We start from the raw sequence: 144179 nt of genomic DNA, 5'->3' as shown, positions 1-144179 counted from the left end.
AGGGATAGAACTAATGCAGATAAAGTGCACTTTCAGGAATATTCTATATTTAAGAACATGAGCCCTATAAATTACTACAAAGAGCAGCATTTATTTATTTGTTTATTGTGGTGGTGCTGGGAATTGAACCCAGGATCTTGCCTGTGCTGGGCAAGTGCGCTACCACTGAGCTACATCCTCAGCTCAAGAGCTGCACTTTGAACATTCCTTGATTTATATACAATTTTATTCCTATCGGCTAAGAGGCTGTAATCAAAATGGCAGAAAAATGGCAGCCCATATATCATAGTTCTGAAGAGGTCAGAGTCCTGCTTCTGCCCTTTATTGGCACCGTAAGTTCTCTGAGCTTCACTTTGCTCATCTGTAAAATGGTGGCAATAATAATAGCCTGCCTCCTAGGGTTGTTAAATAAATAGGCCCCTGCATGGAGAGCCCTCAGCACAGAGCCGGCCACACAGTGAGAACACAGAGGCTGTTTTCATGACCATCCACTCTCCCCCGAGCTTCCTGGACTCTGTTCATCCCTGTGCTTAAGGCTTGTCCCCTGCTGGAGTGTGAACTCTGTGCCAATGGAATCCTCTGTTTACTTGTGTATCTCTGGCCTGAGCGACTACACAGAGTAGCTGCTGGATAAATAAGTTGCTCATTTTCCATATACTTCTAGATCATTGTGTAGATGTGCTGCTGCTGCCGCTGCTAATAATAATAATAATAATAACAACATCAATAACAATTCTTTGTATGGTTAAAACAAAGACACAAAGTATGAATTCACAAATCACATGGTTTATTGTCATACAATTTTTTTTTCTTTTTCATAATGATTAAATTGGAAAGAACAAAAATCTCACAGGAAATGCACTTGCTGGACCAAGTACATTAACCACATAGTGAGTTACAACTCAGAGAACAATTACTGAAGTCTAGCCTCTCAGGATAGAAGCAGGCTGCTGTGGAGGCAAAGTCTCATAGAGTTTCAAGGCCAAACACTCTGGGAGAGGTTCTCCAAGAGACGTCCTGACCAACCCAGAAGAGATCCATGATGATGTGTAACATTCCTCCAAGTCAGAGGGACACACATTAGCTTACTTAATTCTCACAACTGTTCTGCATAGATATTACTGGTTTTCCTATTCTATAGATGAAGAAGTCAAGCTTTAGAGATAGCATGCATTTCTCCCAAGTCTCATGGTTGCAAACACACAGTCAGGCCTGACTCCAAAGCCCTAAAGTCATTCAGTGTTGTCTCCCTGCCTAAAAGAAAGTTTGTAATTGAGTGTGGTGGCACACCCCCGGAATCCTAGCAGCTTGGGAGACTAAGGCTTAGAAATCACTGCTCCATACAGAGCCTTCACTAATCTTTGTTGGGTGAAGCACAATTCTTGGTGATAGAAATTCCATGTGTTCTGTCTCTGTGTTAACCATGTATTTTATTTTCTGTCTCCTGTAATGTTTTGACATCTGGAGGGGAGGGGATGTTCCAGACCCAGGAATGGACTGCACTTCTGGGGCAGCTAATTCCTGAGGGTAAAAACAAGTTGCCTAGAGCAGGCCCCTCACATGCAAACCAACCCCAAGGTCTATAGCCTCCTGTCCAACTCTTGCATAAGCCAATGTCACCTTGGCCCTAAATCATCCTGGTGCTAGGTACGGATTGGATCCACCTCTGTAGCCCAAAGCCCACTGGAATAATTTGAACTATCCAAGCCTAAGTCATTTGCTGGGCCCTGCCTTGCCTTTCACTCAGATATCCCAACACATGTTCTACTTCATCTTTCCCCTGGTTCCTGCTTCCGTCTCCAGAACAACCCTTGGTGTCCCTCCTTAACCCTGTGTGGCGCAGTGTGCCCCTTCTCTTGGAAAGTGTAAGTCATGAAAATCTTTCCATGGTACTAACTTCTCTCTATCATCTCTTGGTCATCTCCATAAATTATAATCTCCTGGGTACCAATCTCTAAGCTCTGGACACTCTCAGTCGATCCAGGAAGAAAGTGACATGGGAGGCCGCCCGCCGAACTGAGTCAATGATGCTTTCCACAGCCATTTTTTATTCTGTCTTAGTAACATTTTCATAATAACATGCACGAGTTTACCTATTTCAGCTCACCTAAGGAATCTGTAGATTCTGAAACCAGGTATTAAAATCAAACTACACCCATCAAAGTAATTCCCACTATATTTCTTGGCTCATTCCCCATTTTCTTGGTTGACTCATGTACCCACTGAAGTCCAGAGAACCTCAGGAGCAGAGTGTAAGACAGAGATTCCCAGTTCTCGGTAATATTTGTTCTTCTCATCTTTCCTAGGAATAAAAATTTTAGTGGAACGCATGGCCACCCAGAATTGATATTATATCTGCAGGACTCCCTTGCAAGCAAGCGTGGCTAGGTGACACATCCTGACCCATAGGATGGATGACGTAAAGTCTGTAAGGCTCACAACCCTTTACTTCTCTCCCTGTTCCTTTTCCTATCCTGACGCTTGGAATGCCGGTGTTGCCCACTCGGACCATTAGAACTGTCCCTGAAGACTGCTTGGAGCAGACTGCTTGCTTTTCAATTAGTCTGTCTCATGAAGCAACTGTTATTTGGGGTTTTCTGTCACTCAGAGCCAAGCCAAATCATTACTAATTCAGTGGCAAATGGTATAAGCAAAACACTGAAAGGGGGGCTGGGGTTGAGGCTCAGAGGTAGAGCACTCGCCTAGCACGCGTGAGGCACTGGGTTCCATCCTCAGCACCACATAAAAATGAAATAAAGTTATTGTGTCCACCTACACAATATTTATTTAATATTTATTTTTTAAAAATAAATATTAAAAAAATAACACTGAAAGAAGTAGCACCCTAATGACAAAATTAATAACTTCACAACTTAGCTGAGATTGCATCATACGGACAACAAAAGCAATAAGACGACTTGGGTGTAGTTCAATGGCAGAGCACTTGGCTAGAATGCACAAAGCCCTGGGTTCAAGCCCCCAACCCACCTCACCCCACCCCCACCGGAGCCCAGCAAAAGAATAATAATGCTAATGGCTTTCTTTATATAGTGCTTTAAAATTTCAACACACTTTCAAATGCATTCTCTCTTTTGATCCTTGTAATAACTACCTGGCCAGAGAAATAAAAGGGCTTTAGTGGTGGCCTCTAAACTAAAAGCCATCCTCTCCTGGCCTGAGGGGCAGAGCCGTTTCTGCTGTAGATCTCCACCTGGCCTGGCCCAATGAGCCAATTAGTGGTGTGGTAGAGGGCCAGGGTTTTACTTGTTAGTGTCGATGAGCTTCTCAAGTTGCTTTCTGTTTCCTTTAAGGTGATGACAAAGTCAAAACTCAGAGGGGCTGAATTATGTCCCTGCAAAATTCATGTTTTGAAGCCCTACTATTCAAGGTGACTGTTTAGAGATAAGGCTTTAAAGAGGTAATTAAAGTTACATGAGGTCTTAAGTGTGGAACCCTAAACCAATATGACTTGAGACCATAAAAGAAGAGAAAGAGACCAGGGATGTGTACACACAGAGAGAGAAAAAAACCATTGGCCAGGCAAGGAGAGAGGCCTCAGGAAGAACCACACATGCCAACCCCAGAACTGTGAGACCACACATTTCTATTGTTTAAGCCTGGTCTGCCACACTTTGTATGGCAGCCTTAACTAACACAGGAACTGAATGATGCCACGGGGAGATGGAGGCCTCTGCTTTCCACCTCCCCACCGGGATCTTTCCGGAGCCCAGTTTGCTTCCTCAGGGCATCAAGACAAACCTCCCAACTCCCAAGGCCACATCCTGTCACTTAGATGTTGGGGCAGTCAGCACCACCAAGAATAGGCCTGGACACAGTAGATGCTTTATCTGACTATTAACCTTCAGATGTGAGTTTATTTGTTTCTTGAGATACGATGATTGAACCCAAGCCTTAGACCTGCTAGGTGAGCCCTCCACCCCTGAGCTCCATCTCCAGCCATTTTTATTTTTCACTTTGAGACAGGGTCTCACTAAAGTGCCCAGGCTGGTCTCAAACTTGCAATCAAGCCTCCCGAGGAGCTGGGATTAAGGTGACTGCCATCACACCCAGTGGGAAGATTTTATATATGTAAATGGTTATAATCAAGATGGTTTTAAAAGGAAGGAAAAGCATCTGAAAGGAAAAGGGAAACGAAACACGGAAGGACCCCCAAGATAGCACTTCACACCCACCAGGAAGACTATGATTTTTCGTTCTTTGGTATTGGGGATCAAACTCAGGGGCACTCGACCACTGAGCCGCATCCCCAGCCCTATTTCATATTTTATTTAGAGACAGGGTCTCACTGAGTTACCAAGCACCTCGCTGTTGCTGAGGCTGGCTTTGAACTCATGATCCTCCTGCCTCAGCCTCCAGAGCCGCTGGGATTACAGGTGTGTGCCACCGCACCCGGCTTAGGATGACTATAATTTTTTAAAAAATGATAAATAACCCAAGTATTGGTGAAGATGTGCAGAAGCTGAAGCTCTCAGGCATTGCTAGTGGGAATATAAATACCATGAAATCAGTACGGCAATTCCTCAGGGTTCAATAGATTTACCATAGGACCCAGCAATTTCACTTCTGTATGTACTCAAAAGAGTTAATATCAGATAATTCAAGCAAATATTTGCGCTTGAATTATCTGATATTAATAATAAGCAGCATTATTCACAGTAGGCAAAGGTGTAAACAACCCAAAGATGTATCAACTATTGACTGGATAGTCACAATATGGTAGTCATAGCATGGAATATTATTGTCCCATATAAAGGACTACAGTACTGACATGTTACAATGTGGGTGAAACTTGAAAACGAAGTGAGTGAAAGAAGGCAGATACAAAATGTCCCATATTGTATTATTCCATTCATATGAAGTATCCAGAACGGGCAGATACAGAGACAGAAAGCAGATCAGTAGTTGACAGGGTTAGAAGAAGGCTGGGCAGAGGGTGGAGGATGAAGAGCAATCATTCAACAGGTCAGGGGTTTTCATGTCTAGAAACTGTTTGGAAGCTAGGCTTAGTGGCATGTGCCGTAGTCCCAGCTATTTGGCAGGCTGAGACAAGAGGATAGATTGACCCCAGGAACTGGAGACCAGCCTGAGCAACACTGACACTCTGTCTCAAAAACAAAAGCAAAACAATTTATTCTGCTTTTATGGGAGGCTGTATATAAATATTTAAATTCCAAATTGAAATATATAAATCTCAAAAATACTGTTAATCAGGAACAGGGTGGGTTGGATGTGGTATGTAAATAATCTCCAAATTCCAGCATCCATACCATCATTTTCCATATAGTATTGTTCCTGCTTGTTTTTGTTTAAAATTTTTTGAACTATGGAAAATACCAAACATATAAAGTATGAAGCATATCATACATATATACGCAAACCTATGTGTGTGTATATGTCATAAGGCATATTACATTGAACAGTCATGGACCCATCTCTGCTTCAACAATGATTAACTGGTGGCAGTATACTCCCCACCCACTTTCCCTTATCTCCAGAATTATTTAAAGCAATCCCAGATATCATATCATTTCATCTGCAAACATTTTATCACGGGTCTCTAAAAGGTAAGGACAATTCTTATAACTGTTTGTTTACTTGTTTCTGACCCCGTAGCCTCTGAGCTCTGTGACAACCAGGGTTCTCCTCCTCCTCTTTGTCTCCCCCACCCCACCCCAATGCCCCACAGCTCTAGCTGGGGCCCTAGCCAGGGCAACCTGAGCAGTGCACAGGCCCAGCCCTCAGAAGGGGCCCCTGCTGGATTTAATGCTCTGTTTGCTGTCTTGAAATTCTTCACTTTGGAACAAAGGCCCTGCCTTTTCTTTTCGTGCTGGACCTTACAAGTGCCCGAGCCAGTCCTGGCCTCCGCTTAGCCAGGCAATAAACACTCAGTGATTGAGGAGAGGCACGGGGCTGGCTCTCCCTGCGAGGAAATCGGTCACCCGGGATCTTTACCCTAAACTGGTCCAGCATTCCCTAGCTCTGGGGATGGTGCCACCATCCTTCCAAGTCTGTAGGTCTAAAACCTAGGTCCCCTCCCTCTTCTTCACCCCCCCCACCCCCCACCAAGTGACCTACCCCATCTCCTGACATGGACAACTCCAGAAATCCTGGGTAAGATGGGTAGGAAGAGAAGCTGGGTTTGAGCAAGTAAACACCAACCTAAGCCTTCTGTTGGGTGGCCTGCAGGGAGGTGCCTTAGTTTTGGATTCCCCTGGGTGCTGGTGGTTTATTTGGGATTCCAGGAAGTTCTCTGAGCGAATGGAGAAATGAGATGGAAAAGGGAGTGAAGTGCATCTGTTGGGTGCTAAGGAGTGGGTTACCCCTTTAGACAACTGGCTTTGAGCTGGTTCGTTACCATCTGAGAGACTGTAAAGGACACACCCCCACAGAGTCCCACTGAAAGGAGAGGGAGCTGGGGGGTTTACCCAGCAATTCCCATAGCCTGTTTGGTTTGTGGGGGTTTGGGGGCGGTGCTGGGGGTTGAACCCAGGGGCTCACGCATGCTGAGTACCACTGGGCTGCACCTCCGGCCCTCTAGAGCCTGTGGACCCACAGTTGCTTCTGGGAGCTTTCACTGGGCAGCATTTCCAGCTGGGTGCCTGCTGGTAAGCACACTTTCTGCTGCCAAGGAAGGCCCACGGGCAGGGGACAAAAGGACCTGAGCCCAGATGCCATCAGGGTGTGGGGCAGCTGTTTTTCAAAGCAGCAGGTGAGTTCAAGGTGGTCTGAAGGGTATGGGGCGACATCACCAGCATCTCCTATGCTAGCATGACAGAAATTGCAATGCAGCTAAACCCCTCCCCGGTCCAACACAGCTTGAAGTTTTCTCGGAATCATTTAGTTTCTTTCCACTGCCACCACCACCCTGGGCCAAGCCACCATCCCTCCACCCCTGGTTGGTGCCTCATCATCCACATGTCCTCTCAGCCATCTAAAGGGTGGAATTGAGATGCTAAGAAGCCCATTTTTTGCCCTTCTATAGTTTTACTTTTAGGATAATTTGTGTGAGCCTAGCGAGATAAAATTTTAGACATCCATAGGGGTGATTTTCTTCTGCTAATGAAGAATATTTCTCTGCCTAGGAAAAAGGCCTATTGTGTTTATCCCCAGGAAACTTCTTCACTTGTCAAAAACTCCCTTAGAATCCGGTTATAAGGCTATTAGCAGTGTACCCACCAATATGGAGGAAATGGCAATGTTTCTAAGCCTTTTGTTGTGTCGAAGACTTCTGGGGCATTCCTCTATTCCACTTCCTTCCATTAAAAAGAAAATTGGCACCAAGTTTTCCTAGATTTGTTCACTCTCAAAGCAACTACTGCTTTTGGCTGGAATACTCTGCATTTAGCAGACAGCAAAAGTGACACAGTGAACCTATTTTGGGTTTTAAATAGTCTCTGATAGACGGAGTCAAGGAATTATTTTTTGAACCCCAGCCACATTTCTAGATTCAATATTTAATACAGTACATGTTTACTGAAAGTCAAAGCACCTATTACTTTACAAAGCACATGGGGAGTCAGCATAGCAGAGTTGGAATCAGACCAAGACACCTTGAATTAAATTAGCATCCCCCACTTAAGAGCAGGGCAAACACTGAACCTCAACTTCCATATCCATAAAATGGAGTGGAAAATGTAATGTCCTTGAATTATATATAGGCATGTATATGTTTCTATACTAAGGAAATGCAAATTAAAACCAGAGATACCACCTCACACTCTAGAGGATGATTGTTATTTAAAAAACAAAACAGAATGAGCATATAGCTCAATGGTGTGTGCTTGACCAGAACGGTGGTGCACACCTGTAATCCCAGCGGCTAGGGAGGCTGAGACAGAAGGATGGCGAGTTCAAAGCCAGCCTCAGCAACAATGAGGTGCTTGGCAACTCATTGAGTCCCTGTCTTTAAATAAAATACAAAATAGGGCTGGGGGTGTGGCTCAGTGGTCCAGTGCCCCTGAGTTCAGTCCCCAGTATAAAAAAAAAAATGGTGTGTGCTTGTCCACTACATAAAAGATCCCGCACTCTAGTCCCAGGATAACAAACAAACAAGACATCAAAATAAACAAACAGAAAATAACAAGTATTGGAGAGGATGTGGTAAAATTGGAATTCTGGTGCACTGCTGGTGAAAATGTAAAATCGAAACTAGGAAACAGGATAGCTACACACAAGAATTATATGAGGGTGTGACATTTCCTTAACAGAGTTAAACAGAACTACCATATATGCCTGCAATTCTTTTGCTACTATATACCCAAGAGAAATCAGAGAAGGGACTCAAACAGGGACATAAGCAGATCCTTGAACACAAATGTTTGCTTTTTGTTTTGTTTTTGGTACCGGGGATTGATCTCGGGGGCACTCGACCACTGAGCCACATCCCCAGCCCTATTTTGTATTTCATTTAGAGACAGGGATTCACTGAGTTGCTTAGTGCCTCACTTTTGCTGAGGGTGGCTTTGAACTCGCGATCCTCCTGCCTCAGCCTCCCAAGCCGCTAGGTTACAGGCTTATGCCACCACACCTGGCATTTTGTACACAAATGTTTATAGCAGCATTATTCACAGTAGGCAAGAGGTAGAAACAACCCAATGTCCACCCACAGATAAATGGATAATGAACTGTGGCCTAGACACATGGTGAAATATTACTCAGATTTCAAAAGGAAGGCTGCAGTGAGACCAGCCACCCATGGATGAACCCGAGGACCGCGAGGCTAAGAGAAATAAGTCAGACAGAAAAGGACAGATAGTGTGTGGCTCCATTTGTCTGAGGTGCCCAGAAGAGTCAAATTCATAGACACAGGAAGTGGTGGGGTCTCAGGAGAGGGAATGGGGTATTACTGCTGAATGGGGACAGAGTTCCTATTTGGGACGATCATAGGATTCCAGGGCTAGAATGTCGATGGTCATACAACTCTGTGAACATATTTCATGCTGCTGAATTTTATACTTAAAATTATTAAAATGGTCAATTTTATGTTCTATATAGTTTGCCCTAATAATGCGTGCATTGCTATAGATATTTCCAACCCCTAGCATGGTAGGTACTTATGGGTACTCGGTAAATAATTGAGCCGTCCAATTGCCTTTCACTGGGTAACACCTTTGATCAGAACCAAGACCTTTCCACACAGGAACTGGGCACAAAATGCCTCATGAGCAGAGAACAATAGCAAGCTACTCAAAAGAAAGGGCCAAGATTATTTATTAGCTCTGGTGCCAGACCTTTGGCAAAATACAAAATACACAAAGACAAAGTCTGCCCACATTTGTCCCTGCTCCTAACAAGGTTACGTGTCTGAAGAAGAGGCAGGGAACACTGATTCACCTGTGTAGCTGGAGGACTCATACATACAGCCAACCTGGGGCCAGGCCTGCCCCAGAACCAAGCTGAAGGATAGAGGGTGGGAGATTTCCTCAAAAATCTACACAGCTCTCAACTTCAGAGGTCGAGGAATTCTATCAAGCTATCCAGAGGTGGCCACATCGCTGATCGTTACTTGACTTATAAAATTACCCCAACCAAATTTTACAAGTCCCGTTCACAGGGCTGGTAGCACACCCCAGTTGTAGAACACTTGTCTAGCGTGTGGGAGGCCCTGGGTTCAGTGCCCAGCACCAAGAAAAAAAAAAGCAAGAGCCAAGTAAAGATTTTGTTTTATTTTAAGGTTATGTGTTTTACTTTGGATCTAAAAATTAAAGGTTCCATCCAATAACAAATTACGTGTGGAAGAGATGGAATGTAAACCTTCAAGGTAGCTATTGCTCCAAGTTAATAAAATACCTGCTAGTACCAAAGTTAATAGACTTGTACAGGGCTACCACATCTCAGGCCCAAGGTCATTCATATCAGTTTCTACCAAGTTGAAATAAACAGATGTATGGGATGTACTGAGTAGTAGCTTTGGAATTTTCACATTGTTTGCTTGCTACACAAAGAACGCATATTTAGATCTGATGGGGTCTGTTTGTTTGTTTGGTACTGGGAACTCAGGGGCACTTTACCACTGAGCTACATACAGTCCCAGCCCTTCTTATATTTTAATTTTGAGACAGGGTCTCACTAAGTTGATGAGGCTGGCCTCTAACTTGCGATCTTCCTGCCTCAGCCTCCTGAGTGGCTGGGATTACAGTCAGGCATGTGCCACTGTGCCCAACTAGTTAGTGCCCCACTTTTAAATAAGCTGTATAGATGTCATTTCAAAACAGAGGAAATTCAAGGCTTCTCATTTCTGGAATATTGCTAGCTTCTTGACTGGGTTAATTTTAATTTTAAGCCATACAACTCATGACCCCATGAGGTGCCCCAAATTATATGACCTATGGGATAGAACAGTCATGTAAAGTCTTCAGTCATACACTTCACATATATGTGGGGATTTCTGCTAACCCAGCTAATATGGGGATTTAGTGGAAGTAATAATGCCAAAGTCACAGAAATGAGCACATACCTGATGATAACAGCAATGTTTCCCACCAGGCAGTGTGGCCAATCATAGGAGTTGTAGATATCTACAAAATACTCACTCAGTGTCCATACTGCCCTCTTTGTTAATGAACCAAATTTGGGAGTGGGAGAGGTTGACAATGGTGGTGCTAACTAATCACTTTCCCAACCTCTCATCCACCTTAGATAGTTCAGAGCAATGATAGGTAAGCGGAAATCTGCTGGGATATTTCTGGGAAAGCTTTTCATTTCCTGATGAAAGGGGACTGTGGCAGCAGTCCAACCCTTTCCCTTTTGCCCCTCTCTCTAATGCTGATGTGATGTCTGTAGCTATGGCAGCTACCTTGCAACCATGAGCTGGACAAGTTGAAACCAACTTGGTAGGTAGGATTGATGGCTCTCTGTTGGCATCAATGAAAAGCTATACCAAAGCAAGTAATTTTCCAGCTTTTTTCCTCTGACATTTTATTATGAAGAATTTCAAGCATACAGAGAAGTTTAAAGAATTACACAGTGAACACCCACCACCTAGTTTCTGTGATTAATTTTATGATCTGTGCTTTATCACGTCTATCCATCTAAACATCCCTCTCACCATCCATCAATCACCCATTGTGCATATACTAAGAATACTTCACCCTGCACACTTCAGTATTGATATCATTAAACGAAGTATTTTTATAATTCTTCTTTTAATTGAAATTTTACCGAGATAATTATAGATTCACATACAGCTGTAAGAAATGACACAGAGGGATCCTTTGTATGTTTTTGCCCAAATCCCCATGGTAACATTTTGCAAAACTGTACCGTGATATCTCAGGATATTGGCATTGATACGGTTCATTGATCATACTTAGGTTTCCTCATTATGACTTGTATTCATCTGTGTGTGTGTGGGTGTGTGTGTGTGTGTGTGTGTGTGTAGGAATTGAGTTTATACAATTCTATATCTGTGTAGGTTCCTGTGTCCACTACCATAGTCGACATACTGAACAGTTTTGTTTGTAATTTACCTTAAAATTTATGTTATCATCTACAGGCAAGTGAATAAACTGTGGTACAGCCAGAGTACAATGCAATACCAAGCTATGCAAAGATATGGAGGAAATGTAAGCGCATGTTATTAAGTGAAAGAAGCCAATCCAAAAAATGTTGCATGTTATAATTCCAATTATACATTCAGGAAAAGGAAAAACTATGGAGACGGTAAAAAGATCAGCGGTTGTTAGGATGAGCAGGTGGAGCATAGAGGGTTTTTAGGGCCCTGGAATGATCCTGTATGATACTATAATTGTGGATCCATGCCCCTCCATGTTGGTCCCATCCAATTGCTAGGGTTGAGCTTACAAATCACCTGCAAATTATGCCTCAATAAACCTAATTTAAAAATACAAAGAAGCCAGACACATGGACACATACTTATAATCCCAGTGTCTCCAGAGGCAAGGGCAGGAGGATGGAAAGTTCCATGCTAGTCTCGGCAACTTATTGAGACCCTGTCTTAAAATTAAAAATAAAATAAAAAGGGCTGGGGATGTAGCTGAGTGATAGAGTACTTGCTTAACACATGCAAGACCCTGAGTTCAATCCCCAGTGCTGCTAAATAAATAATGAATTAAAAGAGTGGTAGAGGAGGGGTAGAGCCTGACAAGATAGAACCCAGAGACAGTGGAGCCACCCACATGGGCTCACCCGGGGAGAGGGCTCTGAGTTCTACCCTTTTGCGTACCCACGCAAAAGGCACAGTCCTGTGCCGCAGGTTGGTGACATTAACCGGATTGTGCTGCTTTCTTTCTTCTTCTTCTTCTTCTTTTTTTTTTTTTTTGGTACCACTTTCTATAATGAGTTCTGCTGCTGCTTTCAGCTTGACGTGAGAAACTGAAATAGAGAAATTCAGAGGGGAGGGAATTGCCTAAAACTGTAAAAATCCCATCTCCTGTTCTGTGAAATCAGGAGACAAACTGCAATGTCACCAACTTCAAAATGGCTCTACTCAGTGTTGCCTGGGAGGTTCTGATTCAGGGCAGCCTGTGCTCTAACTCAAGATCTCTGGAACCTGAGGTGCAGAGGTATTCTTAACCTTTGAACTTTCCTGGACTGACCCTTCAGCTACCCCTCCCCAGGCCTTCTGAGCCTTTTGAAGAACTTGCAGTTTAAGAAGGGAGGAACCAGCAAATACACGGGGTTGACATGACCAACATTTCCCCCAGGTTAAGCCAAGTCCTGGGGTTAAGACTTGTTAGTGGAGTCCCCCTGTTCTCCTCGTAAACAGATAAAAGAACTTCCCAGTTTCTTACCAAGAAAAACTACATCTACCCCACTGCCCCTTCTACTCTGGCACAACCTGCTCCGCCCCCCCCCCCCGCCCCCCAGTCCCCAAACCCTATAATTAAAAAGGCTCTTTTCAGACTGGAATACAATTCAGGCACAATCATTATGAAAACCCTGCCCTGTTTCTGTGGTTACTGACAGCTCCTTTTGTGTAAATCTCATTAAATCAAACCAGGGACTCCTGTTTGGGGCGACAATTTCTAGAAAGAGAGAGCTACGTTCAGAAATAATGTTGCAAATATTAGATAGGAGCCCTCTTTGGATTAGAAAGTAATATTATTTCCCTCTCTGCAACCACTAACAAATCAACCATGAAAAATTGATAATGGTTTTTGTCACCCAACATCCCTGGTAGTATTCTTTACACTTCATAGAAAAGAGAAACCGACGGCTCGCTTTGATGAGCTATTTTATTCTCAGGCCTTTAAGGAGAAAAATGAAACTCCTGAAAGTATTGCTGTAGAAACTATTTTCAATTCATTTTCATCCTATATATTTTTGGTACTTAGGAACAATTTGCTTCTCATTTGATAAGAAAAATGATGCTTCCAGGGGAAGAGGGGAGGAAGGTAAGAGAGAGCAATAGGAAGGTAGGTAGGTAGGTAGGATCAAAGTGCATTACACGATTAATAAGCACTAATTGTACTTTTTTAAAAAAAGAAAAGAAAAATGATGTTATTCAAAAGCAAAGCAACACTAGGTTTTCTTTACACCCTGAAAAGCTCAAGAAGTAAAATGTTTTTTGTATAGAATTAGAGATAATAAAGAGATCCATCTGTATTTTACAGAGTGGCATCTAAAAAGAGTACTCAGACATTTTATTTGGCCCTAGATGTTGTGGTAGTTATTATCACCCCTCCCCCTTTAATTTTGTTATTTTTATTTCCATTCTAGAATTTTCAAAGACCCTAACTATGAGGGTTCCTATTCCCTGCTATCTTTTTCCATCAAAGGATAGAGATGGCTTAAGACTCTCTCTTGCCGGGCTTGGTGGTGCACATCTATAATCCTAGTGGCCCAGGAGGCTGAAGCAGGAAGATCCTGAGCTCAAAGCCAGCCTCAGCAACTTAGCAAGGCTCTAAACAGCTTAGCGAGACCCTGTTTCTAAATAAAATATTAAGAAAGGGATGCGGATGTGGTTCAGTGGCTAAGTGCCCCTGGGTTCAAATACCCAGTACAAAACAAAAAACCAAAAACCCTCCCTTACCATTAAATACCAAAAGTACTTTACATACTGTTCTGGCTACTACCAAAAATGGCAATAGGACAACCCCCTGGGTTTCTAAGTGCACATACTAGGCCCCTTTCTTTGCATGAACTAGGCCCCTTTCTTGACAAGGTGCTTAGTCTTTGTAACTGCAACAGGCTACTGGAGGGCTTCACTAGAGGGATTAAGTTTTAGTGACATATCATTATTATAGGGATCTGCCTTGTACCCTGTCTCACCCACATTCATGCTTATTTTCTAACTTAGAACATGGTTGCTGCAATCAATGATACGTGGTCAAGTTACAGAGAGAGGACCAAGAGAAGGATAAGAGACCATGAATGGAGTTGGGCTCTGTGGCATGTTCGACTATATTCCCAGCAACTCAAGAGGCTAAGGCAGGAGGATCACAGATTTGAGGCTAGTCTGGGCAATTTAGTGAGACTCTGATTTAAAATTCAAAGAAAGGGGATAGGGAGTGGGACTGGGAATGTAACTCAGTGGTTAAGCACCCCTGGATTATCCCCCCTATCAAAACAAACAAAAAAACAAAGAACACAAACAGATCTGGGGGTGTGGCTCAGTTGTACAATGCTTGCCAACCATGTGGGAGGCTCTGTGTGGGTGAGAGGGTGGGGAGATCAAGAGTGTAAGTGGCCAGCATGTAGAGTTGGCATGAAGACTCTGAATGCCACCCTCAGCCCTGAGTGTCCCCACCCATCTCCACATCTTCAGGCTCCCCGTGGTGAATACTGCCCCCTTCATACTTCCAAGGCTCTGGCCTGGTACTATTGTTCTTTTTTTTTTTTTTTTGGGGGGGGGGGTGTGGGTAGCAGGGATTGAACTCAGGGGCACTCACCACTGAGCAACATCCCCAACCCTATTTTGTAATTTAATGGAGACAGGGTCTCACTGAGCTGCTTAGCGCCTCGCTGTTGCTGAGGGTGACTTTGAACTCAGGATCCTCCTGCCTCCGCCTTCAAGTCGCTGGGTTTAAGGTGTGGTGGCTGGCCTGGCCTGGTACTTCTGATGTGCTATTTTATTTTGTTATTTTATTGGTTCTTTTTAGTCATACAGGACAGTTAAATCCATTTTTATATGAATACATGAACAGGGAATGTATTTTATTCTAAGTAGGACACCAGTACCTCTTACCCCTTCCCTACCTGCTGCTCCCTTCCCTCTATTGATTTTCTGCCATTTACCCATAGTTTTTTTTTCATTAATTTCTTGTGGATGTACACAATATAGGAAAGTGATGTCAGCTTCATTCCACTCTCTTTTTCCCTATCCCCCTCTGTTCCTTTCATTTCCCTTCTGCAGGTTTTTATAGCATCATTTCCCTTGTCTTCATCCTGCCCTTGACTGTGAAGTGTCCTTGTGGGTGATCCCCTCAGCCCAGCACGGTGCTCTGCCCAGTGCCCATATGGTGAAGAGAACCTCTTCTCCATCGCAGGAAGCATCAGGAAGTACCGATGCTGTTGAACCACAACCAGGCATGCTTCACAGAAGAAGGGTAACCTTCTGGTAGAATCATCTTCCGATGGAGATAAATAAAGCAACCTTTAGCTCGGAACCAGAAATATCTTTCCCCTGAATGAGATTGTGAAGACCTAAGAAGACCTTGGGAGGCTTAGGAGCGGAGAAAAAGTCTCAGACAAAGGGAGGAGCAGGGAGAGGGGAAAGGGAGCCGGATTAGAGGGGCACACCCTCTTGTGAGATTACTGAGTGATTAGCATGGTGACGATGAATATGCATGAAGGCAGCTGATTATTTTACACGGCTTCATTTGAATAATCATGAATATGTTTCCATGCATTTGCACCTAATGGACTGGTTTTCCGTCTTTAATGAGGCTTTGGCACGTGTTTGAAGAGCAAGGGAGAGAAAGGGAGAGGAAAGGGGGAATGAGCGATTTGGGTCACCACCCATAGACACGTTTTTTCTCTTGGTACTGCAATCCTGTCAATTTAGAACTAGGGGGCGAGTGTCTAAAATCATACATTGGGTGTCTATCAGTGCATAGGCTAAAACAGGTCACTGTTTCTTCTAAAGTTGCTCTAACCTTGAAGAGAAGGACATCTGGACAATTTTCAGTCCTTAGTTTCCAAAATTATGTAACTGAGTTTCAGGAACATTAAGTGACTTTTCCAAGGTCACACACTAGATAATGGCTGAACCCAGCCTACAGATCCATCTCTCGGGTCTCTCCCAAGTGCCTGAGGTGAACTCTGTCCCCTATGCTGGGATCAGTTCTGGGCTATGCCAACTGTCTTGCCATAATTATTAATGGGCTGCTCCAGTCACTCAAAAAAAGTGTAACCGTGGAGATGTCCAGTGGTTTGTTTTGTTCAGTGGTTAGAGGAAAGCCCCCATTTACTCCTTGCACTCTCAGTTCCTAGGAGAATGTTCTGTGCCAGTAAATGGTAGGGGTGGTTCTGAGGAAGAGAAGGCAGGAGGGCAGAGGGACAGAACCTCAGTGTGTTCTTGTGAGTTGTTCTGGGGCAGGGAGCAGCTGGGGGTAAGGAGAGTGGAGCAATTTCAATCTCCAGGTACTGAACAGGGAAGCAGACATGAAACCAGCCAGCAAAAGGCACCAAGCAGAGACCAAATTAGTTATTTTCTCAGAGTCCAGGCATGCCCGTGTGGGCGGTACCTGCAAAGGACAGGCGAGGTCATCTTGAGCCTGTAGCTGGGGAGCCTGGGTCAAAACGGCAGCTCTTCCTCTTTTAGGGATCTGCAGCTTGACCTTGGACCAGCCCTCCAGCCCGCCAGGCTTCCGCTGCTGGAAGCTGGGGTGGGTGAGGCCCAAATGCAGCGAGGGGCGTAGGCAGGCGCCTAGCACCCGTGCAGACCAACACGTGGCAGCTATTATTAGGCCATCCCTGAAGGCGGAAGCGGAATTGCATTCGGGTTGCCAACTCCGCAGGAACTGGAGCGGGGGAGGCAGGCCGGTGACTCAGCTGTGGCTGCATCCTTCCTGCGCCAGGCCACACCTGCTGCCTCAGCTGGCACCTCCCACCCGGGAAGGTTCTGGGTGAACGCTGCCCAAGCAGGACTCCCCCTGGAATTCTTTTCCCCAGGTTCTAATCTAACCCACTCCCCCTCCTCTGATGGACACATTCTTTCTCTGGGTATAGTGAATAAGTTCAATTAGATAATTGTCTAGTAGGTTTGGCCCACAGGCTCTGGCTCTTAAGGGGAACTTGCCTATCTCCTGCAGTTTAGGTTTTTGGGCACATTTTGAACCTAGTTTTCAAGTTCTTTCATGGGTCCTGAGCCCATCGATCAATCAGTCTGCATCAACCTCCACGGGAGCTGGGACCATAAGTGCCCGTCACCAATCCCAGCTACTTTTTGGGTGTTCAATGGTAGACCCGAGGTCGAGCTCTCAAGGAAGCCTACATTCTATCAGGGACTGAAAGGATCAGTGCTTCAGAAAAAATGGAATAAGTGAGGAGATACGGAGCTGGCTAGAAGACCTAACCCAGTGACAAGGCCTTTGTGGGTCCCTGGAGGAGGTGGATCCAAGTTATGGTGAGAACGCTAAGAGTTGGTGGCACAAAGAGGTTAAGGGACTGTCTTTGTTTTTGGCACTGGGGACTGAACCCAGGGATGCTTAACCACTGAGCCACATCTCCAGCCCTCCTCCTCCTCCTCCTCCTCCTCCTTCAATATTTTAAGACAGGGTCTCATTGAGTTACTTAGGGTCTCAGTAAGTTGCTGAGGCAGGCTTTGAACTCAGGATCCTCGTGCCTCAGCAGCCTCCTCAGCTGCTGGGAATATAGGCTTGTGCCACTGCACCTGGTTTAAGGGACTGTCGTGATACAAAGTACTCAAGGCAAGAAAGACTTCCAACAAGGAGACACTGACGAATACAAGAGTGTTCCTTGCCAGGGATTTGGGCCAGAAGGCTGGGGAAGTAAGCTAGGATTGGATTCTGAAGAGAATCCTAAAAAATCTTAGGATCTTCTCTTAAGAGATTTGGAGTGTTTAGGAGACTCTGATTCACAGACTTGATAAAAATTGGAGTACAGAGTTGAGCTACAAGGTTGCAGATGACTCAGAGCTTTTAAACTTGGACTCCAAGAATATGGCTCCAGACTGCCAAGGGCTTAATTGTCCATGGCTGCATGCTTGAGATGTTTGTTATTTTAGTCCATTTTCTGTTGCCATAACAGAACACCTGAGACTGAGCATTTATAAATGAAAGAGGTTAATTTAGCTTTTAGTTTGTAAGGCTGGGAATCTAAAGTTGAGGGCTGCATATGCTTGGCTTCTGGTGAGGGTCTTATGCTACATGCATGAGGGAAAATTGGGAAGGGCGGGGTGGAGGGGTGCAAAGAACTGGAAGATAAAGGGGGCCAGACACTTGATAGCAACCTACTCTCTTATAGAAGTACATTAATCACATCCAAACCATTGTAGTTTCCTAATCTTATTTGTATTCTGAGATGATAAAAAGATCCAACTCAGAGGCTTTTGTGAAATGAGACACTGTTCACAGAGTAAAATGCTAAGAACAATGCTCGGTCCGGAGGGGCTCTCCATAAACATTGGTATTATCCTTGCTCCTACAACCCCCAGAAGTCAAGGATCCTGCAAAGGCAGCTATCATCTAACATGCATCTGAGGAATGTGGAGAGGGAAAAGCCCATCAACTGTAGAAGATGGAAACTCCCAGAAGGTCAACGCCTCTTTTTAGTTTAGTCATAGTGCTTGCAAATTTGGTCACCATATGTCAATGAATGATTGGAAAGGGAGCTGCTACTGAAAGCAGTTCTCCTGGAAAGGCAGGAATAACTCCTAGGATACAGTACAAGGAAGACTGTAGCCCTCCTGTGAGAAATAGATGCAACACAGGCAGAAACAGCCAATAGGCCTCTGGTCATTTAAAACATTGGACAGGGAGCTGGGGTTGTGGCTCAGTGGTAGAACACTTGCCTAGCAGGTGTGAGGTACTGGGTTTGATTCTCAGCACCCTATGTAAATAAATGAACAAAATAAAGGCCCATCAATGTCTAAAAAATAAATAAATAAAAACATTGAACAGAAGTCCTGAGCATCTAAAACATCCTAAAAGGCCGGGCGTGATCCTAAAAGGCCGGGCGTGGTGGTGCAGGAGGATCACAGGTTCAAGGCCAGCCTGGCCAACTTGAGAGATCCTATCTCAAAATAAAAAGGATTGCAAATGTTCCCTTGGGTTCAATCCCTACTACCAAAGCCTAATGTGTACTGAAGATTTTGCTGTATTCTAGAAGAATTATTGGAAGCATAAGGCTCTGTTTAGAATATAGCTTGCCCATTAAAATAGGAGAATGGTTTAGAACCTTTTGAAGTAATGTGCTATCAGACCATCACAGTGGATTCACAAGAGGCCCAGGGTGAAACAGCCCAGTGCATGAGAGCTCTAAATTGCAGTGCCAACCTGCCTGGCTGCCTAGATCTTGCTCCTGTTTTGACTTTTTCTTTTTTCTTTGTAGGGAGGGTTGTTTCTGAGATCCTTGAAATTTTCTTGGCAGATTTCCAGTAGTTATTCTTCCCAGTTAACCTCATTGTCTTCCTGTATTCTTGGTATTTGGACATTTACTTCAGGATATCCCGAGATGTGCCAAGCATGCTGGCGCACACCTGTAAGCCCAGATACTCTGGGCAGCTGAGGCAGGCGGATTACAAGTCCAGAGTCAGCCTGGGCAACTGAGGAGACTGTGTTTCAAATTAAAATAAAAAGGGCTGGGAATGTAGTTCAGTGATAGAGTGCTTGTCTAGCATGTGCCAGGCCCCGGATTCAATCCCCAGTACCGAAAACAAATAAATAACAACAACAAAAACATGACTAAAAACTAATATGGCTAAGTTACAGCAGAGCTTAAAGGAATTTTTAAGGGGAAAAAAGCATGCATGACAATTTATTTGCATAATGTCATTATGTGTGCTGATGTGCATGTGTTTCTCCCTCTAGGGATATGGATCAAGAAGAAGAAAAAAAAGAAAATGTGATTTCCTTCTGAGTGAGAACTCTTAAAGTTCCAGCTGTGGCAAGAGGCATTTATTATTCTGTTGCTGAATACAAAGGTGTGTCTTCAGGACTTTAACCTGTTTTCTGGCTTCCTGCCTCTGGAAAATGCCCGTGAGAAGAATGCCATGGGTCACAGGAGTTACTTAGTTAAGTAAATACACCAGTGATTGGGAGAGAATGAGAAAGTATTGTCTAAGTAACTGAGTCAGAACTAACAATGATCAACTGTCAGAACATCCGGTGAGGCTGCCCCAGCCAGCACCTTCCAAGTGTGCAAGTACGTTAAAGATCCGCAGTGGAGAACTGTATTTGATGGACAGAGTTTTGTCTTCCTGTGTATAGAATCAGAGCTCACTGGATAGTGAGAGTAAGCGCAGGTTGAGAAGGAAGGGTAGAGTCGTAGGAGGAGATACTTAGGAGGACAAGGAACGGATGGGGGTCCGTTAGAAAAGGGGGGATTGTTTTCACTGCCAGATTTATAGCTCAGTTCTGATTTGTTAGTTGGATTTGTAAGCTGCTTTTTTTTTGCATGGGGTTTGGTAGTTTGGTACGTAGTGGTCTTAATCCAATATCTGGACCAGAAAGTAAATATTTGCATCCTCAGAATCCCCGTTACAATTGAAAATTTTCCGAGGAGGCAGTGGAGGCCAGATGGGAATGTGGCATGAATTGCCCAGTTAGCATGGAAATCCTCAGCCAGTGCTGAATGAGTCTGTGCTTTTTTCCTCATCATTTTTGAACCCTTGTGAGTACCTACTGTATGCCAAGCCTCACAAGGCCCTGACATCAGATATTGGGAATTTGGAACAATGAATCCAACAGACATATCTGTGCCCTCATGGAGTTTGCAAGTGAAAGAAAGGAATTAAATATGCAATATAGCTGAGAGTGGTGGCCCCTGCCAGAAATCCCAATGACTCTACAGGAGGATTGCAAGTTCAAGGTCAGCATCAGAAACTTACTGAGGTCCTCAGCAACTTAGCAAGACTCTGTCTCAAAGTAGAATATAAAAAGGTCTGGCGATATTGCTCAGTGGTAAAGAGGTCCTGGGTTCAATCCTGAGTGTAAATAAAATAATGAATAAATAAGCAATATAATTAGGGTTGCAGATTTAGCAAATAAAAAGCAAAATAATCAGTTAAAATGGATTTCAGATAATCATTGAATAATTTTTAGTATAAGTATGTCCAGTGCCAGGGATTGAACCCAGAGCCTTGTGCATGCTATGCATATACTCCAACACTGAACTGCATTCCCAGCCCCCAAGACTATTTTGTCTGGCAACCTTAAACATATAGTGTCTGATAATAGAAAGTGCTAAGGGACAAATAAAGCAGAGAAAAGGGCTAGCTAGAAATGAAAAGGTACAATGTTAGTTAGGGTAGTCATGGATGCTCCTTCTGGAAAGTTACAATAGAGCAGAGACATGAATGAAATGAGGAAGGGAGCCAGGCAGGTATTGGCTGGCAGGGGTGGGTGGGGGTTGGGGGCACTTCTTTCTTAGTCCATTTTCTGTGACTATAACTGAATAGCTGAGACTGTGATTTATAAAGGAAAGAGATTTATTTAACTCATGGTTATGGAGGCTGGAAGTCCAAGATTAGGCAGTAGGCACTCACAAGTGTTGATGCATCTGGCAAGAGCCTTGTGTTGCATCCTCATCTTGCAAAAAGCTGAAAGGCAAGTGGTTATGCGCAGCAGAGAAAGCTGAGGAAGCCCTAACTAAACCCTCCTGTGAGGTCCCACCTCCCAACTTGCTTCATTGGAAATTAAGTTTCCAACACAAGAACTTTTGGGGGGACACATTCAAAGCCTAGTAGTATTCAGGAGAGCAGGGGCAGCTTTGTAGAGACCCTGAATTCCAATTCTGGTGTCCAGGAAGTGGGTTCTGTGCCCAGGAAGCATATAATAACTGAAATGCCTTGGTATGATTCTGAGTTGGGTCCACAGTTTCATTAGCCATTCATTTTTTATTCTAATTATATGAAGAGCTTTTTTAAGTCTAAGGGTTGGAGGTGGAAAAGGAAGAAGAACGGGAAGGAAACAGGTAGATGGGAACTTGCTGAGTGTGGCATGAGAATGGAGTTCAGTCTCGGTCCATGCTGGAGGCTGTGAAGGACCCCTCTGGGACACTGTGCTAGTACCTTGCTCCATGCTAGGGAACACATGGGGTCTGAAAGCAGGAAGGGACATTGGATGGAAGGGCTGCTTTAAATCCCAACCTAGTTTGATAGTGTGAGCAACTCTATCATCGTTATGAGAACATGATTGCTCCACAACAGGAGGATCTATTGTCATGATCATCCCAATTTCCCCCAAAGTGCTCTGGACAACAGATAAAGAATGGTTTTCCAGGGCTGGGACTGTAGCTCAGTGGTAAAGCGCTTGCCTGGCATGCGTGAGGCACTGGGTTCAATCTTCAGCACCACATAAAAATAAATAAATAAATAAAATAAAGATATTGTGTCTGTCTACAACTAAAAATATTAAAAAAAAAAAAAGAATGGTGTCCCAATGCTGTTGGGTTTCCAATGAATGTAGAGATCTACAGCTCTAAGGCAAAGGGAGGCCTTCCCTGTTTCATATTTGTCAAAGAGCTTTTCCTATTTGATTGTAAGGGCATATTTACATTTTAACTAGGATAGTAAAAAATTTTATTTTGTGATATTGTAGCAGAATCAATCAATCTCTCTCCCCCCACCCTCGGTCCCCTTCTCTCCATCCTTCTCCCCCCCACTTTCTCTCACTGGGAATGAACTTAGGGCTTTACCACTGAGCTATATATACCTCCAGCCCCAAGGAACACACCTTTTGACAGAAGGACCTTTGCTCTTTTAGAGCAAGAAGACCATGGGGGTTTTACATGCCTTTAATATGGCAGCTTTCCCCCCCATGTGTGGGTGCTAATGCCTGAACCTCTGGCAGGCTGAGCCCACACTATACCACTGAGATACAACCCCAGCTTGCACTTACTAGATAAACCTTGGTTGTCCAAAGACTGTTAAAAAGAGTGATTATTGGGCTGGGGATGTGGCTCTAGTGGTAGCGCGCTCGCCTGGCATGCGTGCGGCCTGGGTTTGATCCTCAGCACCACATACAAACAAAGATGTTGTGTCCGCCGAAAACTAAGAAAAAAATAAATATTAAAAAAAATTCTCTCTCTCTCTCTCTCTCTTTAAAAAAAAAAAAGAGTGATTAGTTATGAAGTCTCTGTAATAGATCAGATTTAGATAACTGCTTCAATAATAGATAACTGCTTCAACTGAGGTGTTGACTTGACAGGGCTAGGGCTGTAGGAAGAAGCGGTAGGCCCCTTTCTTGGATGTGAAGGGAGGAGCGGAAAGTGAGGAAGCAGGAATGGAAGGAGTGCATGAATGGCATTAAATGACATGGAGTGGAGGAGGAGGTACATTTTGGGCTTCCTGGGTTGGAGAGGTTTTAGGACATCTGTCTGTTACTTGTGAACTCATCATGATCTGGAATTAGGGGAGAGAGCAGACATAGAAACACAGATTTGGGGATCACTTGAATACATTTGAAGGCCTTCTGGGCAGGGTGGCACACATCTGGAATCCCAGCAGTTAGGCTAAGCAGGAGGATTGCAAGTTCGTGGCCAGTCTCAGCAATTTAGTGAGACCCTATCTGAAAATAAAATTAAAAATGGCTGGGATGTAGTTCAGTGGCAAAGTGCCCCTGAGTTCAATCCCCAGTACTGGAGTGGGGGTGGGGCTGGGGAGAAGAACTGAAGCCCTGAGAGCAAATATGTTTCTTTGGGAAATGGCAGGTTTGGACATGAAGATGGAACCTTGAGACAAATCCCTATTTCAGAGAGAAATGCAGAAAAATCATTAGGAAAGAAAGAGTGAGAAGAAATGGCTTTATGGAAAGAGGGCAAGAGCTAGGTGTGTGTGGGGGGCCCACCTATAATCCCAGCTGCTCTGGAGATTGAGGCAGGAGGGTCACAAGTTCAAGGTCAGCCTGGACAACCAAGTGAGACTCTGTCCCAAAATAAAAAATCAAAAAAAGTGTTGGAGAATGCAGCTTAGTGTTAGAGCAACCCCTGGGTTCAATCTCCTATAATTCTATAAAAGAGAGAGAGAAGGAAAGAAAGACAGACAGACATACAGACATTAGGGAGATGTCATGGAAGCTAAGGGAAGAGGAAGCTAGCTCTTGTCATGGAAGCTAGCTCTTGCCTTGTTTCCATAAAGCCATTTCTTCTCACTCTTTCTTCCTCAGTGATTTTTCTGCCTTTCTCTCTGAAATAGGGATATGTCTCAAGGTTCTATCTTTGGCCCTCTTCATGTCCAAATCTGAATTTCTTAAAGAAACATCCGAAGGGGCTGTTGCAGAGTGCCCCCACGCAGAACTAAAGTGGACAGCCTCTCCGATGAGAGGGTTATGCAGAATTCATTGAGCGAGGTGCCATAGAGGGTCCCGAGGGGAAGGATTTGTATTCCCTTTAACTTAATTTGCTTTGGGGATGGTAGGAGGAGGATGGACTCGATGAGAGTGGACAGACAGGCAGCACCTTCAGGGCTGGGTCAGTGCTTCCAGACAAAGCCCCTGAGGGTGGCGTGGGGAACAGCATGCCCGGAGGAGGCACTGGTGTGGTTTATGCTCTAAATTTTTTTATTATGTTACCGTCAAGTCGACTTAACACTCACCATCTGGGATGGACATGTCAGAAGAAAGGGGAGAGGAGCCACGCTGCCCGAGAGGGAGGATGCGGGAGCTCTCTGTAACGTGGCAAAATCTAGACTCTGGGTCCATCTGTTCCAAGGCTGACGTGGAAACACAAACCTGGACTGTTCTCAGGGCCTTTTCAAACACAGCACGAATATGATAGATTTTTTTTCTCCTTTTTTTTTTTTTAAAGCAGAATGAGCGTATTTAGGGCCATATGCATTTAATTTCCTCAAATTTAGACTGCTGGAGAAATGAAAGTATAGTTTAGGTTTCACTATGTAGAGCAGAGTTAAACTTGTCTACCCAGGCAATTTTTCTAACGTGTGGCCTTTACCTTTTTTATGGTACATCATGACTTTAGTAAAAGAAAAAAAAATTCACTATTCATCTAAATTTCTCACTTATTTACTCACTTATAAAATAAGCTTATAAGAATTTCTTATACATTAAATACTGGTAGTACTAGCCTAATATGTTATGTGCATTACAAAGTAAACACAAAAATAGAAAGTAAAGCTGGAGGAATAGCTCAGTACACATGCTTTATATCCACCAGGCCCTGGGTTTGATCCTAAGCCCCCCCAAATAAATAAATAAATAAAAATAAAGAAGATTGAAATTGAAATTATGATCGATTAAATATCATTAAAGTTAATTTTTATCAATACAAAGTATTTTGCTCTCAAAGATCTTAATATTTTGGACTCAGTATGATTGAACATGCTTCTTTTTTGGAAATCTTAGTATAACGCATTGCGATAAAACGATTTGAAGATCTCAACCTGACTTGTTTTAAAAACTGTCATGAGAAAAGATGTCTCACAAAGTTTTGTAATAAAGTTTTGGAAGAGATGGATTATTTTCACCATTTACTTAATGTAATACTAACTTTTCAATCTCATCTACCAACTATGCAAAAGGTTTAGTTGAGTTTTGACTGGTAAATTGGTGTTTCCTGTTATTAATCAAGTATTTTTGCAATGTAAATTGCATTCAGTGTTTTTTTTTTTTTTTCATCTGGTACTGAGGATCAAACTAGGGATGCTCTACCATTGAACTATACCCCCAGCCCTTTTCATTTTTATTTTGAGACTGGGTCGCCCAGGATGGCTTTGCTGATCCTCTTGCCTCAGCAACATCTGTAAAATTCTCTTTCAACAGCATGAGTTTCTTCCTAAAGGTAATTTCTTCTTTGTGGTGGTAAAGATATTATTTTTACCTCAAAGGGACAGCTTTAACGTTTTTGATCACACACACACACACACACACACAAAATACCCTTCTGGCAGCACATTATGGATTATGGACCACACTTCTGAAGAAAAAAATCAGCAAATTCAAAAGTCTGCTCTGTTTTTTTCTTTTTTTGTGGGGGGTGGGGCACTGGGGATTGAAACTAGGGGTGTTTTACTGCAGAGTTCATCCCCAATTTTTCTTTTAATTTATTATTTTGAGATAGGGTCTTACTAAGTTGCCCAGATAGTCTTGAACTTGAGATATTCCTGTGCCTACTTCTGCTAAACTTTTTATTTAGCAGTTCATTTAAAAAAAAAAAAAAAAAGCATTTCCAGGTATGTTAGCATTGGAACAGTATCAAGCACTTACCCTGAGCAGCAGCATGTTAGAAATAGTTGTATTTTTCTTTAAACAGTTGAGCAAACCTCCCACACTCAGTAATTTATTCTAATACATGTTTCTTTAAATCTACAGCAATATTTTCTAAGCATCTTTCAACTGTTTGCTGACAAATGAATCTACTTTACTTTGCATTTTATATATTTTTAAAAACTTTTCCAGGAATAACCAACGTGGCTTTTGGTCTTTTGGTATTAAATAAGAAACCTCAAAAAAGCTTCAAAATATTTATTACTAAGTTTAGCAGAGAATTGTAAAGTATTTGATCGTATTTTATCTTTAAATGTCATTAAAACAAACAAAAAACCCTGTTCCTGATAAAACTGATGTTCCAATCACTTAATTTTTAAATATCTTGCTAATAATGATGGTACAGTGGAGACCCCAGTGGGCCTGAGTGTCATTGTCCCTGCCCTCACAGGCTCCTTGTCCTTTGGAAGACAGAGTCAGCTAAATCTCAGGTTTCATGTGAAAAAAAGCAACCTAGCAACACATGTCAGGGCACCCAAACCCGGTTTGTATGTGTGGGGAGGTGAGTGAGGGAGACTTCTCTGCATGAGTGACAGACATTTAGACCTGAAGGTTTGCAGGCATTAGATGGAGGAGGTGGGGAAGGTGGAGAGACTCATTCAGAAAGAGGGAGCAACATCTGTGCAGGCTTGACGGAGGAGGAGGAAACAGGCCACAGGCAAGAGAACAGAAAGTTCAGTAAGTCTGGATCTGGGAATGTGAGCAGGAAGAGGCGAGGGAGGGGGATGGGGAATGGGTGGAGTCGGGAGACCAGTTAGGGACAAATTCTTTTTTTTTTTTTTTAAGGTTTTTAAAATTTATTTATTAGACATTGATGGGCCTTTATTTTATTCATTTATTTATATGTGGTGCTGAGAATCGAACCCAGTGCCTCACACATGCTAGGCAAGCACTCTACCACTGAGCCACAACCCTAGCCCCACAGGGACAAATTCTAAACTGAGGTGACGGGACTGAGTTTCAGATTGGGTGACAGCTGTGGAGAGGAGGGATTGGGATCAATGCAAGGGAAGTAGAGTCTGCCCAGCACATGCTGATGGGGGTAGATGAGAGGAAATAAATATCATTTTCAGAGAAAGCAGTAGCTGAGATGGGAGATCTGGTTAGGTGAGTGCGTCAGGCTGAATTACCCACAAGTAGACTGAGAAATCTCTGGAGATAAACCTGTGAGGGAGTGAGCAGGCAGGTTTAGAAAGAAGTTGACACAATGCTATGGTGACTAAGGCCAGAGCCAGGGGATGAGGAGCTGTGGAGAGTGGGTGGCTCCTTAGGGTTGGCCCAAACTCAGGGAAGAGGGGCAAGGCTTTCTATCTCTTTTTCAGCCAGAGTGAAGGATGTGGAAAATAAGCCCAAGGACTTTCCCCCGCATCCATAGCTGTTCCCCCACCTGCTTTATGGGGGTAAAATTGAAGTTTTTGTCATTTAAAGGTCCAGACCTCAACCAGAGTTAAGGAACACCAAAGGAACTGACTGGCACCTGGACCCCCCCCACCCACCCTAATGGGTCATCTGACCCCAATACTATAAGCCCCAGGTAATTCCCTATTCACATTCTTGGCCCATCCTAATGGATCTGCGGGGACCCCAATACAGTGAACCCCAGGAATGAACCCCGTTCTTTCCCACCCTGAGGGAGGCAGGCCTATATGACCCAGATCTTGCTTAAGGCTACCGCCGTTTTCTGTCCCCAAAATGAGCCATGCCAGGCATTCAACCCATTGATTCCTCACTCAATCCTGAATAAAGAAAAGCTTGCTGATCTGAAGTTTGCTGCTCATCTCCTTCATCATGGTGCCTCATTTGTGCTAACACAGAGGTTGGCTGCTCTTTGGGAAGGGGTACACTGCTGGGTGGGGCAGATCCCAAGAGCTGTCATAAGAAAGTGGCCAAAGCCCTGTGCAGTGAGAGACTCAGCTGTGAGTGGTCAGAAACTATCTTTTCCAGCAGCTTAGAGTTGGAGGTGAATTCCCTGAAGAGAGACCCAGGACAGAAAACTTCAGTATCTGATATCATGGCAAAGATCTTAAGTTTAATTTAGGACATTTACTTTCAGGTTCCTGTGGGTTTGGTTAGCTCCTGTCAACAATGGGATGTGCAAAGCATTGTGTATGGATGGAGCTGTTGGGATGCTAAGACACATGCATGGTGTGCAGGTGGTCTCTGTATCCCGTAAGATCCTTGAGATTCCTTCTCAAGAGGAACTCAATCCCCAAGTGCTGTGGGTCCTCTTCTTTTTCTAGTTGGTCCTCAAAGGATTAAGCCTGATGGCTCTTCTGTTTCTCAGACACCTTCCTAACTGCTTCTTTCTCTGTCCCTCCTCTTGGATTTAGAGGCTGGGAAACAAATCCAAACCCATTCCTTTTAGGGAAGCCCAGCTGTGATGTGAAATTTTACAAGGGTTAGTAAGTCTTACAAGGTTCTCAACAGACTTTTTCTTTGGGCCATAGTTTCTGAAGATGACTCTTAACTGCTATCCCAAACTTGGTACTTCTGGCTTTCCTTTAATTCCCAAAGGTTTTGCTTATGGAAACTATCCACTTTCCTTTGTCTCTACCCTCTCTTTCCTTGGACAAGGCCAGCTTTCCAGCATTTAGGCCTAAAGAGACAGCAGGAGGTAAGAATGAATGGATCCAGCCAGTAGCCAGGACTTAGGAGGTCATTCAAATATCCAGGGGCCTCCTAAATAATGCCCAACTCTGAGCCCAACCCCCACCCCTGCAGGTCTCCCAGAAAAAGTCCTTTGTGGGGTTTCCAAATTGAGGCTCAGAAAAGGAGAGGCAGTTTTGCTATAGAAAGTCTATTTATGAAATCACTAACAAAGGATAAGGCAAATTCTTTCCTCAGTCTATTTCTGGCAGGCCGGTAATAAATTAAACCTGGTTATGATTTCTTCCAGGGTATGTTTTTGGAAATTTAGAAAAAAAATCCTAATTCTTTCAATAGGTTGATGTTTAAAAAGCCACTCTGCTGCAAATCTTGAAATTATTATTCTACGGTCAAACATTGTAATAATTCCTTTAGAAATATGCTAACAAATTTTACATGTTAACCTCTCTATAAATACCTAGGCCTAGCTTGATTTTTAGCTAAAAAATGTGCAGCTCAAGTCTTGGGGCTGCTCAGTTCAGGAGTACTTTGCAAGGCCTTTGATGGTGAGATAAAGAAAAGCCTTTTCTTTCTCCACTCACCCCCCCCCCCCCCCACTCCCCTTCAGGAACACACCTTTTGTGTGCTCTGCCTGACAAAGGAATTTCCCAATTTCATAGTGGAATTTGGAGGGAAAGAATGATATCGACATGCTTCTACAAAGCCGGCTTCCAACCACAAAAGACTTAGAAAAAAAAAAAAAAGAATCTGGGATTTTGCAATACACTGATTGGAGGAATAACCAAGACATTGATAAGTTAGCAATAAAAACAGCAACAACAAAATCCCAAAGGGTTTGGAATTCCTTTAGTTTCTATTTGGCATGTGAATCATATGGTTTCTTTGTTCTGCCCTTCCCTATCTGCTACATTCAGATAATTGTTATATTTCATTTTTGTAGTCAAATTACTGTTTTATTGTTGTTCAAAGTATACTGGTACACAAGATAGCTTTGCATATGTAGAACAATACAATGAACCTTAATTTTTTTAAAAATATTTTTTATGGCAGAGGGGTAGTGTCTTTTTTTAAAACTTGGAATAAAAGCTTCTTCAGCTGAGAAATTCGATGATTTTTGCAGAATGGACTAAGATGGATGCTTTGCTTTTAACTGTTGAGTCAACCTGGCAAAGGAACATCTCTGAAATCCTTGTAAAGATAGAACTGAGATAATCTGCTAGAAATGATTATCTTTTACTTTTTGGTTGTTTGTGGAATTGAAAAGCAGAGGCAATGTTATCAGTTGCTGTTTGTGCGAATGAAGAATTGTGCTTTTTAAATCAAATTTCCTCCAGACTACGGTTGATCAAAACATTGGGTTATACAGAGCTCTGCTTCTACAGTATTTGACATTTTGAAGCCACGAGGCAGTTGTAGAAGACTGTAGAAGACTCCTAATGATAAGCAATTCAGACTTTGATTTTGGGAGTACAACTCTTGTCACCATTCAAATGCTGCTTTGCTGTGCTTTCCCCTCTAAGAGAATGGGGGAGGGGCAACAGAGTTTTAAGTAAACAAAGATTCCAAATCCATGAAAGCTAGGATTTACTATGGCACGTAAATTATGAAATTCCATACATTGTAATATCCCCAGCCCATCAAGATTTCAAATGAGCAGGTCCTTGTATGCTCTTTAGTGCACATAATGTTTTTTACATGCATATTAATAAGGGCCCACCTTTGGGAGAAGAAAAAAAGCCTTCTTTTCAAATGAAATCAAGCCCAGGTAAAGTTGAAACTCAACACACAGAGTAGTGGCATTGTTTTCCAGCTAAAAGAAGATGAGAGTTTCAATTTCATCATCTTGGAACAATGATAAATGTGCTGGCAAAATTTGCAGATTGTACATAGGTCTTTCTAAACGTGTGTAAATATGTAGCTGTGTATTCCAACTTCTGTGCAACTCCAATTTGCTGTTTGAAATTAAAGACAACTCTTCTGTGAGACAATAATTTGGGTTGTTTGCATGAGAAGTCCTAAAGAGCAAAAATGCTACTTGAAATTTACTTCAGTGTTAGAGAACAATGGCTTCCTCCATGAGAGTTAATGCAAGAGGGGAATACTGACATTTAGAATGAAACTTTTGTGCACACTTTGCAGACATTAGCCAATCAATATAATTTAAAATAAAACATATAGGAATACTTTCTATGCTGGGAGTCTTCGCGGCTACTCCAGTCTATTAGTGTCTTCAGAGTCGGATCAAACAGGAGTGAGCCTTTTGGAAAGGTAATGGTGACATTTTTTCAGCTCCTTCCATTTTGTCCTATTTCCAGCGTTCAGCACAATTACTTTGACATGGGGGTTTGTCTCTCATTTTAAAATCCTTTCAATGGAGTACACGTCTGTGAACAATGTAGGAACCAGGGCACGGGGCTGGAAACAGCACACTTCATCTGGAATGGAAATACATTGTCTCGCTCTCGGATGGGCTCCGAGTATACCCCTCGTGGCCTTTGGTGGGTTTATGTATGTATCGTTTTGTGTTCTGTAAGCTATGAGCACCTGCTGTATGTACAATATGTGCTTGTTACATTTGAACACCATCTCCCTTCGAGAATTTAAAGATCCAGCTATTACATCTTGTTTACTCAATATCATTCCCCCATTTAAAAAAAAAAAAAAAAACCTACATGAACTGAACATGCCATGTTTCAATCTGGCCCCAGTGGCTTTTTCTCTGAAAGCAAAACGTGTGTCTTTTACACCAGGGCTTTCTCCCCACCCCAGGGGGTGTCTTCCATTCTTTTGTGGCTCAGTTTAAGGCGAAAAGGGCTCCAAACCACTAACTAACCAGAGGAGAGCCCCTTCCTTCACCTCCAGGGAGGATTTCAGACTCAATTTATCCGAAGATAGCGTGCTCTCTTCTTACTTATTTGCCACCATTACGAGGAGAACAGAACACCACCTTGGCTTCAAGATCCTGGGTAGAGAGAGGCTCACGGTCTTTTTCAACCATCTTTGGCGAGGCCTTGCTTCCTTCCACTCGAGTAAGTCGCGGCTTGGGGCCATGGAAAGGACTGGGTGAGAGTCTGAAATGTCGTTTGAAAAAAAAGCAGCCCTCCCTCCGGCCCCTCACCACCACCACCACCCGCTCTGCTCTCCGGGGCGAAGCTGCGAGGCGGCAGCCCGTAGGGGCGAGACTTGGCAGGTCTGCGGGGCGCCTCTCCGCCGCCGCGGGGCTCGGGCTCGGCAGCGGCCGGGCGTCGGCGCCCGCCGGCCGCGGGGCTTCGCGCTCCCGCCGCCGCCTGGCTCCCGAGTCTCCCTTCCCCCACGCCCCCTCCCCCTCGCCCGCGCTCCCTTTTGTTCGCTCGCCGCCCGGGCCGAGCCGCCGCCGCCCGGGCCCGCACCCCCAGCCGTAGGCCCCGGCGTGGCGGGCCGGCCGCCGCCGCCGCCGCGCGGCCTAGAGCGCGGCGCCCGGGGAGGCGCGGGGCCGGCCGGGCGCACGGCGAGGCCGCGGCGGCGGCGGCGGCCCGGGAGCCCGGCAGCCGGGGCGGCGGCGAGGCCGCTGCACCGCACACGCACACTCAGACCCCGGCTGCGGGAATGCGGATGACACGCCCGTAACATGGAAGCCGCCGCCGCCGCCGCCGCCGCCGCCGCTCCGACGACAGCAGCAGCCGCCACAGCAGCAGCAGCCGCCGGCGGCGCCGCGCGGAACAAAGGTCATCCGAGCTGCGGCCCAGACGCCCGGGCTTGACCGCTGCGAAGGCCAACCCCGGGCCGGGGGTGGGTGTGCGCCTCTGCGGCGGGGGCGACCAGGGGGCGGCCGGGGCGAGCCAGGGGCGCGGGTGGGCGCCGGGAGAGGCGGGGGAGCCGCCCCTCGTGCCACCCCAGCGGGTCGGGGTGAGCGCGCGAGGCTCAGGCCCCTTGGCCTGACTGCAGTGGCCTGTCCCACCCTCGCCCTAGGGACAGCTGGCCTTCGCGCCCCGCCAGCTTACTTGGGGGGCCGAGGAAGGGCCGGTTTTGCTAGGCCCCACCGGCTCAGAGAGGGGGCCACGTGAGCGCGGGCGCTCCCCCCACCTACCCAGCGCTGGCTCTGCACAGATGATTTTTCCAAGGCCTCTGTGTCCCCTCTCCCCCACTGCCCCTTCATTTGCTCCCCCCACCCTCCTCAGACATCCCCAGAGTTCTACCCTGAGGTGAAGGGATTTGGACTTCTCCCCCCAGGTGCTTGAAAGAAGAGAAGGTTGGAGGAGGAGGAGGAGGAGACTGGGGGGGCTGCTGGTGATGGTGACAGGGCTGGGAGAGAGAGGAGAGGGACGGAAGGGAGGAGGGGGCTGGGTGGGGTGGGGGTGACAGGCAGAGAGGAGCCTGGTCAACAAGCCAGCACCACTCTGCTAGGAGGCCAGGCCGGCTCCTGCAGCCGACGCATCCTGTGTGAGGAGACACACATAGATTGCTTTCTTGGGGGCTCTTTGTCAGCCACCAACACAGAGAACACACACTGACACACACGTACACAAAGATCTGAGCCAGGTTGTGGGAGGTAAGTGGGGGAAGGAGAAGGAGGGGGAAACAGTGTCTGCGGTGGGCTTCGGGGTGAAGGGGAGGGGGAAAGAGCCCTCAGGGGCTCTGTGGGGGCTTGTGAGGTGAGCATTTCCAAGGCTGTGTGCTTGTGTGGTGCGGGGGGACACACGATGACCTTCCCCTCCTCAGGAAGACCTAAAAGGGAGAGGCAACCCCCAGCGAGATCCCCCCTGTGCTGATGATTTTCAGGGACTTGTTGGCAACTCAGCGAGGGTTGCCATAGCTTTTTTATGTAGGGTGACCAGAACCGGCTGAAACTGGTTTGAGGCAGATCAGCTCCTGAACACAATGCAGTCACTGAGCTACTACAGTAGGATAGCAGCTTCCTCCCTTCATGGCAGCCAAAAGCAGAGGAGCTTGCAGGAAGGTGCCATCCCAACACAGTATGTGAATGCACACTTAGACACCACACAGCACTGGTACGTGACTAATGGAGCCCTAAAAGATCCTGTGTAGAGACGATGGAAAAAAAGGTGCAGGTTTGCAGGGTCTGAGATTACTTGGGCTTTTCCTGCCTTTTTCTTTTGCTTAAGGGATGGACAAGGAGCTGAGATTTATGACCCTTATTAAAGAAAAAAATGTGCCTTGCTAGGGTGGGGACACTTGGTTTGTGCAGTCTCTTCTCTGTGTTTTTAACAAAACAAAACCAGAGTGAACTGATGGATTTGTAATGGTAGTTTGTTTGTTGCTGGAGAATGCTACTTTGCATGCCTTTTTTCTCTTGCAGGGTATGTTCTGTTTTGTGCTTTTCCTTTTAGAAGCTACTAAAGGGTGTTGGGGATACTTCTGACTATTATGAAGGCCAAAAGGTAACAATATTGTTCTAGGAAATGAGCATAAATGCCTTCCAGTGATGCTGTTAGCCATACATGCTGTCTTTTTTTTTCCTTGTAGGCCTGTTGACTGGGGCTGCTTTTAACCCTTTCATATTTGCAGAGAATGCAACCGTGTGACAGTAACTGAGCACTGGTCCAAAGTCTTTCCAAAAGGTCAAGGTTCACAAGGTGAGATGTGCTGTTTTGAGCATGAATTTAAATATTAATTTACAGATCCATTCAAACACAGACTGACAGTGGACTGGTACCCTGGAGATAAAATGGGGTTCATGGTGGAGAAGAAATACTCTTAATGTTATCCACATTTGATGGGATCTGAGTGACTTTTTGATGGTATTGCTATCAAGGTGAAATCTGAATGCCTTCATTAAATCTCATGTGCCCTGGGCATTTGGAACAATCAGGCCTGGAAAGAGGCAAGTTTAGAGAATGGTAGGCGGCAGGGCCTTGTGGAGAATGCGCTGTTTTGCATTAGACTGAAGCAGTACACATGTAGCATTTTCCTGATGATGATAAGAAAAGGAAGGGCTTCACCAAATCGAGGCAGCCTGGCTACCTTCTAGGATTTGAGGAGCCTGGAGGTAGATTCTCCTTTTGTTCATTCATCACCTTTCTTTTACCATGCTCTCAGTGTTAACCTGAAAGATTTTTCACTCCGAGTCAAGTGGTGGAATGTCTTATTGATTTTGGGGGCTGTCTACGGTGAGTTCGCCATTGGATTATTTGTGGCATACATTTTAATGTGGAATACTAATGCAAGACCAGGGGGAGACCGGGTAGTCTGGCTTCATCTGTGCAAAGATGCCTGTTAACTCTCAGCTCTACTGGAATGGGTGGTGGAAAATGTCTCATGCCTTAAAAGATTGCAGTTAGATTTGAGCTGGCATTTTCATGCACCTTCCCAAACCAGAGGTGGGAGAGGAGGAGAGAGGAGAGGAGAGAGCAGTAAGGAGTGTAGCAAAGAGAAGAACAAAGGCTGTGAGGGGAACACTAAACATTTTGCCTTGGGGTTCCTTGTGAAAAGAACTGCAACTTCCCCAAACAGGAAACCAGTCGCTCCAGAGTTGGATCCGACATGATCTCAGCAACAGAACTGGTTCTGCCTTTCGGCTGGTCTGGTAAAAGTACAGTCAAGAGGAGCCCATAGGAGACATTGCAAATACATTTCTCCCTCATTTTGAAGTGGGTATCTCGTTCCTCTCCGTGTTCAACAGAGCAGTATTTTCAGAAATGCCGAGAATCTTAGAATTGGTTAAGTTGTGTGCTGGCAGTTGGTGGGCAGCATATCTGCAGTGAGGGTGTTCAGTATGCAAGGGTTTTTATTGTTGAAATGTTTTTCATTTGGCTGCACAACATTGCCTGTCTGATAAAACTGGCAAAAGGGGAAACAGGAGTGCATGGTTAGCTTGGAATACTTTATGCAGTATTTAATACAGATAAATGTAATCTCGGACAGATATACCAGCAAATAGCTTACACGATGGAACAAAATTCTTTGCAAATCACTGTGCTAAAATTGGTTTTCAGTTCTACCTCATTTTCGACTGCCAGAGGTTCTGTGGATGACTGTGGCAGAAATATGCTTGCAAAGCAGATCCGAATCCATGTTGCATGATATGCTGTTCCTGCGTTTCTGGTGCCAACTAAAACTCAGATGGCTAATATGATAAACCTTAATTAGCTTAATACAATAAGCTGTTTTATCATTTAGTTCTTCATTCCTGTCTTTCTGGAGTCAGTGATTTTTATTTAACTTTGACAGCTCACTCCTTGCAGTGGCTATTTCTTGAGAATATATTTAAAAAAGCTTTTTTGGGCACTGCATGTCGTGGAATGTTCTGGTTTACTCTCTTGGTGGTTTTTAGCTTTGTTCCTCCCCTCCCCCCAGAAGTCTCCTGAAAATAGCATTTGTTTTGCATTTAGGCCAGTCTTTCCAGCTGCAAATGCTGCTTAAGGTTGGAGAGCTGGTTCTCCAGGGCAGTGATCATGAGCTCATCATGGACGGGGCTTGCCTCAGGTGTTGATCTCAGGCTGGGGTATAACAACCTAGCAGGCCCAGGCCTCCAGGGAGAGGTTCCCAGCGTGCTTTGGAGAATATGTAAGGGCATGTTCCTTCCTGGGAGAGCCAGGAGGGAACACCCAGGCACCCACACTGGGGGCGGGGCCTGTGCTGGAGCTGGAGCCCAAGCCTGATGCCTGGTTGGGGTTGCCTGCGGCAATCTCCCAGGAGGACCTTTGGGCCATCTCCTTGCAGCAGGGCTGTGTGGGGTGGCCCAGCCATACACTGGAAAAAATGTGTAACTGGGTGTTGAATCCTTGATTATTTTTATCATCTGCCTGAAATTTAGAGTCACATTTTCCAAGTTAAAGAACACTGGATCCAGGACTTTTAGAACTCTCAGCTTACCTGGTTCAGGAACACTGTCTCTCTTCCTTGTTCAGACTCCCCACCCCCAGTCATTTTTAAGGGAGGTCTAGGAAGGAGGAACCAGCATGTAAGTGGAATTTTTTTGCTCCTACCTTTGCTTGGACAGGTTGGAATGTTAGAATCTGTGTTCTCCACCCCCCTCTATTTCTTCCCTTGAACTGCACTCCGGGGGGGCTTTGCTCTGGAGTGCAGTTTGTCTGCAGGTTTTGAGAAACCTTTCCCATGTTCTTGGTAGACCGCCACCTCACAGCACACAGCTGACGCAGAGGTTGCCTTTGATGAGGAACCTTATAAAGGATGCCAGTGCAAGGGAAACTGAAAAGATCTGCAAGACATTAGGGGTGGCGCCTTCCTCATCCCTTGAGATCCCTTCCTAATCCTGTATGGCAAGATGAGAACAGCAGCAGCCATGATGGACCTTACAGAAATCCACACCTTTGTGTTAATTATATTTTAGGGATGATCTTTAACCAAGTCATGATTAAAGAGTTAACTCTTACTAGGCATGGTGGCACATGCCTGTAATCCCAGCTGTTCCAGAGGCCAAGGCAGGAGGATTGCAAGTTCAAGGCCAGCCTGGGCAATCTATTGAGATCCTGTCCCAAAACAATAATTTTTAAAAAGTGATGGGGATGTAGCTCAGTGGTAGAGCACTTGCCTAGTATGCTCTAGTGAGGCCCTGGGTTCAGTCCCCAGTGTACTTTAAAAAAAAAAAAAGAAAAAGAAAAGAATAAACTTTAAATTTTTAATTTACATACAGTGAAATCCATTGTAACTCTTTGGGTTTTGACATGTATGGAATTATGTATGTACCACTGCAATCAATGCAAAATAATTCCATCACACCAAAATTTCCTTCTGTTGCCCACCCATTTGTAACCAGACTTCTTCCACCTCTGTTCCTGCAATCATTGTTGTTCTCTGTCCCCATTGTTTGGTCTTTTCCAGAATGTCATATAAATAGCTTCTTTGACTTAGCAAGATGCATTTTGATTGCTGAGTAGCGTTCCACTGTATGGATGTACCACAGTATATTTATCCATTCACTGGTTGAAGGACATCAGAGTTGTTTCCAGTTTTTGGTGATTGGGGGAGGGGGAAAGCAGCTGTTGTAAACATTTGTGTATAGGTTTTCATGTGAACAGCGTTTGCTTTTTTTGAGACTAGGTCTTACTGTATTGCCTAAGCTCGTCTTGAAGTCCCTGAGCTCAGGTGCTCCTCCTAGGAGCCTCAGACTGCTGAGCATGAAAATAGTTTCTTTTTCTTTTCTTTTCTATTTTTTTTTGTCAGTGTGGGGATATTGAGCCCAGAGCTTTGCACATGCTAGGCAGCTAGGCAATTGCTCTACCACTGAGCTACATCCTAGCCACGCGCATAGTTTCTCTTTCTCTTCTGTAAATACTTGGTTGGGTCATATGGTATAGACATAAGAGAGGGGTTTGGATGAAAATAAATTCAGCTCATCATAACTCACAGAAAAGATCTGGTCTTGACAGCTGCAGTTAAGATTTCTAAGAAAGAGATGGTGGTAAACATTAAAGACATTCAGGAGATGATCCTGAGAGAACACTCTTTAATAGGATGACATGCTTTATAACCCTGAACTAATCGGAATTAGCCAAAAGTGGAAACACAAAACTCCAAGTGGTAAAATATCCTTTATTTCCTCCAGCAATTGTTTTTAATCTCTTCAGAAACACTTGGCTGTTTAATTTTTACATTTGTCTTTAGGTTCCATAAAATACAACTCAATAATAGAGTTGAAATTTTGGAAAGTGATTCCAAAGATTTTTGTTGAGATCTTGGTTGTGTGTAAACAACTACTTAATTATAATTTGATTTAGACTACAGCTAAAATATTGGTGGCATTCTAAAATTTGAAATCATTGTTCTGCTTTGATACCTTGTAAGGAAGTAAAAATATTTAGGCACTATCAAAGCAATGAAGAGGGGAGATTTGAAAGGAGATAAAACAATTTTTAGGATCAAGAAGAGCAAATAGAGGTGCTGGTGGCGTAGAGCAAGGAGGGAAGCAGCAATGTTAATTTGAGGATGCTTTCATCCATTTAACAGACACTTCCTGAGTGTTTACTGAGCACCAAGCATTGGTTAGGTCTTGGGAATACAAAGGGAAAAGGAACAATAGAGAAAAATCTAGTGTGGGAAGTAACCTACAGATAGCAATGTGAATGGCAGTCCAGTGCCAAGGGTCAGGGGAGGACCTCTGAAGAAGCCGCTTCTCAGCTGAACCAGGCAGGACCAGTGAGACCAGCAAGGCCACAGCTCTGGGAATAATATGCTGGGCAGAGCATGTGAGTGGAGGGAGTAGCCAGCGGGAGGGCAGGGCTTAGTCTACCAGTTGGGTTTGGGTCCCACAGTCAGTGCATCTGGGAGGCAGTCAAGGGACAGACTGAAGAAGGTTTTTGTGTACAGTCTCTTCCAGTGTGGATTTCCTTATATAGCTAGTATTGGCAGGAGGACATCCTTCATCACAAAGGTCCTATGGCAGCACATTGGAAGATGGAGTGGAGGCTGCAGAGGCTCGAGGCAGGGAAGTCAGATGAGGGGACCACTACAGGAGTTTGGGAGAGAGAAACCACAAAGATCTAGGGTGTTGCTTGTGGGGTAGGTTTTGTCTGCACAAGGGGCCAGGAGCGTGTTGTGGTGGTACCCAACTAGATGTTGGGAGTGATGGGAGAAGAAGGGGTGGAGGATGCTGCCAAGATGTCCCCTGTGGTTATTTGGCAGCTGGTCCTTTCTATGAGATGGCAGGGTGAGAAGGCAGAAGAGACTGGAGAATGGAGGTGGGAGGGGATGGATGTGGTGAGTTCAGATTTGGATTCATTGCCCCTGGAGGCACCCTTTGCCTCCAGGCTCTTCGGTCTGGGATTCAGTAGTGTTGTTTGGTCTAGAGGTTTAGGTTTGAGCCCTGTAGTATCCCCTAATCCATGGGAACAGGTTTTGAGACTTTCGGTGAGTTCCTGAAACCTTGCAATGACTGAACCCTACCTGTGATTTTTTTTTTTTCCCCCATACATGCATAACTATGGGAAATTTAATTTATAAATTAGGCATAGTAAGAGATTAACAATAACAAAAGACAGCAATTATAATATACTAATATAAATTATGTTAAATTTAATGTTTTGCGGGGGATCCTAGGGATTGAAATGCTAAGGGGTGCTTTACCACTAAGCTATACCCCCACCCTTTTTAATCTTTTATTTTGAGACAGGGTCTCACTAAGTTTATGAGGCTGGTCTTGAACTTGCTGTCCTCCTGCCTTAGCTTCCTGAGTAACTGGGATTACAGGGCTGTTGGTATAGGTTCCACCATGCCTGGCTATTAATTACCTCTGGAATTTTCCATTTAATGTTTTCAGACTGCTGTTGACCTCGGGTAACTGAAACCTTGGAAAGTAAAGTCACAGATAAGGGAAGACTGCTGTTGTGAGCTATAATTAGCAAAGGACAGAGATGATAGAAGAAAGGTGTAAAAAAGGATTGAGTTTGGGGTCCCCTAAAATAATGGCTTATATAGTAAAAACCCATACATGAAGAGGGATGGGTAGTTGAAGAACTTAAAATGCATGCTTCAGAAAGTTGGGGGAGGGCTAGGAGTGTGGCTCAGTTGTAGAGTGTTTTTCTAGCATGTGCAAAGCCCTAGGTTTTATTCCCAGCATGGCACACACATACAAAAGCAATTTGGAGGACAGAACATTTTCAGAAAGGTAGAAAATGTTGTTAGTAGCTAGCACCTGTATGTGGCAGCCCTTCACTTAGGCTATCTCGTTAATTCTGGAACAGGGGAATGAGCTGTGTATTATTATCCACATAGTACCAGTGGGGGGAAACTGAGGCAGAGACACTGGCCAAGGTCTTTTAGGTCATGCCTGGTAGTGGAGGCAGGATTTGCTCATGCTCCCTTTCACTGGGCGGTTCTGTCTTGGGGGAGCCTGGAAGGTGGTTTAGAGGTGTAGCAACCTGGAGGAGGAGCCCATAGGGCATAGCATTGCCAGGCAGCAGGGACACTGCCAGCAATGGCACACAGATTGGTTGATGACTGCCCTGTGAGAATGTGTATTGGGGAAATGGTCGGCACGCCTGTAATCCTAGCACTTCCGAGACTGAGGCAGGAGGATTGCAAGTTCAAAGCAGCTGCAGCAACTTAACAAGGCCCTAAGCAACTTAGCGAGACCCTGTCTCAAAATAAAAAGGGCTGGGGATGTAGCTCAGTGGTTAAGTGCCTCCGGGTTCTTGAGGTACACTAAGGGCCTTCATAGTTAGCCAGCTTTTCTTGACCGTGGTTAGCACAGACAGAAGAGAATCTGTTATTGGCACCAGAGACGTCTCTAGAAATAGCACATTGAAAAGTCTTAAACAATTTTGCCGGGTACTAGGGTGAGTATACAAATTGAAAGGGAGAAGGGCTAGAGAAATGCTTTTGTTTCACATTCTCATTGAAAAGGAGAAAAGCGAAGTAAATTGAAAGTGCTGAGAAAAATCCAACAATAAACAAACATAGTTTAAAGAATTCTTTGAAATCATTTCCTCCAGGCAGGAAGTTCTAAATTCTGGTGTTTTAGAATGAACAGTGAGAGCAGATTCTGTTTAATCTACATCTGGAGACAGAAAAATAAGTAATTTTAGACAAATTCCGTGTGGTTTCTTAGCTGCCCCACATATTCCCTACTAAAGAGCCTTTCCTCCATGGGCTCAAGGGATGGAAAATGCCGGTTTTGTATGGTTTCCTTTTCAGTTATCATAACTTTACATAATTAGAGCTTCCAGGCATCTGGACTCATCCATAGGGATCTAAAGATAACCGGGGTGTTGTAGTTCTTGACGGTTCTCATCATCAGCCTTTCTTTGTGGGATACAAACTCCTTTCGGAAGCTGATTCTTGGGGCTGGTAATGGGTATTGATTTTATAATTTCCTTCTGTGAGGAACAGATTCTTTCTAGGGATCTGAATAGTAAGAAATAGGTTGTTGAACAACTTAACAGGTCAGAAAATTAAAAGCCCTCTATTTTAAAGGAGCATGTAGCTGAAATGCTTCAGATATTTATGATCTCCTCCTCATTTTCTGCAGTGAGCCTGAATGAGGCATGGGGACAGGTCATTAACAGCAGTCTGAGCTGGAGCCCAGCATCTGGACTTGTGGTCCAGTATGGCCACCATCATGGCTTTTTCTTGCCTTCCAACATTTATCATATGTGCATATAATCCTATTCATATTTATAATCCTTTTATCTGATGAGCCTGAAAGCATGAGTTAATCAAATTAAGACTCACCTTTAATTAATAAGCTGATCCTTAACAGTTTTACTGATTTTACATAGCAGGAACAGGAGAGGAAGTTGGAGAACTGATTGTTCCTAGTGTTCTAGTTGAATCTGTGTGATAAGGCCATGGAGATTTCCAGATGCCATTCCCAGGTCTCAGTGACATCAATCTGTTTGCTTAACCCCCAATGTTATAAACCTGTGCTCTGCTGCTTACTAGCACTGAGACCTGGAGCAAGCTTCTTAAATTCCAAACCATACTTTTCTTAAGGATTTGAGGATTAAATACATACACAGTGCTTTGCAGAGTGTATGCTAATATATCCTTTCTAAAATTGTAGCTGTCATTCTGTGTTTCTTGGTCTGCATGTTTTAGGAGAATGACTTGTCTTTTTTTCCTTGTCTTGGAGAGTATTGTCTCCTGTCCTGGTTTAACCTTATTTGTGAGTAGTGTTTTTTTTTTTTTTTTTTTAAAATATTTATTTATTTATTTTAGTTTTCCGCGGACACAACATCTTTGTTTGTATGTGGTGCTGAGGATCGAACCCGGGCCGCACGCATGCCAGGCGAGCACGCTACCACTTGAGCCACATCCCCAGCCCAGTAGTGTTTGTTTTTGACCATGAAAATACATAGAAGATATGTCTCCTGTCTCTCTGTAGGACTTCAGATATAGCTGCCCAATATCTGGTTAAAAGTGGGTGAAATCTAGGCAAGAAGGCAGTATACACGTCCCAACTTGACAGTGCTTTCATTTAGTTGAAAATCTTGCCCAAACTTTTTCATTATTATCTTGTACTTCAACTGTTTTGGTTTCCAGAAAAATTCAGCCCAATCAATGCCTGACTGTAGTCAAGGTTTTCTATTGATATAATTTTATATTGATCAAAGTTTAAGACAAAACTTGTCTGTGAAAATATGACAGGTTAGCAAAAGCCATCCCCAGTGCTTTCTTCCCATGTGATATGACAATGACTAGATGCTTATGTCCTGCACTCTGGGCTTGGGGGTAATTAGGGGTTGAGAGGAGAAGGGATCCAGGGGTTCCCAATGATTTATTTATTCAAATGGCTACTGAGCACTTGAGATGTGTCTAGTCCTGACTGAGGTGAGCTGTAAGTATAAGATATACAACAGTTTTTTTTTTTTTATGTTGAATATATATTGAACTGATAATATTTTGGTTAAACACCTTTTATTATTATTTTTGTGCTGGGACTTGAACTTAGGACTTTGCATATGCTAAGCACTTGATTTACCACTGAGCTATCCCTAGCCCTTATACTTTATTATTAAAATTTATCTCATCCCTCTATTTTCTCTTTCTAAAATGTGGCTATTAGAAAATTTAAAACTATATATGTGACTTTCATGTATTTATATTGAACAGTGCTGGTCTGGATGTTTAAATAAATTTAGCAGTGTAATCTCTGATGCTTGGCAGTATTCATATTTATTGATGTCATTGAGGCCCTCCTTAGGTTGGAAAAAAAGTGTAATAACTGTTTTGGTGTCTCCTTATTGGAGAAGCTCATCCTCCCCTGGTTGGGCTCTTTTTGTCTCCTGAATATTCCTAACTTGTTGCCCTCTATCACAGGGTACACACAGCCATGCTGGGTGGTATGTGCTTCTGAATGGGAAGGAAGCAGTGTTTCCTGCTGGTTACTGTGTGTGTGCTAGATTCCTATGCATTAGATTGTATCCTGTAAGGTATACTTAATATCCCCCTTAAGAGTCAGAGGGAGGAAGTGACCAGCTGAATATTGCTCCGCTGGTGAACGATTGGCCCTAGATTTGAACCATGGTCAGGTTCTTCCCCTGATTCCAGCCCTTCCTACTGCTTGCCATGTAAAAGCTCCATGAGCTGCTGATGTTCAGTACCTGTCACCCAGGGTGTCCTGGGTTACTCTTGTTGCCTAGATTGCATTTATCACATTTTAATTTGCGTGTAGGTCATGGGGTGGGGGTCTTGTTAAAATGCTGATTAGTGATTCAGTAGGACCTGGGTGGCCCCAAGCTTCTGCATTTCTAAGTGGCTTAATGTTGACACTGCTGGTCTGTGGACCACACTTTGAGTGGTGTCTCTTTTCCTTGGTCTTAGACATGCTGCTTCTCTGCTTCCAGAACCATCTGATTCTCTAATTCTTGTCGGACTCCACAAGGACTCACCTTCTGGCTTGGCATGTGATGGCATCAGTAAGTGCAAATGGGGCCAGAACTGATTTTTGGTCATAGATGTTCAGTTCTGGCGTGAACATTGACTTCTAAGTATTCAGGATCTGACTGGATCATTGGTTATTTCCTTGATACCAACTAGACGGAACGTAATTTTAATGTTAACATTAGATCCAGGAGATGTGTGGTAGGGGTTCCTGTTATAACTCATTGTCGTGAAGACTGTCAGGCCTTTGGTCGGCATGTAAGAGTGACTGCGCCATGTGTGGTTGGTTCAGATATTTAGTGCCCAATGAGAGATGAAGACTCCAAACTATTAGTCCACCCCTGTTGCTGCCAAAATGCCTAACAGGGAATTGAGGTGACTTGTGACTTTTCCTCAGGATGACAGTCACAAAAGAACACCTCACAGAGCTCTGTTGGAAAGTGGCTAATGACACTGTTTCTCTAGCACATGATGGAGACAACCACCATTGAGTTCTTGGGCCCACCTCTCCTGAGGAGGTCACCATAGGGCCCTCGCCAAAGGCAAAATTGAGTCTCAGGAAGGAGTTAATGTATTAAGTGCTTGAACTATAAGAGACTAGAAGAGTTTAGTGGGTTTCTTCCTGTGGGAAGACACATTGATTAAATCAACTGTGGCAATAAAATTATGTCTGTCACATGAGATAGTTTACCACCCCATCTCTGCAAAAGCCCACTGTTTCATAGAATTCTTAGTTGAGTTTTAGATCTTATTGAATATTTCAACACCGAGAGTTCTGTGGAATGAATCTGGGACATTGAATGTGATTATTAGTTGTTAGCTAAACCCATGCTCTCTCCCTATTGAGTGCAGAGTCCTATCCTGGCATGGTGGGAACCTCTGCTCAGGGCCAGTGGTGGTGGCTAGAAGGGGAGTGTGATGGGGGTTGGAAGAACAGGGACAAGGTTGGGTGTTAGTACAGGCAAGACTATGGGGCCAGACTTGAAGAAAGGGAATGGAACTGTGGGCATCAATCCGATTTGGAGGTGAGTTTAGAAAGTAGCTGAGGTAGAAGTCAGAAGCTTGGCTGTCACATGCCAAGAGTGGGTGAAGTAGAAATCAAAGACTGGGACCAGATCTGTGGAGGACATCAGAAGGTGAAACAGGGATGGGTGGTCACAAGTACAATGAAATGGGCAAGACCAGGAGGGCACGTGGGTGCAGAAAAGATGGATACTTGAAAGTACAAGACGGCAAGAATCAGGCTCTCTGAATGATGGATGGTGCTGGCAGGAAAGGCCATTGGATGACCTGGAATGTGAGTAAATAGGTGAATGAGGGAGGCTAGTATGCGATGCCATACCCGGGATTACTGCAGAACTGAGTGGGAACCGACCTTACCTGGCAGCCCTCATGTGGGATGGTGATGGAGGACATCTGGTGGCCCAGGTGGCAGGAGTGAGGCATGTGGGTCAGAAGCAGTGGCTCCTTGTAGGCTGGATTCCTGTGGGAGGCATTGAAAGACTAGATTGTTTGGAGTTTGCATGGCATGGAGGATATGGGGCGAAGACAGAGCCGTCCTTTAACATAATGAAAAGGGAGCTCTTTAAAGGCCCTGCCTCAGCAACTGCCAGGACCCGAGTCCAGGAACTTGGTTGGCCTCCATCTTGCACTAAGCTTACTCTTCGTTCTCCAGGCCACATAAGCTCGGTTGTCCATTGTGCCCTGCCCTTGGTTGAACTGCATTTTCTTCTTTCCTGTGTACGTGGCCAAAAGTTCCTATATTTCCATGTCTGCATTTAAAATACTAGTGGATGTAATCTGTGTTCCTCAGTCCTACTTCCGCTTTTCAAGACCAGACATGGTGTCATTGGCAGTGCCTGGGAGGGCAGTGTCTTGGCTGACGGTCGTTGTCAGTGAGGGTGGCCAGTGGGCTCCCAAGACACCCCAGTGCTCGACCACAGTAAAAACCATAAAAGTAAAATCGCTGCAACGTTGGCCTTCTCTCCTGTATAGTCAAAGTATTCCTTCCTCATTTCAAAATGCTGTGCCTTCTAGAGAGTGTTACCAGGGGAGCAGGATCTGCATCAACTGAATGAGTCAAGTCAGTGAAAAGTGTGCTACGTGTGTTTATTAGGTAAATTTAATACGCTGGAGGCAAAAAGGCAATGAAAGTGGGGGCTGCCTTTTCATGTAGAATATCGTTTGTTCATATATATACAAATGGCATTGTTGGCAACGGTTAGTCTTTTCAATGGTAAGGATGAAGTTCCTCAGTTCATTATATTCTTCATCTGTTCCTGTAGCCTCCAGCGCAGAGTTGTTCCATGACAGTTCTGTTTTAGGGGTGCTTTGTAGCTTTGCCTTAATTTATCACTGTGTTGTCACAGTGGCAACTTAGCCATAAGTGAATTGAATTTGTGCACTTCATTTTCACACTTACCGTCACAGTTACTGGATTCTAGGGCAGGGCTGGGAAGAATATGAGAAGAGGAAAGGGTTGGATTTCAGAGAAGGTTCTGAGAGATTTAAGTCTTGGTGGAATTGTAAAGAAGGTGAAGGAGGGAGTGTGACAAAAAGGCAGGGACAGTCCAGAGAGAGAAATAAAGGGGGCTGTCCACGGTTGCCATGAGAAGAAAATGTCTGCAGAGGCCCCTGAACCTCTCCCCTGGCTGGAGGGAAGTTTACTAGGAAATGATGAGCAACGAGTTGCCCAGAACATGAGCTGACTGGGGGACTTGGTCACCTTGGGAAAGGCAGCCAAGAAAACTGCGTCTGTTTGGAGCCACTTTTGATTTCTGAGTCATTAGAGCTCATAGCAACCCCAGAAAGTGGCCGCCCTGTTGTCCCATTTTACACCTGAGGAATTGAGGCTCAGAGAGCCTAAGGAATTTGCCAAGGGTGGGTCAAGTTGGCATTCATAACTGGGTCTTTCAGACCCTCAGCTACCCTTCGCCTCACTCCTCAGCGTAGGGGCCAGGGTGCATGAGCTCTTTCAAGTATAGAAAGTGAATCTGTTTTCTATTTACTCAAAATCACAGAAACAGTGTTTGGCCTGTAGTATTTACTCCATAAATGCATAGCTTTTGCTGGTTGTCTGAGTAATGCACTGGACTGCGACACTGAGCTAGGAAGCTTGGCTGAGAGTCTAGAGGACTTGTTCATGCCTAGTGTTTAGGGTCTTTCATGGCACACAGGGATGTGTATTTGAGGCTTCTCTTAGGGGTGTGCATGTGTGTGTGTGTGTGTGTGTGTGTGTGTGTGTGTGTTTGAGGCCCCTTGGAGGTGTATGTAATATTTGGCAAAATACGAGTCTGGTTTAGCTGGCCAGTGTTCATTTTGGGAAAGATTAAACATGTAGTTTAACACTTGACATAACAGTAGCCTACTTAGTGGTTTTGATTTAGATGACTCAGAATTAAAAAAAAAATTATTCCTCTGATCTGGAGCATTAGGATAGTGTTGACTCGGTTGGAATTTCAGATGTGGCTGTAATGTCTTTGGTTACACAGTGCTGTATTTGCAGGTCATCGAGGATAGGAAACATCTTTTCTGCGTCTGATTGGCTTCTTAGAAGACCTTGCTGAGCAGCCTGACTGCAAGGGGCACTTGAGGATGCTTTGTTACCCTCCATGAATGTTGGAAAATCTGAGGACAGCTGTCTTGGTTTTGCTTGTCCGGGAGCACCAGTGTGTGGCTTAATTTCTTCTGCACTTTCTTTGTGATAGCATCCTATCACTCACCTTGTTTAAAATAACTCACAATTGGTAAATACTGGTAAATACCGGGTACTGGATTGTTTCATTTAATCCTCACAGTCCCTCCAGGAGGTTGATCTTCTCATCTCTACATCTGTGGGAATAGAATCCTAATGAAATTATGTGACTGACTTGGATTTTGTGACTTTTAAAGGGAAAAGCCAGGGCTCACCTCAGTTTGTCTTGCTCCACAGCTGAGGCTATGACCACTACAGTGTGCTGTGGTCTGTAGGTGTCATTTTGCAGCTAATTGGTAGCAGGCTCAAATGTCTTTGAGGTTCAAAGCCAGCCAGTGTTTCTCCTGCTACCTTGTCCAAGCGGTGTTTCTTGCTTCCTGCCTGACCCCAGTGGTGGTTGTGGCCGCTGAAGGGACAGCACGCTGCCTTCCCAGCCTGTCTTCCTTTTCCATACCTGCGTGTGCCTTCCTGTAGGTGCATGTGACTTTCACAACCCAGATAGCCTGCTTCTGTCAACTCTTACAGAGCCAGCCAGGCCAGGTTTTTAGTAATCATTTCTATGTCTGAAATCAAAGAAAAGTCTTTTTATTTTTTTCTTGATTTGTTTAATTTGGTACTAGAGTTTAAAACCAGGGGTACTCTATCACTGAGCTACATCCCCAGCCTATTTCTTATTTTGAGATAGAGTCTCGCTGAATTGTTCAGGCTGACCTCGATGTTGTGATCCATTTTGAATACTTGCACTGTAGGTACACAGTCAGCACCAGAAAGTTTTTTGAGACACCTTGAGAGAAAAGAAGATTATATGTGTATTTAACCTAGTGTTTTCTAGATTCCTAGACTATAAGGCCTCTTTTCCCCCTTTTTTGGTGGAAAGTTGCAGTAACGGGAGGTGCATGTCTGGATGAATATTATTTTGCGCTATTGGTTGTCTTTGATTAAATGAATGAAAGATGAGGGCGGGACTTGTGAGGATACTTGGCTCTGTCCCTTCCCCTCCTGTTAATATAACAGTGATTGATGAAGTGATGCAATTAGTTCTCTTTTTTCCTTTTTTTGTCTACTCTGGAAAAGAGCTTCTAAATGAGCTTATTTTTAAAATCAGTGGTGGTAGGCATGCTGTGAACGATAACTTCAGGGATGAACTCAGTCTGTTTTATAGATGAAAGTACTATGATTCATAATTCAGAAAATGTTTGTAGTGAATTTGGTGTCTAGTGAGAACTGTTTCATGGCTGGCCAAGGTATCCTTTGGGAATGTAGGAAGCATGGTGATAACTGTGCTGGGAGCTGCTCCCCTCACCCCCTCCCCCAGACTCGTGAGAGATGAGGGGCAGGGCTGGCTGGAGCAGTGGCTTGCTGCTGCCTGCATTCTGGCTTGGGAGACCCAGGAAAGTGAATCTGTCATGATTTCAGCAGGATTCGGTGTTGGTGGGAGGAGGTCATATAAGGAAAGTGTCTGTGCTTTCATGGGGCAGGATTTTTCCTTTTTTTTTTACCTCTTTTTTTGGTACTGTGGATTAAACCCAGGGTGCTTTACTGAAATACGTTCCTAGCATCCCCTTTTTTCTTTTGAGACAGAGTCTCTCTAAATTGCTTAGGGCCTTATTAAGTTACTGAGGCTGGCCTCCAACTTGTGATTCTCCTGCTTCAGCCTCCTGAGTTGCTGGGATTATAGGTATGTGCTGTGGACTAGGGTTTTTCAATCTCAGCACTATTGAAAATATTGACTGTTGACATCCTTTTCTCTTTTTTGGTGATGTTGGGAACTGAACCTAAGGCCGTACACATGCTAGGCAAGCACTCTTCCACTGTGCTGTGTTCCCAGCCCTGGACTGTTGATATTGTTTGTTGTGGGGAGCTGTCTTGTGCTGTGGAGGATGTTTAGCTGCATCCTCAGCCTCTCCCCACTGCATGTTAGTAGGACGCCTCCGCCCCTAAGTTATGACACCCGAATATCTCTGGCTTTTGCTAAATGTTGTTGGTGGTGGGAACTGACTTCCCACCACCAGCCACTGACTTCAAACCTTGCAAAAAACAATACTTCCAAACTTTGGGAGGTGAAAATTCCAAAAAGAAGACCTTTGATGAGGGAAGCAGCCTGTACATGGTCAAGTCTTCACAGAAGCGCAGGTCCCTGCAGCTACTGGTTTTCTCTCTTTCCCTTTTTTTTTGTACTGGATATTGAACCCAGGGGCGCTCTACCTCTGAGCTACATCCCCAGACCTTTTTGTTTTGTATTTTGAGACAGGATCTCACAAAGTTTTTGAGGCTGGCCTTGAACTTGAGATCCTTCACTGCTGGGATTACAGGCTGCACCACCATGCCTGGTTTCCTTCCATGTTTTCTAATGCTGGGAGTTTCAAAATGTTTGCAAATATTTTTTATTTAGTACTTAAAATTAAAAAGAAAGAAAGAAAGAAAAAAACAACTGAGAAGAAATAGGGAATGTGGCTGAGGGTTTGGAGCATTTCACGGACAAAGGCTGCTGTGCAGGGTTTAGGACCTTGGTGCAGAAATTCAAAGGCTTATTTAGGTGACAAAGGAAAATTATTTTGAAGCTTTCTTTTTTGTATTCAAAACATCACTTGTAATCTAGGAAATCTATATTTTGCTTCAAACTGGAATTGTGGAGATGCTTCTCAAAAGCATGGTATTTACAAAACGCCAAAAGAAAGCTTCTGGTATCTAGATGACATCTTGGAGTTAAAAGAACATAGTGGATCCATTGGGAAATAAAGTTTATACAACAGTTCCTTCCACAGATTGTCAGGGTTTATATTTTGACAGGTCCTAAGTTTGTGGGAAATTTAAACTTCTCCCTGCTTCCTTGTGTATAGATGGGAGATTTTTAAAATTCAAATGTGTATTTCTGTGGGTGAAACTTGAATTTTTTTTCTTTAGTTTTAAGAGAATATAAATAGAAGTATGGAATAAAAGTTCAAAATCTTGCTTTACTCCCCACCCCTGCCCTCTGTCCCACTGCCCTTTCTAGATCAAGGATCAAAATATCTCGTGTGCATCCTTCTAAACTTTTCTAGGATTTTTTTTTTTTGGTATTGGAGTTTGAACCCAGGGGCGTTTTACCACTGAGGTATATCCCTAGTCCTTTTTTTTTTTTAAATTGTAGATGGACAAATACCCTTATTTTGTTTATTTATTTTCATATGGAGCATAGGATCAAACCCAGGGCCCCGCTAGGCAAACACTGTTCTGCTGAGCCACAACCTGAGCCTCCCCAGTCCTGTTTATGCTTTATTTATTTATTTTTGGGGTACTGGGGTTTGAGCTCAGGGGTACTTGGCCCTGGGTATGTTCCATATGCCTATAATTCCAATGAGTCATGAGGCTGAGGCAGGAAGATCACAAGTTCTGGGCTAGCCTGGATAACTTAGTGAGACTCTATCTCAAAATGAAAAATAAAGAGTTGGGGCTGTAACTTAGTGGGAGAGCATCCCTGGGTTCAAGCCTCAGTACCACAAAAACTACAACAAAATAACTATACCCAAGCCAATGTGAGTGTACTTAACACTACTGTACTGTACACTTAACAAATGGTTAAGATGGAGCTGGAGGTATAGCTCAGCTGAGAATTTTCTTTCATTAGCCCATAGTTCAGCAGGTACACGGGCGATCATTTCACTTTTTTGACTGGTTCAGTACCAGATATTTACAGGCAGGCATGGTCACCCAGATAGCTTACCTGGTCCCCAGAGGCACTTAGGAGGTGAAATGAAGGAGCCCTTGAGGGAGAACACAGCCAAATAACTGTCTCTGATAGCTGGGTTAATGGCTCATGACAGTAATTCAGGGGCTCACAGAGACTGAGGCCCTCTTGGGCTGTTTCTGTTTCCATGCATTGGTTTGGCATTTAGTAAATTTTCTGTGTATAAGTTTTTCCTGGAGACCATCATTTTGAAATACTAACCTTTGGGCAGTCTTGCCCTTTAAAATTCACATTTTGTTTTCTACAGAAAAACACCAGGCAGGTATTTTTGGAAGCTTTGTATATTCACTAAGTAGATATTCCACTGTTTAAGAACCTTCATCTCATGGTAGGTCAGCACCATTTTATTTTTGACTCTTGAGCAAGAAGATGACACAGGCCATGTGGGTTTACTTAATGTGGATATGGTTTGATACAGATTTAGTCCCAGGGTGGTGCAGCACCTTGCCACTCAGCCACCTTGGGTAGGCGAGATGGTCTGCTGGGGAAGAGGTGAGAGAGCTGCGCGGTGGCGTCATTCGGGTCTTGTCATCTTTCACCCTGCTCTACCAAGGCCGCAAACCAGAACAGGACTGGCCGCTGGGCTCACCGCAGTCTGTCACGCGGGGTTGCAGTATTGCTGGTTGTGGTTACGGGTCCTCTTCCCAGTCCTGCTGCCTCTCAGGAGTGGAGGCCTCCGGAGTCTGGGGGGAGCTGCTGTGGTTCCTGCCACTTCCTGAGGAAGCGCCACAGCCCTGGGTGTTGTGAAAGTGGCTTTTTCCCCCGGGACCTGCTGGGCCAGGCCTGGGGAGTACAGGTCTCTGCAGATGGATTTTCTTCAGAGCAGGGGCTTGGAATTAAAGAAACCCCCCTCCAACAATCTTCTGTTAGGTCAGTCCTTTGCCTTCATAAATTATTCCTTAACTGTTTCTATTCTAGTTCTCAAGACAGTTGAAAGAACAGAACTTTATGTCTTTCTCTAAAGGGTTTCCTAGGATTATGCTCTGATATAAATGATGAAAATTTAATATTTTAATGGAATCAACTCAGTTGAATAGTAAAACAACCTTCATGGAGAATTTTACATAAGCAGAGTCAGGAGAAAATCCCTAGGTTGTTCATTAACAAGAAAATTGAGCATTTTGGAACTTGCATGCAATTTTAACAAACTACAAATCAGAGTCAAGTTTTGAATCAGTTAACTCCATGTGAAAGTAAAGAATCACAGTGTACCCTATCATGGCTCAATTTCACATATATTCTAATTTTATAAATATGAAATCAAATATTTTCATTTTGAAATTTCTTTTTAAAAATAGAAATGCATGTGATTCATAATTTTCTTTTTTCTATCTTCAGCATATTGCTGCTCATATTCTCTGTTTCCTTGATTTTACAAGCATTTCATTTTATCTATTTTACTTTTTGGTACCAGGGATTGAACCCAGGGGTGCTTAACCACTAAGCTATATTCCCAGTTCTTTTTTATTTTGAGGCAGGTCTTGAACCCAGCCTCTAGAGTTGCTGGGATTACAGGCCTGCACACCCGTGCCCTGCTCCCAAGCATTTGAGGTGTGTTTGCTTCACAGTTAACACACAGCTGTTAAACGCTCTGGAGTTTGCTAGGCAGAGGTGACTAGCCCTCACCCTATTGGCTCCCTGTTGCTGCCCCAGGTATAGAAGGTGCTTGTTCAGGCTTACCTGCGCTCCACCAGCTCGTCCTCCAACAGCGAGTAACAGACAAGCTCATCTTTTTAAATAAAATGTAGTTAATACAAAAACTATGCTACTCACGGTAACTTGTACATTCTATTTAAAAGGACATTTTTTCCAGAAGTGGAGCAGGTGCTTAAGAAATATAAACTTTTGAGTAAATTAAGTACCCTTCTTACTACTTAACTGTTACGATCTGAGCTTATCCAAACATTTGCTTTGCTTTCATGGGGAGGGCAGTTAACTGCCTATGGCTGTGGGGTTGTTCCGGGCTCTTTTTTGCTGACAGGGTAGTTATTATCTCCTTAATGACTTCTAGTCTTTTTTCTAACCTTCAACTATAGGTATCTACTCAGCAAAATTTCCTGGTTCCAATATGCCCTATTAAAGGAATACTTTTTTCTTTTCTTCTCCCCTAGCCATTTTTTGGGGGTACTGGAGATTGAGCTGAGGCCCTTTACTACAGAGCCACATCCCCAGCCCTTTTCTATTTTTTATTTTGAGACAGGGTCTCAGTAAGGTGCTTAGGGCTTTGTTAAGTTGCTGAGGCTGCCCTGGAACTTGCGATCCTCCTGTCTCAGTCTCCTGAGTTGCTGTGTAGCTGGGATTACAGGCATGTGCACCACGCCTGGCTCCCCACCCCATTTTGTTTGTGTTTTTGTTATTGAGAAATTAACTTTGGAAGGAAGAGCAAATGAACTACTTACCAGGTGCTGCCTGTGTTCTCACCAGCTGCTGTGAACCGGTGGGTGTCTCTTCTTCTTAAGGTTGTACTATTCCCTTTTTCTCCCTTCTTTGTTTGCCTCTTGCCTCCTTTCTCTCCTCCGCTCTTCTACCTCCTGCCTCTCCAGCTCTCCCAGTGGGAAAATGGCTCCCCTCCTGGGACCCTGTACTTATGGACATTTAAAAAGCAGTAGATAAAATGGATCAGGCTTTGTAAGTGGGGTTAAAAAGATTTCTTATACTTGGCTTTGGTCTGTGTTTTTTTATGTTATAAATTTAAAATAGAAATTTATTGATAATGAGTTTGACTAAAGGTGTCTTAGAAAATTGGCCGTCTCTTTTCTTTTTCTTTTGTTTTTTGGTACCAGGGATTGAACTCAGGGGCACTTAACCACAAAGCCACATTCGCAGCTCTTTTCATCTTTTATTTAGAGACAGGGTCTCACTAAATTGTTTGGGCCTTGCTAAGTTGCAGAGATAGGCCTTGAATTTGGGATCTTCCTGCCTCAGCTTCCCAAGTTGCTGGGATTACAGGGGTGTGCCACCATGCCTGACTTTGTCTTTTTGATTCAGGGAATGGAACCAAGGCATTGTGCGTGCTAGTCATGTGCTCTGTCACTGAGCTACATGCCTGCAAAAATTGGCTGTCTGCTCCTGCGCAGCCTTCCTTGGGATGGACTGTGCCATTTTCATCTGGTATGATGTTAAGGGCCTCTGTTGTCTAGTTTGCCCTCTGTACAGGGTAGTTATTATCTCCTTAATGACTTCTAGTCTTTAAGACTAGAACTTCTGGGCTGGGGATGTGGCTCAAGTGGTAGCGCGCTCGCCTGGCATGCGTGCAGCCCGGGTTCGATCCTCAGCACCACATACAAACAAAGATGTTGTGTCTGCTGAAGACTAAAAAATAAATATTAAAATTCTCTCTCTCTAAAAAAATAAATAAATAAAAATAAAGCATATACACCTGTCTGCTTTATTTAAAAAAAAAAAAAAAAGACTAGAACTTCTGAGTTGTGTTCTTCTTGAGTTGGGGGAAGTAGTTTGTTGTGTGTCCTAGAAGATTTCCTTCAGGCTAAGATGCTTTAGGAAAGTGAAAGTGCTGATGTGCCAGGTACCACTTGCCTACAGCAGGCCTGGTTAACCCAGAAATCAGGAGTACACATCTTGACGGATGGAATGACCAGGTGTTCTTTGAGACATGTTGAACTTAAAGGCTATGATTTATTTAAAAAAAAAAAAAAAAGTTAAAAAAAATTTTTGTGTGTGTGTATGCTAGTGATAGGACCCAGGGCTTTGTGCATGCTAGGCAAGCACTCTCTAACCCCAACCTTAACTCTTCTGAGTTAAGAGCATGAGTAAATTATTTTATTTTATTTTTTATTTGTTTTGGTTTTGAAGATTGAACCCGGGGTGCTGTACCACTGAGTTATATTCCCAACCCTTTTTATTTTTTATTTTGAGACAGGGTCCTACTAAGTTACTGAGGTTGACCTTGAACTTTTGATCCTCCTGCCTCAGCCTCCCAGTTGCTGGGATTACAGGTGTCAGCCAACGCTCTTGGCACGAGTAAATTATTTTAATATATGTTTCCCTCATCTTTAATTTTACCATGTGAGTTTAAAATATCTCTTTAGGATTTTAAAGCAAATGAGTGAAACTTGACACTGTCTTACATATTATTATTATTAGTAGTAGTATTTTATTTTTCAAAGATTAGTGAAGAAAGATCTTTTGGGGTTCCTTGCTTTGGATTTGAAGTCTCTTTAAAAAATACCATAATCTAAATTTAAAAGGATACTCTTAAGTGACTTTGTGTTTCATGTTGGCTTGGAAACATGCCTGTGATATGATGGAAACATGCATAGACATGGAATGATATCTGTTATATATTGTTGAATAGAAGAGGCTATTATGTGGAAGTGGTGTATGTATGTGTATTTGTGCTTATGAATGTGTTTGAAGTCTCTGTTCCAAATGTTATCTGAGTTGCACTCTGGTGGGTTGGTCTCCCAGAGGCTTTTGCCTTCTGTTTGTACCTCTGGGTTTTAGAGTGGTGGAGTAGGTACTGCTCTGATAATACAGTCCAGGAGTGAAAGAGGTACATTTGAATAGATGGCAGCCTGTGAGCTAAATACATGAGGGATTGAACCCAGGTCCTCATGCATGCTAGGTAGGCAAGCCCTCCACCACTGAGCTTTATCTCACCCTTAAATACAACTCTTTGCAAAGATACTACTTGGGCATTCAAGTTGGAGTGGTTCTAATGAAGAAGCAGTGTTTTTGGCTGGAAGGTCCCTGGATGGAATGGTGTGGAAGGCACAGGATGGGCCTGCCATCACTGCAGGTGATGCTGCTGGCAGGTGACATGAGGCTCTTTACTAGTTTCTGTAGTGCTCTGTGTATGTAGAGTCTTAAGGAATACGCTCATCAATTAACTGAAAGCAAGTTATTCTAGATTATCAACTCAGTTCTTTCTGATTTGTAGTTCAAAGGAAAAAGAAGAATAATTAGAAGTTTCTGTGAATTGCTTTAGACATCAATGACTGTTTCCCTATTATTAAGTTAATAGTTGGCTTTTAGAAATAAGATAATTGGGAAGCTGCATAAATTTTTGGGCCCAAGCACTTAGTATGCAGTGTATTGGTCTTGCTCGGAGATCTCACTCTACCTGTGAATGGGTGGCTTGAATTTTATCTGCAAAGGGTTTTCCTTATGTTTCCCATGGTATAAGCCACAGAGAGCCATGATGGATGTCGGGGGAGAATGACCATGTCTTTACCTAAGCTATAGATCTCCTGGGTGGTTCCTGAGTTTCCCAATCCTTCGAAAAGCTTAAAAAAAAAAATGTTCAGTGTGTTTACTGTGGCTTTTTCCTGTCTCACATTTTCCGTCTTTGGTAGTAAGAAGAAGCATTTTCTTCTGGTTCTAGACTCACCACTGAGAGAAGAGCGAAGCTCCCAGCCCGTTTTAGTCTCCCCGGCCTCCTGTGGCCAATTCCTGTCTTGTTCCTGGGGACCCTCATTGGTCTTGCCGTTCTTCAGAGCACTTTTCCAAAGCGTGCATGTGTGATTTCATCTTTCCATTGAAAGTAGAAAGACTTCCTCTGTCTAGAAAGGCTTTAAATAATAAAATAAGTGAAAGTAACATTCTTACTAACCCAAACTAGTACAGGGCTGGGCTGGGTTTTAGCTGGGCGTGGGCCTCAGTCTTTCCTCCTTGTTACTTCCCTGTGTGCAGCTTTCTTCTCCCTTTGACCCCCTTCAATTTCATTAGACTAGAAATCCTTGATTTGGGGGCATTCCTGGGCATTTTATGAACAGAGTTTTTCTCTGCTTTTTTTCTAGATATTTTAGCACTTTTTCTTCATGTTTCCTACCTGGAATGTTTTAGAGACTAGCGTGAACAGTAAGATATTGGGGAGCTACTGGAATCATAAGGGCTTTGTGGCATTGTAAGCATGTGGAACTCAGAGAAAAGTTGCTATCCTGGAAGAAAGGACAAAGGAAACGTGCCCAAACCTTCCCTTTCCTTTCCTCCCAACCCTGTGGCATGGGGCCATTGGCAGAGGCTCTAATGGGGCTTTTATTGTAAATTATTGCTACAGGTTGACCCCAAATCAGCTTGCCCAACTTGGACTGTCCACCAAGGTGCCAGTCACTGAAGGTCTCATGGCTCTCTGCTGAAGGTGGCCAGCTCTTCCTGCAGGCCTGGCTGTTGCTGCTCTGTGCTTGGCTGTTGCTGCTCTGTGCTTGGCTGCAAGCCAGCAGACCCATTTCTCAAAGGCGGCCTTTCCCAGAAAGGAACAGGACACCCCTGAGATGCTTTTAGGGGCAAGAGGGTTCGGAGGTCAGGTAGATTTAGAAAACATTCTATACTGCAAGTAGAATGTGCACAAGTATATTGAAGTTCGCAAAGGAGGAGTGGGAATGAAGATTTGGGAAAGGTGTGTGGTTAAGAAACCAGTTTTAAACTTTGTGTAGCCATCTGACCCTGATGTTTCTTTGCTCCTAGATCTGTGCATACAATGCATTTGGGGAAATGTCAGTGCTCTTGTCAGCTCACCAGCCTGTTGTGTATCTTTCTTTACAGCTGCACATGTGACGTCTTACTCGTTGCCTGGAACCTACATGGTGGGAGTATTAAGTCACAGAAATGGACAAATGAGGATAACCAGGGCTTCTTACCCCTTTCAGTGCTGGTGTTAACTAACGTACTCTTGGTGTTTATCTGACCATTTCCTTGATGATGTCACAAAGGCTGCAGACGTTAGAATTCATTATTAAAATTTTTAGTTTTTAAATCAGCGGAACTTTTCTTTTTTTCAATTGTTGTAAAACGTGCATAACATGCTTTTCATCTTAACCATTCATGAAAATATAGTGAACTGTGGTATTTCTATTAAAACTTTTTCATCATCTCTAACATAGGCTGAACCAGATGAAGAACACTCTCCCTTCTCATCTTTCCCAGCCTCTGGTAACTGCAGTTCTGCTTTCTGTCTCTGATTTTCCTGATCTAGGCCCTCAAGGAAGTGCAGGCTGCAGCTCTGTTTGGCGAGTGTCCTGTGACCTGGCCAGGCCACAGGAGAGGAAGCTGGTGAAGGGAAGGAGATTTCCTGCACATGCCATCTACATCCATGTGTTTACCTCCATACAGGAATATGATAGCTTCGCGTCCTTCTGTCTTTGACTGTGGTTCTTATATATGTATTTCTTTCAGCTACCTCAATTCCTTCTTTGGAGGTATTTAATAAATAAAGTGACAACACAGCATGTATATAATATTGAAAAGACCAATACATAGGAAGGATGTGAAGTTGAGCTTGATCACTTAGATGGAGGCATTGTCAGGAGCTCTGGGAGGGAGGAGGACAGACGGCCAGGCAAGGCTGACACATGGAGCTCATGAAGATAAAGAAGCAAAGTGCGTGAGAGACAGATCCCAGCCCCTGGGGACTTAGGGACTGTGGTTTTAAAGCGGGCAGCCTGGCAGGGTGGAGGAGGCATGAAAGGCCCCATGACCTGGCTCTTCAAAGAGCCCTGGCTTGTTTGGGGTCAGGTCTTGGGTTGTAAGTCTTTTTCTTTTTTCTTTCTGTTTTTCCCCTAGGGCTTGAACAGATACATACACAATATTCTCTGGGTTAGAATTTCTCTTTGATACGGGTCTTGGTCTAAGAGGAGATTGTTATTAACTTTTCATTATGTGAACTCTTATTAGATTTTAAGTTTGACATGACAGTCCTCTGTGTCTAAATTAACAAATAATTTTATAAGCTATATGGTTTTTTGGAATGTAAATCTAAAAGTAGTCCAACACTGAGAGCTTTTCTGCCCTCCCCCTTCTCCTTAATTTAAAAAAGAAAAAAACCTCTCACTGACTGAGGGTGTTAAATTCATTGAGATTGAGAGGTTGGTGTTCAAAAAGAAAAATACATTGAATAGTCCTTCCTGCATATTCACGAAATGTAATTTTGCAATTTAAAATTGCTACCTGAGTTTTCATTTACTTAACATTTTGTGAGAATGATATAGCATTTGCGTATTTTACTGTAAACAGTTTTGAGACCACACCGAATGCAGGAGGACTCTTTAATGGTTACAGAGAGTGAAACATTTTCCTACTGTGTCAGATGTGCTTTCCCATTAGAAAAACCACAATTCCCACATTTTGTGTTTTGGGAGGAATGAGGCTGGAGGAGCTGTGATTTTTAAGTTGCTTACATTGAGGAAAGAGACATGAAGTTAGTTTTTAACTGTTTTTAAAAATTTTAAGCTTTTTTTTTTTGGTACTGGGGATTGAAAGAGGCACTCAACCACTGAGCTACATTCCCAGCCCTATTTTGTATTTTATTTAGAGACAGGATCTTACTGAGATGCTTAATGCCTGGCCATAGCTGAGGCTGGTTTTGAACTCATGATCCTCCTGCCTCAGCCTCTCAAGCTGCTGGGAATTTTTGGTATGTGTGTGTGTGTGTGTGTGTATACACGTACTTTAAAAAATCAAATAGAATTTTCCAGTCATAATTCCTGTAGGCAGTTAATTTGAAGTTTTTGATCTGTTATTATTGACTTTCTTATTTCTAAATAATGTGCTTATACTGCTAAATTTGGATGACTTCATTTTAGCTGTCTGTGGTCATAGAGAAGGTTATAAGCCTGAAGTGTGGAGGCAGGTCTGGATTCTCACCACCTTCTCTCACTTGCCATATGTCCTTGAGAAAGGTAAATAAACTTTCTTACTAGACGTATACAATAGGAATAATAGTGATGATAATAATAATCGCCCAAAATCTGCTCTTAATGTTTGTAGGACCTGGGGCAAGAATCTAAATGGAGTCCAGATGGCTAAATATTTAAAAGATATAATTAAATATTTAAAAGGTACATTTAAATATTTAAAAAGCTATACTATATGCCTAAATATTTAAAAGGTTTAAATCAAGCTCTGTCTGTGGCCTGGCCCTTAATGTCCATCCAAAGCCTGCAGCTGGCTTCTCTGGCATCTGCCTCCACACTGGGGTTTAACATGCCTTCATGCTTGGATGGCCAGAGCTGGAGTGACAGCTGGATCTGCAGGGAGCACAGGGTGGAAGTGGGCTGTAACGGGGATCCTCTGGGCCCCGGGTGTCTTAGCAGTGGAAGCTTCGGAGGGATTTTCTGTCCAAGATAACTCTTTTATTTTCCCCTGCCTTTCACCTCCTCAAACTCCTGCCCCTGCAGAGGGGAAGTTAACTGGGATTCCCAGGCTGTCAAGGGCAGAGGCTATGACCGTGCACATAGGCTACCTCCTACCCCCACATTTAGCTCCCTCCCAGAATTCCCATCTGCTTAGCCAGTTTCCAAAATTAAAACTGAGCCAAACTTTCCTATGAGACTGAAAAAAACCAGACTCTGTTAGTTCTTGAGATCAATGGGTAGTCCAGCGCACAGGCCCAGGCAGAGGCCCTTTCCTCTGAAGGTACCAAGTGCCCCACTGATTGCTGTGGGCGCTCATGACAACACCTGCACCCAGCACCCCACTTCACCCATGCCTGGGCTCTGCGAACCTGCGCCCCGGCTTGCTGGGCTGCTGCTGCGCTTCTGGTGCTCTGATTTTCTCTGCACTCTGGACCTTTCCATGTGGTATGCTGAGCTGTCAGAGGTAGAGGGTTATTGGATGTGGCAAATGAAAGTACAAGATGCTCAGATAAACAATGGACTGAGACTTACGTGAAAAGATTATTTGTTGTTTATCTGGGTATTTTGTCTGGTGGTTCTGTGAGAGTCCTTTCAAGTTGGCTCCTTTGGTCTTGGGAGAGGTTCTTTTATTTCTTAGATAGTATTCTTTGTGCATTTTCTTCTTCTGCGCTCCCATCCCTACCCCCTTACCTTGGAAATATGAGTCAGGCCATCACTCTATCACTGAGCCACGTGCCCAACCCTCTGGAACACTCTTATTAGTCAGATATTGGACCAATGGGATTGAACTTTCGATTTTCATGTTTCTTTTTTCCTCCTATTGTCTTTATTTTTTTCTAGTTCTACTCTCTGAGAGATATCCTGGTTTCCTTAACTGTTTTTTCACTTTTATCTTTTACTTTGGTTATGAATATTTATAATTTCTAAAAAATATTTATAACTTTGTTTTTCTCTGAGGCTTCTAAATGTATGTATATGATATTCTTTTCTTAACTCCTTGTGGTGTCTTACTTTTTTTACCTTTTGTTTTTCGCCTTAGATTTCTTGTGCTAGCGGCATAGGCCTGTGATCATAGGCCTGGTGATTGATCGGCTTTGGAGATGCAGCTATTAATAGCTGCTTGGGAGCTGTGCCTGCCCAGGGGGAACTGTCCCTAGGGGGCTTCTCTGATTCCTTAGGGAGCTGAACTCTTCTCTGGATGGGACCCCTCAGGCCAGCATCTGGAGCCAATTTCCTGCACATTCCTTTGGGCTCTTGCTGGGGAGTAGGCGTGGCCTTGGCCTTAGGGGTGAAGGAAGTGGATGGCCCAACTCTGTGCTGCCTCCTGTCTCATCCTCCCTGCAGAGCCTCCAAAGTTTTGATAACCTAGGGACGGCTCCTCTTCCTTTTCTCTCTGCCCATTGAAACAGGAGCCAAGGGCTGGGTGGACTCACTTCTATCTGGCCCTGCTTTAGGCTGCACCCGCTTCCTCCATGCTTGGCCCCTTGTCTGCTAATTCCGGGCTCTGAGTGTCCTGGAGATCCTCCGACTGAGCATCCTCCACCTACACTGAGACTTCCCCAGACCTTGGCATGGAACTTGTCCACTTGTGGAGGCATCTCTCTCTCCCTGTCCTCTTCCTTTGTTCAGGCTTACCTCAGTTTTGACCCCATTCTTAATGCTCTGTCCTTGGGCACGTGTAATTTTGGTGACAGTTATTGAGCTGTAGTTCACATACCACATGACTCACCCGTGTAAAGTGTACCATTTGATGTTGTTTTTGTGTTCACCAGCGTTATATCAGTAGTAGGACATTTTAGTCATAAAGAAACTTGTCCCTTTAGCTGTCCCTCCCTGGTTCTCCCAAACCCCCGGCCCTAAGCAACTACTAATGTATTTCTGTGTCTTTGTATTTGCTTTTTTAGAAAAAATGGTGCTGGGGATTGAACCCAGGGCTTTGCACTTGTGAGGCAAGTACCCTGCTGCTGGGCTGTACCCACCCTTCCCTGTACTTGCTTGTTTATATCTTTAACAGAACACTTCTAATGCCATCTTTGTGAGACTTCAGGAGGAAAGGGTTAGAAACTCATAATTCATTCCGCTTGTTTTGTGGCCAGTCCTCGCCACATTTCAAATATTAACATGGAGGAGACATCGTACTGAGCTCTGTGATGAGTATATGTCGGCCTTAGCAGTGTGGGTTTGGACTGGTTTGGACGTGGGCTCCAGGTGTCAAGTGGCAGAGGTGGGTTAGGCAGGGTGGGCTGAGATGCCAGCCCTTTCTTGGATAGTGGTCAACTGTGAAGACATGTCCCAAGAGTCAGAGAAAAACACTGAGATAATGTGTTTTGAGAATTGATGAAATTTTGCTTCCTTTTAAGAGCAAATGCTGCATCTTTTCTACTTGTAAACTCCAGGTGACTCTCCTAATGACCGATCCCCAGAGTAGATCAGGAGGCATGTCCTCGTTCCAAGCTGAGGTGCAGTGTGCTGGGGAGGCTGTGCTGCCCTCTGCAGAGTGCCCAGGAACCCGCCTCCTCCTCTTCCTCCAAACTCCGTCACCTTAGAACTTCTTCATTATCTGTTAATACAGGTTTCTTTCTTTTTTTCTACTTTGTTTAGTTAGAACTAATAAAGAAAGGAAGAAAATAGTATTTTAAGGTTTGTGTGCTCAGCGCTTTCTGTATGTTTTCATATGCACAGTATTCCTGCTCCCTGTGATAGGGTTGTTATTAGTTCCCGTTTTAAAGATGAGAAAATTTGAGTCTCTCCTTTCAGAAGCTGAGGAATGGGTTCTGCACATTGGAGAGGGGTGTGTGTGTGTGTGTGTGTGTGTGTGTGTGTAGGCACACAACGTCAGGGAGAAGCTTGTATCAAGAAGGAAGGGCGGGTTGTCGAGAACACACCCAGGCCTGCAATGTGGGCAGTGGGCAGGGGTCAGATGGAACAGGGTGTTGGGTGGGAGGCCAAGGAGTTTAGATGTAGTTTGGAAAGAGATTTAAGTAATTTTAACAGGCAGAATGATAAAATTTAAAAGAGTGTTTGGGAAGATGAATCTGTCAGTTCTAATGAGAGGGTGGGGAAATGGAGTAGCCCGTTATTTGTCCAGGCATAAGACAAGTTGCGTGAGAGACAAGTGACATGGTTTCTAAAAAGGATGCGTGTAAACCACGTTGCCAAAGGAGCGTGCACAGGGCCTGGCGAGAAAGAATAATAGGAGGTGAAACTCTAGTTTGAGGAATTAATAGTGTAGAAAGAGAGGAGTCTGATTTTGAGGAATAGATGATGGATTCCTCTTAAATTTATTTGAAAGGATTGTGAGGTATCTGATTATAAATCCCCTTCACCCAGGTAGCTCAAGAAAATACAGAGTTATGGTCTAACTTCAGAAGGGGAGTGACTAGTATATCATGTGTGGGTGTTTAGTAAACATGTTTTTAGAAAACTGAAGTCCAAGCATTGTAGAGTGTGTACATTTATTAAATTGCCTGTTAGAGGTTTTAAAGAAATTTTCAGCCTACCTTGAGGACAGATCAAATAACTTTTTTTCTTTTTCTATGTGTCTTTCCTTAATAATAAATAGGTAGCAGTTTTGCTTTTGCTATTTTATAGACTCTTCATGTAAAAAATAAATATCTATTCTTAAGATGAAATTCTCTTGTATGTATTTCACCATAGTTTAAAAAATGTAAATGTATATATTGTTCTCTTTTCCTGTGGTGTTGGCTATTAATGTAAATATATTGGCTTTGTGGTATATGTGAATTTTCATACTTGATTTCATGAGTGGTTGGGAAACTATACTGTACATAAGTTATTTAAAGGGAAACAGTAATTCCCATTTATGGCTGTTAGCTTTTGGAATCATAAGACCTGGTTATGTTTCTGTGGAAGAACAGGCTGGCCTGGTCAGGACATGCTGAGGGATGGTAAAGGGGACAGAGTCCATTTCTTTCCATGAGACCTTTAGGAAGGCCCTGTCTTGCTTTTTAAAGCTGTTAGTTCTGTATGTTAGGTTATCAGTGACTCCGTTGTCAGGTGGCCTATCTGCTATTGGTCCACAAGATAAGCCAGGTAAATAATTTATCACCTCTGGCCACAAACTGGGGCTGGGAAGCCATGGAAGATCAGCTTTGATCAGCTCCATCACTGTGTGCTGAAAGCATGGAAAATGCACTTTCGAAAATTCTATTTCTAATGAACTCTGATTTAGAAGTTGCTAAGTCATTTTGTTTAGTCAGTGATGACCTTGAGGCAATGTATTGGTAAGAGGATAAAATAGAAACGTAATCACCCCATGTCTGAGCTGTTATGTAGCACATTAGGAGTGATTTCTCTCTGTCTGGCCCCTTTGCAGTGGAAGGGCCGGGGCTCACAGCTTCTGCCCCCTGCACCGCCTCGCACGTTCGTACCCCTGTTAACTATCGTGCTCTCCACCTAGTTTTATAAGGCCAGAGTCCACCTTGTTTTATAAAGCGCGATTCAGGGATCCTGAGTTTTTACTTAATGTCCTGTTCTGTCCCAGGGGCCACCCAGAACATCATGCTTCATTTAGCCAAGGTGTCTCCCTCGGCTGCCCTTGACTCTGGCAGCTTGCTGTGCCCCTTGGCCTCCTTTGCTGTGACCTTGGCAGTTTTGAGGAGGATGGGTGGGGATTTTTTAGGCTCCCCCTGAGGAGTGATCTGATGTTTAGCGGGGCACTGTGTTTCTGGAAGGAGAGTTCAGAAGTGACGTGCTTGTTCTTTTTACATCAAGGAGATGTACTGTCAAGCGTGATTTATCATGGTGCTCTTGTCCCTGGTCACCAGGCAAGGAAGAATGGACAGGTCTCTCTGCTGTTACTGTTGTTGTCCCTTTCCATTTTGCATTCTTTGGAAGAAGGTCACTTAAGAGGTGGGAGTTGCTGTTTACTTCCTTAAGGGTGGGGGGTAGTTTTTTTTCTTTCTTTGAGATTCTTTCCCCCGTGCTGGGGGTTGAACCCCGGGCCCCAGTGTGCTGGCAAGCATGGTGGGGGGGGGGTTGTTCATAAATTGTTGGAATTCACAGGAGATTTGGTACTTTTCCCTATTTATCTACTTATTTATATCAATGTGGACCTGTGGCTATTTATTTTATATTTTAAGTTGTAATTATTCCTGCTTTATTTATTTTACCACTCATGATTTCAGCTTTCCACTGGCTTCTGTATCCCTTTGACACGATCCATCTTTGTAGTTCTTACATCTTGGGAGGTGAGTTTTACTTTCTGGCATTGCAAGATGCTCCAAAATCTTCTGATGCATTTTCTCCCTACTCCAAGGAATGGGGCTATGTTAGAAGCGACTCATCTTGGGTCCAAGATGGCTTCCTCACTTTTGGTCACTGAGGTATCTGTGCCAGGATTCACCTTTCCTGGCCTCACTTTTTCCTATCTAATCTTCCTATAAGATTGCCCAGCTTTGAGCTGGGTGTGGTGGTGCATGCCTGTAATCCTAGCTGCTCACAGACTGAGGCAGGAGGATCGCAAAATCTAGGCTAGCCTCTGGGCCACGGGTTGGATTATGACGAGGTTCCCTCTACATACCCCTGTGTGTGTTGATACCCTCATTGTTTGGGTTGAAAATTTGGGGATGCAAAACAGCCAGGGAGCCCTTAGTGTTTGGGTGGAGTTGTGCTGCAGGGCCCTGTGCCCTCCAACCTGCTGCTGTGTGTTGGTAGTTAGTTGGTAGTTATTGCCCCATAATAAAAAAATTAAAAAGAGGGATGGGAATGTTGCTTAGGGATAGAGTGTCCCTGGGTTCAATCCCTAGTATTGCAAAATAATAAAAAGAAACAGAGAGAGATACAAAGAAAGGAAGGCAGGCAGGCAGGCAGGCTTGCCCAGTTTCAATTTTAATAGTTGTCAAATTTAGAATGCCAGACTAATAACAAAATATTATTACTCAGATAAGGAATTAGCCGCTTGTTTATGTGGTCTGGATTCCAGTGTTGATACTCTATAGAAACCTGGCTATAAAGATAGAATTTGGGTGATGGTATTTTTGCTTTGTAATCTTGTGTCTTTTATTACAGTTTTCTAAGAATTTTACAGATTCATGAGTTAGTTAAAAATTTAGGAAAGTTATATTTTGAGTATCTGGTTTTGTCAAGACAAAAATAAATAATTTAAATAACATGGTCCCAGGAAGTAGTACCTTTGTGGTATTCCCAGTTGAAAGTGCAGCTGCACTGTGTAGGATGTCCAGGATTGGCAGAGAGTTCCATGAAGGAGGCTAATTAAAGTCTGGACAAGTGGCACAGTGCAGACTCACATCTTGAGGATGTCGTCTGTTCTCTATGTTTGCCCTTTATAGGAAACCCTTTCTGAGAACTACTTTCTCACTGCTAAGTGAATAAACTGTAAACTAAAAATAATATACTCTTTTTCTCAAAACAGATCGTTATGTTTTTTCTTTTTCTGCTCCTCATGCTACAGTCATTATTGATTAATTTTTTAATTAGTTGAGACCTTCAACTCAGTTTCTACAAATCCTCGGCTGCTTTGGGCAGCACTCCTGGTGGGGTCCTGACACCTGGAGAAGGAGGGCTCTCAGGACTCTCGCCTTGCTGACCTCCCACCCGGCATAGAGGGGAAACCCCTGCATCCTGCACCACAGAGGAGCTGGGGGCCTTTCAGATGTGACGGCTGCTCCTGGGACGTTTTATGAACTGGGAAGTGCCACGTTGGTGTCTGGTTGTGTTGTGGCTTGGGGGCTCAGGTGAGCATGTCGAGTGCGATCAAGCCTCCTGTCTGAGCAGCTCTTCTGCCTGCCTCCCTGTTTCTGATCTGGGGGGGTCATTTGTTTGCAGCCCCTGGTTCTGGGTTTGACAAGGCTGACCCCCTCTGACCCTCGTTCTGTACTCCTTAGCTGAGGGTTCCCAGCTGTCAGCCAAGTAGGTCTGTCTATGCTCGATTGATGGAAAGGGAAGGGAATGCTTGAAATTCTCTGACTCCTGGTTCCTTGTGATTTGAATTCTGTGCTTAATGTTCTGTGCCACGGGTTTGATTATGATGAGATTCCCTCTACATACCCCTGTGTGTGTTGGTACCCTCATTGTTTAGGTGGAAAATTTGGGGATGCAAACAGCCAGGGATCCTTTAGTGTTAGAGTGGAGTTGCGCTGGAGGCCCTGTGCCCTCCCACCTGCTGCTGTGTGTTGGCAGTTAGGAGCTTAATGTTTGTTCCCTTTTCCTGGGTTTGTCCTTAGACACTGACTTAACTCTCCGGAGCTGCAGAGAAGCAAATAGGAAATTCATGTTCTTTCATTGCTTCATTCAGTATTCATTGAACAAATAGTTCTATTATTACTAGTAAGCAAACCACAAGGGAAAAGGTATTAACTTTCTAATAATGTGGAAATTGAAGTATTGTAAAGCATCATTTTGTTGCCTTTGACATTAGCTAATAGGTATTTACAGAGTTAGGGGACAAGATACACTAAAAACTGTAATAATGCATAACTGGTAGTAGTAAAAATGTTTGTATCCTTTGGCAGACTATGTTGACATCTGTGTTCAGAGCAGGAAAGATGACCTGTTTGTTGATCAAATTTGGAAAACTATTGACATTGCAGTTTAGAGATTTATGGTTTTCATTAGCATAATAGAGTCTATGAAGGAAATCTGCCTAACTTAGAAAAATCTAGCATTGGTTATATGTATTTCTGTCTTGTCTCTGTTCAAAACTTGGTAACACACTACAGAACCAGTATCAGAGTTGAAAGGATGCCTGAGGAGTTTTATTGTTTCGTAGAGAAGGTGATTGTCATGGGCAAAACATGGTCAGGATTTGGAGGAGGAGTAGGTTGTAGGAACACCAGGGCTGCATTGAAGTTTGGCATCCTGTTGGGAGAGCCAGGCAGAATATCATACTGGCCGTTGGCTGGATGGCCCTTAAGGGTGAACCTGGTGAGGGCAGAAACCTGGGCATTCTTGGAATGCACTGTGGGAGTTGTTGAGATTGCCGTTGAACAAAGGTAGATGACCAAGTCTGAAGGGACTCTTGAAGGGCGAGAAGCAAAAGTTCCCAGTAAATCAGAGAAGCCAAGCAGGCCCTTGGCAGTGCCCTGATGTCCGCAAGAGGAAAGGACGACTGGAAAATGAAATTCTAAGAAAAGTCACGGGCAACAAGAACAGGGACAAGGGAACGAAGATTGGGAATGGATTGCTTTTGGAGTCTTTTTTTGGCGGGTAATCATGGGGATTGAACCCAGGGCCTTGCACATGTAGGGCAAGTGCTCTACCATGAGCTGCACCCCAGCCCTGTTGGAGTGTTTTCTAGCTGTGAGAAACTTGCTTTGTTTCATAGTAGCCCTGTGCTGTAGGTTGAGTATCCCTTATTTGAAATTGTTGGGATCAGAAGTATTTCAGATTTTGGAGTTTTCAGGTTTTGGGGATATTCCCCTAGATTTTGCTGGTTGAGCATCCCTAATTTGAAAATTCAAAGCGCTCTGAAAAGCAAAACTTTTTAGTACCTTCATGATGTTCAAAAAGCTTGTAATTTGGGAGCATTTCATATTTTAAATTTCCAGACTGGGGATGCCTGACCTTGTTTAGTGACAGTGTGCCCCTTCATTTGTACCTGTGAGGAGGGGATGCTCAGAGGTGAGGGGACTGCCTTGGGCTCCTGGCTAGCAGTGGTGAGTAGTGCAACAAGAATTCATTTCCAGGCTTGGGGATGTGGCTCAAGTGGTAGCGCGCTCGCCTGGCATGCGTGCGGCCCGGGTTCGATCCTCAGCACCACATACAAACGGCGATGTTGTGTCCGCCGATAACTAAAAAATAAATATTAAATAAATAAATAAAATAAAGCTTAGTTTAAAAAAAAAGAATTCATTTCCAGGCCTGTCTTCTTTCTCTTATATCACAAAGCCTGTGTTTTCCTTTTTAACTTTTTATCTTGAAATAATTTTTACTTATAAAAAAGTTGCAAAAATAGTAAAGAGTTTTCATGTACTGTTTACTCAGCTTTCCTTTAGGTTAATGTTTTGCATTAATTATAACACACTTATCAAAAGTAAAAAACAAAAAGTTGGTTCAATATTGCTAATGAGACTAGAACCTTTATTCAGATTTCAGCAGTCTTTGTTGTTGTTGTTGTTAACTAATCAGAGGACAGTATTTGTTCCTTTCCTCTTTGGCCTTACGGTGTATGATTTGGTTCTTGTTAAAGTTGGTCTTTTGTTTTGGTCTTCCCCTTCCATTCTTAGTTGATTTTTAAACATTTTAATATTTTGTTTCTATTTTTGGCAATACTTGGGATTCAACTCAGGGGCCCTCTGCCATTGAGCCACATCCCTAGCCCTTTTTATTTGAGACAAGATCTTGCTAAGTTACTGAGGCTAGCCTTGAACTTGTGATCCTCCTACCTCAGCTTCCCAAGTAGCTGAGATTACAGGTGTGGGCCACAGCATCTGGCATTTTTTTAGTTTATATTTACATATAAAATATATGTATCCCTTCCCACAGGTACCTTAAAATTCTCAGGGTTTTGACAGGTACATAGAAGTATGTCTCTATCGTCAAATTTGTAATACAGAATAGTTCCATTGTTCCCCAGATTCTCCCCTGAGTCCTCCTGAATTTTGACAGTGGTTTCCATAGAGTGGATTGCCGAGGTCTGGGAAGGCATCGGGAAGTGAGGATTTGTCCCAGTGCTGGGAAACTTGAGCAGTGGAGGCACATGAATGGGGACAGAAGCATCCAGGGTCCCTTGGGTAAGGCTGGGGAGCCTCCATGCCAGCAGGCAGAAGTGATACGTGTGACTCAGAGTGGAAGGGCGGTGACCAATGGAGGACTGTGAAGAAAGGCCCTGGGCAGCCTTGTGACTGTTTTCTTTACATTAACTGCAGAAAAATAAACAGAGGTGGAGTCCAGGAGGGAAAATTGGAAAGAGCCACTCTCCCCTTGCAGAGTGGGTGTTCATAAGAAAGGCAAGAGGGGGAAATTTCAGTGCCTATTGACATTGCGGCCCGACCACAGGAGGGTAGACGCAGAGACTTGCACAGTCAGGCCTTGAGAGGTCTTTCTCAGGAGCTTCCCTTAATAATTGGAAAAGGCAAAAAAGCCAGTTTTCACTGAGCTTTTGGGCCAGGAGTTCTGGGAGTAAGGGGAGCAAGCTGATCTTCTGGGGAGGACTGAGATTTGCGGGCGTCTTTGCCAACGTGGATGGCAAGTTCTTTTAGCTGCTTCTGCAGGGCTGAGGGAAAATGGATAGGGTGGACCCTGTGTGTAGACCCTTGAGGGGAAAGTGTAGAATACTGAAAGCAAGGGCCCTAGCTAGGTTTATTTCTGTATTTCCCAAGACCATGCCCTGATTAATGGCATTAGTGAGCAGCTTCATGTTTATATTTTCAGAAGTAGTTTGAATGTTCACATCTGTTGTATTTCAAATCAGAAATATTGTTAGCTGAAGAAGAAAACATATTGTCTTGGCCAAATATCAATTTGTAGATTCGTAATTGATATCGTCAGGATTAATGAAGCCAGTATATCCATCTATCTATCCTGGATAATAGCAACTATATTTGACAGAATTGTGTTAACAGGTGTACAGAATTAACTAAATGTATAGTCTGTTCTCACCTGCATATAATAAACTCTGCTGTTGCAGTGTCACCCCAGAGCAGGCTGTTTAGAAAATGAAGTTCTGCCTTCAACGTGGCTTTGCCATCCGACCCCCACCAGTGCTGCAAGGGGAGAGGATTGAGGGGACTCAGTGTTCTTATATGTCACCTTTCTTCTCTGTGGTTGAAAGTAACTTAGACCTATATGGTGCTCTGGCCTATGGTTGAGAGTTACTCAGGGTTTGAATTTTTAAGAGATCACATCGGTCCTTTTGTTATTGCTTATTTTCCCTCAAACTCTAGGAAGCCAGGGATCCTTCACGGCTGCTCCAGAGGTGCAGATGATTAGTTTTTTGTTTTTGTTTTTTTTTTAACTTGGCCATTGCTGTTTAGGAACAGTGAAGAAGCATGAGGCTGACTGCATAACTGGACTGAGTGGGTGCTGGGAATGGAATTGTAGGGAGGAAGTTTTTTTTTGATAAGCAGTTCAGATTGGAGGGGGATAGAAGCAGAAGGTCAGTGGGTCGAAGAACTGTACTGTAGAGGGTCCTGAAACTCCTCCAGGTGGAAGAGATTGGGAATGGAGGAAGAGCTGAAGTTTGGATCGTGGGCTGTGGGAGAAGCTAGAATGTGATGTAGGCAGCCAGAGGAAGCCCATCCCTGTGTGCTCCCTTGAAGACTGGGGATGCTTGCTTCATTTGTCACAAGGAACAAATTAAATTTGAAACATTGCATAATGTAAACATGTGTTATAAGAACATTTCATATTTGAAAGAAGGATAAGAAGGATATAAGAACATGCATTAGATCCATTAATCTGTTAAATTATTTCTTTAAAAAATTCAATGGCATTAAAAAAAACAATTACAATGACCAGATTGTCTAGAATAGCAACAGGAAGTTCCAAAAGAGAATGACATATCTAGTTGTTTAATGGGATGCTTGTAGAATACTGTCAAGGTAGTCATTAGACTCATTTGTTTTTCTTTAAATAGGACTATTATGATTTAGAGTTTTATTGATTTTCATTAAGGGGAATGCTAGTTTCTTCTTTTAAATGGGGCATCTCGTGTTTTCACTGGTCGGATTAACCTCTCTGTGTCTTGGAGGTAGAGCTGGGGATGATTAGGCCCGTGTCTCCCCTGTGGGAATCTTTGTAGTCAGGACTCAGTGGTTTTAACACTGACTTCTCTGGTTGGAAATTGGGAAGTCACCCATCCTCTTTTATTACTGAGAAGAACACTATTTTTTATTGAACATTTTTTTTAATTGCAAAGGATAAGAAGTATATAATTAAGTAATAAATAGGTTTTCCTCAATTTTTTCTTGACTATTTGGTAAATATTGGTTTCTGTCAACAAAGGTGAAATATCTTTCTGTAATTTTAAGAAACTTTGGTAGGAAAGGAAGTGTTTTGTCCATCTGTCTTATAGGATGGAATGCAGCAGCCATGTGACAGACTTCAGTTCTTTTGATTTCCTTTTTTTGTAAATGGGCCTAGTATTTTTTTCCTCCAGATACTTTCAGTGTCTTTGGTGGGAAAGGATGTTATACATTAAGCACAATTGCCGTTAGTGAATTATTAGTTATTGATATGGGGTTTGGTTTAAATTAAAACACCATTGATAACCTTTGAAAGAAGATATATTTTGTAGGGTGTAAATGAAATGAAAGTCATAGTTACAGTAAGCAAAGATTATTCTGTTTGGAAATCAAACTGTCAAGGGAATCTAAAACAAGGGTGCTTGCTCTATATTATCTTTTAAAAGAGAAGACTGAAGTTTATTTTTGTAATGTTTTTAAGAACAAGAATCTATTTTTAAGATGGTAGTACTGGGGATTGGGTGGGAAAGAGGGAAACTTCCAGATACAGTCGTTCTCTTTGTGCTCAGTGTAACTGAGAAATGCGGTGGGAGTGGAGTGGGTTTCTCCCTTCACCGGGAACATTAGCTTCTGCCTTCCAGAGTGTGGGAAGGGGAGGCAGTGACAGGCCAGTGTGCCTGTGGGTGTAGAAGTGGAGTGTGAAGTTACCCAACAGGATGTTTATTACCTTGACTACATGGCACAGATGAGTCCACCTGCCACAGTGACCTCAAGTTTCAGACCACGTGACGGGCCTCCCATTGGCCACTCACTCATGATGCCTCTTGAGCTTGTGGTGAGGCTTCCTTCAGGGGAAGAGGACAGCTGCTTCACTTTATTTATTCATTCATTTATTTATGGTGCCAGGGATTGAACTCAGGGGCACTCAACCACTGAGCCACATCTCCCACCCTATTTTGTATTTTATTTAGAGACAGGGTCTCACTGAGTTGCTTAGCACTTTGCCGTTGCTGAGGCTGGCTTTGAACTGGAGATCCCCTGCCTCAGTCTCCTGAGCTGGTGAGATTATAGGCATGTGCCACTGCGCCCTGCTGGTTCATATTTTTCAATCTGGTAATTCACTTTCACATCTTCAGGGTGCCCCACTGTTTTACCCTGGGCTTTCTCATACCTTGCAAGAAAAAAGGAAGGTAAACTTTGGGTGGAGTTAAGAAATGGGAGGCCGGACACACTCAGTCCCGATGGAGGAGCAACTGCTGGAGCATCTTCTGAGTGCCTCGATGACCCCTGGGCTTTGCAGGCCAGGCACCCATGCATATACCCTGCTGGGTGGATAGCAAAGGATGTGCTGGTGTGGGTGCAACAAGTCAGCCCTTACTGAAGGGTCTAATGCTGCAGCCTGTGGTTCAGCAGGAATGGAAGGTGTTCAAAATCGCATTTTAATCTTGCAAGTGTTTATGGGAATACCCACCCACTGCACTGCCATCTGAACTGCCAGTTGCTCAAGTTTTGTGTCACATGGTGACCTTTTGTCATTTCTTGCGGTGGTATGTCCTGGTTCTCATGACCAGCAGATATTTGAATTATCTTTTCCATCATTTTGTACCTGAACTGACCGTGCTTTGGTAGGAACAGTGTGATGTGTTTTGCTTACCAAATCACAAAGACATGGTTAGTGACAAAAGTCCCATGCAGCTGTAAGGATAGGCTAGGAGGACTTAGGCAGGGCCCAGTTACCACTGGGGTCGTCTGGGAGCTGGGTAAAGATTCACCTTCCCACCCTGGTACTGGGGCAGGGAATGAGTCGTGATTCTTTATCATAAGTTTTCAAAATATGGTGGCCTATATCCTAGGGCCCTGTGGTTGGTAAAGACAGACTGCAGGGCGGCTCTGCTTAGGCAGCTTATTGTGGGCATTCAATTCACAACAGCAGAGTGAGGCTTAAAAGTGAAAGTGGTGGCATTCAAGGGCTATTCATACGTGGGTGGATTCCTGTGTGGATATAGGATCGACAGATGGATTTTTTATTCTCCACATTTTGCAGTCTAAATGTTTAGTTACATTTTCCTCCTGGGTATGACTTCTCATGTATATTTTCACATCAGTAAAATATTAATATTTTCTTTTCTAAGCATCTTTTTAAAAAATATTTGTTTTTTAGTTGTAGTTGGATACAATACCTTCATTTTATTTATTTTTATGTGGTGGTGAGGATTGAACCCAGGGCCTTGCATGTGCTAGCCAAGTGCTCTACTGCTGAGCCACAGCCCCAGCCCCTTCTAAGCATCTTTTATCTTAGTAGTGGTTTGATGCTGAGGGTATATATATTTCCCAGTCTGATGGAGTAGGCAGAGAATAGTGACCAGTTTGCTTCAAGCTAAGCAAACCACTGGGAGAAACTTATACCAAGATTTTTCCAGCTCTGTGTGGCTGAGATGTGTGAATGGAAGGTGATTAATACTTCAGGTATGTATTTCATCCTCAATGGGTTTGTCTTCCCAGAGAGAGTTGTGCATTTGTGGTTTATCAGTTTTCATAGGGATGCATATTCAGGGCCAGATCCCTGACCCCTGTGTTGCTAGTTTCACCAGGAATGCTCCATCTTTTACAGATTGTACAAGAAATAAAAGCACAAGTACTTGAGGAAAATGAGGAAGACAGCATCCCGGGAGCCACTGAATAGGTTAGAGGAGGAATAGCATAGTAAATCCTGGAGAGCTGGTATGTGTGCACCTGGTTAGTCTCATTCTTCCTTTGCGGTTGCCTGTGTCAGTGGTAACCCTCCTCCCTTACGACTTTGTCGCTTGTTCAATGCCTCTTTCTCTCCAACTGCCCTTTTTTTGGTACTGGGGATTGAACTCAGGGGCCACATCCCCAGCCCTATTTTATATTTTATTTAGTGACAGGGTTTCATGAGTTGCTTAGTGCCTTGCTGTTGCTGAAGCTGGCTTTGAACTCGCGATCTCCTGCCTTGGCCTCCTGAGCAGCTGGGATTACAGGTGTGAGGCCACAGCGCCCAGCTCTTCCTTTCCTTTTAATCTCTTCTCCCCGACCCTTTTCTCTTTCTCTCCCTTTCCTATCGTCCATTCTCCTTTCTTCTTCCTTCTTTCCTTTCCTTCTCTTTCTGGCTGCTTGCCTCCAATGCAGAAAGAAGGACCAAGTCCAAGGAGATTCTGCTGCTTCCTGAGGGTCTCAGCCCTAGTGACAAAGCTGGGCCCACACCTGTTCTTCTGTTATAAATCCAGCCTCTGGCCTTGACTTAGACCCAGTAATGCTCTGTGTGGGTAGTGTACAGAGGAGTGGCACATTGTCCTCAGGCAGTTTACAGGCCAGGGGGTGAGAAGAGACAAGCACACACACACACACACTGGAGGACATGCCAGGAAATAATAGAATCTGAAGATGAGCAGTATGGGGTTCAGAGAGCAGAATGATCTCTCCTGAAGTGGAAATTGTATCTGATCCTTACTATCACTTGTCTTCTGCAGGTGGGATGAAGGGCCCCCTGTGAAGACCCCAAGTACTGCATGCATTTCCCTTTCATCTTTGGTAATGGCTGTGACTGTCCATTTTCCTAAAACTAACTATCCTTCCATCCAGGAGTGCTCCTTTGATTGATTCATTCATTCATTGATTCATTCACTTATTTATTTGATACTAGGAATTGAACCCAGAGTCACTTAACCCCTGAACTACATCCAAGTCCTTTTCGTTTCTTATTTTGATATCAGATCTCACTAAGCTGCTTGGGGCTTTTCTAAGTTGCTGAGGCTGGTCTTGAACTCGGTATCCTTTTGCCACAGCGCCCCGCCCCCCCAGCCACTGGGATTATAAGCATGCACCACTGTACCTGACCAGGACTATTTCTCTTTTAACATAATAGGGAAAATTAGGGTTAAATAAATATGGATGGAATCAGCTCCTTAGGGGTTTTTAAAAAGTCCCATGTGGAACTTAGTAGTGGATATCCTGTGGTGGGTTTGAGTGCCCATTTCTTTCTTCTGATGGATGAATATTGAAATTTATAATTGGTTTTTTGATCATAATCTATTTGCTTTATTATAGTATTCCAAGTCTGATGGTGACTATAATACTGATAATTTTGCTGTGGAATTAAATGCTTTCAAGTTCAAAATATGTTTGGAAGTCAGTGTGTATGAAAACGGTGTGATAAATTCAGTTATACGTGACAGCTTTTTAGTTTCTATACCAAACCCGCCTTTCTGACCTATGCAGTGTTGACTGGCTGACTTTTCCTGAGATAGGAGTCACACTGGTGATATCGGATAGCATTTTAGAGAGGTTACTTTTGAAACTGTAAATATGGATCTTGTACATATTCTCTGAATGTTACACCAAGTGCCTTTGCCAACTTGTGCTTCCTTGGTGATCATCAGTGTATTGGTATAAACCCCACAGGGAGAGTGACCTCACCAGTTGATGGAATTCTTTTATCTTCCTTTAACAGAACATCTGATCAAATTCATGACCATGGGGGATATGAAGACCCCAGACTTTGATGACCTCCTGGCAGCATTTGACATCCCAGATATGGTCGATCCCAAAGCAGCTATTGAGTCTGGACACGATGACCACGAAAGCCACATTAAGCAGAACGCCCATGGGGACGAGGACTCTCACACGCCATCCTCTTCTGATGTGGGTGTCAGCGTGATCGTTAAGAATGTTCGCAACATTGACTCCTCGGAGGGCCCCGAGAAGGACGGACACAACCCCACAGGCAATGGCTTGCATAATGGGTTTCTCACCGCGTCCTCGCTGGACAGTTACAGTAAAGATGGAGCGAAGTCCTTGAAAGGGGACGCACCTGCCTCCGAGGGGACTCTGAAAGACTCCACGTTCAGCCAGTTCAGCCCCATCTCAAGTGCTGAAGAGTTTGATGACGATGAGAAAATTGAGGTGGACGACCCCCCTGATAAGGAGGACGTGCGTTCAGGCTTCAGACCGAATGTGCTGGCGGGGTCCGTACCCCAGCAGGACTATGACAAGCTGAAGGCTCTTGCAGGGGAAAACTCCAGCAAAACTGGAATCTCTACTTCAGGCAGCGTAGAAAAAAACAAAGTTAAGAGAGAAACAGAAACCAACTCCATAAATCTGAGTGTTTATGAACCTTTTAAAGTCAGAAAAGTGGAGGATAAGTTGAAGGAGAATTCGGAAAAGGTGCTTGAGAACAGGGTCCTGGATGGGAAGCTGAGCTCCGAGAAGAGTGACGTGAGCCTTGCTGGTGTTGCCCCGCCTAAGACCAAGTCTTCCTCCAAGCTCTCCTCGTGCATAGCAGCCATCGCAGCCCTGAGCGCCAAGAAGGCGGCCTCGGACTGCAGCAAAGAGCCAGTGGCCAACTCCAGGGAACCCTCTCCGTTACCAAAAGACGCTCACGATAGCCCGAGGGCCGCCGACAAGTCTCCCGAATCCCAGAGTCTTATTGATGGCACCAAGAAAGCCTCCCTAAAGCCACCGGACAGTCCCCGGAGCGTGTCTAGCGAGAACAGCAGCAAAGGCTCCCCATCCTCCCCCGCAGGACCCACACCTGCCATCCCCAAGGTCCGCATCAAAACCATCAAGACGTCTTCCGGCGAGATCAAGAGAACTGTGACGAGGGTGTTGCCGGAAGTCGATCTCGACTCTGTGAAGAAGCCTTCTGAGCAGACAGCATCCGTGATGGCCTCTGTGACATCCCTCCTCTCATCTCCAGCATCTGCTGCTGTCCTTTCCTCCCCGCCCAGGGCGCCTCTCCAGTCAGCTGTTGTTACCAATGCAGTTTCCCCTGCAGAGCTGACCCCTAAACAGGTCACCATCAAGCCTGTGGCCACTGCTTTCCTCCCTGTGTCTGCTGTCAAGACGGCAGGGTCCCAGGTCATCAATTTGAAGCTCGCTAATAACACCACGGTGAAAGCCACAGTCATATCTGCTGCCTCTGTTCAGAGTGCCAGCAGCGCCATCATTAAAGCCGCCAACGCCATCCAGCAGCAAACTGTCGTGGTCCCGGCATCCAGCCTGGCCAACGCCAAACTCGTGCCAAAGACTGTGCACCTTGCCAACCTTAACCTTCTGCCTCAGGGTGCCCAGGCCACCTCTGAACTCCGCCAAGTGCTAACCAAACCTCAGCAACAAATAAAGCAGGCAATAATCAATGCAGCGGCCTCACAACCACCCAAAAAGGTGTCTCGGGTCCAGGTGGTGTCGTCCTTGCAGAGTTCTGTGGTGGAAGCTTTCAACAAGGTGCTGAGCAGTGTCAATCCAGTCCCAGTTTACATCCCAAACCTCAGTCCTCCCGCCAATGCAGGGATCACGTTACCGACGCGTGGGTACAAGTGCTTGGAGTGTGGGGACTCCTTTGCACTGGAAAAGAGCCTGACCCAGCACTACGACAGGCGTAGTGTGCGCATCGAAGTAACGTGCAACCATTGTACAAAGAACCTTGTTTTTTACAACAAATGCAGCCTCCTTTCCCATGCTCGTGGGCATAAGGAGAAAGGAGTGGTAATGCAGTGCTCCCATTTAATTTTAAAGCCAGTCCCAGCAGATCAAATGATAGTTTCTCCGTCTAGCAATACTCCCGCTTCATCCTCCACTCCGCAGAGTTCTGTGGGAACTGGCACACACACTGTAACAAAAATCCAGTCTGGCATAACTGGGACCGTCATATCCGCTCCTTCAAGCACACCCATCACCCCAGCTATGCCCCTAGATGAAGACCCCTCCAAACTCTGTAGACACAGTCTCAAATGTTTGGAGTGTAACGAAGTCTTCCAGGACGAGACGTCGCTGGCCACACATTTCCAGCAGGCTGCAGATACGAGTGGACAAGTAGAGTATCATTTAAATTTTGGTGTTTCAGTGATGGGTCTGTAGCTGTGAGTGCTCAATAAGATGCTTGATTTTAGGGGTGGTAGTGCAGTTACGTGGACAGGGATGCGCGCGCGTGTGTGCAGGTAAGCACTGGAGAGAGCAAGGATTGTTTCTATAGAATAGAAGCAATGTTGTACCATAAAGATGGTTCTTTTAGCTATATAAAAAGTGTATGTGATGGCTTAGTTACGGTAGTTAGGTTTAAGTAATTGGTCATTGGAATATATGTTGGGAATCTGGATTTAGCTATAAAATTATACTGTCATCCCATTGTGTTAAGTGATCAAGTTGTCATCAGTTCCTGAGTTACTAGTGACAATTTTGGAATTTAAAAATTACTTGTTATTATTTATAATACTGAATGGCTTTCATAAACATACCCAGTGCATACATACTTTTATGGCATGTCTACTTAAGAAGGTTCAACAGTATGTTCTGTAATGTTCTTTACTACAGTGAGTGGAAGCCACAAATGACAAACCCATCACTGTGTACATGGGATACCTTTGTGTGTGTTTGCAGCTTTTGTGATTTTGTAGTGAAGTACAGATCCGTGTTGGTAAAATATCTTTCACAGTGGACCTCATCTTTTATCTCTGTCATTTGCTTCTCTCTCTGAGACAACTTTTAGTTAAATGTTAAATGTTTAACAAATATACCTACTATTCGAAAATAATTTCACATGCTGAAATACTTTCCAGTTAGAGAAATGTATGATACTGTCCAAATCAGCAAATGAGTGGAATTTGATGGGGGAGGGGTGCCAGTTTGAGCTAATACTCTGCCTGTCTTTATGGAGATCCAGCGGGGAGGTGGTCTTTCTCGGGTATCTTGTTCATCAGGAGGCATGTGCTGTGGTCTGGTAGTTTTGGTGATTGGTTCTTCAAGGGCAACTACTGGTTGTTATTTGTAGGATTTAGAATTTGGGGAACAAAGATCGAGAATGCCTCAGTATTTTTCCAGTGATTTTCAGTTTAGTGGCAACAGATGCGATGAGAGTTTTGACAGTGTTCTTGCGGGTTTGCATGTTGAATGTGTCCCTGGCTCCGACTGTTGAGTGCGTCAGAAGAGAAGCAGTTCTGTAGTCAGGAGTGATTGCTGGAACTTAGTGGAACCTAGCGATGATGCTTGGGTTCTATCTGGATGCCCCCTTATCTTATTGCCTCTTCATCAAAAGGGTAGTATTTGTTTTCATCTTAAAAGAATGCAGTAAAAGAAGCCAAGGAAAACCTCAAAGCCGTTTGTTTACAGTGTTTGTCCCAAGCCCTGTTTCTGGTTAGTGGGCTCCCTGTTGGCCTTGGAGGTTCCCACAGGTCCCTAGTTTTAAGGTCCTCAGTTTGGCACTGCCCTCAGATATGGCTGTTTTTTCTGGGACCCCCTTCTTCTCCAGGAACATGGAAGGACATGGGCAAAGATGCAGACATTTTCCTTGGTCTTGTATTCCCCGGTTCCTGTTCTCTATTGACCTTTTAGGCTCCGCATTAAGCTGGGATCAAAAGGGTATGGCTCTCTCTCCTGTGTGTGGTTGCTTTACTGTCATTTTTGTATTTTGTTGGGACAGGTAAAACATGTAGGTCCCCTATGTCACCTGGAATCCTAAGGAATAAGTAACTGCCTTACTCTGTTTTAACTCTAAGCCTAGGTAAACATCAAGGTAAACAAATGGACCATCATTCCATTTCCTTTCTCCAGTTAAGCCTGCCTAAGTCACCCCCTCAGCACCCCTGAGAAGAGGATTTACAGGTAGTGAGCTTCATCCGACTGTATAGCCAGGCCTGAAGGGCGGGAGACAGAAGTGCCCCTGTCACCTTCTTCTGGTGTTTGGTGCCCCACCACTCACTGCAGTCATGGCCCAGAAGACCCCCCACGACCTCTTGTTTGCCTCAGACACGGCTGTGGTTCTCCCGTGGACGGATGGGGAGTCTGGTTCTGCCTCAGCAGCCCGGGCTGCACCAGCTCTGTATGGAGCGGCTGCTTCTCCTTCTGCACTCGCAGTTAGACTTGCCTGGGAGGCAAGCTGGAAACGCTGGCTTCGTAATGCGGGAGCTGGGGCCTCCTCGCCCTTGCTGCCACCAGGTGTGGCATTGGGTAAGCGTGGTAGCGGGCTGTAGGGCTGCAGTAAGACAGAAGGACCAGATGAATGGGGATCAGTCCATAGTCCGTCTTTCCAGTCTGCTCATCACATGGCCCTTGGCCAATTTACAGTCTGTGAACTTAAACTTAGTTGGGAAAAAAATCTTCCTATAGAAATATTTCCTTTCTGATGGGTGTGGGTATAGCTCAGTGATGGAGTGCTTGCCTAGCACCTGTGAGGCACTGGGTTCAATCCTCAGCACCACATAAAATCAATAAATAAAATAAAGGTGTTGTGTCTATCTACAACTAAACAAAATTTTTAAAAAAAGAAAGAAAAAGAAAAAGAAAAAGAAAATTTCCTGAGATTGGCACTTAGAATACTTTTGTCTTCTCATAGAATTTAGGAGTTGAGTGGCATCTCCAGTACCCTAACCTTGGCTGAGCCCCTTCTTTGCCGTGTTGCCTCCTGTGTCTGTGAATTTGAAATGTTGCCTCCCATCTTCCATTGACCTCCCTGCTCTTGGTAACTTATTGGTGAATTGAGAGACTCAGGGCTCCTTACCCACATTTGTAAGGACTTCCCCATAGCCTCACTGCAGCTGCCTTTTGAGGTAGGGCCCCTATGGAGCAAAGCCTTATTCCCACAGCTCATGGCTCTTGGGAGATCTGTCTGGAGACAGCGTTCCCTCAGTCTGCACACTCATCTCAGAGAACCATCCATAGTAGTTTCCTGAACTGGCCTGGCCACCTCTGTTACGGTTCCGAGGGTTGGAAGGGGTTGACCATGGGTCCTGGCTAGACCAGTAAGACCACCACCCTTCGTTGGCGTCTTTGAGCTTGAGTTAACAGGCCTGGAGAAAGGGGTACTAGTTCACTGGCAGTAGGGATCTGTCTCCCTTCTTTCCTTTTTATTTTGAGATATTTTAGATTCATGGAATCATTAATATAGAGAGGGCTCATGTACCCTTCATCAGGTTCCCCTGATGGTAACATCTCACAGAGCTGTAGAACAGTATCACAACAGGATGTGGACACTGATGAGTCAAGAAATGGAACAGTTTCATCACCGTAAGAGTTACTCCAGTTGCCACCCCAACCTTAATGCCGAGTGATTACTATTTGTTTCATTTCTGTATTTTGTCATTTTAGAAATGTCATATAGATGGAACCATATGGCTATACAACTCTCTTTTCCCTCAGCACAGTTCCCTGGAGATTCATCCAGCTTGTTGCCTATATCAGTCCAGATGCTCCTTGACTTATGATGGGGTTATGTTCTCCATAAACCTATCATGTTGAAAATATCGCATAAGTCAAAAATGTACAGAATTCTCCTGATCTGCCTAACATCCTAGCTTAGCAGCAGGGTGCTGTAGAGGGTTTCCTTTTGTGATGGCATGGCTAACTGTCAGCTGTGACACGTTGGCCGCCACTGCCAGCGTATTGAGAGAATATCAGACTGTGTGTGTGCGTGTGTGTGTGTGTGTGTGTGTATCCTGGGAAAAGATAAAAAGATTCAAAACTCTCTGGTATGGCTCTACTGAATGTGTATCGCTTTTAGACATCAAAAAAATCATACATCAAACCATTGCAAGTTGGGGACCCTCCACCATTTGTCCCTTTTTATTGCTGTGTGGTATGTATTATGAGGTTGTACCAGTTTGTTTACATAATCAATCACTCTTTGAAGAACACCTGCATTGTTTCCAGTTTGGGGTTCTTATGAACACAGCTGCTGTGAACATTTGTGTGCAGGTTTTTGTGTGAACATAGGTTTTTATTTTTCTGGGATAAATGCCCAGGGGTGTAATTACTGGCGTGTATGGTAGTGGCCATTAGATTACATTTCGTTATTATTATTATTATTATTATTATTATTATTTGTGGTGCTGAGGATTGAACCCAGGGCCTTGTGCATGTGAGGCAAGCACTCTACCAACTGAGCTATATCCACAACCCAGATCACATTAGATTTTTAAGAAACTGTTTTCCAGAGTGGCTATTCCCATAAACTGTGTGAATCATCCCATTCTCTGCATCTTTGCCAGCATTTGATATGGTACCATTTTAAATTTTATTTTTGCTCATCTAGTAGGTATATAGTGTTATTTCATTGTGGTTTTGGTTCCCCATTGACTGATGATGGTAAATGTCTTTTTATGGGTTTGCGATATATCCTGTTATGTGAAATCTCTTCATATCTTTTGCCTATTTTCTAATTAGATTTTTTTAAAACTAGGTTTATGAGTTCTTTTTTTTTTTTGTACTGGGATGCTTAACCACTTGGCTATATCTCCAGCCCTTTTTTGTATTTTATTTAGAGTCAGGGTCTTGCTGAGTTCCTAAGTGCCTCACTAAGTTGCTGAGACTGGCTTTGAACTTGTGATCCTCCTGCCTCAGCCTCCTGAGCCACTAGAATTATAGGTATATGCCACCACACCTGGCATGAGTTCAGATATTAGTCCTTAGTTGAATATGTGGTTGTAAGTCTTTTCTCCCAGTTGGTAGCATATCTCCTTACCCTCCTAACAAGTCCCTGGCCAAGCCAAAAAAAAAAAAAAAAAAAAATTATGATGAGGCTCAGTTTGTCAATTTTCCCTTTTATCTTTTATGGCTTATGCTCTTGGTGCCAAGAACTCAAGATCCTGAAGAATTTCTAAATCCTGAAGAATTTCTCCTGGGCTTCTAAAGGGTTTTAGTTTTGTGTTTTACATTAAGCCTGCTGGAGTTAATTTTCGCATACGATGTAAACTTAGCAAGTTTCTTTTTCTGCTCTTTCATGTCTACTTCCTCCAACACCATTTATTGAAAAGGCTCTCTCCTCCAGTGAACTACCTGTGTGCCTTTGGCAGGTGCCAGGGGTTGGTCAGTCAGGTGTGCTTGTGTCGGGTGGTCTCTGGCTTTTTTGTTCTGCCCAGCCTACATCTGTCTGCCCTCTAGCACTGCCACCAGCCCTGAGCGCTGTGACCATGTGATATCTTCACACCCAGTAGACCTTGTTCTTTCTCAGAATCATTTCAGCTGTTCTTATTCTTTTGCCTTTCCATATAAGTTTTAGAATAATCTTGGCTATGTCTTCCAAAATCTTTCTGTCTTGCTGGGATTTAGACAGGACTTGCATTAAGCTTTTATGTCAATTTGGGAGAGAAACAATTTTCATTGTGTTAACTTTTTCAGTCTGTGAATTCAGGCTGTCCATTTATTTAGCTCTTTTTTGTTTATTTTGGTTATATAAATTCTGTTCATATTCCTTTTCCTCCTTTTTTTTTTTAAATTTGCTATGCTGGGGATAGTACCCAGGGTCCTCTGCATGCTTGGCATGTACTCTGCCACTGAGTTACACGTACCAGCCAAATTGTTTTTTGGAAGTACACATTCATATTTTTGGTGTACGTATATTCATTGCAAACATGTAGATATGCTACCTGTTTTCGTATATTTATTGTGTATTCTCTGATTCTTTTAAACTTATTTATTGGTTTCAGAATATTTTAGGGGTAAATTGTATTGATTTTTCAGATGTTGAAACAGCCTTGCATCCCTGGGATGAATCCCACTTGGTCAAGCAACATAATTATTTTTCTATATTGTGAATTAATTTGCTAATATTTTGTTAGGAATTTTTTCTTTTTCTTTTTGGTAGTACTGGGGATTTAGACTAGGAGAACTCTATCAATGAGCTACATCCCCCAGCACACCCTGATTGAAAAGAATATATATTTTATTTTGAAACAGGGTCTCGTCTCACTAAGTATGTTGCCCGGGCTGGCCTTGAACTTTGTGATCCTCCTGCCCCAGCCTCCTGAGTAGCTGGGATTATAGATGTGCACTGCACCTGGCATTGCGAAGGAGTTTTGCATCTATATTCATGAGTGTTTCTTTTTTCCTCCTGTCCTTGTCTGGTTTGGGGTAGTTTGATACTAGTTTTATATAATGAATTGAGAAGTGATCCTTCGTTTTCTGTTTTCTGGATGAGAGTGTATATAATTCAACATTTGATGAATTCTCCAGTGAAATCATTTGGGCCCCGAGATTTCCTTGGGGGCACTTTTTTAATACTCCCTGAGCTGGTGGAGGCTCATTATCAAGGCCCCTTCCCTTCTCTCTGCGCCTCTGACACCATCTGGGCAGGACTATTGGGACAGCTCATAGCAGTCTCAGGGGGCAGAAGCCTGGCACAGCTTGGTGGGGCCACAGTGTTTCTGTGGGATTTGGCTGGAGCAGAGCAGTTGTCTGAGCGTTTCCTCTCTTCTGAGGCTGCCCTTTCCTGTTCCTCGGGCTTTGTCTCTATCCTCTGGCATGTGTGGGCTGCCAGCTTCTTCACTCTAGTCTGGGACATGTGAGGCTGGAAGAAATGGGGGAACCCCAGCCTGGCACTCCTCCGTCCCAGGTCCCTCGCCAGTCTGCCTTCTTGCTCCCCGCTGCCAGAGTCCTTTTGTGGGTGCTCAGGGTTTCTAGTAGTCCTCAGTTCGAAGCATAGGGAAAGGTGCTTTCATTCTCCTTTCCTGGAATTAGAAGTTCTACACCCTTTTTTAGAGGTCCAGTGCGGTTCTGTCTTCAGGGATATGTCCTGTCCACCATGTTCTTGCCTGGGGCTTTTCTGGGCTGGTTTTTGGAGTTAGGCTTCCTTCCTGTTCAGTATGACTCTTTGGGATTTTGTCTCAATTGCCCAGTGTCGGCCTCCTTGTCCTCAGCCCCCTCTGTCACAGCAGTCGGGAAGGAAGGAGGGTCTTCCTCTTTGTTCCTCTGGTGAGCCCAGAGGGCAGCCTTTTGCTGGTTACTCAAGGCCCATCTTTTTCTGGTGCTAGCGATGGATCCCAGGGACTGTGGGCAAACAAGTGCTCTACACCAAGCTGTAAGAAGCCAGCACGCTTCCTTCTTACTTCAATCTTCTCTCTTCCGTTTTGCCACTTCTCCTGTACTTCTTCAAACCCAGTGAACCTGGTGAGGCCTCCCATTCCGCGAACGTGGGTTGTGGCTCTGCTTGTCCGTCTTCCCGAACCACCTCCCTTGCTTGGGTGCTCAGCCTTCCAAGGGCGTGCCCATCGGTTACGTCCTGAAGGAAGGCTTTGGTGGCATTTGCTGAGTTCTGCTTGCCGCCTGCTCTTCTTCCCCTGATGCTCTGCGGCTGATCTGTACAGAAGTAGCAATGCCTAGAGCATCGTTTCTGTGCTCGGCGACACCCTGGCCCAGGTCTCTGGGGAGAGCTGGGCTGAAGCACAGGGCTTGGCCCCAGCCCTCTTCGCTGACATTTCCCAAGCCTGTATCTGAGTCTTGGAATTTTATCACACATGGCAGGTGATGTGGTCCAGGAACCTAAAGCATGCACAGGCTGAGGTTAAACAGGCCTGCCCATGTGCATTTACACAGAGGAGGTGATGGCACCGAGGGGTGGGTCTCAGCCCTTCAGGGCAGTGAACAATAAATCTGTCCCTGTTGTGGGTCCCTGTTCTGACCTGTCTGATTTGTAATCTCTGCTGTGGGGCACCTTGAGAGAGTGAGCAGCAGACTGAGGCTGGAGGGGCCTGCGCCTTTTCCTGAGCTAGGCAGGAGCTGATGGCTCTAGTTTTTTGTAGCTTTCATAATTGATATTTCAGCATTGGAATGTCATTGCTTCACCTCTTAATAAAACCATGACTGAATTTAGCCAAGTACAGACTGGAAATGGATGTGGTACCCTGTTAATCATTAAAAATCGGTTTTCTTTCTTTGGAATCTACACCAGCCACATGTGCTAGGCCCTTTGGTCTACTCTTTACAATTGGAAAAACAAATGTCCAATTAGCGGCAGAACCAGGGTTTCAGAGCAGGGTTTCTTTACTGCTGCTTCTGTATCTTCCCACTTCACACAGATTCCTTAGGATATAGAAGCATAGAATTTTACAGCTGGTGGGAGCTTAGGAATCATGTAAGAACAGACTTTGGGATTACACCACATGAGCTTTAAGAGTACAGATAAAGGTTACATATCCACAGTGGTCCTCATTTTCAGATTGCTCATTCATTTTAGTTTCAGGTGTCATTAACACAACAGAGCAAGTATTAAATTCTTTTGAGCAGTCTTTGCCAGTTCGACTTTCCAGGTATACTCTACTCAGGCAGTTTCTTTTGAAAACTGAGGACTCCAGCTCCTCCCTGATGATATTATGAGCTAAAGACACTTGACTCTTTGTATTGGATCCTGCTTTCTGAAATACTGAAGTTTTATTTTGATCTGACTAGTCCTGTCCCAGTTTGTATTTTAGTGTTACCAGCTCAGTGTACCTAGATGATCATCTTAGTCAGATACATGCTTTCTGTAAATCTGCTCATTTTAAACAGTGAACTCTTATTAGGGATTTTGATTGTGGCCAATGACTTGAGGACAAAGGTATTTTGGGAACAAAGGTATATGCAGCAAGTGCTATTCCCACTTAAGTGAGATCTGAAACAGAATGTTTTCTTTGGGTTCTTTTTGTGAAGTTGGATGAAAACGAAGGCCAGAAAGCAAACTGGTATGCTTTGTTATTACTATTTTTTTGGTAATTATATTGTAGACAGAGATCATGGAACTGCTGCTAATGAGGCGGAGTAATTTACTTAGCATCTGGCTGACTGCTGAGCTGGCAGTGTTGGGCCTTTGGATCCATGTTTCATGCTGTTGCAGGCGTTGGTCCATTTGAAGTTGAGCGTAAATATTAGATATGTTGGCTCATGTTTCTCTAGCCTTTCTCACCCTCTCTTTGTACCTTCCCGAGGCTGTTTTTCTGCCTGAAATATGAATTGAAATATGTAGAATTATTTTCCTTGTTACTCAGACATTTCCTCACTTAGGGGAAGAGAGTGCCAAGCTCCACATTCTGACTCCCAGGCCATTACGGCCCCTTCCCTTTCCCCAGCCAGTATTTGCAAGCCCGCCATCAGTTTTAGTGCCACAATTGGCTTAAAAAAGGCTTAAGAAGAGTAACTATGAAGCACAGAACATAATTACTTTTCAGCCTTGTTTTCGTATAGCTTTCTAGGACTAAGTGATGCTGTTGAAAAGTAATGTCTACTTTTAACAGTTCCCCGAGCAAATGAACCTGCCCCAAGTAGAAATTAGCTATTTATTATTTAGGTATTGAAAATATCCATTTTTCTAATAGTGTAAATTAAACGTCAAGAGACACATGAAACGCTTTCTTCTTTTCAAAAGACAGGAACTGTCAGGGTGAACTGCTTTCTTCTAGTAAAGTAGTCTCAATTTTGTGCAATGAAGAGTTAGACTTTTCAGGTATATTTTACTTTCCTTGATTAAAAAAGAAAGGGAAAGCCATATTCTTATAGTCTGTGGAGAAATCCTTGTCTGTCTCTCTGCTCAAATGTATTCCCTAAATCTAGAGAATGTGCATTTTTGTCATGAATTCAGAGCTTCCAGAAAAGCAGTGGAATATACCCCCTTTGTGCTGTGAAAACCCATCACCACTGTCTCGGGAGCTGGGATGACATGTTTTCTGTAACAGGTGCAGTTACATAACAGGAGGGAGTACAGTTAAGTAAACGATGTCATATCAGTTTGAAAGTACTGGTACTGAGTGAGCATGGAGGAGGAGAATGTCTACAACCAAAAGACCACCCTGCCCCCTTTCAGGAATAAAAGCAGTGTATGCACAAGAATACACATAGGTCTGTGTGAAGTACAGGTAAGGTCCCTGAGTCCCAGCACGATTCCCAGATGACCACACGCTCCTGTTTCAGCCATTGCGAATGTGAAAGCACTTTGATTTGAGGCTGTATCCTCCTGGCCCCCTTTCTCCCAGGCCTTCTATACCCTGTGAGTGAAAAGCCTCAGCTGGTGGAAATGGATGAGTGCAGGTTCCTCCTGCGTGGGAGGCGGGAGGCAGGGTGGTGACGATGATGATGGTGGTGAAGGACCTCAGTGGTGCATTGTGAATTTTTTGTGTTCTGTGGGGTAACCAGTTGAAATTATATCCTGATGAAAAGTTTTTTCAGCTTTTAGGAAACACACCTTCTTCCCTTTTAGGTGTTATTTGTTCCTATTATAAAAATAGTATAATCACATTACTTTCATAACAGAGTCTTTGGGGGAAGACGAATAATTTCTGATCTTAACATAACATGGTCATCTTTGGCATTCAGTGTATTTGCTAATAGTTTTTTAATGATGTGCATTTTTTGTTGTTTATTTCTTGTGACCTCCATCCTACTTCTTCCCTACCCCTCCATCAAGATGCCTCTGGATTGATAGAGCCTGGTTCAAATGCTGGTTCTTGCACTTAAAGCTGGGGGCCTTAGGAAAGTCTCTTAACTTTGCAAAGCCTCATTTCCTCACCTGTAAAATGGAGATATTATCTACTTCACAAATTATTATGAAAAATAAATGAGATGGTGTATTTAAACTTATTTATGTACCCAATTTGCCACTTGGCTCATGGTGAAATGGGACAGTCTATATTTATATTTTATATATACACACATTCATATAATTTATGTGTATGTATATATGCATAAATGTGTATATGTGTAGATAAATAATGTCTTTTGACTTTTTTAAAATTGAAAAATTTGAGTTTTATTCCCAAGTAAATTCAAGACATTTTAAGATGCCTGTGGAAAACTAGTCATCATAATTGGATGCCTGGTATTAATGACTCTGTGAAGGTAGATAGAAGACTTTAGTTCAAAGAAACAAATGATTACTGGTGATAATGTAGACGTTAACAGAATGTTGTAATTAATGAATCTGTTGATTGGTTTTTCTTGTTGTGGCTTGTTTAACCTTTGAAATATGTTATTAGAAAAGGAATGCTATTTTTAAATGACACTAACCTCATCAAAGCTGCCTGTAATGTTCTTATTTTATGATTATAATAAACATTTTATGGGATAAAATTTGTACTTTAGTCCTTTCAGGAGAAAACCAAGAGAGAATTTTCAAGTGAGTTTCCTATTTTTCTTGGTCTAAGTCACTCTGTAGTTTAAATTTTAAATCTTAAGTTTTGGGCTTGATTCAAAAGCTAGAAGGATATGAGGGGTTTTTTTGGTTTTGTTTTTTTGAGGGAGGGGTTTATGGGGGATTAAACCTAGGGCATTAAAAAAGCCTTTAAAAAATTTCTAGCTCTGTTGTTAATATATTAAGAGTGTTTTAAATATTAGCAAAAATCTATAAATTTTGAGACTTTGACTTTAATTCAAGTTGTGTATTTTAGAAGATAGTAGATACTTGTTTTTGCATGAATGTTTAAAAGTATTCAGGCACATTTTATCTCATATGCTATGCTGGGTGTATTTTTAGGGTGGAAGTAATAAGTCTTTAGTTTACATTTTAAGGTTTTTTCTTTTATGTATTTAAAATAGACTATGTTTGCTACTTACATATAAAGGGAAGAAAAATAGTGATTTTGGTTTTTCATGGATAGTTAATGATAAAACCTTTTTCAAAAAGGATTTCAGTTTTCATTTTATTTTATATGTAATCAGATCTTAAGCTATAAAATTTCAATTTAATATCTAAACTCATGTTGAGGCTTGAGTTTATTGGTTTTAATTATAAATCATATTATGGCCAGTTCATCCATTTAAGACGAATTTAAGTGCAAAGAAAACTAATGGCCATCCTTTTGCATTCCTGTATTTCAGATTTTAAATAACTGAAGTGATGGGGAGAAAAAAAGAAACTGGATTAGCCTCTGTTTAATTTTTGTAATTTTGAAGAAAATTTATGAACTATGGAAACTGTGACTACCGTCAAGATACACATACCCATGAACTTATTATTTTACATGAAAGTTGAATTGCTAACATAATTCACAGGAACAGCTTTCCTAATAACTTTTCTTCACGCTAAACAAATTAAAAATAATAAAATTGGAACTCCTATTTTGAGACAAACCTGACTGCATAGTAGAGATTATTTTTCTTTTACAGGGTAAAGAATTTTCCATTGCATTTCCCTTTGACTTAGAATCAATTGCAGTAGTGTTTGAAATGAGAGAAGTGTAATTACTGTGAGGTTTAACCAAGGTTCTTTGCCTATTAGAAGAAACTTAGCAGGACCAACCCTGTTTCCCCCTTTGGTTTATTTAGAAGACTTGCACTATCTGCCAGATGCTGCTTCCTAACCAGTGCAGTTACGCATCACACCAGAGAATCCATCAGCACAAATCTCCCTACACCTGCCCTGAGTGTGGGGCCATCTGCAGGTCGGTGCACTTCCAGACCCACGTCACCAAGAACTGTCTGCACTACACGCGGAGAGTTGGTTTTCGGTTAGTATATTGTTCACTTATGTGCAAGTTCAGCTCGTACACTTATAACTACACTGCTGTTTGAGTGGTCTGAGCTCACAGTTCTCAGGGTGGTGTGGTGATACCTCGATTAACAGGTCCTAGTTGGTTTGTAGTAGAGTTGGTCTGTTTAATCTTTTCAACATTGGCCCTTCTGCTCCACACAAAGCTGAGGAAGGGGTCTTGTAGCCAAAGTGCACGTCTTGTAGCCAAAATGCACGTCTTGTAGCCAAAATGCACACGTATGGAGGTTTGGCTTTGATTGACTTTCTTTCTGCACCCTTTAAACATACTTTCATTGTCACATTCCCCACATTTTAACCCCTGCAAAAATATGCATTTCTGCACCTCTAAACACTTCTGCTTTGCTAGTGAAGATAGAAATGGTATGATGGTTGGTTACTTTATCCACATTGAAGGATCCGGTTTACGTCCTTTTCTAACATTGCTCTTTTTGGAAAGGATTTCCATTTCAAATGACCTTTTTTCCCTTCCTTCTCTTTTACCTGAGTCTAGGTTTTTCCTTTGTCTCTTTTATGTATCATAACTATGGTCCCTTTCACTGTCTCTGAAGATTCCCAGATGTGTATTTTACAACATCTGGCAAATTCAAGGCTAGTTTAGTTAGCGTTGAGTGATGAAGTACTTTATTCTCTACTTCATGACCTTCTAAAATGCATTCATGTGCTATATTTTATTTCGATTTGATTAAAATTTCCCAAGTGAACTTGTCATTGATAAGTGTCTTTGTTAATAGAGGTATTACTGTATTGTGTGTTTATCTTAACATTGGTTATTTGGTAGCTTTAATAATGGACTGTTAATATGCGGTAGGTTTTTTTTTTTTTAGTTGTAATCCAGTTGTATTTTATAGAAACAAGGTCTAGTTGGTATGATTTTATGATCTTACTTTATTTAAACTTGGGTTATGGTATCGTTGGTTCCTGGGTGGCTTTCCCCATATTTTCTAATACTAAAATATGAGGCTGGCTTTCCATTTTCAGCTCATGCCTTCAAATTTTTAGTGTGCAAATATTTTATTGATTGGATCTATCCTGTTAGGAAATTTTTGGTTTAGAAATCAAGAAACCAGGGTTTTTTTTTTTTTTTTTTTTTTGTATCAGTTTTGTCCATAACTGATTGTATAGAAATTCATGTATTCTCTCTGTGCTTCAGAGAACAAACTGGGGGAGTACCTGCCTTTAGTGGCTCGGGATTTTATAGAGCTAAATAAGATACTCAGGTCCCTGTTTCCACAAGTCCACGCAGGCTAACCCTTTGTCCTTATCATCACGTTTTGAAACTCTCAGTGGACCCTGCATGTGAGAGTAGGAACCGCCCCCCCCCCCACTTCTACCGGTGCTGTTAGTTCTCTCGTCTAGACTTCTCTCAAACTTTTCCCTTCTCCCTCTGATATAATGAAAGCAAACCTAGGTGGAGCGGACAAAGAAGGAGCAGCTTCTTGTATGTTTTGTAAATTAAAATGCTCCTCATGCAGCCTGAAAGCAGTCACTTGTTTTGGAAAAGACATCCAGCTTTGCTTTTGCCCCATCTTTAGAGTTGCTTAAATGTGGTGCTTTGAATAACAGAGTTCCAATTTTTGTTAAAAGTTTTGTGTTAAGTGTAGATGACCTTTCCTCTACCCTGGACTTGAGGATTTGTGAACTGTAAAAATATTCTGTTTGTTTATTTTGAAGTTTAATTTGTGTTTATTTCTTCTCTAGAAGAGAAATAAAGTTTCTTTTCTTGCTGTTGTACATAATGGTCCATTCTGATTTTTGGCTGGGTTGGCCCTGCTGTGCCTCTCTCTCCTTTTTGGTTCCAGGGTTAATTGTTTTCAATTTGTTATCTGTAGCCAGAGAAGCCGCTCACTGGGTTCCCAGGCCTTCCTTTGTTTTGTTTTCTTCCTCCCTGGATGAAGGCCTGCAGGCACCCCCAGCCTCACTCTCTCTCTTCTTGCTCATATTGCATCTCCTGAATACTGAGGGGTCACCCTGGCTCCTGGTAACTTGATAAATATTGAATATGGATAAAAGTCAAGTATTTTTCTGCCTCCCAAAACATTGGCTCTACATCTTACAAGGGGATTATTATAGGATTACATACTATAAACATTTAAAAAATATTCAAAAAATAAAGAACCATGATTGGTACCCAGCATATAAAAGACGTCGGGTATACAAATATTTCTCAATAGATAGGATTTTTAGTAGCGTTGTAAAACTATGAGCCCTTTAAATTCTGTTTCTTTTAGCCTGTCTCATTTGCATTCCCTATTGATTTCGGTTGCCCTGAACCTCCCTGTCCTCTCTGGGCAGAGGCTTTACAACATTGTCCTTTCTTAGGACTTTAAACATGCCCTGCTTTCTTTTCTTAAGGAGGACTTCCCCTTCACCTCTATAATACTTTTTGGACTGAGTCATTGCCACTTTCTCCTGTCTCAAAAAATGCCACCTGTAGTTTAGATACTTTAACTTCTTCATACTTTCTATAAATTAAACGTTCTAGTCCCACTGACTTCATGGGATTAAGCTTTTATCTTTGCTCCTTTTTGTCTTTCCTTGGTGTTTTGCATTTTGAACACCACCTTCCTACATCTGATGGGAAGATCTTTATTTGAGGTTTACGGCGTAGTGTATTCTTGGTTTTCATTAGTAACCCATCTTCCTGTTTGACAGTCTCCCCTTTTCCTTGGGATCATAGACTTCTAGAGTGGGTAAGAAGTAAGACTGATATATTCCAATGCTTGTCATTTAACACATGAGCAACTGGCCCACAGAGGAACATTAACCTATTCAAGATAACACAGTAAGTTAACCCAAAAGAATTTGAGTATGTTGGGTGACTCCTCTTTTGCTTAAAATTACAGTTCCAGTAGATAGCATAACGAAGCTTTCCTTCTATTCTCCTGTTGTTAGTAATGTTTTTAGTGCCTGTGTTGCTGAACATTATGCCTTAAGATATTGAAAATGCTAATGCATTAATTACAACTTAAAAAAATTCTTGTAAAACCAATATGGCATGATTTATTGAACACGTATAATTCACACCATGCCACGTCTGTGTGACTTTAGAAGCATTTTCCTTGATTTGGAAGGGAGCATCTAAGAATAGAGATGTCTTAGGTTATTAGAAGTCCCTGGGCACTGCTTCTTGGATGGTGGGCCCTATCTGAGCCTTCCCCCCCCCCAGGTGACTCATGTACACATATCCAGGAACACGTGTTCAGTTGCATTTGAGGTATATCTTTGGAGATTCCTAAGGGTCTACAGCGAGACCACTCTTAATTGGTTTCCAGTTATGAACAAAGAAGACTCTGCCATCATGTGGGAGGAGTTGTAAGTGTTGTTGAGAGTCCTTGTGTGAAAAAGATGAGGTAAGGGAGAAATGTTTCTTAATTTTATAGTTTGTTTCTGTGGGGTTAAATTGAACAGGGAATGAGCTAGTTGTCAAATTATTTAGAAATTCAAGAAGTAAAGCCAGGCACAGTTGTTGTATGCCTATAAAACCATCTACTTTGGGAGGCTTAGGTGGGAGGATTGCAAGTTCAAAGGCCGCCTGCGCAATTTAATGAGACACTGTCTCACAATAAAGGACCTGGGATATAGCTCTGGTAGAGTGCCCCTGAGTTCACTTCTCACTACCCCCAAAATAAATAAATAAGTAAATAAACAAACAAACAAATAAGGAGATTATCTAGGAGGCATTTTTTTTAAGAAATGCTGATTTTTCAGAAGCTTATAACTCATGTAATTTTAATAACAAATGCAGGTGTGTTCATTTATTTTCAGGAGACAGAAATTCTAGGCGGTTGACCTCCATCCTATGGTAACCCTATGGGTGACCATCCATTAACATACAGCGTGCACTGGGAGACAGTGGCCTATGGCTTTGGGACCAGTGTTCATTGTCACGTCTGGCCTCTGTTAAGGTGTGCAGTTTAGACTGTGGAGGTATCTTCCACTAGATATTGGGAAGGATGGGAAACCCTAGTCCCTGGTGCCTTGGAAGTCCTCCTCAAAGGCAGGAGTCATGGCGTCTTGCTGTGTTCCTGGGTCTTGACCTGGTTGTCATAGTCTGTTAGTCTCAAAATAGTCTGGAGTAGGGACATCATTTCTAGAAATTGTAAAGATGCTCAAAAAACTCACTTGAGTTTCTTTTTTTTTTCATGATCTTCCCTCTTAATCATGTAGAAATAAGTTTAATCTGGTGAAAACAGAAAAACAAAATACCTCCAAAAAGCCATTGGAAACCCAAAGGGGCCATAAAATAGGTTCCTTTTACCCAGTTCTTCAACAGCAAAGTCACGTGTGTTTAGTGCTCTGTGCTAACGACTGTGTTGTTTTTCTGACAGATGTGTACATTGCAATGTTGTGTACTCTGATGTGGCTGCACTGAAGTCTCACATTCAAGGCTCTCACTGTGAAGTCTTCTACAAGTGCCCTATCTGCCCAATGGCGTTTAAGTCTGCCCCGAGTACACATTCCCACTCCTATACACAGCATCCTGGCATCAAGATAGGAGAACCAAAGTAAGTCACGCTGACTTCTCATGTTTACTCCGCTGCTGAAATAGTCATTTAGAGGAGGTGATTGTTCTCTCAATGACATTTAAGATATAAACATTTATTCAGCAATGCTGATTTTGATGCTCTATGAATATAAATCATAGCTCACCCAAATCTTTCTGTTTTTTTCAGGTAAAGTCCTTGTCCAAAAATGTCACTTACTATTCATGTTCTTTCACAAATTTTTGCTGAACAAGCAAATATTTATTTTATTCTTAAGATGATTTCAACTTCTAGGAAAATAGTAACAACATCACCAACCTCTCCACTTTAAAATTTTACATAGTTTCTATAGGATACACTTTTCCCAGTAATGTTTATAAAATGAAGTCAACAGAAGACATTGGTTACTGAACTTAATTACAGAGCCAGCATAAGTCCTTGATGAGTAGAATTAAAGTTTGTTTTTGTCTTCACCTCACTCTTCATTTTATTGATTGTTGCTTTGTGGAGTAATAGTGGAGTGGCCTTCAGCAGAGGGGGCCTCCTGCCCACAGGAGAGAAGGAATTCTACCATGGGCCGGCTGCATAGCTTTTGACTGTTGCTTACTTGTCTTGATTGTTATTTTCTCTCCTCTAAAGTGGGGGTAATGCTTACATCCCAGGGTCTGTAGAAGAAGATGAGATGATATATCTGAAAAATATGTAGCTTGGAGCTGTGGTTATAGCTCGGTGGTAGAGCGCTTGCCCAGCATGTATGAGGCACTGGGTTCTAAGCCTCAGCACTATATAAGAATTAAAAAAAAAAAAAAAGTGTAACTCACGGGTCCTGTGTGGCTATTGCAGTAGGCTCTAAGCATTTGTTCCTTTCTTCATGGCTCTGCCCCTTGTGGACACGGCACTGGATTACATGCTTCTGGTTGTGTTCGTTTTATTCCTGAATTCATTTGCAATGTAGAGTTTGCTAATTACATGAGGCTGGATTTGCTGTTCAAATAAGTTTTTTTTAAAAATATTTTTTTAGTTGTTAATGAACCTTTATTTTATTTATTTATTTACTTATTTGTATGTATTTGGTGCTGAGAATTGAACTCAGTGCCTCACACATGCTTGGCAAATGCTCTACCATTGAGCTACACCCCACCCCCCATTGGTGTATTTTTGCCCATAACTGCTTATCAAGGAATTATTGGGGAGAAAATGCAGGTATGTGATATAATATCTGTATTTTTTTCTCTCGCTATTATATCTAGTTTTTATTATAGTATTTAGTTTTGGGAAAATGTTATTGAATACTTAGAAATAACTGTTTGCTAAAAAAATGTTAAAATCTGATTTTATACTAATAGGACTTTTACTTTGATCTTTTGTATATTGTTTCTCAGAGTGAAATCAGTTGCAAATTCGAGGATCTGTGTGCACGTTGAGATGTTGACTATGAAGATGGGGATTAGTGAATGTTAGCGTCTTCGGTGTTGATAAAAATAAAACTTCTGGGCACTAATGTAACCTTTTTCTCACGTGAATATAGTTATTTGATTCTTTGTTCAAATAAATGAAACTTTGTTGTTTGAAATCTGGCATAGTAGTTTTAACCTGAAAATACAGGGCAGCAGATATTAAAATAAACTAAAATAGTATTTCTCAAATTTTAGTACAGTAGTCACTCTACTTCCTGCATCTGCCATTTTATTTTCTTTGATCTTAGTATCAGCCATGGTCTAAAAATATTAAATGGAAATTCTAGAAATAAACAATTTATAAAGACTCTCCCACCATCCTGCTTTGTCAGGACACAAATCATCCTTTTATTCATTGTGTCCACACCGTGTATGCTGCTGGCCTGTTTGTCACTGGTGACAAGCTTGGTTAGTAGATGGACTTTGGTGGAAGGCACACCACAGTTAGGTAACCTTTGTGGCCAGGTAACCTTTGTTTTTCTTAATAATGGACCTAAAGCCCAGATATAGTGATACTGGCAATTCAGATATGCCAAAGAGAAGCCATAAAGTGCTACCTTTAAATAAAAAGGGGTGAAAGTTTTTGACCTTAATAGGGAAAGAAAATAAAAATCTTAAGTTGAGGTTGCTAAGGTCTATCGTAAGAACAAATCTTCTATTTGTGAAATTATGAAGGAAAAACGTATTAGTGCTAGTTTTGCTGTTGTCCATCAAACGTTATAGCCACAATGTGTGATAAGCACTGTTAAGAGAGAAAAGCAATAAACTATAGGGCTTCGTACTATCTGAGGCTTTCAGGCATCCACCAGGCATCTTGGAACATTGTACCTGGTGGGTAAAGGGAGGAGGCTACTGTATTGCTTAGGAAGAAATTATTCCCATATTTTCTTAAATAGATTTACTACCATGATACTTTAATAAGTACAGGCCTAAAATTGATTATAAACTATTGTGGTTTAAACTATAAAACTAAAACAAATTTGCAGATGAAATGGCAAACAAAACTCACACACTAATGAAGTGTAAGTTAGTATTAGTTTGATGTGTGGCTGGGCTGGGCTGTTGTCTTTGCTTGCAGCCTGTCTATAGCAAAGGGTGCTGCTGATGTAGCTCCGAGGGGCTTGTGGGCCTATGTGACCAGAGCCTGAGACAGTGCTTCCCTTGCCACCTGCCCCAGTTCCAACCACCGTGAAACTTCTCATCCTGTAGTTGCTTGGCCTACATTTGACCCAAAAGCTTTATTTTGGCATTAAGTAGTCCGTACTCCAAAGGAAATTTGAACCTGAAATCTTCCAGCAGTGTTTAGTTGACAGGTGGTTATGCAAATGATCTAAAATCACACACAATTTGCACTATTTCTTAATGATTAGTTCTGAAATAATTCCTACTATATTTAGTGAATACATGGGTATTTGAAAATACACCATAAAAGCCTGCAACCCTAGCACCTCAATTTGAAAAGCACAATTCAGGATTTTATTTTTAAAATTTAATTTGTTATAACAACAGAATGCCTTAAAATACATATTACATGTATAGAGCACAATTTTTTTTTTTTTTTATCTCTGGTTGTACACAAAGTAGAGTCACATTCTTTGTGGCTTCATACATGTACTTAGGGTAATGATAACCATCACATTCCACTGTCTTTCCAACCCCATGCCCCCTTCCTTCGCCTCCATCCCCTTCCTGCAGGATTTTGACCTCACCACACTTGCACAATGTTCACTGAGTGCCAGGACTGCTGGAAGCCTGTTGCTTCTTGCTTTTCAGTTTATGGGCAGGTGTATGTCTCTGTTTTCTAAAAGGAACCTTTGGACACCCCTTAATCTTCTCTGGATTATTCAAGAAGCATTTTCAGTGTTGACCTCTGTGTTTTGTAGGGATAAAATGTTGTCTTTTAATTTTTCCTTGACATCTGATTAACTGCAGTTTCTTTTGCTGTGCTTTCCTTTTATTTGCTATTTCTAAATGTATATCAGTGGAGAAATGAGAACTCCAAAGTTTAGAATTATGTAAGAGACAGAATTTTTACCAAGTTCCTAAGACATAAAGACATGTCAGGTTAGGATATCAGCATGGTAGAGGACTACGCAGGTCTCAGAAACAGCTGAATTTGAACCATGGCCCTGGGTTTATTTAACATAAAGCAAACTATCTAATCTAAGTGTCAGCATGCCACCTGGGAACTGGCATGAGTGTAAATCCACCTAGCCTGGGTATGGGGGTTAGGTGTGTGATGTGCACTTCCCATCTGGTGGGATCAGTCAATGGTAATGTGGGGTTTATGGCAACAGTTTCAAGGCTTAGAGTCCTTTATGCATTTATGTCTTTACACCTAGTTCAAGTGTAACACAGTGTTCCGGGGAGTTTTGGCTATTGTAAATTTGACCTGAAAGAGAACATTTGGGTTTAGCTTTCTGTTCTTTTCTTTTCCGCCCTCTGCCTCCCTTTCTTCTCTCCTCTTCTCCCCTTTCCTCCCCTCTGTGTTATGGTATAGTTAATCCTGCCATTTGCATGGCTTACACACGGGATTAATTTTACGGTTGGCTTCCCAAGCTCTTCACAACTCAGTAGCACCCCCCCTTTCACTCTGGGGACCCGTCACACCAGGGTTCTCTCTGTCCCCTCATGCTGCGCAGGTGCAGAGTTCCCTTAGCACCAAGGAGACCTTCCCTGTCTGAAAGCCTCTCCCACCCTTGCCTGGCACACTGTCTCCCTGGGTCTTCTTGGTTATTGTTGGAAAGTTGGCTCCATCTTTATGGTCCATCCCTAAAAATCATGCCTGTGAGCTTTGTGGTACCTTTATTTATTTTTCTAAATGTTAGCAGCAGTTGGTAATAGTCTCAGTCCTGCAACAGCGTGGGGAGCATTTACTAGAACTTACGCATCCCCTTCACCCAGGTTCCTTGGTTATTTTCATTTACAGTATTTGGTCCTTCCCATTGTTCTCGTATCCTGTCACCCCTCATGTTTAGGAGGTTGGGCATCATGACCTAAATGCTTCTTTGTGTTCTATTCCCCCCCTGGAAAGGACACTCATGTCAGCCCTTTTCACAAGCCGCTCTCAGGAAGCAGGTGTTGATTACAGTGTCTTCCAGTTCTTAGATGGCCGTCGGTGTATTTTTCTTTTCATGTCCAAGATCCTAATCTGGGTACGCCCTTTGGATTTAGTTGTCCTGTTTCTTCCCCGGCCTCCATCTGGAATAGTTGCTCAGATACCCTCCTACTGGCCCCATGCCATGGCCATCCAAAAGGGATCACAGTCCTGCCTGTTGTCCTGGGGATGACCCGCCGGCCCTTGGCTGTTTTCTCACAGCTGGCCCAGGGCGTGCACTCTTGCAGGAATGCCTCAGAAGGGATTCTGTGCTCGCCTGCGCAGGCCACGTTCACCTGTCCTGCTCCTTAGTGGTGATGTGGCCTTCCCCGTCTCCCGGCCCCTCCACTGCCATGTCACCACATCTCTCTCTGTGCTCTGTAGTATTTTGTGGGAGGTATTCCAGTACCATCCTGACCACTTGATCCTCAGGTGACTCAGAAATATGCTAAGTGAATGACCTCATTTTATACTTTCCCTGTTAGTAAGTATGAAACAACAACGGAACAGACCAACCCTCCCCAAAGGAATGTGGAGCGAGTAACCTGAGAGCGGTGCTGCTTTTCATGAAGCAGTTATTTCTGAAAATGGGAGAATAGAATCCTGAGAAAATTCTCAGTCCAGCTGATAAGTTTTAGTTCTTTTCTTGAAGCTCTTCTTCTTTTAATGGTTATATCTTAATTACAGGGGGCGGGGGGGGGGGGAGGAAATATGAACAAGCAAAGCAGAACAGTAAAAAGAACACATATGCTGTCACCCAACAGAGATGATGATAATTATATGCCTTCTATTTTCTACACCTTTAAAAAAATGTGATCATATAACTGTCTTGTTATCTAGTGTTTTTTATTTTACTTTTTGTGAAAATCTCTCTATATCATTGGTATATGTATGTGATATCTTTTTAAAGTTTTATTTTCTTATTCTTTTTCATTATACATGGCAGTAGAATGTATTCTGACATACTACAATATAGTTTTTAAAAAAGATCTCCATGTAGTTGCTGCATTTAAGCACTTATCTCATTGAACATTGGGGCTGTCACAGTCCTGAGTGATTCCATCAGTAAAGAGATAATTCTCGTCACACTTGTGACAGTTACATCATTATTGGGCTGTATTTAAGGTCTTACAAATCCTCTGGTCTCTTCTGGTCTTCACCCCCCACTCCCAGTCAGAGGTGGAAGGGAAAACATCAGGCAGGACTTTGGGAAAGCATATGCCACTCCAATTAAATTTTAAAATCTTATGTAGAAAAAAGTAAAATCTGTAATTGTTTTGGCAGCACACTGCTCAGTGAAGTGTGAAGCTATCTTGAGAAGCATTGTGTTAAGAAGGACCCTGAGTGGCCTTAGGGGGCATTCCTTCCTCTAGCTCTGCAGCGGCCTTGGCCTTGCTCCTCGCTCCTCCCTCCTCCCTGGCCTTTACGTTCACCAGTTTTCCTCTGACATTTTCCCAAGCTGCTCCCTAGATTTTTTTTGTACCCTGTTCGCACATTCTTTGGAGGACAAGCAGATTCCCACAGGGCCTCCTCTGAGGGCCGGGATGACCCACAGCAGTCACCCAGAAGGGATGATCTACTGTGGCTGGAGTTCCTGGTCAGTTGAGGTGGAGGATGGGGTGGCCTGTCTTGCCCAAGTTTGAGTGAAGCATGTGGACAGGTAGAAAGGATTCTGTGCAGAAGACTCAGTCTGCTGCATGAACTGGGTGTAATGTGGCAGATGTGGAAATGGTTGCAGTGGCCAAGGTTTTCTTTTTTAATTTTCTTTTCTTTTTTTTCTTTATTTGCAGAAGCCAGGTCCTCATACATGCTAGACAAGTGCTCTACCACAGAGCTACATGCCCAGCCCTGGGTTTCCTTTTTTGTCTTCTTGTCTCAGTGTATAGTTGTTTACTGGCATAGGGTTTCCTGTGTTAAGAACTGGTATAGAAATGTTCACACTTAAGTGTAAAATTACTGCTGACTTAAAAACTTGTAACAAGTAACGATTCATTCTGGCATTAGAATTGAGTGGGCTGCTTAACTCTTGATTAAACTGTTTTCCAAGCCAGGGTACTACCTTTGAGCTGTATTATTGCCCTGTCTGATACTAAAAAGTACCTTAAAAAAAAGAAAAGAAAAAAAAAAGAATGCTTTTTTGCATGTCAGCTGTAGATTTGTGAGTAGTAAAATAGCCACTAATTTACACTTATAAACAAATGTAGCAAATACATCTTTACTCAAATGTTAAGATCTGTGATTGAGTGATGCCAGTTGTCTTGAAAAGTTTGTTTCAAAGCTAAAATGTTCTTTTAATTGTGTTTGTATGTGTGCTTCTGCCTCCTGAGTTCTTCAGATGTCAAGTAGCAGCTCCTTTGACTTGAGCGATGAGGTTGACTGACCTTATTTTGCTGCGCTTCTTCTATTTTAGAATAATCTATAAGTGTTCCATGTGCGACACTGTGTTCACCCTGCAAACCTTGCTGTACCGCCACTTTGACCAGCACATTGAAAACCAGAAGGTGTCTGTTTTCAAGTGTCCAGACTGTTCTCTTTTATATGCACAGAAGCAACTTATGATGGATCATATCAAGGTGTGTGAGCATCTCTCCTCTCCTCTAAGTGAATTGCAGATTCTTGCTTTGGTCATCAGCCCCAGCTGAACTGCAGATTGCTGTAAAGCATGTTGCACTGTCCAGGGAAGGGATGGATGCTGGTCATTGTCATGAGTAACCTACATGCCGTCATCGTGTGTCCACTTCACTGAGTCCTGATCTGCCCGCCATAAAAATCATGAAAAGGAGCAAATGTGCCTTGATTTTAAAAGAATAATAAGAATGTTAAAGTATTAGTTTTCCTCTTTATGTCTATAAAATGATGACTGTGAAGTTTACAGTTTTGAGATCTCTGTGTTGTATGAGATTTAGAAATAGGGGCTCTGATGAATTATATCACTTCATTCAAATATTGGTATATTTAGATAAATGAATGTTTCCCCTTGAAATTGTTTAAGCACTCAAGTTTTAAGCATTTAAGAAGTTTGCTTCCTATTTGATGTTCTTGGGTCTTTTTGTCCTCTCCACGCCCCCCAAATAAAAATTGCATGTGAATTGACTCAGGATGTAGCAGGTACCTGGCACCTATTAGGAGTTCAACTAATGAAGTAAATAAATATTCTGTTGGATTATCTGCTCTCTATTTCCCAAAAGGGCACTGAGATCTGTTTTCAGCCTTCTAAGTCTCTGAGGCTGTGCTTCACCTTCGTTGCTTGGCCGTCACCATGGTGGGTGGCAGCTCACTCCGTGTGCACCTAGGAAGTGCTACCCAGTGGCACTATCCAATGCCATCATAAACTCAATTTCTTTTCTTTTAGTTGTTTTCTTTTTAAAATACCAAAAATAAAAAGTCAGTTAGAGAGTAAATAAAGTCTGTAAATTATTCTAGTCTTGTATCAGTTCAGTGAATGGACTGCGAGTCCTTGCAGATCCCCGTCTTGATCGTGTGTGAGTTTATACAGAGTCAACTTCTACCAGCAATCCACACAGTGCCTTGGAGAGACTGCTCCTGCAGGCAGGTGTAGGTAGTTGTGGCGGTTTTACTGTTGTGAGTAAAATGCACGAGAAGTATGTGGGAGTCCAATACAATCCTTTTAAGATATTTTACACATTATAAAAGAATGTTCCAACAATAAATACTAACAAAGACAGGAAAATAGAAGCTACTGATAAAAACATGGGGTCATTGAAATTAGATCAAAATATTTTAATAAACCATGTATGAGACCAATCAAAGAAAGAAAAGAGAGAGAAAAAGAGGAGACACATTGCCTCCGAGGAGTTTTCTCAGCGATCTGCTGTCTGGGACTGTCTTTGCATCTGCAGGTGGGGCTGTGGGCTTTTTGGTTAGGGTCTTCTTTGTGTTAATAGCAGGTTTGGAGGTGGATGAGGTTCCAAGGAGTAGAGACTGAGAGGGGTGGTAAAGGCCTATGGCCACAAGGACAGGATTTAAAAAAAAAAAAAATCTAAACCTTTACAAGAGTGCATGAAACGAAACCAGTGGGAATGTTCACTGATGTTCTCAAGTATATTCAGTGCATCTTAAAATGTTCTGCATGTCTATGTTTGGGGTAAAGATAAAGTTGTAGGGGTGCCCTGCTTTTTAAGATGACATGTCTAGGTTTTGCTGTGTCATTCATTACTTTGCCTGGTGTCTGTGAGGAAGGAAAGAAGAAGTGGATGGGGACATTCCATACACTCATTTATAGGTGACTCTTTATTTGCCCAACTTGACCCTGTTTGTTCCCTCCCTCCCTCCCTTCATTTCTTCCTGCCTTTCCTTTTTTCCCTCTTTGATTGAATCCAGGGGTACTCTGCTACAGAGCTACATTCCCAGCACCTTTTATATTTTATTTTGAAACAGGGTCTTGCTAAGTTGTCCAGGCTGGCCTCACACTTGTCATCCTCCTACCTCCGCCCCCCCGAGTAGCTGGGATTACAGACATGTGCCACTGCACCCTGTTTATTATTTCTTTGTTCTAACAAATATAGATTCATTGACTTTGTAGTCAACTTCATGTTGACATTCACATTTGAAGTAATCTTTTTGTTACAGTCATTCAAGTTATTTTTTTGTTATAAGAGCAAAGAAAAAATCAATTCTAAAGGAATTAAATTATAGTTCTTTCTTTTCTTTGCTTTTTTTTTTTTTTTTTTTGAGGTCCTGGAGATCAAATCCAGGACCCTGCACATACTAGGCAAATGCTCTACCACTGAACAACACCTCCATCACAAGGTGAATTTCTTTTATTAAAAAAAGACATTTGTGCTGGGTGTGGTGGTACATTTCTATAATCCCAGTTACGAGGCAGGCTGAGGCAAGAGGAATGCAAATTTGAGGCCAGCCTCAGCAACTTAGTTAGATTGTCTCAAAATAAAAAGGTCCAGGGGTGTAGTTCAATGGCAGAGCACTCCTAGGTTCAAACCCCAGTATTGTTAAAAAAAAAAAAAAAAAAGACATTTTGGTTTTGATGTTATTTTATTACTTTACCCTCTCTTCAGCTTTTCAGTTAGTAAAAATGTATTTGCCTAAGAACTCAGGAAAACCTTTTTTAGAAGGTTTTGAGTTTTGTTTCTTTGGGTTTAAAATGCTTAAGAAAGGTAAAAAATCAGAATCTGATTTGAAAACAGCCATTCAGATACACAAACCTTCTGCTCACATGGTGGGAAGCAGCAGGAGTGGTTTGTGTCTGCTGGAAACCTTGTCTCCCAGAGGAGCGTGAGTAGACCTTCTCTGCCACCCTTAGACTGGCTGTCTGTTGGGGAGTAAACCTTGTAACCTCTGCTGATGAGGAAGTCAGTAGAACCCCTTTTCCTCCTGGGGAAAGATGGTGCTAGATAAAGGAGGCCACTTCTTGGTGCTATTTAGAGAAGACCTTCCCTTGAGAGTGTTCTGGAGCAGGTAGAAGGAATGGCGTCTTCAATGCACACTTGCTGAGGAGCATGGAGCACTTCCACACTGCCAGTCTCTGTAACCAAGAGGTTCAGGAGTGGAGAGGTGCTTGCCCAAGTCCTGATGGGAAGAGGAAGTCCTCCTGAAGAGATTGTATCTGAGATTCAGATTTGTTTCCTTTTCTCTCTGGACTCCATGTCTTCAGAGCAGACATGAAAACTAAAGTGAGCTGGTCTATAGATCAAATTGCACTAATTTTACCTAACTCACATTTGAAATCCTGTGAGTTAAGACGATTATTTTGCTATTATGTTAATAAACTATGTGACTTCAAAAGGCTTTTTGAGTACAACCATGTACAGTTTGCAAATCTGGGTGCTATTAGTAATAAGGGATGGATCAGGATAGGTACCCGGAAAACCCAGCAAAAACCCAACCTGCAAATATCTCAAGAATGCGAAAAACGGGAAAGATGAGAAAGGTTCCTATTAACTTTAGCTCTCCGGTGTAGGTTCAAGCTGAGCTGAAGCTTGTGGATGCATATTGGTATATTAGCCTGTTTAAACGTTTCTGCAGAAAGGGAAGTAAAATGCTCTGTAGAAATAGTCTGTGGTAGGAAGGACTTACTCTGGAACATGGAGGAGGACAGAGTACCAGGATTAATTTGATTCATTTCAGAGGTCTATCTCTAAAGAGTTTTAAAATGGCACAGATATGTAAACTTTTAAAAATTCCTTGAAGTAGAAATATATAACTTACAATAACCATAAAAGGTAATGCTCCTTTATAAACATTTTTAAAATGTGTCTTTTTAGCTCAGGTTTGCTCCTTTATATATTAGGAGGTATTTCTGAATGAATATAAAATCCCGCTGAAGTGTCTGTAAAGCATTGGCAGTAGTCTACACACGTGTTTTCCTTTGGTAGTGTGATTTGTGATGATATTTCTTTTCTTTTTATAATGCAGTCTATGCATGGAACATTGAAAAGCATTGAAGGGCCTCCAAACTTGGGCATAAACTTGCCTTTGAGCATTAAGCCTGCAACTCAAAATTCAGCAAACCAGAACAAAGAGGACACCAAGTCCATGAATGGGAAAGAGAAATCGGAAAAGAAATCTCCATCTCCTGTGAAAAAGTCAATGGAAAGCAAGAAAGTGGCCAGTCCCGGGTGGACGTGCTGGGAGTGTGACCGCCTGTTCACGCAGAGGGATGTGTACATCTCCCACATGAGGAAGGAACACGGGAAGGTCAGTGAGAGGGAAGAGCGCAAGGAGGAGCGCCAGCTGGCGACCTTCCAAGACCCAGTTCTTGGCTTGGCTCTGTCAGCAATTTGTAGCGTGACCTTGAAAATCACTCCATGTCTCTGTGCCTCGGTTCTTTTATCTGTAAAATGGACATTTTCAAATCCTCCCAGGCTCATTCTGTGATTTTTGCTAACTGCCTTCACTTGCACACCCCAAGACGAGGAGTAAGTTGTGCACTACGTCGTGTTTACAGCTGAGGAAGCTGAACCAGGTAAACCAGAGTCACAGGCATCTGGATTTACCTCTCAGCTCTGTGACCGACCAGGGAGAGGAGGAAGGCAGGCAGTGGACGTGCTGAGAACCGCTGGTGGCGTGCGTGTGACTTGACATGGTTCTTCCTTTGTAGTGGGAAGAGAAACCCTCATCCCTGACTCCTAGGAGAAGTCCTGCAACTCAAAATCTTGAAAAATCGGAGTCGCAATACTCACATTCTTTCTTTCTTTTTTTTTTTTAAAATGATTAGTATTTATCTCCAACTGATAAGAAATTTTTAAAACACCCCTTGTTAGACCTAATGAAAATCAGCAGTTATCTTCAGTGTCATCTAATACTGTACTTACATATTGATAGTAGACTGTGCTCACATTTTCTGATTGTCTGGTCAGGATTCAGAAACTCTGCATATTGCATTTGGCTGTTGTATAATTTAAATCTCTTTAAGCAATCCTGCTTTATTTTTATTTTTAATGTGCCATTGACTTGTTGGAAAAATTGGGTTATTTGTTCCTTAGATTATCCCTCACATTACTGGTTTGGGGTAATTGCTTCTTTTTTACACTGGTTAACTTGTTCCTCTTTATCCCATAACTGAGAATTATGATTAGATCCAGGTTGAGGTTTTTAGGTAAGAATATGTTATAGGTGGTGTATTCTTTTTGTATCATGTCATAAGGAACATAATACCATCTTATCCCATCTTTAGGGACACTAAAATTGGTTAGTGGGTTCAGATACATAATATTTTTGAAGAAAGTTGCTTTAGCAGTAGAACAACAATACTGTGTCAAGAGTACATGGGAGTTAATTTGTAATAGTTCCTTAAAGTTTGTTATATTATGTGTTAATTACATTTATTGATCTAATTTATTTATATTTATTTGAGCTACTAAGGAAGTTAACTAACATGTTACCTTGTTAATCATTCAAGTGGGATAATGCCATTGAACCTCACAGTGATCGAAGATTGCAAAGAAGTGTTTTTATTGTATGTGTTCTAACTATAGTAGCTCTATCATATTAAAAATATTACTTATGGCATATATTTGGCTTTAGTGGCACATCACTTATTTAATTGTCTTGATTTGAGGCTTCCCTAATGTAGAACCTTACACATTCATTGTACATACTGGGTGGTTCTTTTGGAGCAGTTCCTGCCCACCCTCTGTCAGTGCCCCACTGTGACTCTCTAGAGCCTGCTGTGGTGAGTCAGGGAGATCTTCTTCACTTGGTGCCCAAGTTGGATTTCATCAGTGTTAAAACAGGAGCAACCTTAATATTTACTTGTGGTTCAGTGCTTTCACTGCTTGTACATGTTCTGTCAAGTGTGTAACATTTCCAAATTCTTTCTTTTTATTACAAACAAAAACAAGAACAAAACCAAAGAAACCTTCTCTTGCACATCTAATAGTTGCCAGATCTAGAAAATAAGATGAGGAGATGGCTCTGGCAAAGAGAGGTGAAAGTTGGCATTCGCTGAAACCATGGAGTTCGCCTGGGGTGTACCCACGTGTATGCGTGTTCCGTGGAGCACTTGGGAGCACTTGGGCTGGGTGTGCGGGTCTGCAGAGGGGAACAGGTGGGGTTGGCCTCCAGAGGGCTGGGGAGCCTGCCTTTCAGAACGAGGAACATCACATTAATTTGCAGTTCCAATCCTGAAAGAGCAAAGGGACAGTAGAGGGGGAAGGAGAGATCTGTCTGTCTTTGGGTGCAAACGCAGAGTGTCATGTGTCACACCAGGGCTCACGTTCTGCACCCCTGTGTCCAACTAGAACCCCTGCAAGCACACTCATGTCTACTCCAGTTCTTTTCTTCTTTCTGACAGAACACCCCTCTCTTCCCTCTAAACACCAAGCCTCCAGTTGCCTGTGCCGTCTCAGACCTCCTGCAAGGCGCCAAGCTTCCTTCCCTTTCTGTGGAATGCGCCGTCACACCTGTGTGTGTCAACGCCACCGTGTCGCCCAACCCATCTTGCTCAGATCTCCTCCTCGAGTCCACTGGACACGTTCCAGTCCTTATTTCTGTTGACTTGTGTTTCACATGATGGGCAGCTCTTTCAAAAACTCATTTTCTGCCCTTATTGAATTCTACTCTCTTGGGTTTTCTCACAGTTGCTGGAACACCCACCACGCTTCTGTCCTAGGAACTTTTTAACTCCTCTGGGAAATTCAGCTTCATCTCTACCTCGACCATCCAAATCTGTGTCTCCAGCTGTGGTTTCTTGCATGAATTCCAGTTTTCAAATCCGACTACTTAGGAAGTGTTATAACCTCTTGCATAACTCACAGAAACTACCTGGAAGCTCTCCAACAGAGAACCCACCTATTCACCTACCCCCAGCTTTCACAAGAGCCTTGTATCTTACTGGTTTGGTGATTGATTCCTCCTTTCTTCAAAGCTCCCAGCCATCTCTTAGGTACCCTTTTCTCCAGCCATTTATCTGTTCTCATAGCCACTACCTCTTTTATCAGTTCTTGCCTGGATTATTACTGTCACTGTAGGCAGTGAGTATTTTCTGAGGTACAGATCTGATTATGTCATGTTGTTACATAAAATGTTGTATTGCCATCACCCTAGAAGAGTCTAGCCTGCCTAACATGGTGTACTAGGTCTGATTTTTCCACCCTCCTCTAGCCGTGTCTTCATATGGTGCACCCTTCCCAAACTACCTTCAGTGTTTCTAGCAACATTTGCTCATGGGCCTGTAGAGCTTCTCAGGTGATGTTTCATTAATTTGAAAGATCAAACCTCTCTGGTGGCTAACTTCTTAGTCCTTTAGGTCTCAGTATGGACCGCAACCTCAGCTGGAAATTCCTCGCAGGTCCCAAGACTGAATGGGAAGTGGAAGATGGTCAAAAGCAACCAATGAAACCAGTTGCCTGGATGTTTCCATGACAACACTTCCCTTATCAGAACAGACTGGACAAAGCACGTCCGTTATCTCTTTCTCTCATTAGACTTTGTGTTTCCCTCCTTTCTTCAGTTGTTAGATAGCACCTACGTTGTAGTAAGTTGAAAAAAAATTTTTTTGAATTAAAGTATCTAGATTGTGTTCTGATTTGGCAAACATCTAATCCCTGGGCTTACCTTCCTCTTTAGAATGGCAGTTCCATGGGCTTCAGTGACCTCCCAGTTTCTAGTGTTGTAGGGACCTAGAAAGATCTATATGTCAGGTGGTGAGCATCCTCCAGTCCTTTAAGGTTAGATGTGAACATGAACTATGCTGTACACATGTAGGACATTGAAAACTCTATTTGGCTGAAGGTCTCAGGAGCTCATAATATTTATTGGATTAGCTGATAAAATATTACTATATATCAGGGTAAGTATGTAAAATGTTCTGAACCAATGAACTGTGAAGATGTACGTGATTTCAATACCATAATAATGACTTAAAAATAAATATGTGTATAGAATAATTTGGAATAATCTAGACATTTTCTGCTAACCATAATACACTGTTATTTCTACTATTAAGTATGATTATTACTTGGGCATAGCTTGGAGAAAAGATTTAAGGTTAAGCCCAACTGGTGTAAGTTAAAGTTTTATGTTAAGATAAATCATTGCTTCTCATTGGCTTTTTTGGTTTCATTGGTTGCTTTTGACCATCTTCCTCTTCTCAGTTCCCAACCAAGAAATCTTTACTAAAAGATATTTTGTATAGAGCTTCACTTATTACAGGAAAATATTCTGTAACTTTGTCTTTAATATTTTAAAAAATATTCAGTGACTAGCTTCTCTGTATCTCTAAGGCATTTTCAGACTACTAACCGGGTACCGCTTTCAGTGGTTCAAAATTTTTTCCAGGAATTTGTTGTAATATGATATCGTGTCAAAACACATTTTTTGACAATAAGCCAGATACATTTACTAAAGGTGTAATTTTAAAAACCTATAACTTGATGAATTATTACTTTAGCATTTTAAAAAGAAAAATATATAAAACATGAGCATTTAAAATAGTTATGGTTACAGAAATTTCTTAAAACCACTAATAAAATGGATCACTTAGTGAAGCTGGTGTTATCCTCTGTTGTGGTGGCCAGGTTCAGGTGTTCTTTTTAGTGATGAGCTCTGGCAGGCAGCCTCTGAGTCTGTTTTATTACCATGCCCTCTCTGGCTTACAGCATTGTGCTTGCTGAAGGAGCCCCTGCAGGGACACAAAATTGAAAGCAGTTTTCTGTGGATTGTCGCAGGCATCCACGGGAAGGGGCTCTGTTTGAGCCACAAGTCCATGCCCATGCCAGCAGAGGGCTAGGTTCAGACATCTGATCATTTTACTAACTACAGAAATTCTTTCAAATTTGAAATCTCTGCTCTCAGCCATAAAATGGGCTCATCTGTGTCGTTAACTTGATGAACTCACCAAACCATTAACCCTTTCCAGAAACCTCAAATTAAGATCCTCCGGAAGAAATAATATCTGAAATCATTCTTATAGATAGATCAAACTTTCTGCAATTATCGGTGCTGGTAGTAAAATAAAAAAGTAAAAATTACTTGTATTTGTGAAATCTGATAATTGTAGTCCTTTTCTCATTCACCGCCTGGTCACCCCACCCCTATTCATGAAGAAACTATTCCTAAACTTGTTCATCGGAAGAGTCTAAAGCAGAGTGGCATGTACTGAATTATGGAGCTCAGATGCAACCAGAGGAATCTTACCACCTTTTGAGGTTCTTCCTCGTGTGGATGTGGATCAATTTTGTGTTGTAACTTGGGAGCAGCCTGGGGTTCTGGAGCCGGACAGACTTGGGTTTGAGTTCTGGCACCATAACCTGCAGTGACTTTATAAGAAAGTACCTGTTCAGCTTCATTCTACATGGTTCTAGAGTAGAAATAATAATACTCAACAAGAAGCATCCTTTAAACCGCAAGATCAAATGTCTTAGGAGGTAGCCACTTTCTCTATGTATTTCCTCTCCAAAGGCTAACATTTTAAAAAATTAAATTTTCCATGAAAGAAGCTCTTCAGGACAAATGGTTTAGACTTTCTAAATTCACATCATGTAAATGTATTTTTAAATCTTTTCATTTTGGGGTGATTTTAGACTCAGAAAAAATTGCAGAGATAGTGAATGGCTTCTGTACGTAGAGCTGTCACCCAGCTTTCCTGCTGCTGACGCCTTACATACTCACAGCGCAGCAGCTACCTTGAACATCAGTAGGTACTATTAACAAAACTCAAGACCTCATTCCACTTTGACCAGTTGTTCCTCTTCCTATCTGGGATCCAGCCTAGGATGCAGTTTTGCATTCAGCTGCCTGTCTCCTGAGTCTCCTCCATGACAGTTTTCTTCCTCATCTCTCAACAATGTGGGCGCTTGAGCATGATAGTTATTGGATATATGCCCTGCCATTGGATTTGTCTGCCGTTTCTCGTGACTAGTTCTAGCTGTCTGTTTTGGTTGGGATATCACAGAAATAGTGCTGTCCCTTCTCAGTGCAGTCTGACTAGCTGTGCCTGGTGACTCATGACTCAGCTCCTGAACACTTGGTAGTGGTGGTTTCTAACAGGTTTCTCTCTGAAAATTGCTATTAATAAGTACTGTGTGGGGAGATACTTTGAGACTCTGCAGAACATAACCGTTTCTCATCATTCTCTCACCTGCTGCTTTGAACATCCACCCTCCACAGTGACCATTGGTGTTTGCCTCCTGGTCACTTTCTGCTTCCATCCCTGCTTCTGTGTTTATTCGTTGAAACTCTGTTGTAAGGATGAGCTCAGTTTTTATTAAGAGCTGTATAGACTTATAAATAATTATTTTCCCCAGTGACACAGAATCCATTGCTTTTGTTCTTTATACTTTTGCTCAAATGGCCCCAGAAATGACCAGAGGGTTTTCCTTTTCCAGCTCCCATGACTTCTTGACAAACCCCTTTGTAGGACATCTCTCTGGTGTCACAGTGTGTGCATGGCTCATTTGTTATTTTCCCTTCCCCAGCCCTACAGTCATCCATTTCTTTTGGGAGCCCAGAGATCCTTCAATTGAGAATGATAGTAAACTTTTTTTTTTTTTTTCCCCAAATCTAGTTCTTTTTGCAGGGATAGAACCCAGGGGATGTTGTCCCTTTGGACTGTGACCCCAGGCCTTTTTATTTTGAGATAGAATCTCACTAAATTACCCAGGCTGGCCTTGAACTTGTGATCCTCCTGCCTCAGCTTCCCAAGACACTGGGGTTACACTATCATTCCTGGTAGCAAACACAATTTTAAGAGACTAGATTTATATTTTGATTCCTGCTGAGCATGGGAAGTTGTAACTGGGGAAACCGTGTGGGTGGAAAAGGTAATAAGCCTCAAAGTGACTTCCCAGTTATGTAGTGTGAGGCAGTGATATATCTGGCAATTTGTAGGCTCTTATCAGATGCTTTCAGTTATAATTAGAGTAAGCTACTGGAAGGAATATTTGATGGACATGTTTTGTGAACTGAAGGGGCAGGACAAACATGGACTGTTGTTGAGGGAAATGATGTGACATTCACAGTTGATAAGAGACAGAAAAAACTGCACAACTCCACTTGCTTCTTTAAATAGAACCAGTGTTCATAAGGGGCAGATGCCTAGAAAGAGAGCCAAGGCCCTGACAAGTGGTCTAGCTGGTGTAAGGATGTCCACTTCTCCATCGTCACAGGGGGCAAAGGAGCTTGCAGATAGGTATGTCATGGAACATGAGGTCTACCCGAATAGTCTGCTCATCTAATACGAGGAGTTCCCGTGGATTCACAAGAGTACAAAGTCTGCCTGACTGTGGGGGACGCAGAATTATAAAGTAGTTGGGTCCTGCCTGAGCACTGGGGAAAAGAATGTGATGGAGACTAAGAACATCTAATTAATCTTATTTGCTTCTCAGAGGTGATCGATAGAATGACCCCACAGCCAGAAAGTTGGAGTCAGCAAAACTTTCGACAGACTTTCTCCCTGGATATTAGTCTGCCTAGCACAGTGCAAAAGGGGCTGAATGGAGTGTTGAATACACAGCTGATCGTGGAAGCTGTGCCGGAGAGAGCTTCCACCCGGGATCAGATTCTGCCTAAGCTTTCTATGAGCAGTGTGATAGGGAATGGAGCTGGGAGGGATTTTGCAAGATAGTTGTTAATTTGATCAAGAGCTTTTCACTAAAGAAAAGCCAAGCACACAGATATTATGTGAGGTAGATGTGACTTAGCTAAGTTATGTGAGAAAACGTTTTGTCTTTGTTTGTGTCTTGTCGACACTGCCCATCTTTTTTTTGCAGCTGCAGAGATGGCATCATATCCAGGAGGCCAGTACCCTTTCCTGATTTGGCACTGTCACCTAGTCATTGCTTCTCAGAACTTGAACATACCTCCAAATCCCCTGGAGCTTGTTAAACTCCTGATTGTCACCACCCCCAGAGTTTGTGATTCAGCAGGTCTGGGTTGGAACCTAATCATTTGCCTTCCTGTGAGTTCCACGTGACGGGTGATGCTACACTTGGGACTGTACTTTCAGAACCCCTGGCTTAGTCTAAGTGGCAGTATAATCCTCCGAAGCCCATTGATTTATACAATAAAAGTTTGCTCATGCTGGGGTTGCCATGGTTTGAGCTTTTCTCTGGGGGAGCCAGCTCTTCCACTAGAAACTCAGTGGTCAAGACTATTTCTTTAAACCTGACTCTTTGAACATAGGTACCCAATTGGCAGATGGGCACTGGAGAACCATACCTGATACTCATCCTCTCTTACTCTGATGTGATGCACCACACATGTCATTAGCCAGAAGCAATCATAGGAGAACCCAATTGAAGGAGACTGAGGAGTGTATTCTTCTGTGTACCCTGAGGGAGAAGGAATGACAAGTAGCATAAACCACCCCCAGCAAGCTGCCTCACTGAATCCGAGATGGTGCAGGCCAACAAACTAGGCCTTGGGGAGGGTGACCAGGTTGGTGAGAGACTGCAGACAGTGCCTGGAAGACTGGAGAACTCGGGGTCAAAGGGAGTTTTGAAATATGTCTTCAGAGGTCTGGTGCAGGGTAATTACAGGCCAACTGGAGCCGAGGATGGGTGAATTGTCCACCTGTCACTAGAATTATTCAGGCAGTGGCCAAATGCCCATCTGTAAATACATGAAACCGGAAGGACCCCAGGGCTAAAGTGGCCTTCCAGTCTCTGACATAGGAATGAAGTGAGACCACCTACTATGCAGCGGAACATGGAGTAGAGCCATAGCCAATCTGAGGGGGCTGTTTTAAACCAGTCACTGTCCCAGAGTCATTCCTTGAACTAACCAAAGCCAATAAAAAGCACTTCTTTGCACAGTTGATCTGATTTCTGGATGGAAACAACTTCCAGGAAGAAGTCACTGTCTGCTGTAGGGTCATGTGTGGAACACAGGGCCACACCCTAGAATCTCCACATCAGTTAGTTGGCCTTGTTTGGGCCCCACTCTAGCATTTGTGAAGCTAATTCCAGTGTGTTGCCAGGGCTGGAAACTGTCACCGGGGTCTGCCAATACAGCGTGTTGCTGTGGCCCTCTCTTGTGTGACTTGGCCATATTCCTTTGCTGGTTTATGTTTGAGAAGGGTTGATCCCAGGTGCTATTGTTCACATGACTCCACCCAGTGTTCTCTCCTGGTGGTGCATTTAAGGGACAACTCTGTAGAAGTAGGAGATTTCAGCTTTATTAAGTAGAGGGGCAGTTAAGCTCAAAGTCTGTTTGGTATAATTTAATGCCTGGTCTTAGGATGCATTGGTGTTTTGTTCCTAAAGAGTTTGTAACCCCTTCAAGGTAAAGCCACAGACCCTACCTCCTGCTTTTCCTATAGGTGCAGGGGACTTGGAATGCCTGCTGTTCATTAAGGAAAAGGGCAGTAGCAGAAAAGGAGAGGGGAGAATGAACAGGAGCCCTGGAGCATTAGTGGAGCCATTGGTGCGCAGGTGCTGGCGTTCCCCAGCTCGGGGCAGCCATGGTCAGGGTCAGGTGGACTGTGGGGCTTTGCAGAGTCTCGCACTTGCACAGTATTTTTTGCACATAATTTTTTTTAAAGTACCCCCCTACTCCACCTGGATCCTACTCATATTTATCTGGAGGGCATAATTTCCTCCCCCAATCTTTGTGAAATTTGTGAAACTGAAAGTATCACCCCTTCCTTTTGTTTCTATCCTCCTCCTTTATCCTGGTGATGACAGTTAATTAAGGTTATGAAAATAGCGTCTAGTTTGCATAGTTTAGCCGGATGGTTTCATTTTCTTTTTTTTTTTACCATTATAGTTCCTACTGTTGCCGTGAGTTGTGTGTTACTCTGAATACTAAAAGATCTTTTATTTAATCTAAGTGTGGGAAGATGAGAGATTTTTATCCTTCTTAAGCCATCTTCTAGCTGTGGGGATATTTACTTTCTGCCAAAATCATATTACTCCAGCAAGAGGTGGAAAATCATTTTTCCTATCTTTTTTTTTTGGTACAGAGCTTATTTGTGATCACTCAAGGTTTTCGGAGAGATGTATTTAAATCAGTTGCATCTTCGGAGGCTGAAAGCACACTAGTAGAGTGCTGCCTAGCATGTATAAATGCACAAAGCCCCAGGTTCATCCCCAGCACTGCAAAAAGAAAAAGCAGTTGGATATTCTGATTCCTGTTCAGTTGTTGGAAAAGTGTGGCTTCTTACTTGATTCTACATTTGGATCAGATGTGAAATCCAAGGGCTAAGAAAACATAAATTAGAGTTCATCTGTTAATGCTTTGTGTTAGAAATGTTCATCACTGCTGTCTTTATGAAACTTGCTAATTTTGGCCACCAAAATTAGTATTTCATCAGTATTTTTAATTGTCATATTTTAGATATTTTTAGACCTTGCCTCTTATATATTTCATAATTTCATTGTTGTAATAAAAGTTAATTATAGTAATTTATATATATTAGGTTTTCTTTTACTTTATTGGATATTATAATGGTATAGTTTATCTAGTTTTATCCAAGTCCTATTTTGTGACTTAATGAAAAACTTAAATGACTTGTCAAATGATGTTGAAACTTTTTAGTTCAAAGACCATTGAAACATAGATCTAACTGTTGATGATTTTGGTAACTTGTGGCTAAATTTGAAGATGGGATGGTGATGGTGACAGGGGCTAATAGATCAAGGACTTTTCTGGGTGGCATTATCTGTTACCTCCTTTGGACCTTGAAATAAGTCCCTGAGGTACATGCTGTTACCGGACAGGGCAGCGAGGCTCAGGGACCCTCCAGGACTGGGTTCAGGCTGAGAGCTCAGAGGACTGGTGCTGTGCCTAGCAGTGGTGTTTGCATGACACAGCAGCTGCCATTTCAAAAACGGCCTAATTTTCATTTCATTCAGTCTTTTCGATCAGGTGCACCTTTCCATCAAGTTTTTCCTTCTGTTGTACGTTCAGTGGTTTCAGTGGAGTGTCGGGTGGAGGTGGAAGCTGGCTCCCCCCATCCTGTGAGCGTGTGGCAGTGTGGGTAGCAGGTTTGCGTGTACAAGTCAGAGTCCTGGCTGGGACCCAGCACTTCAGTGGACCCAGTCACAGTTGAGATTAGTAGCACTGTGGAATCGTAAGTGCATGGAGCAGGTGTCTTGAAAAGTCGTGACATATTTTAGAGTAGCCTGCATTTTATTTCTTAGTGATCACCTAGAAGGTATTTGGGCCCTGAATGGATTATAGCCAGACTTGGACCCTGGCAAAGGTTTTGAGTGGTTTCTGGAGGAATTTCAGGACATGGAGAGGTACACTGGAGAGGCCCCTGCCTGTTAGTGGGTGTCAGAACAGAGGTCCTCTGGTCACCATCAGAGACAGGGAGCTTTCTTTTCTGGCTCTGTTGTCTGGGTTGGGACTGGGGAGGTGAGCAGGACCTGGGTGGGAGTGAAGTCTATTTTTAGATTCTCCTGGTTAATGGTGATACCTTCACACTCACACGCCTTCCTTCCTACTCTCCTGCCCTCGGAGAAGTTTGCTGTAAAGGAATTAAGTCAGTTGACAGCTGAGAGAGAAGCTATTTAGGGTACTAGCTCTCCATGCTGGAGAGCTTGTAAAAGCTGCCCTAGCAGGAAGATGATGCTGAAGAATAACTTGCATTTCAGGAGCTAATATAAGCTTACTTTTGTTTGTTTGTTTATTTTGTAGTGCTAGAGTAGGTGGGGGGCCCAATCCCCCCAAAGAGCCAGACCCTAGTGATTAGAACCCCATATAGTTATCCCTCAGTATCACAGGGGTAGGTTCCAGAACTGCTGCTATTCCCTGCCCCCATACCAAAAATTTCAGGATGCTCAAGTCCCTTATGTAAAATGGCACAGTGGTTGTGTGTAATTGACATTCATCCTCCTGTGTACTTTAATTCATCTCTAGATTACCTGATACAATGCAAATGCTATGCAAATTGTCGTTAAAAGTCTATACATGTTCAGTACAGATGCAGTCGTGTTTCCAAGTGTTTTCATTCTGTGTTTGGTTGAAGCTGGGGATGCAGCACCCATGGATGTGGAGAGCCGACTATAGATTAGACCCCCCTATAACAGCACTTGCCTTGGCAGATCCTCACAGCTGCCAGGGTCCTCTTTTGTAAGCAGAGGTCTGCCTGTACTGGGGGGCCCCTCCTGCGTGTTTTAATGTGGAGGGTTGAAGCCCTGAGCATGCAGGCTCTGCCTCTTTCATGTCCCCTGTTGCCTGTTCTTGTTCCAGCAATATAGTACCGTATGTAGCTGCTTGGCATGTGCCATATTCTCCCTTGTCATTGCTCCTTCAGTACCTTCTGCCAAAAATCTCCTTCCTTGCCTCATTGTACCTGTGAGCTCTTCATGGCCAGCACCAGGCTCCCTTATTCCCTGCTGTGGCCCTCTTGCATCTGGAATGACCTCTTTGTATTTTGTCTTCCTTCTTCAACAGATCATAATGTCCTCAAGGGCAGAAAGATCCTGGCACTTTAATGCTAGAGCTCAGTGGATGAGAAGAAAGGAGTCAGGGCTCACAGTGGTCGCCCTCGTGGTATGCTGGGCTAGTGAGGCTGGGTCAGGCTTGCAGTGTGGCTGAGGGCTGACGGTGGCCCTGTGCTCACTCCTTTTCATAACCACAGATTTGCATCTTTGGTTTTACCTTGCCACCTGGCAGAGGCAAGCCTTGGGCCAGAATTATCCCCATGAGGGCATGGATCTGTGCAGGCTCACTAAACAGGGGTGGGACAGTCACTGAGAGCACTGGGGCTGGGGATATCGGGTTGGATCTTTGCACAGAAAGTACAGTACATATGGCATGTCTCCAAAGAGTCCATTCCCCACAAGGCGCGGGCAGTGTGGCTGGTTCAGGTTGGGTGCTTAAAAAACACAGTGACTAAGATGTTTACCGACATCCAGACACATGTAGTGTGTTGCCTGCAGGGCTGCTGTTATTTTGGAAGATGCTTCCTGCCCCCAGCCTTTCCTGTTTATTTCTAGGATGCTCAAAAGGTGGAGGCTTCCTTGACGCCGGGCTGGCACTGTTTCCGAGACAGGAAAAACATGAGCCTCGTTCCCGTCGCTGTCTGCTTTGGGTGAATGTACCAGGACTTGCTAGCTTAGAACATTTCTTATTAAAAATACCACCACAGCCAGAGGCCAAGTTCCCACACCGTCCCAGACAGCACTGCTCTGCTTCCATTGCATGCGGCTACAGTGGGCCTAGCTCCCAGTTCTTTCCCTCCATTTTGAGTTTGGAGTTTTCTCTCTGTGTAGCTCTCTACCCCGGGGGAACTTACCAGATAGCAAAGCCTTGGCTTCTCCCTCTGCTACCTGCCCCGGGCCCATCCATCTCTCCAGTCTAGAGTCCCTTCCTGTGATGCCTCTCATCATCCATCTGTCCAATTTTCCTGTGCCTCAGGCTCCCTCCCTCTCTGGGATCCCTGGCAGTAGAGGGGCTGCAAGTCTTGTGGGGACAGGGAGTCATTTCTTCATGTCTTGAGGGCCCAGGTTGGTCTGGGATTCTGCTTGCTGATGGAAGCAGTGCTGACCGTGTGGTCAGACTCCTGACACTGTTATGGGATTGAGGTTCTGCTGTGCACTGAGGCTGTCACGGACTTGTACAAGAATGCAACCATCCTTTGTGATTTCTTAAGAAAAGTGTTCCTAAATCCAACTGGCAAGTTAGATTTTTAGCTTTTCAGAATTTAACCCATGACTGCTTGCTGATTGACATTACCTTGAAAAACCTCTCAAAAGCCAGAAAATAAATAACATGTCACAAGTGGGAATGTCAAAGGAAATAAAAGGTCATTCTGGGACAGAGTTAATAAGGAATTGTAAAACAGGGCCCTGGAAGTAACAGGGGTCATGGATTCCTACTCTCTTTAGTTTATGGATGGGGCAAACTTCAGACCCAGGAGGACAGCAGGAATTTTTTTCAGAGTTTAGCCCCTGTGCCAAAGCTTACAGGTGTGGCTTTAAAGTAGCCACCTCAGGTTTTGGAGGGAGAACAAATTCTTATTGTTTGACAGAAGAGCCAGACCCTAGGGTGAGATGCGGACATGGAGAAAGGCTCAGAGCAGTCAGCTTCAGCAAGTCCCCAGAAATGCCGGGGAGTGCGTGGATGACACTGCAGAACATGAAGCGAGCTAGCAGGCTGGTTCAGGGAAGAGAAGGGGAACTCAGAGTCTCATGCCCCAAACCAAGGAATTTGAACGGAGCTCAACACCAAGTCAAGGAGCACGGAGGAGCCTCTGCCCAGCTGTCTGTGAGCTTGTTTTCATACAGCACACAGGATGCCTCCCTGGGAACACTCCAGGGGTCGCTGGGGCATCAGCCCTTTTTTTTCTTACCCCTTTGGATTTGTTGGTTGATTGTTCCTAGCAGCAGCTCTTCATTAAAATGACTTATTTAGACCAATGGAAAAATCCTGTGTGATGCAGGGTTAGGACTACATCATACAGAAAGTAACCAGTTCATGAATTTTAATGTTCGCTTTTGGAATGTTTAATTGTGCTTTTTTTCACTTTTTAAAGTTATTAACAGATTCCTTGCAGATCATTTGGTAAAAAAAAATAATTATATTTAAAAGAAATGATTCATTTTTTTGTCTTTTTATTTGTGGAGATGAATAATATTTAGAAAGGTTCTACTTTTTAAAAAATATTCCATACCAGTCCTTTTATAAAATACTATTGATGATAGGGAAAAAACTTTGACAATGACCTTTTCCTATTTAGATCATTTTTTTTAATTAAAAAGGGCAAAAAGATTCTATGAAGAGTCATATGAGAAGGAAATGTTCTATATACCCTGCAGTGGGCCCTCCTTGAAGCCTGGATTCTCTGAGGATGGGCGATGCCAGGTCACCTCTATAGGCAAACATTTTAGGCAACAGGGAGATTTTGGAGATAGGACCAACCCCTGAAAGTAGAAGGGGGAACGAAACTGACCAGATGCAGAAGATTGGGCAGCTGGGGTGAGCTTCACATCACGCAGCTCAGGAGGCTACAGCATAAGCCACAGAGGCCCTGTCTGTCTTCTCTCTTCCTCCCCCACCCCTCTCTCCTGGAGCCTGAACTCAGGATCTTGCCCACGGTAGGCAGTTGCTGTACCACTCAGCTCCAGCCTCTCTTTTGAATGTTGATTGTGGGGAGGAGGAAGAGGAGGAGGAGGAGGAAGGGTTAGTCAGGATCTATTGTGTGAGGGCCTCAGATGTGGGCTGTTCAGCATCTCTGGTGGAAACCCCAAACCTCTACTTTAGAGGGCCACTGCTCAGTGGGGGCAGACGTGGGGCATCCCAGGCAGCCCCACCAAACCTGGCAGGCGTTGCTGAGTTTCATTGCCCTGGTTTCTGCAGCTTTGTTAGGAAGTGAGCCTTTCATTCCAGAACTTTCCATATCCCAGTGTCTGGATGTGCTCTGGGCATGGATGCTGTGGAGCAGCACATGTTTATTTCTCATTGGCTCTGGATTTGGCCTTGCGTTATTGTGTATTTATTACTTGTCTGTGTCACTACGTTTTAAATTGTATGATGTCATGAGCAAACCAGGTATTCTTATAATTAGAAAGTTGGGAGACTTGTTTTTGCTTTGTTCTTTTAAATAAGCATAGCAGCAAACACTCATGCTTATGAAAAATGTTGATTTCAAAATTTTTACCTCAATAGTCTAGGTACATGACAATGGTATTGCTGGTACTCAGAACTTGTGCAAAGCATGTTCCATGAAACAAAAGCATTCCCCTTGCTTTGTAAGTTAGAACTTGGTTTACCTAGACTGATATCCATATTGTTGAATAGATTACCTAGATCGATTATCCACTATGTTAAATAGACAGGTCCTGACATCTTTGTGATTTGTCTGTCTTTTCTATTGAGTGTGAGACAATGGGCTAAATCAGGGATTAGCAAACTACATTTCATGGTCCTGCCATCCCTTTTTGTAAATAATTTATTGAACCACAGCCATGCCCATTCACTCATGTACTATTGGCTGTGTCTGGTTTCAAACTACAAGAGCAAAATTGAGTAGTTGCAGCAGAAATTTTATGGCCTTCAAAGCCTAATATGTGTGTGTGTGTGAGTGTGTGTGTGTGTGTGTGTTTTAACGACTGCATTTATTTATTTATTTATTTTGGTTTTTCATTTTTTAGTTGTACACAAAATATTCATTTTTATGTGGTGCTGAGGATCGAACCCAGGGCCTCACACATGCTAGGCGAGTGCTCTACCACTGACCCACAACCCCAGCCCCTAATGTGTTTTTTGTTAATTTTTTTTTAGTTGTAGATAGACATGTTTATTATATATGTGTGTATGTGTTTGTATATATATATTTTTTTCAATGTAATGCTGAGGATTGAACCAAGGGCCTCACACATGCGAGGCAAGAGTTCTACCACTGAGCTACGACTCCAACCCCCTAATATGTTTATTCTTTGTCCCTGTATAGAAAAAGTTGACTGACCCATGTTCTAAATTTATATTCTGTGCCTAGGTATTTTCCCCAAGCTACTCAATTCCAATTTGTAGCAACCCTGATGGTGTAGTTAATTTTAGCATGCAACAATTATATTTCTCCAAGCTTTTTTACATGTAGGCAGTTTAAGTTTCCTGTGCTGTGTGCATCAAAATACCCCTTTCTTTGTCTATTCTTAGATGTAGTAAAATTGGAACTGAAAAATCTCACTAGTGCCCCAGACGGTAAATTTTCTCAGTAAAGACTTTAGAATTTATGACTCACAGTATTTCAAATTTCAGGAGTAGGCTACTTCTTGTCTGTGTTAAGGACCACTTGCTAAGGGAGCACAGTGGCTTGGATAAGCAGGTTTATTTCCTGTAATTTACCTGGTATAACTGGAGGTCAGATTTATATAGCAGGAGTGAAATCTTTCCACTTTGTGTCTACATAGTGACCATATCCTGATCTAATAGGAGTAACTGAGAAACTTTACTCCCTACAAAGTATTGGTTTTTATTTATCCTGATGAAAAGCTTAAACCTGAATTAAAATTAGAACTTTCATTTACTATATGTATACTAATATTTCATGTTAAGTGATTTTTTAAAAAAATCAACTTTATTAAAGTATAACTTATATAATCAGTGTATTTCTATTTTGTAGAAAAGCTCATTTATTTTATAGGAGACAGATTAGATTGTAGATTTTTTGAAAAACTTGTTCAGATTTATCAGTCTGTACTACAGGTTGAGCATCTCTAACCAAAGTGTTTGGGATCAAAAGTGTTTCAGATTATGGATATTTTTGGAATTTGAAATATTTGCATTGACTTTCACTCATTTGTTTTCAGATTAGGGATGTTCAACCTATCTTCCTTTTTCTCTTTCCCTTTCCTTTCTTCTTTCTCTCTTCTGGGCACTTGCATATCACAGGTATGACGTGCACTTCTGAAACTAAAAACAGGTCATCATTCACACCCTGGCATGCTGAACCCTGGGCATGTGTTTGTTCTTCTGTATGTACCTCTCTCCTTAATTCAAGAAATACTTTCCAAATTGCATATAATTTGATATGAACAATGTATATGAAACCATGCCTTACAGATGCTTTTGGTTTGATAGAAAGAGAAGAGATAAATGTTTTAAAAGCAAAAGTTAGTGTAAGAGTTGGGTGTCTAAGAGGAATTGCAAGGGAATATTTAATTACTAAATGAGACCTTTGAATTCAGATTTCAGCTCGGTGCTTATTGAGGCCCAGTGACTGGAGTGAACAATGAAATACAGTCCCACATTGGAAAAGGTTAGAGGATAGAAATGAATTAAAAATTGAAGCTCAGCATGATGTGTAGAAGAGAGGAATTAAACTTATATCTAGGATCCAAAGAAGCAAAGATTTAAGGGCCACTCTTTCATGGGAGATTGGCAGGGGATGGGAGATGCCAGGGAAGGCTTCACAGAAGAGACTGCCCGGAATGGTGTTTGAAGAATATACAGGAGGTATTTGTCCATGAGCTGAGCAGTCAGAAGGAGGATAGATCTGGTTGGTACAAACAGCATGCTACATGATCAGTGCCTGTAGACACCTAGTTCTGAGCATTTTGAGCTAAAGCATGTGGAGGGAGGTTGGGATTGGGGAGGGGTCAAGTCCAAGGGCCTCAGATCTCACTCCTGTTATAAGGAGCACCATATGGGTGTTAGGCAGAGGAGTGACCTTCACAATGTGCAATCCCAGTGGTTTGCTCTGGTAGGTGTATGGGATATGGATGAGAGGAAGAGAAGACCATGGGTGGCTGGAGAGGTCCGGAAGGGTTTGAATGGACCGCAAGGAGATCAAAAACTGCCCCCACCCCCACACCTCTTTCCACATGTTTTTATTGGTGCATTATAATTGTACATAATGGTGGGATTCACTGTTACATATCTGTACATACACACAATATGACAGTGTAGTTTGACCAGTATTACTCCTTAGCACTTCCCCCATCCTTTTCCTCTCAATCCCCTGTCCCTTTCCTCTTCTGATCTCTCTTTGATTTCTTTTGAGATCCCTACCCAGCCCCCACCTTTTAAATTCCTTTTTCCTCTCTACCTTCCGCATATGAGAGAAAACATATGACCCTTGACCTTCTGGGTTTGACTTATTTCACTTGAAATAATGGTCAGTGGTTCTATCCATTTTCTTGGAAATGATATAACTTCATGTTTCTTTATGGTTGAATAAAATTTCATTGTGAGAATATGTATCTATCTCACATTTTCTTTATTCATTCATCCACTAATATCTAGGCTGGTTCCATAGTTTGGCTGTTGTGAATTGTGCTACTATAAACATGGGTTTGCATGTATCACTAGTATGATGGCTTTATTCTTCAGGATAAATACTGGGGAATGGAATAACTCGGACACCTGATGGTTCCATGCCTCGTCTTTTAAGGAACCTCCATATTGATTTCCATCGGGGTTGCACTAATTTACAGTTCCACCAACAGTGTAAAAGTTCCTTTTTCTCTATATCCTCTCCAGCATTTATTAGTTTTATATTCTTGATGACTGCCCTTCTGACTGGAGTGAGATGAAATCTCAGTGTAGTTTTGCTTTGCATTTCCCTAGTTGTAATGATGTTGGACATTTTTTCATGGTTGTTGGCCATTTGTATTTCTTCTTTTGAAAAGTGTCATTTGCACGTTTCTCAATTGGGTTTTTAAATTTTTTTGTTAAGCTTTTTGATTCTTTATGTATTCTAGATATTAATCCACTGTCAGAAGAGTAGCTAGCAACAAAGGCTGTCTTTAATGTCCTTGTCTTCTTTAGATTGTGGACAGTTGCAGAGGCCAGGAAGTTGATTTTGTGGTACACTTCAGGAGCAGTGGCTGTGAAGACTCTCTTGATCTGAATTTACATACTCTGTGCTCTTCCATTCCGTGGGGACTCTGTGTCCCTCCATCTCCAGCCCCTTTGTTGACCACTCAGGGGTATCTTCAGCTTTTCTCAATAGTTTTCAAAATCATGCCAAGGTACCTCTTACCACAGTAGATAAAGCACAATTATCCAACCCCACCTTCCCTGCTGCCATTTTTTCCCTCCGCTTCCCTTTACCACGTCTCCCTGAAGCAGTTTTCTGTCCTTGCACTCCCCTGTGTCCTCCGAGCTAGACTGTGATCTTCCCCGTTGACCAACATACTGAGGAGGTTTCCAGTGACTTCCACGCCTGGGTCTTGGCTTTCTCGGTTGTCTTCCCCTTGCCTTGTCTGCAGCAGTTGTCTGGAGGTCCTGCTTGAAATGCTCGCTGCCAGGTCTCCGGGATACTCTCTTCTCCTCCTACCTCAGTCTTCTCATCCATCCAGCTAGGAATGTTAATGTGTCCATTTATTCTCAGAAGGTCTTAGCTCATGTCTTTGTGACTCCTGGGTGCCTTTCCCGAGAGCTAGACTTGAATCTAACCACTTGTTTGGCTTCTCTGTTTAGATCTTCCACGGGGCACTCAGAGTTAGTATATTTAAAACAGAATTCTTGATCCCTCTGCACCCTAACCCTACTTCTCTCACTCTTTCCTACTTAGTAACCAGCAACATTCTTCTAACAGAGATCTGGGTCAAAAAATTTGGAAGGATCCTTTGCCCCTTTTGCTCTCCCCTCTGTCACTCACATTCCCCTGTCCACAAATTCTGCAGCTTGCTACCTTCTAGCCATTGAGCTTCACTGCCTCCTCACTGGTTTCCCAGAAGCCACACTTGACAGCTAGAATGGCACATCAAACGTGTAGGTCATATGACTCCTCCACTCCAGTGTCTTCTCCATGACCATCTCCAGGCCTCACCGTAGACCATGGATCTTCCAATCTGTTCTCTGACCTCCTTTCTCTCCTGCCCTTGCTCCACAGAAAACTGAATAAAAGACATGACTGGGTAAGTCACTAAAGAAATAGAGACCAGAGAGTACACAGAGGGAGTTCAGCATCACTTGCCTTGAAGAAAAAGGGAAATATATTTTACGGACCACTTGGGCAGAGTTGAATAACAGTGAGCTGGGATTAGAGACTCTCAGGAAGAAGTTGAAACACCTAAACCATCATTAGACATTAGTTAAATAAATTATGTCCATTTATACAATGTAATACACTGCACTCATTAAAAAGAATGTAAACATGTTAAAATATAGGTAGATGTGTGTACTTCATCAGTGAAAATGATCAGATGGAAAAAATCTAACGTCAGCTCATTTTTATAAATACTGATGAGTATATATATTCAGAATAGAAATGGGAAGGATCTATTACTAGAAATTTACAATGGTTGGGTGGCCATCTTTATTCTCTCATTTTGAAATAAGCATTTTTTACTTTTACAATAAAGGAAGGCCACAGTATTTAAAAGTGCCATATATATTTCAGGTTGGAACCGGAAGCTGCTGGGCAGGAATTCCCTCAATTTCCTGGTCTCTTTCTCTCCCACCCACTACTTACTCTAACAGGCTTTGCACCTGTCTCGGGGTGGGTCTCTGCTCAGGCCACAGGAAGAGCTGCTCTTCCTTCGCCGGAGCTCTCCCGCCTCCCTGTCTTTGACTCCTGGCCTGTCCTCTTTCAGTCTTTTTCTCATCAGTACTTAAACATGCTTATGTCTCACCTGCCCTCTGAAAAATAGGCAGTGCTTGTGCTGTGTCCGGTGCTTAGTCCTAACTTTATCAGCTTGTGATTACTTTGTAGACCTACTCATTTTCTTCTGATGGAGAATTATTCTTCATTATCCTTTCATTCACAGTACTTACTGAGTATTTAATGTGCTACAGAGAAGAGTTGTTCACGCAGGCTCTGGTGAACAAGGCTAGGGGGCTGGAAAACAGGTCATGGTTGCTAAGAGCCGGGTGTAGGAGAGGCCTTACCTCTATGGGGGGACACTTGGGAGTTTTAGAGGTCCATTACATCTGTTACATATTTTGATTGTCATGGCAGCTCCATCTCACCCAGGAATTGAACTGTCACTTTGTAGCCATCTTGGCTATTGTGGTTGTAGGACTCGTGTTCAGGTAACCTTTATTTTACTAGTAATGGCCCCAAAGTGTGAGAATAAGTGACATCAGCAGTTCAGGAATGCCAGAATGCTTCATGTAAGTGAAAAGGTGAAAATACTGTGAGATCTTTTGAGAGACTGACTACATGCACATAACTTTGAGTATGTTAAATTGTTATAATTGTTCTATTTTATTTGTTGTTGAATTTTTCACTGTGCCTCATTTATTAATTAAACTCTATCATAGGTATGTATTTACAGATTGTCTCCCACTTGAGATGGTTTGACTTACATTTCAGCTTTCTAGTGGGTTTATTGAGGTATTAAATGCATTTTCCACCGATCGGTTTATGGGGATATAGCCCCTTCCTAAGTCAAGGAACCTCTGTATAGGAAAAGATGTGATATCTGTGGGGTTTGGTGCTACCTGAGGCTTTAAGACACCTGTTGGGAAACTTGGAACATGTCCCTGGCAACAAGGCGGTGGGTAGAGGCTGTGTATCTGCAGAACAGAGTCCCTGTGGAAGGGTTTGGAGTTTAGGAGTTAATGTCTAAAGGAACTGCTGCTGTGACAAATTATAAAATTAAATTGTAGAATTAAAATGTAGAATTGGTTTGGCTTTTCTTTTTTCATTAAAAAAAAAAAGTGTTAGGATAGAGCTGAAGGAGGTGGATCGCATGACTTGAGGTTAATCTGTACAGCCTTTAACCTTGGGTGTGTGGGTGTTTCTGAAGGGTGATGGCTGTTGAGGAGGCTTTTTGCATGATGGTGTGAGGCAGATGCCTCTTGGGGGTGAGGTGGAACTCTCAGGAAAAGGTGAAGCAGCTATTTCTCCAGGTGGTGTGACATTGTGACTTTCCTCAAACCTCTTCAAAGTCACCTGCAAAAGAAAGAGACCTGAAAACGAAGAAACAAGAAGAAACCTGTTATCAGAATGGGAATGTCCAATTGTGGGGGAGTCCACAGCGAGCCAGGACACACTCCCAAGAGCCATCTGGAAGCAGTGGCCGTCAGAGTCTGCACCCCAGGGCCCAGAATGTGCCTGTGCTCGGGACTCAGCAGGGGGGAAGCAGTGGCTGTCAGAGTCTGCACCCCAGGGCCCAGAGTGTGCCCGTGCTGGGGACTCAGCAGAGGGCTCTGGCCAGAGGAGAAAGGCTTTCTGCCCTGAAAGCTGCCAAGATAAGGGAGAGGTTGGCGAGGAAGCTTAGGAAGGGTTCCCACATGTTTGCTGCATTTGTTATCTGATGAAAGTTCTATGTGAACATTTTGGGGACCTTGCCAGGTTATAAATTAGCTGCTGCTTTAAAGATTTAAAAACAAAAATAACTCAGAATTGAGCAGGAAAACTTGGTCCTTTTCTGACTGTAGTTAACTATCCAAAGTCCACTCAAAGCCTTGGTTCCCTCAGTATCTGCTTTCACTGCATTGGAAATAGGACGCATATGGCCTTAAAATCAAAGAAACAGTTGCTGCTACCACTGCTGCTGCAGGAGGCTGAGGCAGGAGGATTGCAAGTTCAAGGCCAGACTTAGCAGCTTAGCAAGAACTTGTCTCAAAACAAAAACAGTGGAGGTATAGCTCAGTGATAGAGTACTTGCGTATCATGCAGGAGACCCTGGTTTCAATCCCCAGTAGTGGGAAGAAAAATCTCAGAAACAGAATTATCTACTTTGCACTTTCTTCACACCATTTTTCCATTTTTGTTGTTCCCAGTGTCACTGAGTAGCCATAATGAACTCATAAAATTTGAATTTAGAAGTTATGAATAAAGTTAGAGCACCTTGAATAAACTAATATTTAGGGCAGGGGTTGTAGCTCAGTGGTAGAGCGCTTGCCTAGCATGTGTGAGGCACTGGGTTTGATCCTCAGCACCATATAAATATAAATAAATAAAATAAAGGTGTTGTGTTAAAAAAAAAAAAAAGATTTTACGGAGAAGAAAGTCAGCTTTAGCCACTTGCTTAGCGTGCTGAGGCCCTAGAGCACCAAAAAGAAAGAGAGCCATTTGTTTTGTTGGGTCGTAGGAACCTTTGGGCTCGATCTGGGTGCTAGTACTTAAACTTCTCATCTTCTTGTCACTAGTGATCTGAAGCTGTGCTCTGTTTGGGCTTCATTTCTGCATGTTTTCATAAAGACCAGGAAAGGGGGATGCACTGCCTTTGATATCATCAGCTCTCTGAGAAGAGACCTAGCCTGGCTGTGCCTCCCTCCGGCCACCGAGGGTCTCCTCGCAGGCACTGTTCTGTTGAAATTTTGCTATTGTACTCCCATGTACTGGTTGTTGAACCCGCACCTCTGGAAGAGCCCTTGCCTCTAGCATGTTTCTGTCGTCCCTGTCTCCAGTGACCTTCTCTTCTCTCCTGATGCAGCAAATGAAGAAGCACCCGTGCCGCCAGTGTGACAAGTCTTTCAGCTCCTCGCACAGCCTGTGCCGCCACAATCGGATCAAACACAAAGGCATCAGGAAGGTGTACACCTGCTCGTAAGTTGCCGTCGCTGCCACAAAAGCACAGGGGAGGGACTGTCGGGGTGTCCCTAAGGGTTTCATATTTCACCAGGAACTTTTAATTCCTCCTCTTCTGCACCAGTTTCTAAATTTCTGTCTTAGCTATATTCTGTTTTGGCCTTGGGTGTTTCAATTGGGTTTTTCAATTGAAATTTCAACAGAACAATGCCTGCGAGAAGACCCTCACTAGTCATGCTTAAAAATATTGGAATATTTTCTTGCACACCCTGTGTATATTCTCACGTTATTCAGTGGCATGTATGTATGTATGTATGTATGTATTATTAGGGCATTATAGTTATACATAATAGTTGGGTCATTTTGACAAAATCATACATGCATGGAATTTGATTTACTCCATTTCAGACCCCAATCCCCCACCATTTCCCTCCCTTCCTCTCCCTGTTCTCCTTCCTCTCCTCTACTGATCTTCCTCTTGTTTATTTATTTTTGATTTATACATAAAGGTGGAATTCACTGTGTATTTATATGTGCACAGAGTGTGGTTTTGTTGGATTCATTCTGCGTTTCTTCCCCTTTCCCATTCCCTCCCTCATCCCCTCCATCTCCTTCCTCTGCTCCACTGATCTTCCCTATATCCTATGACATCCAACCACCTCTCCACCTCCTCCCCATATTTTGCTGTCGCTTCCACATATGAGAGGAAACATTCAACCCTTGATTTTCAGAGTCTGGCTTGTTTGGCATATATTTTTATTACTGAGGATTTGGGGAAAGGGATTGTTTTTTTGGCCTGCATTGAATGAGCCACCCAACTCTGGTTCCCATGAAATGGTTGGTCTTGCCAAGTTGATTTGGTGGGGTGGCCCACAGGAGGCCCAAAGAGGGCCAGTCATGGATTTAGTACTGGACCAGGTCTTGGGCACTTTGGCTACCATCTGCCACTAGGGCAAATAGCCTTTTCCCAGCACACACCCTTGGCTGGGATCAAACTGATGTGAGGCACGGAGTGACCAACACAAATCCCACGTCAGTGGCTGGTCAGAAACTGCTTTGTATGTGAAGAACAGGTTGCATCACATTGTTAGAGGAGAGTCTTCCTCACACACTGCACCAGAACATGTGTGAAGTGAGCTGAGAGAACACGGCACTTCTCACAAGAGAGGGCACTGAGAGGGACCCTGAAGACAGAGAGCCAGTGTGTAAAGCGAGGAGGGTGGCTGGCCTCATGATGAAGACAGTCCTGAGGTTGGCTCTCAGATCAGCAGGAATTTGCTGGGACTTGGTGAGTTAGGGAGAGTTTCCTGGGTAGCAAAACACAGGAATGAAATTGAAGCGGGGAGTGGTCTTGGTGAGGTGAGAATGTTCTACAGATACTGTGTTTCAAGACTGAGCCAAAAGAATGAGAATCTAGCTGGGTATGTGGCCCAGGACTGTGATCCCAGATGCTCTGAGGCTGAGGCAGGAGGATCACAAGTTTGAGGCTAGCCTCAGCAACTTCGTGAGACTCCATCTCAAAATAAAAAAGTCTGGGGATGTAGCACAGAGCTCTTGCCTAGTGTGTGTGAGGGCCTGGGTTCAATCCCCAGCATGGGGGGTGGGAGAGATGACACACTTGGTCAGAATTTGGAGGGATGCCCTGGTCTCCTTTACAGTAACTTTATTTCTATCCTGGTGATGTCACCCCAAGGTGGTGAAAGGCTGGGATTCTCCAGCTGATTTACTGCCAGCAAATCCCTTTATAACACATAGTGCTTGCTCATGGTGCTGGCCAGCTCCTGATGCTGCTGGAATCATCAGGGTTTGAGGCCTGTCCTTGCGAAATCCTCAGAAACCTTTTCAAAGGAGGCAGATTTGGTGCTCAATAAGACCCCGGGTGCCTTTCATCCCCCTTCCCTGCTGTGGTGTTCTTGGTGTTTGACATATGTTATCCATAGTCACCAGGGCCCTTAACCTTTCTTAGACCTGTTTTTGGCCTGTTTCATTAAGATGACAGTAATTCATATCTTTCCAAGAAAGGATCTTCATAATCTAGTATTTTTTTTCCCCCAAATTAAATGAAAACTTAAATAAATTAACTACCTTGGATATCTGTTCACTTTTCTTCGTCCTGATCTACTGATGCACAACCGTATTTGGTGCTGTGATTATAAATAAATACGCTGCCTCTGTTTTGATGAGGAGGCTGGGCCAGATGTTCCATCTTGTCACAGCAGAGTAGCCTGGGAGAATTGATATCAGAAGGACAGGGTCCAAGAGGGACTGTTTTTAGGCTGGCACATCTATTGTGATGTAAATTCTGAGGAGATTCTCTGAGTCATTGTAAAGGAAATTTGGAAATTTTAAATTCTACATTTTAAAATTAAGATCATTTAGGGTTGGGGTTGTGGCTCAGTGGTAGCGCACTCGCCTAGCAATTGTGAGGCACCGGGTTCGATCCTCAGCACCACATAAAGATAAATAAATAAAAAAAGGTATTGTGTCCATGTAAACTACAAAAAAAAAAAAAAAATTAAAAAAATCAAGATCCATTTAGAATTAACAAATTAAGTCCTACTTTGACCAAAGCTACAAAATAAATACTCTGAAACAAATTGGACTGGTCTGGTAAGGACACAAAATAAACAGTGGTTTACAAACAAACAAAAAAAAAAAAAAAGAAGGAAAGAAAAAAAAACAAACTTTCCCAGTGTCCAGGGACTCCCACGACGCACAGCAGCACTGCTCATCTTGCTTTGAGCCCCTGGTGTGGTGCAGCCCCTCTGAGGGTCTGTGTGTGCGGTTGGTGGTGCAGCCCTCTGGTGCCAGGTGCCGCTCCTCAGCGGCAGTCTCTCTCCCTGTGCTCCGCAGGCACTGCCCGGACTCGAGGCGGACCTTCACCAAGCGGCTGATGCTGGAGAAGCATATCCAGCTGATGCACGGGATCAAGGACCCTGACCTGAAAGAAATGACGGAAGCCACCAACGAGGAGGAGACGGAAATAAAGGAAGACACCAAGGTCAGACATTGCTGCTGGCTCTTGTGTGGCTGGCTTTCCCTATTCTGTCTCTAAATCTCCATTTGTGTGTACAGTTTCACGATTTAAAAATTCTACACTATGTGTAAAGGTGTAAAATAATGGCTAATCTAACCCCTCAGCTTCTCCTGAAAGATAACCTTTGTTCCTCTGTATCCTTCTGGAAAACAGCTTGAGGGATCTACTTGCATAGATAACTTGCCAAATTTTATGTTGACTTACAACAGTTGTCTTTTAGAGGAATATGTTAAAGCTAGATTCTTTTTTTTTTATTGGCAGTGTATCATTCCTCATAACAAATAAAGCAATTCCTTAATTCTCTTTAGAATGGATAAAACATAAGACCACAAATTTGTGCCTTGTTCTTACATTAGTAGGTAGTGGACTTCAATCAGCCTGCAGTGTATACCCATACACAAGCCTGCATGCAAGGCATTGTGCTGTGCCAAGTGGTCCTGAAATCGAGGGATGACTGTTCAGCAGCCATTACCGGCCCTGGCACCCAGCTGAGTCTGGATACTGCTAAAAGCAGTTTACCCAGTTAATTGTTGAGATAAACCTCATCAGAATACCAGTCAGAGTAGGGTTGCAACAAGACACTGGCCTTCCCCCAGGAAGTTAAAGAACGCGTGTGCAGAAGGAGCTTTGGGTCAAGGTAGTGTGAGACAAGTGCCCTGGGAATAGGGCAAAGCCACTGGGCCTCAAGAGGAAATACCACTTGGTTTTGGGTTTGTGGCAGTGAGGGGATTCTATGTAGGCAGGGATTTAGAAGCTGGAATGGAGGGAAAAGGTAGATCCAGCAGGAAGCTGAGTGAGGGCACGGAGGGCTGTTGCCTGTGGTGGGAGCAGGTGCTGGCCAGGTGGACCCTGCACTGGCTCCTCAGCTTCACATGGTGAAAGCAAGAGCCCCAGCATTCTGTCTCCCACAAGGTCCTCTACAGTCCCCCTTCCCTCCCTGACTTCATCCACAGTGGACAGCTGCCCTGCTGTCCCTGAGCACTCAGGCCTGTTTCCCCCTAACACCTTTACCCTCAGCTTCGTGTATCTGGGCCTCTGCCCTTCACTGTGTCAGGTCCCTGTTGGCCTGTCCCTTGTCACCATGGCCTTCCCTGGCTCACTTAACAAGCCCCACTCACCTAACACTCCCTGCATGTCCGCTCCACCCCCTGTTTTGTCGTCCTGGGTCTGACTCCTCCTAGATTCCTTGTTCTGTTTGGGGTTGTCCTGCACCACTGGATCAGAAGTGCCACAGCAGCAGCGACTTCTTTGTTCCCTGTTGTCCCCCCTCCACCCCAAGTGGAGCAATGCCTGGGAATTTGGGAACTCCAGACCTGTTAGGGGTGAAGGAGCGTTGTAGGGTCCCCAAGCCCACAGCATACAGTACGTTGGCAGCTTCAAAGGCGTGGATCCGCCGCAGAGCAGGGCGGTTTTCAGTTGTGTGCTGATTTGTGTTTTTCCTCAAAGGTTCCCAGCCCCAAGCGGAAGTTGGAAGAGCCGGTTTTAGAGTTCAGGCCTCCCCGGGGAGCCATCACTCAACCCCTGAAAAAGCTCAAGATCAACGTCTTCAAGGTGCACAAGTGCGCCGTGTGCGGCTTCACCACCGAGAACCTGCTGCAGTTCCACGAGCACATCCCCCAGCACAAGTCGGACGGCTCCTCCTACCAGTGCCGCGAGTGCGGCCTGTGCTACACGTCGCACGTGTCGCTGTCCCGGCACCTCTTCATCGTGCACAAGCTCAAGGAGCCGCAGCCCGTGTCCAAGCAGAACGGGGCCGGGGAAGACAGCCAGCAGGAGAACAAGCCCAACCCCGAGGACGAGGCCGCGGACGGCGTGGCGTCCGACCGCAAGTGCAAAGTGTGCGCCAAGACCTTTGAGACGGAAGCTGCCTTAAACACGCACATGCGGACACACGGCATGGCCTTCATCAAATCCAAAAGAATGAGCTCCGCCGAGAAATAGCGCAGGCACTCCCCCGGAAAACCCCTGTCCACATTGGAATTCAAAAGACAGAAAAAGGACATTTTTGTTACAAAAAGTTTGCAGTATAATAGAGTTAACAGTACTGTCTAGGCTGTTGCAATATATTCTCTTTCAATGTACCTTCCTCACCTCCTTGGATATATCCTCGATAAGTATTACAACAGTATTTGAGTTTAAAAGAGTTTGTATATATTTAAATGAATAACTTTTTATACTCTTTGTTACATGTTTGTATCAGTATTTAGTGGAAAATGTTTTTTGAGTTTTTTTGGGTTAAAATTTTTCTTTTTTGTACTGTTTCTTTAAAACAGAGTTCTTAGTAACAGGGGCAGTTCCTGAATTCAAAAAGACCATTTTGTATGTTACACATTTGAATGGGTTAACAAATTACAGGCTAACATAATGCCTTTTTTTAGTGTTTTTTATTTTTAGAATTCACTACATAAATTGTAGATGATCGTGGGTCTCAAAAACACTAGAAACTTCTAAGTGTCTTAGCACTATCCTCAGCGTGCCTGCCCAAAGTGGGCCAGGGCGCCGCTGGGACACCCGCACTCCAGCTCAGAGTGGCAAGGCTCGGTTAGAGCCACCAGCTTGATTAAAGCAGCCTTGTGGTCCCTTCTTTCCCAGCAGTGGCAGAACAGGCCAAGAATCCTGTAAGGGTTGTGGGTTTCCTTAATTCCATTTTGAGGAATGGGGAAGAAAGGAATTAATTCTAAAGGGGGAAAATATGGGGTTCATTGTTCTCTAGGGAAATTTCCAAGGCTGACTTATAAGAGCACAAGGAGATCAAGCTACGAAAGGGCTGGACTACTGTAAAAGTTACAAATCCGTAGTTAGATCAATAGATGTCTAGTCAGGTTTTTGTCACATAACTTATTAACTATCACACAGACACAACTAAGAATATCAAGTATTTCTCTGACTCTTGACAGGGAAAAAAAAGTCACAGTTGACTTAACCCTTTAGCTGTCTAAACAGTTGGTGTTTCCTGTTCTGGGTGCTACTGCCAAATGTTCTGGTACTTAGAGTTGGGATGCACAACTTCAACCACCGACTTGGCAATGCAGCAGCCTGCATATTGCAATTGGCCATTAGATGAAGCACTGAGCCACCTGGGTTTGTTCAGTCATTTCAATAAGTACAGCTCTCATCCGTAGTTCTGCTTTATTGAAGCACTGCAGAGGTACTCTTCTGTCCCTTCCGTTTATAGTTCTCTGGGAGTTATCATTTTTTGGTTTTTGTTTTGTGTTTTCCTTTGCATTTTATATTTATCCCTGAACATGTTTTGTATTTTTTTTTTTCTAAGAAAAGAAATTCTTTTGTGTATATATAGATACTTGCATGATAGACTGTAGCCAACGTTCGGTTCCTCAAAAGGTCTTGCTGCTGTCAGGTGTTATGACTACATCCATCATAACTGTATTACACACATTTCATATGTAAATAAACGTGGGACATTTGGCCCTTGTGCTTCTGTGAGAGAGTTATTGATGGTGGGTCTCTGACATCTTCATGAAGTTTAGGAAGTGATTAATTGCTGGGACAGGCTACAGGATATTGCAGAATTCTTCCACTCAGAAGAACAGCGTATTTGTTCTCATTGGTGATCAGCTATTTTGTCACTTTCTTGTTGACTCCATCAGTACATCGGTACAATCCAAGGGTGTGATTAAGTATTCCTCAACTTGAAATTCAATTGCTGTTACTTGTTATGGTTATATTTGTATTGCTCTAAGTTGTATTCATAGCACTTTCACATGTTTCTGCATTTGAACCTTGCAATAAACCTGTGTGATGGGCTGCACAGGTCTGTATAGCCTAGTTTTACAGTTGAGGAAGCTGAGCTCAGATTAACTTCTTTGCCTAAGCCCTCATAGCTGGTAAGTGGCTTTGCATATTAGAACCCAAATATTTTGCTCTAAATCTAGTGCTCGCTCTATGTGGTTATGTACATATTGACAAATATTCATTTATTCAACAAATAAAAAGTATGTGCAAAACACGATACTAGAACTTTTGTTTTTGGCACTGTGGCTTTTATAAGATAACCTGAAAGTCTTTCTATTCTGAAATACCATGCCTGGTACATGAAAGTCTCTAAAAATGTCTGGAGTTCCAGAAAGAATTGCAGCAAAATGATACCTAACAAAAGTGAGAAAAGGGAAAATATAGGCTTAGACTACATGGCATAGACCACTTCTTGTTCCAAAACACATTTTCTGCAAATTTCCTAACTCCTACCACACTAAGTAGTCCAAAGAATAACTGTCCCATCCCAAAGGTCTGGTGGGTGCTTTTCACCAGTGTGATTCACCCCAGAATATTTGATCAACAGTGAAATTTCCTCTTGAAAACTTAGGGCAACCAATATTAATATAAAAATTCACATTAATATATGCATGCTATAAGTACTTAAAAAAACAAATGCATACTTGGAAAGAGAAAAAGAGGGAGATATGCCTGAAGAACTTTATAAAATATGACTTGGAGGAACACTTGACCTACCCCAAAGGATAGTCTACAAATAAACAGGGATGTGCTAGATGGGCAATGCTATCTAGCACATCCCTGTTTATTTAGTTCGCACGCACGCATGCAGATACAGAGACCCTACAAACTTCAGGTGCTATAAAGATTCCAGATTGTGATTCTTAATTTTAGCATAAATTTTCTAAAATGAGAAACCGTACACTCGGTTACCTTAAAAACTTGGCTCCTACTCAGGCATAATTTGTTCTTTTGTTTAAATGAATTCCCGACTGCTCTTGTTTTTACTGAAGTAGTTTTTTAAAATTATTTTTTTTCAATTATGAACCTCACATCCTCATTGAAGTTGTAAGCCACTGGGACATGGCCATATGAACTTCTCTGTAAAGCAAAAAACTATAGTAGATGCACTAAACAGAAAGGATTTGAAGCACAGTGCTTCAGAAACCCATAAGACCAAAAGGGAAGATAACAAAGTATAGCCCTTAAAATCACAAAATAAATAACAAAATGGCAGCAAATCTTTTAGTGAGAGGTAATTACTTTTGAATGTGAATGGATTATATTCCCCAATTAAAAGATAGTGATTAAGTTTAAAAAAAAAAAAAGCCAGGTGTGGGGGCACACACCTTTAATCCCACCGACTCCAGAGACTGAGACCAAAGGATTGCAAGTTCAAGGTCAACTAAAGCAATTTATCGAGATCCTGTCTCAAAATTTTAAAAGACTCAACTAGATGCTCTGTTTTAAGAAACTGACTCTCCCACTTTTATAAGGATACACAGAGACTGAAAGTAAAGGGATGGGAAAAGATATTCAGTGCCAATGGAAACCAAAAGAGAGCTTTAAGCTTTTTATTTAACCAAAATGGACTTAAAGCCAAAAGTTTTAGGAGAGGGGGAGGAAACTGGGCATGGTAGCACATACCTATAATCCCAGCATCTTGAGAGACTGAGGAAGGAGGAATACAAGTTTGAGGACAACCTGGGTGATTTGGCAAGTACTGTTTAAAGTGTTTTTCAATTAAAAATTTAGCTAATGCTGGGTACAGTGGTGCATGCCTATAATCCCAACAGCTCGGGAGGCTGAGGCAGGAGGATTGCTGGTTCAATGCCAGCCTCAGGGAAAGTGAGGCGCTAAGCAACTCAGTGAGACCCTGTCTCTAAATAAAATACAAAATAGGGCTGGGGATGTGGCTTAGTGGCTGAGTTCAATCCTCAGTACTCATGCCCCCTGCCAAAAAAAATTAGCCAAGGATGTAACTGGTGGTAAAGCACCTCTGGGTTCAATCCCAAGTAAAAATAAAAAATGAAGTGTAGTTAAAGTCCAATGTTTCTTTATTCATTTCCTGTTGGCTGTATTCATTGTTGAAAGTGGAGTGTTAAAGTCCTCTACTATTTCAGTATTAGTTTATCTTTCTCTCCAAATCTATTAATATTTTCTTTATATATTTAGATGTTGGTGCATATATATTTACAATTGGTATAACCTCTTGATGAACTGACTCCTTTATCATTGTATAATTGTGTGTGTGTGTGTGTGTGTGTGTGTGTGTGTGAGAGAGAGAGAGAGAGAGAGAGAGAGAATGGGGATTGAACTGAGGGCTTCACATGTGCTAGGCAAGTGCTCACCACTGAGTTGCATACTCAGCTCCTTTTTCATTTTGAGATGAGCAACACGACCATCAGAATAAACATGGTTTTTAAGTACACAGGAAATTTCTCCAGAATTGATCATTTGTTTAGACCACAAAACAGATCTGAACAAATTTAATAGTATTGAAATTATATCAATGTCTTTTCTGACCACAATGGATATGAAACTAGTAATAATAGAAATCTTGGAAATTTTTCAAGCATATGGAAATTGAACATGCTGCTAAAAAAAATGACTCAAAATAAGAGATAAAAAAGTCTTAGAACAAATGAAAACAGAAACACAACATACCAAGATTATGGGATGCAGCAAAAGTACTACAAAGAGGGAAATTAATAGCCCTAAATTCCTATATCTCTGCAAAGAGCCTCTCTGCTACCAGAAGTTTTGAGGCTAGCCAGTTGTAATCCTGTAGTCACCATTACCCCCAAATCACTCATTCTGAACAGTCCAGCCTCAGTCGACGTGGTTTGGGTGTGAGGCTGAATTTGAGACTTGGCTATTGTGTTCTCTTCACATTTACTGCCATGTCGGGAGCTGCCACATAGGAGATGAGCGCCCCCTAACTTTGAGCGATGGGAATACGGAGATGGGGCGAGCCAGCTGTGGGCTGTGTGTGTGAGCTGTGAGCATCTCAAGCGCACAAAGCAGACTGGACTGACGACCCAGCTCTTTCTGGACCATGCACGTAGGTGTCCCTTTCCCTTGTTCTGCCTTTGATCATCACACAGCACATGAGATGGGCGTGGCCTTCTAAGATGTCAGTCAACCCGCTGACCTGCAAGACATCAGGAAGCTAGACTCAACCCCCTGAAACCTGACCCCTTGCCTCATTTAAATGGCTTCTCCCCAATAAAACCGGGTTCAGGCCTGCTCTTTCTCTTTCTTGCCGGCCTTGCCTCCTTTGTCAGAGCTGGGTCAGAGGAGCTGTCACAGAACCCAAAGAAAAAGGCCTTTCTCTGTCTCTGTGTGATTAGTTCACCCGTGGTGACCCTGATGGTTTAGTTGTGTGTCACCATACTGCCAGTTTCCCCTGAAGATTCTCTTTTCTCATTCATTGTCCCACTTTCCCATCCTGGTGGATTTGGGTGAATATTTTAGTAAAAAATACTTTCAGATGATGAAACCTTCATAATCAGCCTGTTTTTCTGGGAATTTGCTTATTTATATTTGCTGCCTTCTTTGAAAGGGTAGATCTACGGGGGCCCCACATTTGATTTTGTTTAATTAGGGTCCCAGCTGGAAACAGCATGCTTTAAAGAAGCTTGGGTTGTAACCCTCAGGTCTGAAAACCCTAAGTAGACGTGAGAGAGCTATGAATCCGGGTCGTTCAACAGCAGCCATGGCCAGGGCAGAGCACAGCCACCGCAGGGCCACGGTGACAAGTCCAGGGAGCTGTCTCCTCATAAATATTCCTGCCTGCACTTCCCACTGACCAAAGCTAAGAGGACAAGGAAGCCACGGTAATAGCCCATAGAGGTCAGCATGCTGGGCACCAGTGGGACAGGAAGGGTGGATGACAGACCTACGTGCATGCCACCTCCCAGGTAGGCTGTCTGAACAAAAAGGGTGCTTAGGGAGAGTCGACATTTTCCTTTTCTTCCTGGACCCTCACCAGGTTCATCCTATCCCCTATCCCCAGGGAGCATTTTTAATCAAGGACACAGAATAGCATTCCCCAGGACATAGTTTTTACTAGTTTCTAAATTCAACTTGTGAGGTTAGTTCTGAGTCGCAACAAAGCACTATTTCTAGTGTTCTATGGTATTTAAGGGAGCTGATTATTCAATTTGCTTTGCTATTTTATGGCAAGCTGCTTCTCCCCAAGCTTTTTCTCAAAGTTATAATTGTAAATTACACTCCGTGGCAGATCTGTTTCTAAACACAAGGAAGGCCACGTCTGCAAGACCATGTTAGAAAAAGACTAGGATTAGAGCACTCTACAGCACACCTCCAACTCAGCTGCAGAAATTGAGGGTTTTACCCACAAGTAATCTTCTGATTTTTGGGTCGTGTCAGGCTTAATTGGACTAGTTATTTCTGGAGAATAGACGTCACTTGTGAAAATGGACAAGTAAGGCGTAGATTTGCCGATGGAAGAGGAGGCTGAGGCTGAGTCAGTCGGAAGCAGAACTGCCTCTGCTGCCATGGTGTGGAGGCTGTAAGGTGTCTTTGTAAGCAGGGGAATCAATATTCATCTTGGTTTTGCCAGTTGAGCACCTGAACTTCCCCTTCCAGTGCTGGGGGATCTGCTGTTGTATGAATCATGGCCAGAGACCCATCTAACCTCCTGCTGTGGAGGCCAGAAGGTCACATGCCTGAGCCCTGGCAGCCTAACCTCTGGCCTGGGATGAAGACCAACCCTTAACCAAAACCATGCTCCTGACTTGACTCTGGAGTAGGTGGCACAAAGAAGCAGAGACCTACATGTGAGAGAGAGGGAAAAGGAAGAAAAAGTGTGTGGGGGGGGTGCAGGTCTCATGGAAATCAAGGGAAGAGCAATGAAATAGAGGAAAGGGACCGGGGGAGGGAGGAAGGGGGAATACTGGGAATGATATTGGCCAAACTATATTGTTATATCGTGTGCATGTGTGAATATGTAAGAACAAATCCCACCATTCTGTACAACTGTAATGCACTAATAAAAACGTGGGGAAGAGACCAGGGTTGTGGCTCAGTGGTAGAGGGCTTGCCTAGCGTGTGGGAGGCACTGGGTTTGATCCCTGGCACCACACAAAAATAAACAAGTAAAACAAAGGTATTGTGTCCATCTATGACTATGATAATATATTAAAAATATATATATATATATTTTAATATGGGGAAAAAGAGAAGCAGAGACAGTTGAACATGTTCCTTCTGGTGACATGGTGACAGCATGATGGTAGCACGGTGGTGACGAGTGAATTGCACCTGTTTGATCACAGTGAGGAAAGCTAGGCTGCCTTAAAGGAGCTTCTGAGCCATCTAGAATGCAAGAGTGCCCACGCCAAGGTGGGACAGCGTGAAGCTGAGAGCCTTGCTGCCCTCTGAATAAGCCACCATGCAGACATGCCCGTGTCAGCTATTTTAGAAGAGATTTACCAACATAAATGTGTGCTTTTCAGTAGCCGTGGGACCTAATCCCAGATCTGCCTCGGCCACATCCTGTCACCTCCCCCTCTTTTCTGTTCCCATGTACTGTTCACATTCCCATCTCAGGACCTTGGCCCTCACCGCTCCTTTTTCTGGTGGCCTCTTCCTCCAGTTATTCCCATGTGGCCTGTTTCATTTCTTTCTGGTCGGCTCAGAAGCTTCCTGCTCAGAAAACCATTTCCAGTTCCTTTGTCCAGATGATCCACGGGCCAGCAGCACGCACCTGCTCCCCGGGGCTCTTCCCGGCCCTCAGCCCTGCCTGGTGTTATATGCCTGTTTGCTGCCTGCCATCCTCTGGATGAATGTTCTAAGCTTTTCCATGAACTCTGCTTGCTTCCTAATCTGCAGTCGCCATTTCTTCTCAGTGCAAGAGGAATTTTTCATTCTGCAGCCTGAGAACAGCAGATATTACATTTTTTCCATCAAGATGATCTTGATTCTTGTCAGCAAAGACAGATCCTTGTTTTCTCAAACTCACTGCCAAATGATAGAGGCTTCAGGCCCCGTCCTTTCCATAGCTGGTCCCCTGAATTAAGCGACTGGTGTTCACAACAGCATGGGCCAGCTGATGGCTTCTGCTTCAGGACATGATAAAGGCTGCTTTCAGGGAAGGAAGGCATTATTTATCTTCCTGACCTGTTTTCCTTCAGTACAC

At 43.2% G+C, this 144179-nt stretch overlaps 1 protein-coding gene across 14 annotated transcripts; it reads left to right on the top strand.

Moving 5' to 3' along the window:
* The first annotated feature begins 32512 nt into the window (after positions 1 to 32512).
* On the top strand, positions 32513 to 138251 carry Znf532 (zinc finger protein 532). Of its 14 annotated transcripts, XM_071602704.1 has the most exons (13): positions 32513 to 32762; positions 34291 to 34372; positions 34458 to 34567; positions 44214 to 44308; positions 75283 to 75392; positions 77140 to 79499; positions 91683 to 91864; positions 96237 to 96413; positions 103357 to 103519; positions 107340 to 107621; positions 131150 to 131262; positions 134098 to 134245; positions 135728 to 138251. In XM_071602704.1, exons 6-13 carry the CDS (start codon positions 77157 to 77159, stop codon positions 136220 to 136222), a joined length of 3903 nt encoding a protein of 1300 aa, XP_071458805.1. In that variant the 5' UTR covers positions 32513 to 32762; positions 34291 to 34372; positions 34458 to 34567; positions 44214 to 44308; positions 75283 to 75392; positions 77140 to 77156; the 3' UTR covers positions 136223 to 138251. The 14 variants fall into 14 exon arrangements, with proteins under 14 accessions (XP_071458805.1, XP_071458806.1, XP_071458804.1 ...); XM_071602705.1 differs by lacking the exon at positions 44214 to 44308; XM_071602703.1 differs by lacking the exon at positions 75283 to 75392.
* Positions 138252 to 144179: the final 5928 nt, after the last annotated feature.

The sequence above is a fragment of the Marmota flaviventris genome, chromosome 16 (assembly GCF_047511675.1).
Source record: "Marmota flaviventris isolate mMarFla1 chromosome 16, mMarFla1.hap1, whole genome shotgun sequence".
Classification (NCBI taxonomy): Eukaryota; Metazoa; Chordata; class Mammalia; order Rodentia; family Sciuridae; genus Marmota; species Marmota flaviventris.
The sequence above is the reverse complement of the archived record's forward strand: the minus strand, read 5'-3'. Positions and strand labels throughout refer to the sequence as shown.

Excerpts from the sequence above, each read along its gene's own strand:
- Znf532 (XM_071602701.1), top strand. The coding sequence starts at position 77,157 with ATGACCATGGGGGATATGAAGACCCCAGACTTTGATGACCTCCTGGCA. Across the intron at positions 91,865-96,236 it reads ACGCGGAGAGTTGGTTTTCG|ATGTGTACATTGCAATGTTG; the intron begins GTTAGTATATTG and ends TTTTTCTGACAG. Across the intron at positions 107,622-131,149 it reads TGAGGAAGGAACACGGGAAG|CAAATGAAGAAGCACCCGTG; the intron begins GTCAGTGAGAGG and ends CTCCTGATGCAG.